We start from the raw sequence: 144,179 nt of genomic DNA on the forward strand, positions 1-144,179 counted from the left end.
CGCTCTCCCCCGGACGGATTGGGGAAGTCCTCTGCCCGAGTCCCCTCATTGAAGGAAGCTAGCCCCGTTCGAACAGGGACTAGATCTGCATGGGGAAGGAATCCCTGCATTTGCAACTTCGTCAATCGTCTATGAGACACAGAACACCTCTCCCACTCACCTTTCTCTGGGCGGGGACGAGCGGAGGAGCTGGGAACACTAGCCATGCTGGAATGGTTTCTCCTAAGCAGTCTCTAGGGACTTCTTCTGCGTAGCGCTGAATGATCTGGATCCAATCTCTTTAAATAGGCGCTCTTCCTCGCGTGGATGGGGTGTTATTCGCAAAAATACCCTGACTTTCCACATTCGCTCGACACATGGAGGACGAAGATTATTTAACGTGCGGAAGCCAAGGAGGCGACATTGGATCAATGGCCAAATACATTACTTGGAGATCATTAGAGGGGGAACCCGCCTTGCAATGCCGAAGACAATATGTGTGTCGAGCACCTCGCTATTGAAGACTGGTTCGGGGGCTACTGAGGGAGTCCTGGACTAAGGGGTCCTCGGGCGTCCGGCCTGTTATCCATGGGCCAGACTGATGGGCTGTGAAGACATGAAGGCCGAAGGCTGCACCGTGTCCGGATTGGACTCTACTTGGCGTGGAGGGCAAGCTTGGCGACCAACTATGAAGATTCCTTCTTATGTAACCAACTCCATGTAAACCCTAGATCCCCCCGGTGTCTATATAAACCGGAGGGGTTAGTCCAGAAAGCAGACATTCATTACCATATACACATAGGCTAGACTTCTAGTGTTTAGCCATTACGATCTCGTGGTAGATCAACTCTTGTAACACTCATATTCATCAAGATCAATCAAGCAGGAAGTAGGGTATTACCTCCATAGAGAGGGCCCGAAACTGGGTAAACATCGTGTCCCCCGTCTCCTGTTACCATCGATCCTAGACGCACAGTTCGGGACCCCCTGCCGAGATCCGCCGGTTTTGACACCGACACCCGTGTCCAGATAGGACTCTCCTTTGCGTGGATGGCAAGCTTGGCGTCCGAATATGAAGATTCCTTTCTCTGTAACCAACTTTGTACAATGATACGTCTCCAACGTATCTATAATTTATGAAGTATTCATGCTATTATATCATCTGTTTTCGATGTTTATGGGCCTTACTAAACACTTTTATATTATTTTTGGGACTAACCTATTAACCGAAGGCCCAGCCCAAATTCTTGTTTTCTTGCCTATTTCAGTGTTTCGAAGAAAAGGAATATCAAACGGAGTCCAAACAGAATGAAACCTTCGGGAGAGTTATTTTTTGGACGCAAGCAATCCAGGAGACTTGGAGTAGACGTCAGGGAAGCTTCGAGGAAGCCACGAGGCAGGGAGGCGCGCCCTACCCCCTGGGCGCGCCCCCCACCCTCGTGGGCCCCTCGTGGCTCCCCTGACCGACTTCTTTCGCCTATATATATCCATATACCCTAAAAACATCAAGGAACACAATAGATCGGGAGTTCCGCCGCCGCAAGCCTCTGTGGCCACCAAAAACCAATCGGGACCCTATTCCGGCACCCTGCCGGAGGGGGATCCCTCACCGGTGGCCATCTTCATCATCCCGGCGCTCTCCATGACGAGGAGGGAGTAGTTCACCCTCGGGGCTGAGGGTATGTACCAGTAGCTATGTGTTTGATCTCTCTCTCTCTCGTGTTCTTGAGTTGGCACGATCTTGATGTATCGCGAGCTTTGCTATTATAGTTGGATCTTATAATGTTTCTCCCCCTCTACTCTCTTGTAATTGGATTGACTTTTCCCTTTGAAGTTATCTTATCGGATTGAGTCTTTGAGGATTTGAGAACACTTGATGTATGTCTTGCATGTGCTTATCTGTGGTGACAATGGGATATTCACGTGATCCACTTGATGTATGTTTTGGTGATCAACTAGCGGGTTCCGCTCGTGAACTTATGCATAGGGGTTGGCACACTTTTTCGTCTTGACTCTCTGGTAGAAACTTTGGGGCACTCTTTGAAGTTCTATGTGTTGGTTTGAATAGATGAATCTGAGATTGTGTGATGCATATCGTATAATCATACCCACCGATACTTGAGGTGACATTGGAGTATCTAGGTGACATTGGGGTTTTGGTTGATTTGTGTCTTAAGGTGTTATTCTAGTACGAACTCTATGATAGATTGAACGGAAAGAATAGCTTCGTGTTATTTTACTACGGACTCTTGAATAGATCGATTAGAAAGGATAACTTTGAGGTGGTTTCGTACCCTACCATAATCTCTTCGTTTGTTCTCCTCTATTAGTGACTTTGGAGTGACTCTTTGTTGCATGTTGAGGGATAGTTATATGATCCAGTTATGTTATTATTGTTGAGAGAACTTGCACTAGTGAAAGTATGAAACCTAGGCCTTGTTTCAACGCATTGTAATATCGTTTGTGCTCACTTTTATCATTAGTTACCTTGCTGTTTTTATAATTTCAGATTACGAAAACCTATATCTACCATCCATATTGCACTTTTATCACCATCTCTTCGCCGAACTAGTGCACCTATACAATTTACCATTGTATTGGGTGTGTTGGGGACACAAGAGACTCTTTGTTATTTGGTTGCAGGGTTGTTTGAGAGAGACCATCTTCATCCTACACCTCCCACGGATTGATAAACCTTAGGTCATCCACTTGAGGGAAATTTGCTACTGTCCTACAAACCTCTGCACTTGGAGGCCCAACAATGTCTACAAGAAGAAGGTTGTGTAGTAGACATCATACAACCCTAGTCCCCTCCAGTGTCTATATAAACCGGAGGGTTTAGTCCGTAGAGACAATCATAATCATACAGGCTAGACTTCTAGGGTTTAGCCATTACGATCTCGTGGTAGATCAACTCTTGTAACCCTCATATTCATCAATAACAATCAAGCAGGAAGTAGGGTATTACCTCCGTCGAGAGGGCCCGAACCCGGGTAAACATCATGTCCCACGTCTCCTCCTACCGTCGACCCTAGAAGCACAGTTCGGGACCCCCCTACCCGAAATCCGCCGGTTTTGACACCGACAATGTCCACGTACCCTCATAGACCGAAAGCGGAAGCGTTAAGTAATGCGGTTGATGTAGTCGAAGGTCTTCGCGATCCAACCGATCAAGTACCGAACGCACGGCACCTCTGCGATCTGCACACGTTCATCTCGGTGACGTCCCTCGAACTCTAGATCTAGCTGAGGCCGAGGGAGAGTTTCGTCAGCACGACAGCATGGTGACGGTGATGATGAAGTTACCAATGAGCACTACGACAATATGACCGAGGTGGAAAACTTTGGAGGGGGGCACCGCACACGGCTAAGAAATCAACTTGTGTGTCTATGGGGTGCCCCCTGGCCACGTATATGAAGGAGGAGAGGGAAGAGGTGGCCGGCCCAAGGGGGGCGCGCCAGGTGTGGGGAATCCTACTAGGACTCCCTAGTCCAAGTAGGATTCCCCTCCTCTTTCCTATTCCTAGTAGGAGAAGGAGGGAAGGGGAAAGAGGGGAGAAGGAAGGAGGGGGCGCCGCCCCCTCCTAGTCCAATTCGGACCAGCCCATGGGGGGGCGGCCACCCCTTGAGGCCCTTCTCTCCTTTCCCCTAAAGCCCATTAAGGCCCAATAACTCCCTGGCAAATTCCTGTAACTCTTACCCGAATCACTCGGAACCTTTCCGATGTCCGAATATAGCCTTCCAATATATCGATCTTTACGTCTCGACCATTTCGAGAATCCTCGTCATGTCTGTGATCTCATTTGAGACTTCGAACAACCTTCGGTACATCAAATCACATAACTCATAATATAAATCGTCATCGAATGTTAAGCGTGCGGACCCTACGGGTTCGAGAACTATGTAGACATGACCGAGACACATCTCCGGTCAATAACCAATAGAGGAACCTGGATGCTCATATTGGCTCCTACATATTCTAAGAAGATCTTTATCAGTCAAACCGCATAACAACATACGTTGTTCCCTTTGTCATCGGTATGTTACTTGCCCGAGATTCGATCGTCGGTATCATCATACCTAGTTCAATGTCGTTACCGGCAAGTCTCTTTACTCATTCCGTAATGCATCATCCCGCAACTAACTCATTAGTCACATTGCTTGCAAGGCTTATAGTGATGTGCATTACCGAGAGGGCCCAGAGATACCTCTCCGATACACGGAGTGTCAAATCCTAATCTCGATATATGCCAACCCAACAAACACCTTCGAAAACACCTGTAGAGCATCTTTATAATCACCCAGTTACGTTGTGACGTTTGATAGCACACAAGGTGTTCCTCTGGTATTCGGGAGTTGCATAATCTCATAGTCAGAGGAACGTGTATAAGTCATGAAGAAAGCAATAGCAATAAAACTCAACGATCATAATGCTAAGCTAACAGATGTGTCTTGTCCATCACATCATTCTCTACTGATGTGATCTCGTTCATCAAATGACAACACATGTCTATGGTCAGGAAACTTAGCCATCTTTGATTAACGAGCTAGTCTAGTAGAGGCATACTAGGGACACTTTGTTTCTGTCTATGTATTCACACATGTCCTAAGTTTCCGGTTAATACAATTCTAGCATGAATAATAAACATTTATCATGATATAAGGAAATATAAATAACAACTTTATTATTGCCTCTAGGCGTATTTCCTTCAGTCTCCCACTTGCACTAGAGTCAATAATCTAGTTCACATCATCATGTTATTTAACACCAATAGTTCACATCACTATGTGATTAGTTCACATCACTATGTGATTAGTTCACATAGACATATGACTAACACCCAAAAAGGTCTACTAGAGTCAGTAATCTAGTTCACATCGCTATGTGATTAACACCCAAAGAGTGGTCATGTTTTGCTTGTGAGAGAAGTTTTAGTCAACGGGTCTGCCACATACAGAGCCGTATGTATTTTGCAAACTTTCTATGTCTACAATACTCTGCATGGAGCTACTCTAGCTAATCGCTCCCACTTTCAATATGTATCCAGATTGAGACTCAGATTCATCTGGATCAGTGTCAAAGTTTGCATCGACGTAACCCTTTACGACGAACTCTTTGTCACCTCCATAACTGAGAAACATATCCTTATACCACTAAGGACAATTTTGACCGCTGTCAAGTGATCCACTCCTGGATCACTATTGTACCCTCTTGCCAAACTCATGGTGAGGTACACAATAGGTCTGGTACACAACATAGCATACTTTATAGAACCTATGAGGCATAGGGAATGACTTTCATTCTCTTTCTATTTTCTGCCGTGGTCGGGTTTTGAGTCTTACTCAACTTCACACCTTGCAACACAGGCAAGAACTCCTTCTTTGACTGTTCCATTTTGAACTTACTTCAAAATCTTGTCAAGGTATGTACTCATTGAAAAAATCTCATCAAGCGTCTTGATCTATCTCTATAGATCTTGATGCCCAATATGTAAGCAGCTTTACCAAGGTCTTTCTTTGAAAAACTCCTTTCAAACACTCCTTTATGCTTTCCAGAAAATTCTACATCATTTCCGATCAACAATATGTCATTCACATATACTTATCAGAAAGACTGTTGTGCTCCCACTCACTTTCTTGTAAATACATGCTTCACCGCAAGTCTGTATAAAACTATATGCTTTGATCAACTTAGCAAAGTGTATATTCCAACTCCAAGATGCTTGCACCTGTCCATAGATGGATCTCTGGAGCTTGCACACTTTGTCAGCACCTTTAGGATAGACAAAACCTTCTTGTTGCATCATATACAACTCTTCTTTTAAGAAATCCATTAAGGAATGTAATTTTGACATCCATTTAACAGATTTCATAAAATGTGGCAATTGCTAACATGATTCGGACAGACTTAAGCATCGATACGAGTGAGAAAATCCCATCGTAGTCAACACCTTGAACTTGTCAAAAACCTTTTGCGATAATTTGAGCTTTGTAGATAGTAATACTACTATCAGCGTCCATCTTCCTCTTGAAGATCCATTTATTCTCAATGGCTCGCCGATCATCGGGCAAGTCAATCAAAGTTCATACTTTGTTCTCATACATGGATCCTATCTCAGATTTCATGGCCTTAAGCCATTTCGCGGAATCTGGGCTCATCATCGCTTCCTCATAGTTCGTAGGTTTGTCATGGTCAAGTAACATGACCCCCAGAACAGGATTACCGTACCACTCTGGTGCGGATCTTACTGTGGTTGACCTACGAGGTTCGGTAGCAACTTGATCAGAAGTTTCATGATCATCATCATTAGCTTCCTCACTAATTGGTGTAGGAATCACTGGAACTGATTTCTGTGATGAACTACTTTCCAATAAGGGAGAAGTTACAATTATCTCATCAAGTTCTACATTCCTCCCACTCACTTCTTTTGAGAGAAACTCCTTCTCTAGAAAGGATCCATTCTTAGCAACGAATATCTTGCCTTCGGATCTGTGATAGAAGTTGTACCCAATAGTTTCTTTTGGGTATCCTATGAAGACGCACTTCTTCGATTTGGGTTTGAGCTTATCAGGTTGAAACTTTTTCACATAAGCATCGTAACTCCAAACTTTAAGAAACGACAGCTTAGGTTTGTTTCCAAACCATATTTCACATGGTGTCGTCTCAACGGATTTAGATGGTGCCCTATTTAACGTGAACGCAGCTGTCTCTAATGCATAACCCCAAAACGATAGTGGTAAATCGGTAAGAGACATCATAGATCGCACCATATCTATAAAGTACAGTTACGACGTTCGAACACACCATTACGCTGTGGTGTTCCAGGTGGCGTGAGTTTGTGAAACTATTCCACATTGTTTCAAATAAAGACCAAACTCGTAACTCAAATAATCGTCTCCACGATCAGATTGTAGAAACTTTATTTTTCTTGTTACGATGATTTTCCACTTCACTCTGAAATTCTTTGAACTTTTCAACTGTTTCAGACTTATGTTTCATCAAGTAGATATACCCATATCTGCTCAAATCATCTGTGAAAGTCAGAAAATAACGATACCCGCCGCGAGCATCAACACTCATCGGACCGCATACATCAGTATGTATTATTTCCAACAAGTCTGTTGCTCGCTCCATTGTTCCGGAGAACGGAGTCTTAGTCATCTTGCCCATGAGGCATGGTTCGCAAGCATCAAGTGATTCATAATCAAGTGATTCCAAAAGCCCATCAGCATGGAGTTTCTTCATGCGCTTTACACCAATATGACCTAAATGGCAGTGCCACAAATATGTTGCACTATCATTATTAATTTTGCATCTTTTGGCATTAATATTATGAATATGTGACTACGATTCAGATTCAATAAACCATTCACCTTGGGTGTATGACCACAGAAGGTTTTATTCATGTAAACAGAATAACAATTATTCTTTGATTTAAATGAATAATTGTATTGCAATAAACATGATCCAATCATATTGATGCTCAACGCAAACACCAAATAACATTTATTTTAGGTTCAACACTAATCCCGAAGGTAAAGGGAGTGTGTGATGGTGATCTTATCAACCTTGGAATCACTTCCAACTCACATCATCACCTCGCCCTTAACTAGTCTCTGTTTATTTTACAACTCCCGTTCCAAGTTACTACTCTTAGCAACTGTATCAATAACAAATACTGAGGGGTTGCTATAAACACTAGTAAAGTACACATCAATAACATGTATATCAAATATACCTTTGTTCACTTTGCCATCCTTCTTATCTGCCAAGTATCTAGGGCAGTTCCACTTCCAGTGACCATTTCCTTTGCAGTAGAAGCACTCAGTTTCAAGCCTGGGTCTAGCTTTGGGCTTCTTCATGGGAGTGGCAACTTGCTTGCCATTCTTCTTGAAGTTCCCTTTCTTTCCCTTGCCCTTTTACTTGAAACTAGTGGTCTTTTCAACCATCAACACTTGATGCTTTTCTTGATTTCTACCTTTGCTGATTTCAGCATCGCGAAGAGCTCGGGAATCGTTTTCATCATCCCTTCCTTATTATAGTTCATCACGAAGTTCTAGTCACTTGGTGATAGCGACTAGAGAACATTGTCAATCACTATTTTATCTGGAAGATTAACTCCCACTTGATTCAAGGGATTGTAGTACTTAGACAATCTGAGCACATGCTCACTGGTTGAGCTATTCTCCTCCATCTTGTATGCGAAGTACTTGTCAGAGTCTCATACCTCTCGACTCCGGCATGAGTCTGAAATACCAATTTCAGCTCTTGGAACATCTTATATGCTCCGTGGCATTCAAAACATTTTTGAAGTCCCGGTTCTAAGCCGTAAAGCATGGCACACTAAACTATCAAGTAGTTATCATACCGAGCTTGCCAAACGTTCATAACGTCTGAATCAGATCCTGCAATAGGTCCGTCACCTAGCGGTGCATCAAGGACATAATTCTTCCGTGCAGCAATGAGGATAATCCTCAGATCACGGACCTAGTCCGCATCATTGCTACTATCATCTTTGAACATAGTATTTCTCTAGGAACATATCAAAAATAAATGGGGAGCTACATCGCGAGCTATTGATCTACAACATAGTTATGCAAATACTATCAGGACTAAGTTCATGATAAATTAAAGTTCAATTAATCATATTACTTAAGAACTCCCACTAGATAGACATCCCTCTAATCATCTAAGTGATCACGTGATCCATGTCAACTAAACCATGTCCGATCATCACGTGAGATGGAGTAGCTTTCAATGCTGAACATCACTATGTTGATCATATCTACTATATGATTCATGCTCGACCTTTCGGTCTCAGTGTTCCGAGGCCATATTTGCATATGCTCGCCTCGTCAAGTTTAACCTGAGTATTCTGCGTGTGCAAAACTGGCTTGCACCCGTTGTATGTGAACGTAGAGCTTATCAGACCCGATCATCATGTGGTGTCTCAGCACAAAGAACTGTCGCAACGGTGCATACTGAGGGAGAACACTTATACCTTGAAATTTAGTGAGAGATCATTTTATAATGCTACCGTCGTACAAAGCAAAATAAGATGCATAAAAAGATAAGCATCACATGGAATCAAATAAGTGATATGATATGGCCATCATCATCTTGTGCCTTTGATCTCCATCTACAAAGCACCGTCATGATCACCATCGTCACCGGCTTGACACCTTGATCTCCATCGAAGCATCGTTGTCGTCTCGCCAACTATTGCTTCTACGACTATCGCTACCGCTTAGTGATAAAGTAAAGCAATTACATGGCGATTGCATTTCATACAATAAAGCGACAACCATATGGCTCCTGCCAGTTGCCGATAACTGTTACAAAACATGATCATCTCATACAACAAATTATATATCATCACGTCTTGACCATATCACATCACAGCAAACCCTGCAAAAACAAGTTAGACGTCCTCTACTTTGTTGTTGCAAGTTTTACGTGGCTGCTACGGGCTTCTAGCAAGAACCGTTCTTACCTACGCATCAAAACCACAACGATTTTTCGTCAAGTGTAATGTTTTAACCTTCAACAAGGACCGGGCGTAGTCACACTCGATTCAACTAAAGTTGGAGAAACAGACACCCACTAGCCACCTGTGTGCGAAGCACGGCGGTAGAACCAGTCTCATGAACGCGGTCATGTAATGTCTGTCTGGGCCGCTTCATCCAACAATATCGCCGAATCAAAGTATGACATGCTGGTAAGCACTACGACTATTATTGCCCACAACTCTTTGTGTTCTACTCGTGCATATAACATCTACGCACAGACCTGGCTCGGATGCCACTATTGGGGAACGTAGTATTTAAAAAAAATCCTACGGTCACGCAAGATCTATCTAGGAGAAGCATAGAAACGAGCGGGGAGAGTGTGTCCACGTACCCTCGTAGACCGAAAGCGGAAGCGTTATGTAACGCGGTTGATGTAGTCGAACGTCTTCGCGATCCAACCGATCAAGTACCGAATGCACGGCACCTCTGCGATCTGCACACGTTCAGCTCGGTGACTTCCCTCGAACTCTAGATCCAGCTGAGGCCGAGGGAGAGTTTCGTCAGCACGGCGGCGTGGTGACAGTTATGATGAAGTTACCAACGTAGGGCTTCGCCTAAGCACTACGACAATATGACCGAGGTGGAAAACTGTGGAGGGGGCCACTGCACATGGCTAAGAAATCAACTTGTGTGTCTATGGGGTGCCCCCTGGCCACGTATATAAAGGAGGGGAGGGAAGAGGTGGCCGGCCCAAGGGGCCTGGTGTGGGGAATCCTACTAGGACTCCCTAGTCCAAGTAGGATTCCCCTCCTCTTTCCTATTCCTAGTAGGAGAAGGAGGGAAGGGGAAAGAGGGGAGAAGGAACGAGGGGGCGCCGCCCCCTCCTAGTCCAATTTGGACCAGCCCATGGGGGGGCGGCCACCCCTTGAGGCCCTTCTCTCCTTTCCCCTAAAGCCCATTAAGGCCCAATAACTCTCCGAGGAATTCCCGTAACTCTCCGGTACTCCGAAAACTACCCGAATCACTCGGAACCTCTCCGATGTCCGAATATAGCCTTCCAATATACCGATCTTTACATGTCGACCATTTCGAGACTCCTCGTCATGTCCGTGATCTCATCTGGGACTCCGAACAACCTTTGGTACATCAAATCACATAACTCATAATACAAATCATCATCGAACGTTAAGCGTGCGGACCCTACGGGTTCGAGAACTATGTAGACATGACCGAGACACATCTCCGGTCAATAACCAATAGCGGAACCTGGATGCTCATATTGGCTCCTACATATTCTACGAAGATCTTTATCGGTCAAACCGCATAACAACATACGTTGTTCCCTTTGTCGTCGGTATATTACTTGCCCGAGATTCGATCGTCGGTATCATCATACCTAGTTCAATCTCGTTACCGGCAAGTCTCTTTACTCGTTCCGTAATGCATCATCCCGCAACTAACTCATTAGTCACATTGCTTGCAAGGCTTATAGTGATGTGCATTACCAAGAGGGCCCAGAGATACCTCTTCGATACACGGAGTGACAAATCCTAATCTTGATATATGCCAACCCAACAAACACCTTCGGAAACACCTGTGGAGCATCTTTATAATCACCCAGTTACGTTGTGACGTTTGATAGCACACAAGGTGTTCCTCTGGTATTCGGGAGTTGCATAATCTTATAGTTAGAGGAACATGTATAAGTCATGAAGAAAGCAATAGCAACAAAACTCAACGATCATAATGCTAAGCTAACGGATGGGTCTTGTCCATCACATCATTCTCTAATGATGTGATCTCGTTCATCAAATGACAACACATGTCTATGGTCAGGAAACTTAACCATCTTTGATTAACGAGCTAGTCTAGTAGAGGCATACTAGGGACACTTTGTTTTTGTCTATGTATTCACACATGTACTAAGTTTCCGTTTAATACAATTCTAGCATGAATAATAAACATTTATCATGATATAAGGAAATATAAATAACAACTTTAATATTGCCTCTAGGGCATATTTCCTTCAAAAACATCTACACGGTTGTCGTAGCACGCTGAAGTTATGATGATGTTAAGATGAATCAGACATTTCGTTGCACTAAGAAACAATTTTAATAGGCAAACTTGCACACAAAATATGAAAACTCTATCATAAATTCTAAATAAGATCAAAAGAAAACTACTATCCAGAAGAAATCAGTTTCTCGCATCTAAATTTAATAATAAAACTTTATTTAATATATACAATTTAGAATGATAAGATATATAGGAAAATAGTATCAATTTTTCATAAAAAGTTAGTATGTACCTTAGAAAAATGCACACATATAAAAAGGGTAGTAGAATTATATACACTTTTTGAGCTAATGTTGGAAATTAGCATAACACTAAACCCGATTATGTAACAGTTTCTCTATTTGCATTTATGAACAAAATCATAGATAAGGGTTTGGTAGGTGAAGGAATGGGGAAGGGTGTTTGATGTTTTGTTTTCTCCCGTTGCAACGCACGGGCCATGTCCTAGTATATACAACATGGCCATGGACATCCATTTCTCTAAGCAAATCAGCGCCGCTAAGACACTCCTCCAACTCTTCATAACTAAAAGCATATGTACAACAGTTTCCAATTAAACATTAGGATAAAAAACTGATTTGTATAAATATATAATAAAATAAAAGGGAAGGGATTAAGGCCATTAATTTTGGGATTTCAATAGATCTTAGCTCGAGTTGTTGCATGGATAAATGAGTGAGAGGCAAATCAATGGAAGACCAAACCACTTCTATAGCATAGAATTCAAAAGGCATTGAAAATCAGTACCTTTTGTCCATGTATGATTACATATCAAGAATCTCCCCGAAGCACACATGCACTTCCAGTTTAACATACCCATCAGGATTAGGGGCATTTTTGTGCCTAATCAACCTAACCACCATTACATCTGGAGCTCTAGTTATAAGAAGTCTTCTCCTTGCAGCTCTATAAACTTTTATTGTTTTCGGTTCCTGGTTATTTTGGTTATTCCTCCCAATGTCACCACTTGACTCCACAACAGGTTTTGTTTCAGAATTCGGGTATGCCCGTATTAGCTGCATCAGTGCAAGACTGACAGAACCAATAAGGTAGGAACTAGTTCTCGGTGTACAAAGAGAAGTGATACTCAATTGATACATCCGCATCACCATTATGCACATCAGCGTCAACTTTGTTGCTTCTCAAAGCTATAGTTGGGAGCTTCCTATAGAATTGGCAGTCAGAATACAAGGGTGCTTTGAGGTCTATCGAACTGTGTGAACATTCTGTGTTGGATATAATACTACACTCCTGCCCACAAAGATAGAATTGACAACTATGACCTTCTTTGAAGCATCCGTTGAAAGCTAGCATGCTTTAGCTTCCTCTTTGTACAAACCATGAAGAAAATGTTGGAGTAGCTCTTCATTGTTCTCCATTCCGCCGCTATCGAATTGAGGCCACATTGAGCAGACAGTTGAAAACAGTTTGCGTTGGTCAAGTGAGCTTGTCCATTGTTTGAAGTACTTGTGTCGACAAAGAGCTTCTTAAAAATCACAACAATTGGCCTTGTGCAAACCTTTGGTCCCATCATTATGTTGCGCAATGAGGCAAGGACGAGTAGACATTGCGACATAGCATTGAAAAGCAAGTGTTCCCGGCATTCGGCAACCCCTAGATGACATTACATATGGCAACAACCTCCTTGGATATCTCCTTTTAGTTGCATGTGGAAATAGGCTCCTTGAATATGTAATTTGAATGAGGATATGACGAACTACTGGATCCCTTGCCCTCCGCCTCCACCGGTTTATCCGCGGTGTCACCACCTCCTTCTTGTCCCAACCATCATCATCCTCTGAGTTCCAATCCTAGCTAGAATCTAGCTCCTTCAGATCAAATGGGTTAGTGTTTGGCCCTTAACCACCATCATCATCCTCTGAGTACCAATCCCAACTACTCCCTCAAACTAATATAAGACATTTTAGCTCCCTACTTTAGTGAGCTAAAAACTATTATATTAGTTTACAAAGGGAGTAGAATTTTGCTCCTTCGGATCAAGTGGGTCAGTGTTTGGCCCTAAACCAATTGAAGTGTTTGTTGACTTGGTTGTGCCTTTGTTTTGCGATGGCCGGAATTGGTGATGTCAAGGAAGCACAGTGACGAAGAACATCCTTGTCCAGCCGTGTGCTATTCAGTACCCCGACAGGACCTGGGTTGGGTGTAATGCTCGACATCAACATCGTCGATCCATCGCTGGCAGGGCATGCGTCGACGAAGGTCATGAACTCGGCGTTCAAGAATACGTAGAATCCATATCGAATTACACACAATATGCAAAGTTGGTTGATTAATTTGGCTCTCAAAACTAATCAGTCTGGTATAAGAAACTAGGACAACTTGAATATACTATAGCTAGATTGTGTTTCTTCCTTTTGCATTATTTTATATTCCTACTTTGAAACCGAAGCCAGTTGATTGCTTCGTAGTTAGATAGCTTTCTTTGTAGTTACTTCCTCCATTCCTTAAAATTTGTATTTCTAGATATTTGAACAAGTAACTACATACGGAACAAAATGAGTGAATCTACACTCTAAAATATGTCTATATATATCCGCATGTGATGGTCCATTTGAAATCTCTAGAAAGACATATATTTAGGAACGAGGGGGAGTAGATAGCTTTTGTATATCCAATTTGTTGTTGCAGGTCATCACGATGAGAAGGATCCAGCGGGTAGCCAACTTTGTACATATGTATCATGGATTACATCAATCAGTTTCTCACATATGTGTCTCCCAGCGTACAAGGTTTCTGACACTTCGTATGGTAACATTCAATCTTCAGGAGGGCCCTTCTGGCTCTTGAGAGCATATCCTCCCTAATGAACAGTAAATTCAAAATAAATAGTAAATAAAATTTAAAAATTCTGAATTTTTTCATAGTTGTTCTTATTAGTGTAACAAGAGTGCTTACCAATTTTTATGCGAAACGAGACGACGGTGATTAGTCTATGAAAAAAACAAAAATAAGTGTAACATTTAAAGGTAACATTTGTCGTTCGACTTGTTTTTTTACACAGATCAAAATACTTAAGTTTTCCTTTTAAAAATTTGCAGATAGCATTTTGGTGTGACAATGATCACATCTATTTTTCTTATTTTCTTTACATTTGAAAAAAAGTGTTTTTCATGGGCAGGAGCATATATATATGCTCCCAAGAGCCGTTGGATTTCCCTAAATATTGCACTTTCTATCTTCAACAGCAACAAACACAGGTAACCAGCAACAGAAAAGGCAGCGGCAGTAGAGAAATCAATCTGAATCTCTCTCACTTTCTCTCTTCTTCTTTCTCTGATCCTCTTCTTCTCACCGCATAAAAGCAACACATAAGCAAATTAATGACAGAAACTGTAGCGACGTAGGGTTCATCAAAGGCGCGTACACCGAGGCCTCCACCATCAACCGTCATCTGCGACCTCATCGAATGCCTGGGGTTGGGTGCCGCGCCAGCCATGTCGGGGTCGAGCTCACGTGATGTCGCCTTCACGGGCTGTGCACGCCACCCATTGCGAGTTAGGGCATGAACTACGGAAGCATCATCAAACTGCTGCCTCAGCCCTGACACATCTACAAATAGAGGTGAAACCACCCAATGATTGCTCGCTGCTTAATGCAAGCAGCAGTAATGTGGACCCCTTCTCTCTTATCTCCTTGCATTTCCTTCCCAATCTTTTACGTACGAACCTCACACCACCTACCTAGCAATCCAGTTCTCTCTCTTCTTTCTTTCCTTTTTTCCTTCTTTTCTCCATGGAGCAGCTACTTCTTCTGTAGGATGCACCTGATACCTGCGAGGCCACACCTTTGCCTCCACCTGGCATCCGAACTTACATGGACCTGCGAGGCATCTGTCCATGTAGGAGCGTTGCCCATGCCCTTAGGACATATACAATGATGGCATATGGATACAGATGCCCCACAAGAAAGAGTAGCTTGAGGCAACTACATTGATTTTTTTCTCCTCAACGCAAGCTACTACTAGTGGGCCTCATCAAGAAATTAAAAATAGAAACTTTAATACATATGTAACTCTACTTTTCACTTCAACTTTTTCAGCTTTTTACATTGGACCATACTTTTTTTCCCAAGCACCTGCCTCTTGCAGAGGATCCCGCTTCCCTATCAGAACCTGCTTTCACTGAAATCTGATATACATGTCACGCAACAAAAGACCGCAAAAGACCCTTTTGCATGTAGAGGGAATCTGGGGTTACAAAGACTGTACTTCAGCAGAACTCATGCGGATCAATCATGTAGGTAGTATTTCATTTTGAAGATTATTTGTGTTAGACAGAATAGTAGGTAAGAATAAAAACATGGTTAATTCTTACCATTTCTCTGAATTTCCTTAGACGATACCAAGCAATTTCTTTCAGTGGGAGACTAACTGCATTGTAAATTCTCTACTTACCTACTGCTGATACACCACGGCTTCTTCTCCTCCGATGCCGCGATGACATCCTTCACTAGTCCGTCCACCCGGCGTCCATCGTTGTCTTCTCTGGGACTTGCAGTGGCCCAATGTGGATCATCCTCTCCGCTGGGGCACCCATGCAGCCTTTGTCGGACTGGTAGGCGCAGTGCAAAATGCTAAAAAAATCTCACCTAAGCCTTCCTCCGAACAATTTCTTCATAGTTTAGTCCAAGCCTGGGGCTATAGCCCCCCTCCACCTGCCCTGAGTTGTACATAGCTCCGCCACTGAACACACGCATGGTCTCCGCCACAGACTCTCCCTCACCTCCTGGTGTCTTCACCCCGTGTCCATGTTGTCGTCACCTTGTGGGGCTGCTAGTTCATCTGGTCTTAGAGAAAGTGGCCGCAGCTAAATCTGCTAATTATGGAGATGCACTTTCACAACAATAGTATATTCCCTTACTCCATAGTAAAACCCCACACTAGCAGATTTCGCCGTCCCTCTATTTACATAATTTTGACGGACACTCCAAAGAAAGAGTAGTGTAGCCTCCATATCTTAAGGACGACTACTAGCAGGTAGAAGACGGGTATGCATGGTTGCGTTGTTTTTTATGAAAAAAAAGACGGTAGTCGGTAAGCGAGCTGACAGTTGATAATGTGCAAGCCAGTTTATAACATAGATAAATACCGAAAGATATCAAAAACAGTTCACACCCATGGTTACAAACACTTAGCTATATATCTTAAATGTTCCGGTCAAAGCTGTTCCTAAGAAAATAGTCACGGTTTAAAAATTGTCTGATACAACCAAAAGTTGTACAGAATGAAGCTTCCTTCGAACCGAAGGAAAATTGCTCGAGTACACATTTTAAAGACGACATTATATGGATAGTACCGCATCCTGCAAAACATGTAAATTTGTATTTGTGAACGAAGCAAAATATGCCTATGGTAATCTCTGTTAGCCATAATCTTGATCTAGAAATTAGCTGCATGCATCGTGGACTCGACGGGCGTTGCGTCGTGCCGCTGGGTCGTGGGCTGCATGCGTGCTGTAGTTAGTGCAGAGCAAAAAAAGGATCAAGCCGTTGTGTGGCTTGACCGGCGAGTTTGCATGCTAGCTAGGTAGTTAGTGCATGGGTTAGTGGCCGATCTGGGCGGCTGGGCTGCGCGTGAGTCTGCGTATTAAAATGACCGTGGTGCTGCTGTGTAGAGAAGCAAGAGAGAGATGTAGCCTCTCGGAGTGTATGTGTGCTTGCCGTGGGATGGTGGGTGTGGGTTCGAGTTCGTGCTCGAGGAAGAAGCCGTTCGTGCGGCAGGCGTATGTGCGCCGGGAAAACACCACCGTGTCCTGTATCTCCTCTTTCTTCTACCTTCGTTCGTGCGAGAGATAGAGAGAGAGAGGGCGAGAGGGAGCTGGGCACCGGCGCAAAGAGCAAGCTAGGGCTCGGTGCCAACATTTGGTATCATGAGCTGGTTCATCTTGGGTGTCGTCCCCTTGCCGGAGGCGTGCCGGCGGTGGCGGCGTTCGCCGGCGGCTGCGCGGTGAAACTCCGGGCCGTGTGTCGGCTTGTGGAGGTGCGCGGCGCTGCGGCTGCCATGGCGGGCGCGGAGGCGGCGCGCCGTGAGTACACGGCGTCTGGTGCAGTCGGGCTCGTCGGGCGCGCCGGGTGCACGCGGGACGTGCGGGGCGCAGAGGGACACCAGGCATGTGTCGCCGGCGGAGAAGGAGCTCGGCGTGTGTCGCCGGAGTCGTGACGGAGCACGGTGCGACCGGCGTCGGTGCGCCAGGTCGGGTCCGCGGGCTGGGTCACGGCCGTGATGGCGACAACGACACGAGCTGCATCAACTCCGACGACGGTGGGCACATGGCACGTCGCAGCGAGCGCGTAGGCGCGTGATGACGTCAAGCGAAGGCGTTCAAAACGACGATCGACGGCAAGGCGTGTCAAGATTAGGAGGTGATTGTTAGCCATAATCTTGATCTAGAAATTAGCTGCATGCATCGTGGACTCGACGGGCGTTGCGTCGTGCCGCTGGGTCGTGGGCCGCATGCGTGCTGTAGTTAGTGCAGAGCAAAAAAAGGATCAAGCCGTTGTGTGGCTTGACTGGCGAGTTTGCATGCTAGCTAGATAGTTAGTGCATGGGTTAGTGGCCGATCTGGGCGGCTGGGTTGTGCGTGAGTCTGCGTATTAAAATTGCCGCGGTGCTGCTGTGTAGAGAAGCAAGAGAGAGACGTAGCCTTTCGGAGTGTATGTGTGCTCGCCGTGGGATGGTGGGTGTGGGTTCGAGTTCGTGCTCAAGGAAGAAGCCATTCGTGCGGCAGGCGTATGTGCGCCGGGAAAACACCACCGTGTCCTGTATCTCCTCTTTCTTCTACCTTCGTTCGTGAGAGAGAGAGAGCGAGAGGGAGCTGGGCACCGGCGCGAAGAGCAAGCTAGGGCTCGGCGCCAACAATTTCAACCAAATAAAATGACGGGCAAAGTCAAATGTGGCAAACGATCTGAATGGTTGCTGGGCATATGAACTTTCTTCCATATATCTGATACGGTATAAGCAGTAAAGGAAATCTTTAAAAAATATTATTTGAGTTTAATACACAAACAAAAAACCGAACTGATACCAGCGGATGGCTGGAAAAAGAAGGATCGTCACCTGAAACCAAAGGTTGTCAGGATGTTATTTGTGACTCATCACTTCAGTTCGGCTGAATGTTTCTACTTATATCTGCAACAAATAACTCATAAAAATAAGATGAGAAGACACAAGTCAGGTTCCAGTAAGTTCGTGTGGCTACCGCATGAAATAGTTAATTACTACTACTAGGGAAAAGCTTATAGGCAGACCCTTACTACTAGCGCAGGTTTATACCCCTCGCTACTGCTACTTACTAGTAGCGCGGATTTTTATCCCTTGCTACTACTAAGCGGTCTCTACAGTACCCCCCTCCCCCGACATGCCATAGTAGTAGCGAGGGGTATAAACCCGCGCTACTACTAAGTTGATAGTAGTAGCGCGGTTTTATACCCCTCGCTACTACTAAGTACGAGGTAGGTGAAGTCCCCATATCATCGGCCGAATCCCTCCTCTCTCCCTCACTATCCCCTTCTCTCCATAGGCTCTCCCATGGTGCTGCTGCCCAAGCACAACTCCTCCATGGTGCCCAACGAGTCCGCCTCCTCGCGTCGCTGGCGTCCAGGAGCTCGCCCGTCTCCCCCCTCGCCTCCATGCATGCCACCACGACGGAGCTCCTCACCACCGGTAACCAGCCCCGATACGCCCTCCATCTCCTTCCTTTCTCCCTTGTTTCTCTTTTTCCCTCTCCCTCTCCCTCTCCCTCTCCCTTCGGTTTTACTCACCTCCCATGCCCATGCGTGCGCAGGTCGTCGACATGGCCAACCAGGAGCTCTCCGCCTTGGCTGCGAAGAGGATCCTCACACCGTCGTCTTGCTCTACACGGATCCGGTCCCTCTCCAAAAGCCATCGCCGGATCTGGTCTCCCGCTACCCGTCTGCACCTCCGGTGACCCCTGTCGTCGCTGGATCGAACCATTGACACCATTGACAGCATACACGGGGTCGAGATTTTTTTTTTGGTTTTTGAAATTAATAGTAGTAGCGTGGTTACAGACACGCGCTACAGATAGTTAGTAGTAGTGCGGGTCACAGACACGCGCTACAGATAGTTAGTAGTAGCGCGGGTCACAGACACGTGCTACAGATAGTTAGTAGTAGTGCGTGTGGAATCCGTGCTACTACTAACACACGTACTAGTAGCGCGGGATGCACCGCGCTACAACTACCAGTTAGCTGTAGCGCCGTAGTAATAGCGCGGGCACCCCCGCTACTACTAGCTCTTTAAGCCACACTACTACTAGGCTTTTTCCTAGCAGTATACTAATATCCATTTAGTTTGAATTGACACAACGAATTGATATTATGTTAAAAAGTTGAATCAAAATGGTCCCTAAATCACCTTCTTGGGAACTATTTCTTGGCGAGAACAGCCTGAGACCATGGCGTCCAAAGAGCACCTTCCAGTTCGTAATGAAGACGTTTCACGCGGTTGGGTAAACGATCATGGTAGAAGGTAGTGAAAGCTAGGCGAAGTAAGGGCCCAATAGAAGTCGCTGCCAATGGTGGCACCATGAAAGGTGGGGAAGAGCAGCGTGAAGCCAGAGCACGACATGGTTGTGAGCTTGTACATTGTCGTGTGCTGGTCATAAATAGGCACTGCCGCCTTGGATTGCGGGAAGAGAACCACCAGCAGCACGTACACTCAAGCATCGTCCTAGAGGTCGACGTCCTCACGCCGGGCGGTGCGGAGGCCAACCTACCAGAATACGTGCGCGCTCGTCGCCTTCCTCGCTGTCGGGGGGCATCATGTCAGGTGGAGCGTCGATGACCTCGATGGTGTGGGCTGATGGACTGGGGGGAGTCACTTGCGAGCGCACATGTGTAGAGGTGTTGCGGTTCGCTTGGCGGCGCATGGCCCGCCTAAACGGTCGACGCTGTTGGGGAACGTAGCATGCAGTTTTAAAAATTTCCCTACGATCACGCAAGATCTCTCTAGGAGATGCATAGCAACGAGAGGGGGAGAGTGTGTCCACGTATGCTCGTAGACCAAAAGCGGAAGCGGAAGCTCAACGCGGCTGATGTAGTCGAACGTCTTCGCGATCCAACCGATCAAGCACCGAGCGTACGACACCTCCGAGTTCTGCATACGTTCAGCTCGATGACGTCCCTTGAACTATTGATCCAGCAAAGTGTCGAGGGAGAGTTTCGTCAGCATGACGGCGTGGTGACGGTGATGGTGATGTGATCCACGCAGGGCTTCGCCTAAGCACTACGACAATATGACCGGAGGAGTAAACTGTGGAGGGGGGCACCGCACACGGCTAAGAAACAACTGTTGTGTTTTGGGGTGCCCCTGTCCCCGTATATAAAGGAGGAGGGGAGGAGGCCGCTGGCCTAGAGGGGGCGCGCCATGGGGGGAAACCGAATAGGACTCCAAGTCCTATTCGGCCCCTTCCTTTCTTACGGAGGGGGAAGGGGAAGGGAGAGGGAAGAGGAGAAGGAAAGGGGGGGCCGTCCCCTAGTCCAATTCGGACTCCCCATGGGAGGGGGGCGCGGCCAGCCTTTGTGGGCTGCCTCCCCTCTCCCCTATGGCCCATGTAGGCCCAATACTTCTCCGGGGGATTCCGGTAACCCCTCGGTACTCCAAAAAACACCCGAACCACTCCGAAACCATTCTGGTGTCCGAATACCATCTTCCAATATATCAATCTTTACCTCTCGACCATTTCGAGACTCCTCGTCATGTACGTGGTATTATTCGGGACTCCGAGCAATCTTCAGTCACCAAAAACACATAACTCATAATACAAATCGTCATCGAACGTTAAGCGTGCCGACCCTACGGGTTCGAGAGATATGTAGACATGACCGAGACACATCTCCGATCAATAACCAACAGCGGAACCTGGATGCTTATATTGGTACCTACACATTCTACGAAGATCTTTATCGGTCATACTGCAATGACAACATACGTAATTTCCTTTGTCATCGGTATGTTACTTGCCCGAGATTCGATCGTCGGTATCCTCATACCTAGTTCAATCTCGTTACTGGCAAGTCTCTATACTCATTCTGTAATGGATCATCCCGCAACTAACTCATTAGTCACATTGCTTGCAAGGCTTATCATGATGTGCATTACCGAGAGGGCCCAGAGATACCTCTCCGATACTCGGAGTGACAAATCCTAATCTCGATCTATGCCAACCCAACAAACACCTTCGGAGATACCTGTAGAGCATCTTTATAATCACTCAGTTACGTTGTGACATTTGATAGCACACAAGGTGTTCCTCCGGTATCCGGGAGTTGCATAATCTCATAGTCGAAGGAATATGTATTTGACATGAAGAAAGCAATAGCAATAAACTGAACGATCATTGTGCTAAGCTAACGGATGGGTCTTGTCCATCACATCATTCTCCTAATGATGTGATCTCGTTCATCAAATGACAACACATGTCTATGGTTATGAAACTTAACCATCTTTGATTAATGAGCTAGTCTAGTAGAGGCTTACTAGGGACACGGTGTTTTGTCTATGTATCCACTCATGTATCAAGTTTCCGGTTAATACAATTCTAGCATGAATAACAAATATTTATCATGATATAAGGAAATATAAAATAACAACTTTATTATTTTCTCTAGGGCATATTTCCTTCAGTCTCCCAGTTGCACTAGAGTCAATAATCTAGTTCACATCGCCATGTGATTTAACACCAATAGTTCACATCTTTATGTGATTAACACCCATAGTTCACATGGCCATGTGACCAACATGTAGGGTAACGCAGCAGAAAACAAAAAATTTCCGACCCACGCACCAGCCAAGGACCACTATGGAGACTGCATACATGGTTTGATCTTTTTCGTTACCGACTCGTAGCGCAGCGGGAAGTAGAGTCGATGACGATCGGCGGTGCAGATCCCCGCAGCTAGGATTTACAACCTCCCAACCGCGAGGATGTATACCCTCATCTGCTCCTCAGACAGCCCTCCGGGAGGCGGTCGAACAGCCCCCCGGACGGTGTCGCGGACAGCCCTTCGGGAGGACCTTCGAAACTCGAACGGTCACTCGGACAGCCCTTCGGGAGGACCTTCGAAACTCGGACGGTCACATGGACAGCCCTTCGGGAGGCACTCACGAACTAAGACCGAAACTACGATCTCTCTACAGAGTTGCACACATACGGTGTCATCTATCCGGCAGGGCTTCGCCGTCCAGAACTAGTTCCTGCCGGAACCCAGACAGCCTTTCGGCTCTACGAAACTATTTCGCGGGGAGGGAGAGAGAAGCCAGATCATGCATGGCACTTGTATGTGAGAAGGGATGATCCTTTAGGCAGCCCCCTCCACCCCTATTTATAGGCCAAGCCCAAGGGTGGCTTCTCCAAGAAGCCAAGGGGGGAAATACCAAAAAGGCCCTCAAGGTGGCTTCTCCAAGAAGCCAAGCAAAAAAGCACTTTCACTATTCATGACGACATTTTTCAGCGTCCGTTCGAACTGAAAATATTTATGTGGGCTCAGAACATTTCCAGTACCCACTAAAATAATTTTCAACGCGTTCTGAAACAATTTCGGTTTAGTGATTTTCATCTGCGAAAAGCAAACAAGAATGCGTTTTCACTATTCATGAAGACAATTTTTCGCGTCCACTAAATCCGAAAATATTTCTGTGGGTCTTAGAATAATTCTAGTACCCACTAAAATGATTTTGGATTCGTTCTGAAACAATTTCAGATTAGTGAATTTCATCTGCGAAAAACAGCCAAAGCGGTACCGGCAGCTCCGAAACATTTTCGGTTTTTATTTCTGAAAATTCCAAAAAGTTTCCAGAATGATTCTGGCACCCTCCAAGAATTATCAGGCATGTGCCGAAACCATTTGACTTAATGGCATACCCCGAAACAACTTTTTCGGTTTCACCGAAACTCATCCGGTGACCTCTCTCTGCGGTACGATTCCGCTGTCCGAAACTTTTCGGTGTCTGAAACTTTTTTGGTGATTTTCTCTCAGACTCCCTGTCTAGTATTCAGCAGATAGATGACCCTTAAGCGTGTGACCCTATAGGTTCGGTGAAGTATAGACATGACCTGGAACCCCTTCCGATCAATGATCAACATCGGAGCCGTGGACACCCATATTGACCCCTATACCCACACGAATGAATATTCGAGTGAACCTCCAGTTGCCGTGTGCTATTCCTGTTGCTTCGCGATATGTTACAAATACCCGAGGTGAGACATGTTGGCATTCTCGTGGATCAACAACTTGTCCACTATGCTAGTTACCTCTTTACCGGTTTTGTTCTCTTTTCTTGTTTCCGTGTTCCGGCATCCCAGTGATCAAATTACACTGTGTCTGGCAAGACGATGATGGATACCGTAATACCGAGAGGGCCCGAGAATATCTCTCCATCGTCGGAGGAGCAAATCCCAATCTTGAGCTATCAAGTTACTTGACACACTTTTCCATGAACCCGTAAGCCGCCGTAATAGCCACCCATTTACGGATGACGTTTAACAAACCCCAAAGTTCATGAAGCAAGCATGAAGAAACTCGATACTCTCATGGTCTAAGGAATCATGCAAATGTTAACCATCTCTGTGTTATGCACCATTAACTTGTGACGAATGAATCTCTTAGCATAACATCAATCCGGGTCGATTCAACACAAATGTTCTCTTAACATTGTGCCCTCAAAATTGCTGGCATAGACATGCCCATGATCAGGAAAACAGAACCATCATGCAACACTTGAGCTAGTCTTAGAGGCCAGACTAGGAATACTTCTTACCGTTTATTATTCCACACGTGCATATGAGTCTTCCTCCGAGCCTCGTGGATATTGCAGACTCGAGAATCATTGCAGTTATAGCATGGAACATAAACATAATTATGAACTCGGAGATAAATAATATCATTTATTATTGCCTCTAGGGCATATCTCCTACAGACTCCCACTTGCACTAGAGTCAATAATCTAGCTTATGCTAATGCACTTCACACCTATATATGGCACACCGGTGTAAATATGCTTCGCTTGTGGTAAAGCCTGATGTCCAACGAATCTGACGACTTCAGTTCCGTGTGTATCTTTGCATGTCCTCGCGTTTTCACGTTTTCACGTTTTCACAGAATTCATATTTTGTGTGGACTTGGCTTTGTATGTATCTGAATCACAGGTCGAACCTGGATTCCTCAGACTGAGTTATGGAGCAACTACCCGCAGTAGTGTCCCATTGTCAAAAGCCATCTTGGAACTATACTAAGTTCAGGAATGAACTATATGATTCAACATCTTCTTTGTCACTTCTAAAGCGTCAACATACTTAGCCCTTGTTATAGAATTTGCCACAGTAACTAGTTTGAACGAATTCCAACTAACTGTGCCACCACATTGTGTGTTACACAAAACCCTTAATTTAAATCGAAAATCGCATGGAGAAAAGATGAAGACTGTATCGATGTAACATTTTACAACGAACTCTTCATGATCTCTGCTTGCGAGAAAACCATGTCATCAGTACTTACTCTAGTACTCTGTGACATCTTTCACTGTTGTCCCATGATCAGTAATTTGATCACTTTGGTATCCATACTCGCAACACCTTGGGAGTATCGGACATATCTGGTTGTTTGACATACCATGGAATACATGATTAATCCAAACACAAAAGTGTGTGGAATCTGCATCATGTATTTTACTCATCAGTGTTTTGGGACACCGAGTCTTGCAAAAACTCTTTCCATGTGACTTTGGCAAGAATCACTCCTGGGCGTTTTAAATGCTAAAAGGTTTTAGCATCTTGTCAATATGTATTCATTGCTTAGCCCCATTAGGTAAATCTATCTCCATAGATCATCATGCCTAATATTGAGGCTATTTAGCCTAAGCACTTCATCGAAAAACTATTTTCAAATGAAGTCCTAATTTGTGTCAAGAAATTTATTTCCAATTACCAATGTGCCAAGCACATAAGGTTTTTAGAAATATTATTACGCTCCCACTTACTTTCTTGAATTACAAGCATCTTCGTTACCCATTGATGAAGTCAAAACCCCTTTGACCATTTCATCAAAACACGAAGATTCCAACTCCATTTTGCTCTCTTCTGTCCATTGCTGGAACTCTGAAGTTTGCATACCTACTAGCATCCTCTGGATCGACAAATTACTTTGGACTGTATCATATACAAGTCCTAGCTTTCATTTCCATCAGATGGAAATCCTCTTATCATCCATGTTTCATATCTCATGATTGAAATATGTATTAATTGCTAGTTCAACCCGAACCGACTTTAAGCATCGCTACGATGAAAACAACCTCATCGTAGTCAACTCTTTAACTTGTTATTTCAACAAGTCGAGCTTTATGGATAAAACATTTTATCCGTATCAGTTTTAAGTTCCATAAATATTCTAAGTCTTCCGATAGGTGTATCAAGGTTTTAATCTTGAATCACTTATATGGAAACTAACTCGGGTTGTATTGGCATTTAGCCAATTCCGGAGTCAGGGTCCATCAACGCTTCCTTGTGTATCGTAGGTATAATGTTGTCTAACAACAATATCTCGTTTGCGCACCTGAGAGGTTTGCACGAGCCTTGCCTACGTGGTTCAGCTGCAAGTTCGACCGAAGTTCATACATTTTATTGTAGAGACTTCCGTATCAGACGCAGTAGGAAACTCTGGAATTACTTCCAAGGTCTCTTTCCTTTGATCTGATGACGTAGATACTGTTTATCTCGTCGAGTTGCACTATTCTCCCACTCACCTTTTTGAAAGAACCATTCTCTTTAAAAGCACACCGTTTCGTGGCAAAACTATTTGCCTCGGTATAGTGAGGGAGGAATACCCAACATTTTGGTATAACCTACAAAGTAGCACTTGTCTGATTTGGAATAGGTTTGTAACCTTTTACACAAGCCCCATATTCCAAATGTTAAGAAAAGATATAACATGGTTGGGCGTACCATACCATGGCTTCATTTCAACAGACCCGATGTAGCTCTTTTCAGTGTAAAAGCCGCAGTCTCTAAAGCATCACTTTAAAAGGGATAATGGCAAATTTATTTATGTCATCTTTGACCTTACCATGTCATAAATGGTTTGATTACATCTCCACGGACTTTCCACTTGCAGTGGTGTTCCGGGAGGTGCAAGTTTATGAAACCCCTTTCACAACTCATCAGACATTCGCTAAACATGTAACTCAAATATTCCTTTGTGCAATCAAATTGCAGAAACATAATTTTCTTGTTAAAATAACGTCTACTTCATTTTTGAGAACCTTTCGAATGATTTCAAAAGATCCAGACTTACGTCTCATCAAGTAAATATCCATATATCTACTTGAGTCATTTCTGAAGATAAATAAATCCACCACTAACAACACTTATCGGACTACACACATCAAATGTATGATCACTAATAAGTTTGTTGTTCGTTCCTTATGGCCTGTGAACGGTATTTTAGTCACTTCACTTTTCGGAGGAAAGTTGCAAGTGTCAGATGATTCAAAATCAAAAAGACTTCAAAATCCATCATAATGGAATTTTTCATGCGGGTTTCTCCAATGTGACCAAATGTAGTGCCACACTTGTGTGGTATTCTTTTAGTCTTGCGACATTTAGCGTCAGTGTTATGGATGTATCATATTACCCTCAATATTCATAACATACGTCCCATCGATGATGGAAGTATGGCCCTTATGTTATTCATAATACTTAACAACAATTGTTGTTTTTATGAACAACTCTTTTGCAACAAACATTGTGTGCAATGGGCTAGAGTGTATGAAACTCTAAAATGAATTACGAAAGTAAACCCAGAGGTATTGTATTATTATCAATATTCATAACATACATCTCATTCATAATGAAAGTATGGCCCTTGTGTTATTCATAACATCGAACATAAAAAGTTCTCTTATGAACAACCTTCTTGCAAGATACCTTATGCAATGGGATAGAGTTTGTAAAACTCTAAATGAATTATGAAAATAAATACAGACGGCAATACACCGATGGAAGGTATAGTAACATTTACTATGTTCCCTATGTATACCTTAACCTCATTTCTAGCTAGTCTTTCAGGCCATAGTAGTTCTTACATCGAGTTGCAACAGAATGCAATCGAGCGGGCATTTTTGTGATGAACTCACAATACCCAAGAATTAGTGATTAACATGTTTAACCATAATTCGCAAGAACTATATCTTTGACCAGCCTTCTATACATCAAAAACTTGTATGGCATTCATACATGAGCTGGATATTCCAGTCTTCTTTCCTTTTGCCTTTATACTTCTAGCAGTTTAACTTTTAGTATTTCTCCTACTCTCAGAAGAAGCACCCAACTTAAGAGTGGCATTAGCCCCGGACTTCCTAGGCGTGTAAGTCATACTAACACCCTTTGGACACTTCCTTTCTCTTTAAGTTGTTGTTTTATTCACCTTTCATTATATGAGAGGCGTTCTTCTGGATCCCTTTCCCAACAGTCATATGCATAGTAAACACTTTTACTAATACTTGCAAACAAACATTGCTTTGTTTGTATCTGAAAATAATTTTCAGTTCCATGAATATCATATAACTATCCCAACTTTCGAAGTTTGGGTTTCATGGAAGCAAACATATTCCACTTGACCGTAACAGAATTCTAGCTTTTGGATCGAAGGACGAGAGTCGCATGACCCATAGCATTAGCGGGAGGATACGGAAAGCATGCGATAGGACAAAGTCCTTCTTGGCACTTTTGAGGACAATCCTCATATTACGTTACCAATCGTAAAGTTTTAACCAGATATTTAACAGCTATTCAATTTTAATAGGGAAGGTGGAAATGCGAGCCATTATTCTACAACTATTATGCAAGAAACACTTAGACAGTGTTCATAATTAATTGCACTGAGAATTAAACATGTTAATTCAACAGTGCGCTCCCACTCAAATCAATATCTCTCATAATTGATTTAGAGTGATTCAAGATCCATATTTCTATTCGATGCCATTGACGGGTTCATCACTGATGACACGAATTTCAATCGGTAGGCCAACTTGCCGATCACATCTCTATGTGATTCTTGTTCATCTTTCGATGGGCGTGTTCCGAGCTTAGGACTCTCCTGCCTGAACGTCAAAGACAACCAAGTGACCTTGCTGCGAGGTCTGACCTCACCCGCCTCATTCCTCTCAATTCGTTCGTGCTCATGTGTACATGGCGCACCCCGAAAAGATACGAATTTCAGACGGTGCTACACTTGGGTGAACACTAACTACTTTGATATTTTAAGTGAGAGATCACCCTAATAAAAAGCGACTACCGCGCAATCAAGAAGGGTGCATCATAAGGGATAAACATCTCAGGCAATTCATAATAGCATGATATGGTATAGCCCTTTCTGACGGAGAAGTATTTCATTTCTTCCTCTTCGGCATTCACGTCGGTGTTCACCTTCGCGAAGATTGCCACCACCTTGTCGATGCACTAGAAAATATTGCTATCTCTATAGCTAACAAAATAATGCATTACAACAAGGTTGACACGCAGGTCATTAAAGTGCAATCATATGGCTCCAGCCATCATGCCGAATCATGACACGCAGGTCATGTTAATCAAATTACATCATATAGTCATCTCATACATAATCGAATTAGTATGAGCACTGCTATACCACATCACATGCACATCCTGCAAAACCAAGTTAGACGCCTCTAATCGGTTTATGCAAAATTTATTTTACGTGGCTTCTAAGGTTTTGACTTAAACCGCAGCTACCAACATTTTATCATCAAGTATGATTATTCAGGTTGTTAGATTAACATCTCGGGGTGTATGAAACACGGGATAATTAAATCTCGAGCCCCATACTAAACTTCGTCATACGCATGACCCCCGTGCAGATCATATCTGCAATGCCCTTTCATCTGCGAATTTCATCTTTCTTTTGACTACAGCAGAACCCAAAGAACTGATAGCACTTCCATGATCAATCAGGATCACGGATTGCCAGAACTTTGTCAAATTCCACCATGCTGTCTCGAGATTGAGCAAACGCAAATTCTAGGGAAGCAACAAGAACGTCGGGTAACAGATTTCATCTGTCACCCGCATAAACAATTTTCAGCAATAGATCTCATCTACTACCTAATTATATTATGCAACACCCATACATCTCCATGTATTCTAGATCGCAACCTGCATCTATGCATAGCACGGCTCATGATGCCACTGTAGGGTAACGCAGCAGAAAACAAAAAATTTCCGACCTACGCACCAGCCCAGAACCACTATGGAGACTGCATACATGGTTTGATCTTTTTCGTTACCGACTCGTAGCGCAGCGGGAAGTAGAGTCGATGACGATCGGCGGTGCAGATCCCCGCAGCTAGGATTTACAACCTCCCAACCGCGAGGATGTATACCCTCATCTGCTCCTCAGACAGCCCTCCGGGAGGCGGTCGAACAGCCCCCCGGACGGTGTCGCGGACAGCCCTTCGGGAGGACCTTCGAAACTCGAACGGTCACTCGGACAGCCCTTCGGGAGGACCTTCGAAACTCGGACGGTCACATGGACAGCCCTTCGGGAGGCACTCACGAACTAAGACCGAAACTACGATCTCTCTACAGAGTTGCACACATACGGTGTCATCTATCCGGCAGGGCTTCGCCGTCCAGAACTAGTTCCTGCCGGAACCCAGACAGCCTTTCGGCTCTACGAAACTATTTCGCGGGTAGGGAGAGAGAAGCCAGATCATGCATGGCACTTGTATGTGAGAAGGGATGATCCTTTAGGCAGCCCCCTCCACCCCTATTTATAGGCCAAGCCCAAGGGTGGCTTCTCCAAGAAGCCAAGGGGGGAAATACCAAAAAGGCCCTCAAGGTGGCTTCTCCAAGAAGCCAAGCAAAAAAGCACTTTCACTATTCATGACGACATTTTTCAGCGTCCGTTCGAACTGAAAATATTTATGTGGGCTCAGAACATTTCCAGTACCCACTAAAATAATTTTCAACGCGTTCTGAAACAATTTCGGTTTAGTGATTTTCATCTGCGAAAAGCAAACAAGAATGCGTTTTCACTATTCATGAAGACAATTTTTCGCGTCCACTAAATCCAAAAATATTTCTGTGGGTCTTAGAATAATTCTAGTACCCACTAAAATGATTTTGGATTCGTTCTGAAACAATTTTAGATTAGTGAATTTCATCTGCGAAAAACAGCCAAAGCGGTACCGGCAGCTCCGAAACATTTTCGGTTTTTATTTCTGAAAATTCCAAAAAGTTTCCAGAATGATTCTGGCACCCTCCAAGAATTATCAGGCATGTGCCGAAACCATTTTGACTTAATGGCATACCCCGAAACAACTTTTTCGGTTTCACCGAAACTCATCCGGTGACCTCTCTCTGCGGTACGATTCCGCTGTCCGAAACTTTTCGGTGTCCGAAACTTTTTTGGTGATTTTCTCTCAGACTCCCTGTCTAGTATTCAGCAGATAGATGACCCTTAAGCGTGTGACCCTATAGGTTCGGTGAAGTATAGACATGACCTGGAACCCCTTCCGATCAATGATCAACATCGGAGCCGTGGACACCCATATTGACCCCTATACCCACACGAATGAATATTCGAGTGAACCTCCAGTTGCCGTGTGCTATTCCTGTTGCTTCGCGATATGTTACAAATACCCGAGGTGAGACATGTTGGCATTCTCGTGGATCAACAACTTGTCCACTATGCTAGTTACCTCTTTACCGGTTTTGTTCTCTTTTCTTGTTTCCGTGTTCCGGCATCCCAGTGATCAAATTACACTGTGTCTGGCAAGACGATGATGGATACCGTAATACCGAGAGGGCCCGAGAATATCTCTCCATCGTCGGAGGAGCAAATCCCAATCTTGAGCTATCAAGTTACTTGACACACTTTTCCATGAACCCGTAAGCCGCCGTAATAGCCACCCATTTACGGATGACGTTTAACAAACCCCAAAGTTCATGAAGCAAGCATGAAGAAACTCGATACTCTCATGGTCTAAGGAATCATGCAAATGTTAACCATCTCTGTGTTATGCACCATTAACTTGTGACGAATGAATCTCTTAGCATAACATCAATCCGGGTCGATTCAACACAAATGTTCTCTTAACATTGTGCCCTCAAAATTGCTGGCATAGACATGCCCATGATCAGGAAAACAGAACCATCATGCAACACTTGAGCTAGTCTTAGAGGCCAGACTAGGAATACTTCTTACCGTTTATTATTCCACATGTGCATATGAGTCTTCCTCCGAGCCTCGTGGATATTGCAGACTCGAGAATCATTGCAGTTATAGCATGGAACATAAACATAATTATGAACTCGGAGATAAATAATATCATTTATTATTGCCTCTAGGGCATATCTCCTACACAACACTCAAAGGGTTTACTAGAGTCAATAATCTAGTTCACATCGCTATGTGATTAACACCCAAAAAGTACTAAGGTGTGATCATGTTTTGCTTGTGAGAGAAGTTTAGTCAACGGGTCTGCCACATTCAGATACTTATGTACTTTGCAAATTTCTATGTCTACAATGCTCTGCATGGAGCTACTCTAACTAATTGCTTCCACTTTCAATATGTATCCATATTGAGACTCGGAGTCATCCGGATCAGTGTCAAAGCTTGCATCGACGTAACCCTTTACGACGGACTCTTTGTCACCTCCATAACTGAGAAACATTTCCTTAGTCCTCTTTAGTTTCCAAAGGATAATTTTGACCGCTGCCCAGTGATCTACTCCTGGATCACTATTGTATCCCCTTGCTAAACTCATGGCAAGGTACACAATAGGTTTGATATATAGCATGGCACACTTTATAGAACCTATGGCTGAGGCATAGGGAATGACTTTCATTATCTCTCTATCTTCTGCCATGGTCGGGTTTTTGAGTCTTACTCAACTTCATACCTTACAACTCAGGCAAGAACTCCTTCTTTGATTGATCCATTTTGAACTCCTTCAAAATCTTATCAATGTATGTACTCATCGAAAGTCTTATCAAGCATCTTGATCTATCTCTACAGATCTTGATGCCCAATATGTAAGTAGCTTCACCGAGATCTTTCTTTGAAAAACTCCTTTCAAACACTCCTTTATGCTTTCCAGAAAATTCTATATCATTTCTGATCAACAATATGCCAATCACATATACTTATCAGATAGGCTGTAGTGCTCCCACTCACTTTTTTGTAAATACAGGCTTCACCGCAAGTCTGTATAAAACTATATGCTTTGATCAACTTATCAAAGTGTATATTCCAACTCCGAGATGTTTGCACCAGTCCATAAATGGATCGCTGGAGTTTGCACACTTTGTTAGTACCTTTAGGATCGACAAAACATTTTGGTTGCATCATATACAACACTTCTTTAAAAAAATCCATTAAGGAATGCAGTTTTGACATTCATTTGCCAGATTTCATAAAATGCGACAATTGCTAAGATGATTTGGACAGACGTAAGCATCGCTACGAGTGAGAAAATCTCATCGTAGTCAACACCTTGAACTTGTCGAAAACCTTTTGCGACAAGTCGAGATTTGTAGATAGTAACACTACCATCAGCATCCGTCTTCCTCTTGAAAATCCATTTATTCTCAATGGCTCGCCGATCATCGGGCAAGTCAATCAAAGTCCATATTTTGTTCTCATACATGGATCCTATCTCAGATTTCATGGCCTCAAGCCATTTATCGGAATCTGGGCTCATCATCGCGTCCTCATAGTTCGTAGGTTCGTCATGGTCTAGTAACATGACTTCCAGAATAGGATTATCGTACCACTCTGGTGCGGAACGTGCTCTGGTTGACCTATGAGGTTTGGTAGTAACTTGATCCTGAAGTTTCATGATCATTATCATTAGCTTCCTTACTAGTTGGTGGAGGCATCACGGGAACGGTTTTCTGTGATGAGCTACTTTCCAATTCAAGAGAAGGTACAATTACCTCATCAAGTTCTACCTTCCTCCCATTCACTTCTTTTGAGAGAAACTCCTTCTCTAGAAAGGATCCATTCTTAGCAACAAAAATCTTGCCTTTGGATCTGTGATAGAAGGTGTACCCAACAATTTCTTTTGGGTATCCTATGAAGACGCACTTCTCCGATTTGGGTTCGAGCTGATCAGGCTGAAGCTTTTTCACATAAGCAAAACAATCCCAAACTTTAAGAAACAACAGCTTAGGTTTCTTGTCAAACCATAGTTCATACGTTGTTGTCTCAACGGATTTAGACGGTGCCCTACTTAACGTGAATGTAGTTGTCTCTAATGCATAACCCCAAAATGATAGCGGTAAATCAGTAAGTGACATCATAGATCACACCATATTTAATAAAGTACGGTTACGACGTTTGGACACACCATTATGTTGTGGTGTTCCAGGTGGCGTGAGTTGTGAAACTATTCCACATTTCTTTAAATGAAGGCCAAACTCGTAACTCAAATATTCGCCTCCGCGATCAGATCGTAGAAACTTTATTTTCTTGTTACGATGATTCTCCACTTCACTCTGAAATTCTTTGAACTTTTCAAATGTTTCAGACTTGTGTTTCATCAAGTAGATATACTCATATCTGCTCAAATCATTTGTGAAGGTCAGAAAATAACGATACCCGCCGCGAACCTCAACACTCATCGGACCGCATACATCGGTATGTATTATTTCCAATAAGTCAGTGGCTCGCTCCATTGTTCTGGAGAACGGAGTTGTAGTCATCTTGCCCATGAGGCATGGTTCACAAGTATCAAATGATTCATAATCAAGTGATTCCAAAAATTCATCCGTATGGAGTTTCTTCCTGCGCTTTACACCAATATGACCTAAACGGTAGTGCCACAAATATGTTGCACAATCATTATCAACTTTGCATCTTTTGGCATCAATATTATGAATATGTGTATCACTACGATCGAGATTTAATAAACCATTTACATTGGGTGTATGACCATAGAAGGTTTTATTCATGTAAACAGAACAACAATTATTCTCTGACTTAAATGAATAATTGTATTGCAATAAACATGATCCAATCATATTCATGCTCAACGCAAACACCAAATAACATTTATTTTGATCCAACAATAATCTCGAAGGTAGAGGGAGTGTATGATGGTGATCTTATCAACCTTGGAATCACTTCCGACACACATCGTCACCTCGCCCTTAACTAGTCTCTGTTCATTTTGCAATTCCTGTTTCGAGTTACTAATCTTAGCAACTGAACCGATATCAAATACCCTGGGGTTAGTATGAACACTATTAAAGTACACATCAATAACATGTATATCAAATATACCTTTGTTCACTTTGCCATCCTTCTTATCCGCCAAATACTTGGGGCAGTTCCGCTTCCAGTGACCAGTCCCTTTGCAGTAGAACCACTCAGTTTCAGGCTTAGGTCCAGACTTGGGCTTCTTCCCGGGAGCAGCAACTTGCTTTCTATTTTTCTTGAAGTTCCCCTTCTTCCCTCTGCCCTTTTTCTTAAAACTAGTGGTCTTGTTAACCATCAACACTTGATGCTCCTTCTTGATTTCTACCTCCGCAGCCTTTAGCATTGCGAAGAGCTCGGGAATCATCTTGTTCATCCCTTGCATATTATAGTTCATCACAAAGCCTTTATAGCTTGGTGGCAGTGATTGAAGAACTCTGTCAATGACACTATCATCAGGAAGATTAACTCCCAGCTGAGTCAAGTGGTTATGGTACCCAGACATTCTGAGTATGTGTTCACTGACAGAACTATTCTCCTCCAATCTTGTAGCTATAGAACTTGTTGAAGAATTCATATCTCTCAACTCGGGCATTTGCTTGAAATATTAACTTCAACTCCTGGAACATCTCATATGCTCCATGACGTTCAAAACGTCTTTGAAGTCCCGATTCTAAGCCGTAAAGCATGGCACACTTAACTATCGAGTAGTCATCAGATTTAGCTTGCCAGACGTTCATAACGTCCAGAGTTGCTCCTGGAGCAGGCCTTGCACCTAGCGGTGCATCAAGGACGTAATTCTTCTGTGCAGCAATGAGGATGATCCTCAGATCACGGACCTAATCCGCATCAGTGCCACTATCATCTTTCAACTTTAGTTTTTTCTAGGAACATATCAAAAATAAAACAGGGGAGCTATACGCGAGCTATTGATCTACAACATAGATATGCAAATACTATCAGGACTAAGTTCATGATAATTAAGTTCAATTAATCATATTACTTAAGAACTCCCACTTAGATTGACATCCCTCAAGTCATCTAAATGATACGTGATCCAAATCAACTAAACCATGTCCGATCATCACGTGAGATGGATTAGTCTTCAATGGTGAACATATCTATGTTGATCATATCTACTATATGATTCACGTTCGACCTTTCGGTCTACAGTGTTCCGAGGCCATGTCTGTACATGCTAGGCTCGTCAAGTTTAACCCGAGTATTCCACATGTGCGAAACTTTCTTGCACCCATTGTATGTGAACGTAGAGCCTATCACACCCGATCATCACGTGGTGCTCAGCATGACGAACTGTCACAACGGTGCATACTCAGCGAGAACACTTATACCTTGAAATTTAAGTTAGGGGATCATCTTATAATGCTACCGCCGTACTAAGCAAAATAAGATGCATAAAAGATAAACATCACATGCAATTAAAATATGTGACATGAGATGGCCATCGTCGTCCTGTGCCTTTGATCTCCATCTCCAAAGCACCGTCATGATCTCCATCGTCACCGGCTTGACACTTTGATCTCCATCATAGCGTCGTGGTCGTCTCGCCAACTATTGCTTCTACAACTATCGCTAACGCATAATGATAAAGCAAAGCAATTACATGGCGTTTGCATTTCATACAATAAAGCGACAACCATAAGGCTCCTGCCAGTTCCCGATAACTTTTACAAAACATGATCATCACATCATGTCTTGACCATATCACATCACAACAAGCCACGCAAAAACAAGTTAGACGTCCTCTAGTTTGTTGTTGCAAGTTTTACGTGGCTGCTACGGGCTTCTAGTAAGAACCATTCTTACCTACGCATCAAAACCACAACGGTGATTTATCAAGTTTGTTGTTTTAACCTTCAACAAGGACCGGCCGTAGTCAAATTTGATTCAACTAAAGTAGGAGAAATAGACACCCGCCAGCCACCTTTATGCAAAACTAGTTGCATGTCTGTCGGTGGAACCGGTCTCATGAACGTGGTCATGTAAGGTTGGTCCGCGCCGCTTCATCCAACAATATCGCCGAATCAAAATAAGACGTTGGTGGTAAGCAGTATGAAAATCACCGCCCACAACTCTTTGTGTTCTACTTGTGCATATCATCTACGGATACACCTGGCTCTGATATCACTGTTGGGGAACGTAGCATGCAATTTCAAAATTTTCCCTATGATCACGCAAGATCTATCTAGGAGATGCATAGCAACGAGACGAGGAGAGTGTGTCCACGTACCCTCGTAGACCGATAGCGGAAGCGTTAGCTTAACGCGGCTGGTGTAGTCGAACATCTTCGCGATCCAACCGATCAAGCACCAAACGTACGGCACTTCCGAGTTCTGCACACATTCAGCTCGATGACGTCCCTTGAACTCTTGATCCAGCAAAGTGTCAAGGGAGAGTTTTGTCAGAACGATGGTGTGTTGACGGTGATGGTGATGTGATCCGCGCAGGACTTCGCCTAAGCACTACAACAATATGACCGGAGGAGTAAACTGTGGAGGGGGGCACCGCACACGGCTAAGAAACAACTGTTGTGTTTTGGGGTGCCCCCTGCCCCCGTATATAAAGGAGGAGGGGAGGAAGCCACCGGCCTAGAGGGGGCACGCCATGCATGGGGGGAAACCGAATAGGACTCCAAGTCCTATTCGGCCCCCCTTCCTTTCTTACGGAGGGGGAAAGGGGAAGGGGGGGGGGAAGAGGAGAAGGAAAGGGGGGGTGCGCCCCCTCCCCTAGTCCAATTCGGACTCCCCATGGGAGGGGGGCGCGTCCACCCCTTGTGGGCTGCCTCCCCTCTCCCCTGCCCATGTAGGCCCAATACTTCCAAGGGGAGTTCCGGTAACCCCCCACTACTCCAAAAAATACCCGAACTACTTCGAAACCATTCCGGTGTCCGAATACCATCTTCCAATATATCAATCTTTACCTCTCGACCATTTCAAGACTCCACGTCATGTTCGTGATCTCATCCGGGACTCCGAACAATCTTCAGTCACACAAGACACATAACTCATAATATAGATCGTCATCGAATGTTAAGCGTGCGGACCCTACGTGTTCGAGAACTATGTAGACATGACCGAGACACATCTCCGATCAATAACCAACAGCGGAACCTGGATGTTCATATTGGTACCTACATATTCTACGAAGATCTTTATCGGTCAAACCGCAATGACAACATACGTAATTCCCTTTGTCATCGGTATGTTACTTGCCCGAGATTCGATCGTTGGTATCCTCATACCTAGTTCAATCTCGTTACTGGCAAGTCTCTTTACTCGTTCCGTAATGTATCATCCCGCAACTAACTCATTAGTCACATTGCTTGCAAGGCTTATCATGATGTGCATTACCGAGAGGGCCTAGAGATACCTCTCCGATACTCGGAGTGACAAATCCTAATCTCCATCTATGCAACCCAACAAACACCTTCGGAAACACCTGTAGAGCATCTTTATAATCACCCAGTTACATTGTGACTTTTGATAGCACACAAGGTGTTCCTCCGGTATCCGGGAGTTGCATAATCTCATAGTCGAAGAAATATGTATTTGACATAAAGAAAGCAATAGCAATAAACTGAACGATCATTGTGCTAAGGTAACGGATGGGTCTTGTCCATCACATCATTCTCCTAATGATGTGATCCCGTTCATCAAATGACAACACATGTCTATGGTTAGGAAACTTAACCATCTTTGATTAACGAGCTAGTCTAGTAGAGGCTTACTAGGGACACGGTGTTTTGTTTATGTATCCACAGATGTATCAAGTTTCCGGTTAATACAATTCTAGCATGAATAATAAACATTTATCATGATATAAGGAATATAAAATAACAACTTTGTTATTGCCTCTAGGGCATATTTCCTTCAGACGCCGCACTGGAGATCAAGATAGCTAGGGTTGGGGAAGGAGGTGCTTCCGAGGGCCGCACCAAAGACGAAGGTGGCTTACCCCGTCGGAGCCAAGGACGGAAGGTAGAGGACGAGAGGCGGCACGGTGGGGATGAGGTGGAGAGGAGGAGGTGCAGCAGGGCTGTGAACTTTTTGGATGAAAAACGGAATGGGGTAAGAGAAAAAAGGCAAGATAAGAGGTGAGCGTGGGACCCGGGGTGAGATATTTCTGGAAGTGAAACTGACCGCCGTAGTTTTAAGACATCTCAATGTAATTCCTCAACGTTAACAGTAAAATAAAAGAAAGAGGAAATCCAAAGCTTATGTGTTTACACGTGTCAATTAGAGATGAAGCACCGGTTACAACTGAAACGCACATGTGTGGGCTAGCCTAGCCATGCATGCCAATGCCTCCTGTGCCGGTTGGGTCGACGTCTTCCTCCCATGGCGCCGAGTTTTGGAATCCAGCTTCGGTGAGTCCTCCTCCTCCTCCTACGCCGTCCCATCCCCGGCTTGCGCCAGCTAGTGGACTCCGACTTCGAAGACCTTGCCCCCTCAAATAGATGAACGAGCAAAACTTGCACGCCCCGTCCGCAACAATGACACCCGCGATGCCGTCAATGGGGCGGGCGGATATAGCCAAGTGGATCTCGCGGTGCGCAGGTCCGGTGCCGTTTGTGCAAGCTCCCCTGCGGGTTCCAATAGTCGTGCTTGGAGTTGGATGCCGACATGCCGCTGTCCATATGCCAAATGGCTTGTCATGAGTTATAAACAGAAAGAGAAAGCTACACTGGAGATCTTGGGCTAGGCTCTCGACCCCAAAGTGGTATGGGTTTTCGGGATATGGCGTTGTTCAATCAGGCAATGCTTGGTAAGCGGGATGGCGGCTCCTCACTGAACCTGATTCGCTTTGTGCTCGTGTACTGAAGGGCAGGTACTTTCCGACAAGGGACTTTTGGAAAGCCACGATGCCACGAACTGCCTCAGCGACCTGGCGTGGTATCCCACATGGCCGAGACTTGCTGAAACAAGGGGTTCAGTGGGGCATTGGTGATGGTAGGAACATACGCATTCTATCTGATCACCGGATCCCATCAACACCGCCGGCTCGGCTGCATCCTCTGTTCCCCATTCTAGTAACCGCTACTGTCCATTGTCTTCTCGACGAGGTGAATGGCTCTTGGGATGTGGAGACCGTGAGAGCTTTCTTTCCTAAGAGAGTGGCTGATGATATCCTTCAGATTCCAGTTAACAGATTCAGGGGTCCTGATTTTGCTCACTGGCCTTTTACCAAATTTGGCGAGTATTCAGTTAGGTCTGCGTATAACATGGTAAGAACGACCCGTTTCTTGCTGGCTCGGAGTGGCAATGGCCTGGGTCAGAGCTCGACTTGGTCGGCGGAAGAAAAGTTATGGAAGGCGTTGTGGCGAGTCAAGGCACCCAACAAGATGAAGATTGTCCTATGGCGATTGGCTCATGATTGTCTACCGTCAGGGAAGCAGCTTCTTCATCGCCAGGTCCCGACTAGAACGGACTATTGTTTCCGCGGCAGACCGGAGAGTGTGGAGCATGCGCTGCTCTTCTGCTCCCATGCGCGGGCGGTCTGGGATATGATCAGGGAGTGCTTCGATATTAAGCTCTGTCGGTCATCTTTTGCATCTCCTAAACAGTGGCTCTTTGACTTTCTCTCCCGCTGCTCCGATTAGGAAGCGACAATCTTGACTGTGTCGATTTGGCACATATGGGAGGCACGAAATGCTGGAAGGAATGAACCTGCTGCTCCTCATCCGAGGCACACGGCGGCTAGGACCCGGGCTTACATCGAGTTGACCTTCCAACACCTGTACAAACCTGTGCCTGCACTTAGGCATGAGACCTCTACGTCAAGCCCTCTTTGGTTTCCGTCTCCGTAGGGCACGATGGTTGCTTTCTCAGATGCTGCTATTTCGGTGGAACTGAATAAATCTGGGATTGGTGTGGTGTTTTTGGATCATCTGGGTCATTGTGTGGCGACTTGCTCTGGGTGTGTTGGATCCTGAAGTGGCTGAGGCCATGGCGCTCCGTCGAGCTGTCCATTTGGCGAGAGAGAAAGGATTTGCTGATGTGCTTTTCAAGTTAGACTGTCTGTCGGTGGTGCAGCGCATGAAATCTCCAGCCATGGATCGTTCAATGGTGGGATCTGTGTTGGCTGAGGTCAAGGTAGTGGCAAATGGTCTCCACTCTGCGTCGTTCTTGCATGTGTGTGGGCATCTTAATGTTTTAGCTCATGTCTTAGCTAGATCAAGCTTGTTTTCTACTAGTCTTTGTATTTCTTATTCTGCTCCGGATTGCATCCGGGAGACTCTTTGTAAGTTTGTTGCTTGATAAATAAAGGCCGACGTTCTCTCTCGAAAAAAAAAAGATTAAGGACGTTGATAACCACCGCACGTGTGGTCTGGAGGCAGACCGCCCGGACGGAGACGTGCGGTGGGAAGCAGCATTGACCAAACGATTTCCTCGAACCGAGACGTGCGGTGGGAGGCAGCATCAACCGGACGATTTCATTCGATAGACTCCAGCTGTACCCCTCCTACTGGGCCACAAGCGGTCAAAAGCCCAACAACAAATATATAAAAAAACCGCGAAAAAACTATATAAAAGCAAAAAAAACTGTTGGTTAAAAGACACGCAATTTACCTATGTGAACTATAGGAAAAACAACAACGAAATAACAACATGTTGCCATTGTTTCAAAACAGAAATTTCGCCAAAATGACAAAGAACACATGGCAACTTTTTTTTTGAGTACTTCATATTACAAATATGTTTGCAATAGTCCAAAAAAATGTTCGTGATACATAGAGATTAGATATTACAAAAAAAACAAATGGTTCAAAAAAGATTCTTTTTGATGCAAAAATGGCACAAAAAGGAAAAAGTTCAACCAAAATTGTCGTGAGCAATGGAGGTAAAAATCGCCATGTATGTGAAAATAAAAAATGTGGCGATAAATGTAAAATTGTATGGAAAATAGAAAGGTAACTTTTTCGTGGCCAATTTTTTTAAAAAGTAAGAAATTGACATGGCAAAAATAAAGTAAAAATGCCATGGCAATAAAAGTAAAAATAAACATTATAATTTTTTTGCAAAAAGTTATAAATAACCAAATGGCAAAATTTTATGTTACACCAAATGGCAAAATCTATTGCATCCACTATTGCATTTGGTACTGAACACACAATATTCATGAAAAAAAACAACATATTTGCCATGATCCATTTAAAGTAAATTTCCCATGATTTGTAAAAAATAGAATTGTCATGTAGTTTGGCATATCTATTCCGTTTGAAAGAAATTTGCCATGCTTCATGAAATATAATTGCCATGGTCCATGGGAACAAATGACATATAGTATGGCATATCTATTCCCTTTGAAACAAAATTTCCATGCTTCGTAAAATAGAATTGCCATGGTCCATGGGAACAAATGCCATGTAATATGGCGTATCTACCCCATTTAACTAAAAATTTCATAGTTCGTGTAAAATAGAATTGCCATGGTCCGTGGGAACAATTGCCATGTAGTACAACAAAATATATCCCATTTAACTAAAGTTGCCGTGTTTTGTCAAAAAAAATCCATGGTGGAGGGTGGAAATTGCCATGTAGTATGGCAATTTTGTACTCGACAAAAAAAACCATTTCAATAAATTTGCCATGCTTCATTAAATATAATTGCCATGGTCCGTGGGAAAAAATTGCCATGTAGTATGGCAAATCTAATCCATTTAAGCAAATATTCCATGGTTCATAAAAAACTTGCCAAAATGTGGAGGGGGGAAATTGCCATGTAGTATGGCAAATCTATTGCATGTGATGTGGCCAAAAAATATTGTACTCGGCACAAAAAAATCCATTCAATTTTTTTCCATGCTTTGTAAAACAATAAAACTACCATTGCCATGAAACATGCACTAAGATTGCCATGGCCCATTTGAAAAAAGAAAATTTGCCATGTTACAAAAAGAAACAAAATTGCCATGGTCCATATAATTAAAAAAATTGCCATGCCCCATAAACTACATTTGCCATGATACATAGACTAAGTTTGCCATGGTCCCATTCTAAAAAAGAAAAATTACCATGTTGGAAAGAAGGACAAAAATTTGACATGTTGTCGTTCAAAACAGAAAATTTGTACGATGCATAGACTAAAAAATGCCAAGATCCATAAACTATAATTCCCATGATGCATGCACTAAAATTGCCATGGTCCCGTTCAAAAAGAAATTGCCATGTTGTAAAAAAGAGAAGAATTGTTGTCGCCCTGTTTACAAAGTTCAAAATTAAGTATGAACAAGCAAATTTGCCATGGCAGATTCGTATCAAGAATTGCCGTGTTTTGTATGATGAATTTACCCTGTGTGAAAAAACACAAAAGGTTGGAATCAAGTATGAACGAGAAACTTGCCACGGCAGATTCGTATCAAATATTGCCGTGTTCTTTTATCAAATTTTACATGAAATTTGCCAAGAATGTGAAGTAATAAAAAATTGATCAAATGTTGCCATGGCAAATGCATGTTTCCTTTTGCCATGGTATTTTCAATGAAAATGTCATCTTATGTGAAAATAACACAAACAAAATGATCAAAAACAAATTTCCATGGCAAATGCAAAGTCAAAATGCCATGGCACATGGAGTAATAATGCTATGGTACATGAAAAAAAAAAGATAGATTTACCATGTTATATGAATTAAATTTGCCTCGATAGTAATGTTGAAATTGCCATGTAGTTATTGAGTAGCATGCCAAATTGTTAAGTAGGAAAATGTACATACATATGGGTGAGTTGCCATCTACCATGAAACCAACAGGGCAAAATTAGGCTGATTGAACATGGGGGAGTTGCCATGTCTATATTTAGTACCATTACAGAATGATGGCATGAAGATGGCAAACATGGCAAAAAAATCATTTCAGCCATGGCAACTGATGGGTTATGGATCTGATGAACTTGCCAAGCATTTGGTATAGTAGCATACCAATTGCTTGGTACCTGTTAACAGACATAACAAATATGAAACATGGCAAATTTCAGACTTCTATAGAGAGGGATTTGCTATGTATTTATTTAGAAATATGAAAAAAAGGATGTGTTGTGGTTCAAAAACATGGCAAACAACGGAAGTTTTTACAGTTCCACACATAGGGCAGGTTGCCATCTATTTATTTAGTAGAATGGCAAAATGATGAGAGGACAAATGTAAATGCATTAACTGCCGTATGGCATATCAGAACACATGGCAATTTTCAGCGCCAAACAGTAGGATAGTTGCCATGTATTTATTTAGAAGCATGGAAATTGATAAGAAGTGGAATTGTAGACACATTAACATCAGTATGAAATAGCAGATAACACAAAAACACATATTTCAGCTACAATTTTTGTGAACATGCATACATATGAAAGATAATGAGTAGAATTAGCCATTTTCATAATAAAATTTGCCATGGAAACAACCATTTTCACACCGGGGCAGGAAACTAAAACATTCAGTAGGAAAATGGTGAACAAAACCGGGAAATCAAAAATGCAGGGGGGAGGACCTGTGTTGGGAAGTGACAAGCTAACGAGCAGATTGCAGGCAGGTAGATAGCCAGGGCCGGCCATGCCGACAACGCTGCAGCGGTGACACCCACGAGAAGAGGGTGGCGCCGGGAGGAGCTTCATGCGCGATGGGGACTAAATTCACCGGAGAATGGATTTGCTCGAGCCGCCGCCATGCTTGTACTTCTCCCCACGCTCGAGCCGCCGCCGCCTTCCTGCGCTCGAGGCCGCCGGAGGTCGACAAGCGAGCATCCCTGCTAGGTGGCGCGAGCCACCCCGTCGTCGGTTTGGACGGCGACGCAGAGGAGACCGTCAAGCCTCCACGCCCGCGCTCCCTGCGAGAGAGAAGCTCCCGAGCGACAGTCGCACCCTCAAAGCCCCCCTACCCACCCGATTTCCGCTCGCCCCCTGCACGTCGCCATCCGCGACGGTGAGGTGCCCATGGATGCGCGGCCGGGACGGGCATGGTTCTCCTGCTCGCGCGTCCGATAGGGGCCGGCGGAGCACCTCCACGCTCGGCGCGACAGGGCCAGGTGGGAGGGGAGCGCCTGCCCGGTCGGTGAGCAGGGTGTATGGCCGCGACCGGTGGTCCAAGGTGGAGCTGCGCGGGGACGGTGAGATCCGCGGGAGGAAGAGAGAGAAGATGATGGAGTGGAGATCTGCAGAGTGAGCTCGAGACAGAATGGCAGAAAGTGAGCGGCGGAGTGGATAAGATAGTCGTCCGGTCGTGCTTCGTTCAGCCCGAATGCCCACAAAACATGACGTGGCAACCGCTCCCGCTTTAAAAATCGCAAATCGCGATGGAGGGTGATGGAAGCGTTCGGGCGAAGTGTTTTTGTGCCACACGTGTCGGCGTTAGCTTTTTCCAAGATTAATGTTCGGCGTTAAAAAGATGTACCACGAATGGGTCCGAGAAAAAGAAGTTTCCAAATATGTGGTCATGGGGTTAAGAACTCTGTTTCCGAAGCAGAGGAGCCAAAGCTGGTCTCTGCGGGAGAGCGCACCAGCGAAACCTCCATTCGAATCTCTCCTCTCCTCTCCTCGGCCGCCTCCCTCATTCCCCCCTCTCGCCATGCTGCCGTCGCACCTCAACGGCCACTCCCCGCTCGCGCGCCGCCGCCCCCAGCTCCCCGCGGCCTCCCCGCCCGCCGCCGCCGCCGTCGGGGACCCCCCAGCGGCGGCGGCGGGGGACGCCGCGCTGGAGGCGCACGACCGCGTCTACTTCCAGTCCTACTCCCACATCGGCATCCACGAGTCCATGATCAAGGTGAGCCCCCTTCACCCCCGCCCGCCCGATTCGGCCGCCCGCCCTCCCTCCCCGCGGACGGCCCCAAACCCCTAAACCCTACCGAAAGCAGAGCCGGCCGGGGGGATCCGCTCTGTTCCCGAGTCGCGTTTTGTCTTTGGGGGAACTGACTCGTGCGGCGCTTTGGATTTGGATTTGGCAGGACAGGGTCAGGACCGACGCGTATCGCGAAGCAATCATGCTCCACCAGAAGTTCATCGAGGGGAAGGTACAAATGCTTGCCTGACTCTGAATTTTGGCTGATTTAAGTGTCTGGACAGTCTGTTCTGAATTTTGGCTGTTGGTTGGGCTGTGCAGGTTGTGATGGACGTGGGGTGTGGCACTGGGATACTCTCGGTGTTCTGCGCTCGTGCCGGCGCGAAACGAGTAAGCTATGAGATAACTCTGCTCTTGCGGTGGTGGCCGGTCATTCTAGAGGCCTAGTGTTTGTCCTGGATGATAGATATGTCTCTCCTGCTTTGTTAGTTCTGAGTCTTTAGAAGGATGTATGAATTAAATTTACAGTGCTGTCATAACCAGTGGGATCCTGGTCTAGTGCAATGTAACTAGTACTGGATTCGGTGTGCTGGGTTCCAAAGGCAGTTTTGCACTTCCAGACCTCTGCTTGCAAATTGCCCAGCAGCTTAAATGAAATGGCCCTCCTCAATCCTCATGTGCCACAACAAGTGTTCTAATATGGAATTTCAAGGCCTAACTCTGTTCATGCTGTCAGAAAAGTAAAGAAGAAAGAACTCTAATCTGTCAGTTCTGCATTTGTTTGTCCTTACAGATGTGACATGTATCTAGTATGGCTGCTAATAAATATCTTTTGCCAGATTTCAGTTTAAGTGGATTCGCCTGTAGTATAATAACCACCAATAATAAACTATCTGTTTTCGCTAATCTATTTGTTCGATCTTCTAACAGTGAGCCTTACCTGTCCGCCTCTCTTCAAATGCTTTTACAGGTTTATGCTGTGGATGCTAGTGAAATCGCTACCCAGGTAACATGTTACTTGTGAAGATGTAGTCTGATACCGACCTGTGTCCTTTCCTCCTTTTGTTTGTCATTTTTCTGTGACGTGTCGAAATGTATTTTTGCCCCATTTAGCATGAACATAAATGTAGTGATAACCAGTTGTGCTAATATGAACACAAGTAGGGTATGCTCAAGGAAAATAGTTTTATACATTATCTTCTTATTGGGTATTTGAAGACTGTTTACTTCCGCTTTTATATCCATATCCATTATGCCCCAATAGCAGGAAGGTTGTTCTTACAGATCTCTTCCTTTTCATGCAGGCTAGTGAAATTGTAAAAGCGAACAATTTGGCTGATAAGATCGTGGTCATTCATGGACGTGTTGAGGCGAGACTCTTATCTTTACATTCCTTCTTTGTTAAAATTAGTTCGTCCACTCTGTGTTGGGATTATTGATCTCTGTGTTTTGTTTGCATTTTCTGCTGGTATACAGACATGTAGTTCCTTCAGAGAGTTGGGTTTTTACAGTTATAAAATAATGTTAGCATAAGCAAGACATTAAGTTTGTGTTTCCTAAAATTGGTTTTGCATGTGACTCTCTGTTCAGCTATTTTTGTTGCAAATATATTTATATTTTATTATTACATTCTTATTTTCCCTGTTTGCACTTTTTGTTAATTAATGTTGAGTTGGCAGTGCAGGATGTTGATGTTGAGGAGAAGGTTGATGTAATAATATCAGAATGGATGGGCTATATGCTTCTCTATGAGGTGCCTTTTTGATAGCCTATGTTGATTGTTCGTGTTGCATTTTGATATGCTATGCCTTTGTAAATTCCTGCCTAAACTTCTGATGGTTTTTTCCCCTGTAGAGTATGCTGCCAAGCGTTCTATTTGCAAGGGATAAATGGCTTAAGCCAGGGGGTCTTATCCTGCCTTCTCATGCTACGGTATAATTATCATATAGATTTTCATTCGTCACACACGTGGCCACACAATAGCATGAAAGTATTTCACTAGTACAAGCAATAAATATGTTAATGGATTGCTTGCTATTGTGCGAAGCCAGTTAGTGATATTTATTTTTAATCTTAAGTAGGCAAAAGCAACAACTCTGCTGCTCTAATTTTTTAAGTTTTAAAGGAGGCATCATCTGGTAGGAAATATTCTTGCATGCACAACTGAACCTTGTTACCTCCGTGAGGATGAAACAGCAACCATTTTGTGGCTTGTTATCGGCCAAACCTGAATACTTATGGATCCTTCTTTTGCCAGCTTTTCATGGCGCCTATAACAAATTCTGATAGATATGAAGGAAGCGTTGATTTCTGGTGTGATGTTTATGGCATAAACAGTAAGTTGTTGTCGTGTTACGTCCAGAGTTTTAGTATGCATTGCTGTCACTATCGGATTTTGCATGGTGACTTCTGCATGCAATGATGATTCTGAACTTCGCTGCTGTAGTGTCTGCTCTTGTGCCACTTGCCAAAAAATTCGCATCCGAGGAGCCCTCCATTGAAATAGTTGGTGGAGAAAATGTTATAAGTTGGCCATTTGTGGTAAGTTTTTGCAACATTATCAGATAAATAACTATATTTATCTGTTGAGATTTATTGTAATGTCTAACCCTTTTGTTTTATTGGGGCCATGTTTACTTGGGGACAGGTGAAGCACATTGATTGCTACACTTTTACGGTTGAGGAATTCAAGTCTATCACCACAACGTACAAAGTTTCATCAATGATGTTAGGTAATTCATGTGATTTAATCTTTCTCAGTCCACTTCCTATGTGTTGAATCTTTTTAATTGCATTATCTTGTATTATGATATCATTTCAAATTTGAGCATCGAGGAACTTAGTTGATACAATGATCTGATGCTCTAGTACTCTAGTGTGTTTCCTTATGGTGAATATTTCCGATTCCAATTGAAGTGTTCGACCAATTTAAAATTTCCTCATGCATGTCAAGGATGGAATAAATATTACATTTGCTACATAAGCTGTACTGAAATTGGGGTTATTTAGGTCCAATGCAAGATACAATGTTTGTTGGCGTGCTAATGATGCACTATGCCCTCGGCGTGTTTGATACTCCGATGTTCATCTTACTATACGACTTTTTAGCAACATTTTTCCTGTTACTGTTAGTGTCATCCAAATTGGTAATGATATTTTGCTGTCACTGCTAACAACCCATCAGCCATCACCAGACAGCAATTAGAATTGATGTTTGTTGGTTAGTCCTGCTACAGTAGCTGCTGTTGTCTGGCAGTGCATCTCCTAATGTTATGCATTGTGAATGCAATTTAATTTATGGCTGCTCTTTTCATTATGTTGTCCCACCCCTTTCCTAATTTTCCAAACAGATTATCTTTCATCTAATTATCTTATTTATTGAGAATGCTTCATCTAATGTTTTGAATCTCAGTAGCAAACCTAGTACTTTTGCATTTCTCCTTGACAAGAAATCTGAAATTTTGTTACCTCTGATGTGAAGCTCCAATTCATGGCTTTGGTCTCTGGTTTGAGGTGGAGTTCAATGGGCCTGCAGAGTCTTGTAGCAATTTGTCCTCTGATTCGAGTCCACTTGATATTATTCAGAAGAAAAGGCGCAGGGCATCAGATAGCACAGTTGTGCTGTCCACAGCCCCAGAAGACGAGCCAACCCATTGGCACCAGGTTCTAATTAAAATGGCCATTTCAAACACTTCGTTGTTCATTTACTTGGTTATTCTTGCTCCTTTTGCTAAGTTTGCTCTTCTCGTCTTTTGCAGACAATTTTGTACTTCCCTGATCCTATAGGGGTGACGCAGGATCAAATCATAGAAGGCTCTGTAACAATCACCCCGAGCGAGGAGAATCCACGCTGTCTGAATATTCACTTGGAATGCTCGTAAGTTTCTGTCTACCATCCTTCTGTAGTTTTATTCTAGCAGATGCTACATCTGTTATATCGGCAAAAAAAGAGACAGTTACCCAGTCTAACTGTGCTTTGTTTACCATCGGTCCTTATGGGTTCGGTTTTAGCCAGCTACACGCGGTCAGTAAACTCTCTATTACGTCACGCTGTTCAGTCTGTACTACATTGTTTGGAATTTGTCAGTTTTGCGGTCCATACAAGCAAATACTTCAGAATCGCTAGCGTGAAATAATGTGTATGATGCCTAATCGTGTTATAAATGCCATTCACAGATAATTTGTTTTGTCGAATGCAAACTTAATAGAATAGAAAATCTCGTCCTCTGATGCTCTACATTTTGTTTCCATACAACAGCACGGGAGGTCAAAACTTGGTGAAGGATTTTGCAATGCGGTGATCGGCGTGGTCCCTCAACCTGTCAGCTCAATTCCGCGGTAACTAGCCAATGGGCCCAAGGCCTAATCCACATTCCTCACTGACCCGAACCTGGCTCAAGACCTGGCTGTACTCTCTACTCAATTGGTTCAAAAAATATATCCATGTTACTTAGGAGGCACAGGGCCAGGATTTTTTGGTCGAAACAAGTTGCAGGCAGCCGTCCAGTACTTTTGTTATTGTCTGGTAATCACTTGTTTTTGCTGTAACAGTAGATGAAGGCGGTAGTTTGCCTTGTTATGCTAACTGGCTGCAACATTTTTTTGAGATTATGTTGAATTGCAATTTTGGCGTGAGCTGTTTTAGTTGCTGTTGACATTGATTTTGTCGTCTGCCAGTCCTCTTTTGCGCGCTAACTATCTGCACGCGCAGAACAGCTGTCAGCACATGCCATAATGCTCCGAGAAAATTTGTGGTCGGCTTACAAATGTTTTTCTCGGTATACGCCATGAAAATCGAATTCGAAATGGTATGACCGTGCAAGTTGAGCATGTTTTAATGTAATTGTGTACATAGATGGCTAATTGTTTCCAAGTTGTTTTATTTTATAATGTGTGTACTCCGCGACTGAGCTGTACATTTCCTTCTGATCCTGTATTCATATGCGGGCACTATTTGCTCCATCACTAAATCTGAAAAATCGTACGGTCGGTAGGCGGCGATTGGTCTTGGGAGGCGTGGGCCTACGATAAAAATTGTGGAGGCCACATGAAAGTCTGCGGGGGCAAATCGATTGGAATCAGGGTTGGCAAGGATCCAACTTCAATTGTGAGCTTCTGATTTCCAGATTCTGATGAATGGGCAAGAGTAGTGTATTTGCGCCAACTCGTGTCTGTATTAGTAGTAGAGATAAAATTCATAAAAAAGTAGTTGAGATAAGCAACTTTTTTTAATACTCACTCACATGAACACTTTGAGCACTCGAATGCATCAGCCTCTTGTGATAAATAACAGTCTCTCCGTTTCAAAATAATTGTAGTTCTAGATTTATCTGAAATCAAACTAGTTTAAATTTGACCAACTATATAGAATAATATGCTAAGATCTACAAAACCAAATACACATAATATGAAAATATATTTCATAAAGAATCTCAGGAGAATAATTGTGTGTCCTAGACGTTAATATATTTTTTGTAGACTTGGTCAAAATTAAACAAGTTTGACTTAAGATAAGTATAATTTGGTGTTCTAGATGTGTGCGCTTGCATGACTTTTTTTTGCACTAGTGCAATCTCACACATGTATATTTATTTTTATACATGCATACAATACATATATACACATATACATACGCATATATAGAAAATGTATTACTATTATTATTATGGAGAAATAAGCATATAATAGTGAGATTTCCGTAAGAAAAAGTGTTTTCTAAAAAGTAATGGATTAGTGACATCGATACTACCCTTACAAAAGAAAAGAAAATGAAAACAAAAGAAAAATTCAAAAAAATGAAATAAAAACTAAAACAAAATCAAATAAATGAAGTTTCCTATAGAAGAATGAATTTGTGGCATTGGTATTACCCTTTCAAAAGAAAAATCTAAAACAAAATCAAAATAATAAAGTTTGCTAAGAAATAATTCAACCCTTTAAAAAGAAAGAAAATGAAAAAGAAAAACCTTTCAAAACTTACACACAACTTTGCACTGAAATTACACTTTCTGAAATATGCAAAGAATAAGCATATAATGTTTCTATATTTTTGGCACTAAAAAATGGGAACAGTTTCTAAAACATGAACATTTTTTGAATACATTAACTTTGTGAACATTTTTTCTGAAAATCCAAACATTTCCTTAATTTTGGGATAATTTTTTGAAAATGTGAGCAATTTGAACAACGAGGACATTTAAAAAATACAGGAAATATATTTTGAAAGGAAAAAAAACTAAAAAATGAAAAAAAAACGAAAAAAACCCCCAGCAAATAAGCATGAAGAAAACCAATATCAAAACAGGGAAAAAACCAAGGAGAAACAGTCTGGAATGTTTCAAGAACCGGTAGAAACCGGACAAAAACCTGCCTAAAAACCATATCCCTGTACAACATATACGTGTGATGTAAATGGGCCGGCACAATGAATCGCTAGCGTCCCGTCCCTTCCCGGCGGCGATGTCAGCTGCTTCCAGTGCATGGCGGGAGGAGGAGCTGAGAAGGATCTTCATTCCAATCGACGTTACAGCCATACTATCAATCCCACTGTGTACCAAGAGGATCAATGACTTCTGGGCTTGGGGTGAAGATCGACGTGGATAGTTTTCAGTAAGCTCAGCTTATAAGATGCTCTTCAAGTTAAAGAGCCAAAGGGAAAATTTACTTGCTGGTACAGAAGGGTCGTCGGCTTCAGGTCGAGAGATGAAGGCGTGGGTGTCCTTGTGGAACAAAGTCCCCTCAAAACTGAAATTTTTTGTCTGGAGATTATGTAGGGACTCGGTTTTTTTTCCGAAAAGGGGGACTTCCCGGCCTCTGCATCAGAACAATGCATACAGCCACATTTATAAATAAATAAAGGAGTTCAACAAGGTCTTATAGTCTGAAAACAAAAAATCGGCAGGCTCACAAAGAGCCACAACGCCAAAAACAATATGGCCAAAAGCCACAACCGGCTGGCAAAACAAAGATAGGTAAACTAATTGCCTATCCTATTACATGACCGCCATCCAAACCGGTTGAAGATATCCTGCGCTACCATCTCCCACTGGACAGATCCAGTAACCAAACGCTCCTTGGCCTCCGTCGGAGTGAGTAACGACCACATACGGATCAGCGCAGTAGCTCGGAATAAAACCTGCAAACAATGAATGTTTGTTGTTCTGTTAAAAGCCAAATCATTTCTGCAATTCCAAATTGCCCATAACAAAGTACATACTCCTACACGAATGTGTCTAGCTGTTTCGGACTCTATCCCAACCAGCCACGTTCCAAATAACGTACTGACCGAATTCGGAGGAGTAATGTTAAAGGCAATATGCACCGTGTGCCACAAAACCCTTGCCAACGGGCAGTCAAAGAAGAGGTGCTTGATAGATTCGTCCCGATCACAAAAACTACACCTAGTAGATCCTGTCCAGTTGCGCTTAACCAAATTATCCTTTGTTAAGATGACTTGTTTATGTATAAACCACATAAACACTTTAATTTTCAAAGGAACTTTGACTTTCCAAACCTCTTTGGAACTAGGAATAACACTAGAGTTAATGACATCGATATACATCGACTTAACTGTGAACTGTCCAGACCTAGTAAGCTTCCAACACAACTGATCGGGCTGATGAGATAGCTGAACCTCCATCAGTCTACTCACCAAATGAATCCATGCTTCCCACCGGTCGCCCACAAGCGCCCTCCTAAACTGAATATTAAGGGGAATGGACTACAAAATCGTGGCCACAAGAGCATCACGTCGTTGAACAATACGATACAGGGACGGATACTGAAGTGCTAACGGCGTTTCCCCAAGCCATGTATCCTCCCAGAAGCGAGTGGTGTTTCCATTACCGACTATAAACTTTGTTCTATTAAAGAAGGCAGAAGAACTGTGGCCTCCGTCTCAATCGAAAGTTTATACAGCCACTTGCTGAGAAGACATCTGTTCTTCACTTCAAGATTCTCAATACCAAGGCCCCCCTAGTCCTTTGGTCGACAGATGACATCCCATTTGGCAAGTCGGTATTTTCTCTTAAGTTCATCACTCTGCCAGGAGAACCGTGATCAATAGAAGTCCAGCCTTTTCCTAACACCAACTGGGACTTCCAAGAAAGATAAGAGAAACATAGGCATACTCGTGAGCACCGAATTAATAAGAATCAGTCGGCCTCCATATGACATGAGTTTGCCCTTCCAGCAGCTCAGTTTCTTCTCGAACCGGTCCTCGATGCACTTCCATTCTCTATTTGTCAGCTTACGATGGTGAATGGGTATACCTAAGTACGTGAAAGGTAATGCCCCCAATTCGCATCCAAACAATTGCCTATAAGCCTCTTGTTCCTCCTTGGCTCTACCAAAGCAGAACAACTCGCTTTTATTAAAATTAATCTTCAATCCTGTCAATTGTTCAAATAAGCATAACACCAGCTTCATATTTCTCGCTTTAGCAAGTCGTGCTCCATAAAGATGATTGTATCATCAGCGTACTGCAGGATGGACACACCACCATCAACTAGATGAGGCACCAAACCACCCACCTGACCGGCCTCCTTTGCCCTTCCTATCATAATTGCCAACATGTCAACCACAATGTTGAACAGAATAGGAGACATTGGATCTCCTTGTCTCAGGCCCTTGTGTGTCTAGAAATAATGACCTATGTTGTCATTCACTTTAATTCCAACACTCCCTTTTTGCATGAAAGATTCTACCTGGCGTCGCCAAGCTTCATCAAAACCCTTCATGCGTAAGGCCTTATGAAGAAAAGGCCATTTGACTTTATCGTACGCTTTTTCAAAATCCACCTTGAAAACAACTCCATCTAGTTTTTTCGTGTGAATCTCATGGAGCGTTTCATGAAGGACCACAACCCCTTCGAGGATGTTCCTGTCCGGCATGAAAGCAGTTTGGGTAGGCTGCACCACAGCATGCGTGATCTGTGTGAGCCTATTAGTCCCGACCTTGGTAAATTTTTTGAAACTAACATTAAGAAGACAGATGGGCCTGAATTGCTCAATTCTCACAGCCTCTATTTTCTTAGGAAAAAGGGTTATCGTTCCAAAATTCAGTCGAAAAAGCTGAAGCTGTCCAGAGAATAGATCATTAAACAAAGGCAACAGATCCCCCTTAATAATATGCCAGCACTTCTTATAAAATTCAGCCGGAAATCCATCCGGGCCGGGAGCCTTATTATTTTTCATCTGGGATATGACCTCAAACACTTCTTTCTCCGTAAAAGGAGCAGCCAAAATATCATTCTCCACTGCAGTTAGTTGAGGAACATCCTCAATCCTGGACTCATCCAGAGACACACAGTTATCCTCTGGAGGTCCAAACAGCTGCTTGTAAAACTCGGTAATGTATAATTTTAGGTTCTCTTGTCCTAAAATCGTTCCTTCTTCTTGTTCAAGCTGAAAGATCCTCTTCTTTCTATGTTTACCATTAGCGATGATGTGAAAGAATTGAGTGTTCGCGTCCCCCTGGACTACTCGTCGGACCTTGGCCCGCAACGCCCACTTCAACTTCTCTTCACGAAGAAGCTCTTTCAGCCCCATCTCCGCGTCAAGCTTGGCATGAAGTTCCGAGGCCGGCAGAACTGTGGTTTCTGCTTTTACATCTAAGGACTGAATAAGGGTAAGGAGTCGTTCCTTTTCGACCTTATAAATCCCACTAAGATGCTTAGCCCACCCACGCAGGACACTTCTCAAATGCCGGATCTTATTCTGCCAGCGCTCAAGCGCAGTCCTACCTCCTGTATCCTTAGCCCACTCTCTGGCTACGAGATCAAAGAAACCGTCTCGTTCAAACCAAGCAAGCTCGAAAGAGAACGAGTTTTTGTTTCCCACGTGGGTGGCCTCACCAGAGTCCAGAAATAAAGGCGTGTGATCAGAAATTCCACGGGAAAGAGCCTGAACTGTTACAAAGGGAAACTTATGTTCCCATTCGACGCTAGCCAACACTCGATCCAACTTTTCAAACGTCGGATTTGGCATCGCGTTAGCCCAAGTGAATTTTCTTCCCGAAAGCTTAATCTCTCTCAGATCCAAGCTTTCAATGATAGTATTAAACATGAACGACCATCTGCCGTCAAAGTTATCATTGTTCTTCTCCTCACGCCTTCTAATGATATTGAAATCACCCCCCACCAGGATAGGAAGCTGCTCAGAGCCGCAAATCCTAACCAGATCAACCAAGAACTCGGGTTTGAGTTCGAGTTGTGCGGCACCATATACCGCCACCAAAGCCCAATTGAACCCATCGGCCTTCGACCGCACCCGAAACTTAACTGCAAAATCTCCCATCACCACACTTCGAACCTCCAGCAAATCGCATCGAACTCCGAGCAAGATCCCACCGGATCTCCCTCTCGGTGGCAGACAGTGCCAGTCAAAATCAATACCTCCCGACAAAGTATTTAGAAATTGAGGCGCAAAATTATCTCTACCAGTTTCAGACAATGCGATAAAATCTAACCTATGCTCGATAGACGCCTCTGCAAGAAACCTTCTTTTAGCCAAGTCTTTTAGACCTCTACTATTCCAAAAGATCCCTTTCATAATTCATCATGGATTTTTTTTGCCATACGGATTCTAGCACTCCTACGCACCGCGGACACCGGGTACACCTTCCGCTTCCACTTGCGTTTAGTAATGTTCTGACTCTGCAACCGGTCCTCACAACCAGTCTCAGAAGGTTGAATCACAGCATTCTCAGATGTATCATCCTCCTCCTTCGATTCAGGTAGGGGAGTTATATTATGAGACGGAGGGAGTAGTTATTAATCATTTTCACTGAACTAACTAGAAGAACTGTAGCAATTCAGTTCTACACATCGTGTGTTTTTGACCATCAGATATTCGAACCCAAATTGAGGGGCCATTTTTAGTTCAGTGTTGTCATGGATTCCCTGTAGGATTGAAGACACCAACGGGTCACCGTATGCTACTCCGGTCATATAGCTTTCAGGCCTGAATTCTGAAATGGCGCTACTCGGAAAACCATGAAAGGCCACTCATGGATGGTGATAGGGGGAGAAAAGAACCAAAGGAGAAGGAAAGGCCACGTACTACCCTATCCCTTGTTTTGACTCATTGACCTGCTGTCTGCAGAGCACTGCCTCTCATTTCGCTTGCAGTGCAATACTCATCCAGTTCCAACTTCCTTGTCTGCGCGACGAGCAGAGGAGGAGGGGCAAGCTCCCGCGTCCCGTTCGCTGTTTAATCCGTGTAAGCTTCTTCACCTTCCTTTGCTGCCTTCACTCGTTAGCTTCCCCGTCAGATTATTACGGATTGATTTGTCTTCATACGCATGCCGGTAGTCTGCATATTTTTATCCACACAAAAGAAGAAACAGGAAACTACGTCGGAATATATACTTTGATTAACTGGTTCACACAAAATAAGAAACATGAGTGGTTAAAATAATTGAATTTTACTACTCAGGTCTTTTCATACCCAAAAATAATGAGTGGTGAAAATAACCTTTATAGTTTGCTGTTGTTTACCATCATCCATTGTTTGCTTGTTCGTGTTCGCCCTATGTCATTTCCCTAAATCAGTGCCTTTTATCCATCCATATGGTTTCCCTTTTTCCTCTGGAATTATCTTTTTGATTCTTTTTATCGAACTGAAACGAATGGCTCATGTCTGCAATTGGAGTATACTCTACATGTTTAGTTCTTCCTAATTTCACACTATTTCCTGTGTTTACACAAGATCCAGGTTTCTGCATGCACAAAACAAAAAGGGGAAACATCAGCAACAACAAAACCCCGCAATCCCATGGAGGAGGTGGCGCTGGCTGGCTTGCGACTGGCGGTATCACCAATATTGAAGGAGCTCATCACTAAAGCTTCATCAACTGGAGACCACCGTCATGCCGCAGTTCGAGTTGATGATTCAAGCTGCTAACAAGCGCAACCAGAGGGCCATGCTGGACAGATGGATCCAAGAGCTCAAAGACGCCTTGTACAAGGCTGAGGACCTGTTGGATGACCAACAGCCCCCGCGCGCCGCCGCTAGCCCTCCTCTCCCCTCCTCTTCCCCTCGCCGCCGCCGGAGCGCGCCGCCAGGCAAAGCCCGGCCGGCGTAGGCGGCGGCGGGGCCCTGGTCTCCCGTCCCTTGAGGTGGTCTGACGCGGGGCTGCCCCCCTCGAGCTGATGCGTGGCGCTTGGCGGGGCGCGACGGCGCGGCACCGGCTGCAGCCAAGGTGACGGCGGCGGCTGCGGGTGGTGGCGTGGAGGGCTGCTGGGCCTTGCGGGGCATGGTGCCCGTGCTTGGGTGCGGTGGCGGGGTGTGCTCGGAGTGGTGGCGAGGGTTTCCCAGATCTGATCTGGACGGTGGTGGATCCTCGGGCCGCCGCTTCGCGGGTGGCACGGGCTGCGGTGGCTAGGGCCTGCCGGCAGTGCGCGGGGGCTGTTGCGCTCGTCCTCGTCGGCATGGTGGCGGTGGTGGTGGTGCGTGCTGGCTGGATTTCACCTGTTTTCGGCCGGCGGCGCGGGTTTGGGGCCCCGGCCCGGCGTGGCTGCGGTCCCGGCTGTGTGTGGCGGCGGCGAGGTTGCTTCACTGTGCCGGCTCCACGGCAGCTCGGCGGGTTGACGGGGGCGGCGGCTGGCTTTCCGGCGTCGGCTCGTCTGTTGGCGGCCTGTTTCGACCTTCGGCCCTCTCCTCGTCGTATGGTTGCTACCTCCGTCGAAGGTTCCGCCTCCCCCGACTATGGTCCATCGCTCGTCTCGCGCTCGGCAGCAGGACCGAGCTCGTCTCGTGCCCGGCAGCAGGACCGATCTTGTCTCGCGCCCGGCAGCAGGACCGATCTCGTCTCGCGCCCGGCAGCAGGACCGTGCTCGTCTCGCGCCCGGCAGCAGGATGGGTCGATGGAGGCCAATTTTGGCCGACCTTCGGGTTTTGGCGTTAGGGGCAGCCCAGGGGTGCGAAAGGCGGTTCCTTCCGCTCGTATCTTTGGTTAAGGTAGCGGTGGGTCTCGAGTGAGGTGGATTCCAGGTCTTGGATGCCAGGGCGGCGGCCCTGGGGTTGGCTCCGCGGTGCTCTTGGGCAGAGCCCGTGGTTAGGTGCTGCCCGGTGGCCATGGCCGTGTGGGCGGCGTGGTCATCGGGATGTGGCGTCCGGTGGTGGTGAGTGTTGGCGGGGGTGAAAACCTGATCTGTCTTCGGATGGACTGGCAACGGCGAAGCTCGCTTCCTTCTTGAAGGCGTCGTCGCGGCTCTCATTGCCCGTCGTGTTGCTCCAGGGGAAACTCTGATTCTCGGGTCGGGCGGTGACGGCGCTCTGGTGTCATAACCTTCCTGAAGGCGCCGCCTTGAAGCACACGGTTCGTTATATGCGGCTTCTTCTCTTCGCGTTGGCGTCTCCTCGGTTGAGGACTCCGGTTGCTCTTGTAGTACGGGGGGTAGTGTTGCCGCGCCTATGTATCCAGCCTTGGGTGTGTGCGTGTGTTGTGGTGGCGTGCGTTTGTATCTAAGCTGCGGTCGGTCATTGCTTTATATATAAAGCGGGGCGAAAGCCTTTTTCGGTAATAGCGCTGATGGCCCCCTGTGTCAATAGCGAGTTTTCCTTAGGCTACATCTATACCACCACCGAAAGTGATTGGTCGCGACAAGGACCGTGATCATATAAGACACCTCCTTACCCAGACGAGTGCTGCTGAGGCTAGTTCTGCCAAGTACTCAGGTTTGGCCATTGTTGGAGCTGGAGGCATGGGAAAATCAACCCTGGCACAATATGTTTTCAATGACAAGAGGGTAGAAGAATGTTTTGATGTCAAGATGTGGGTCTTCATCTCTCGCAAACTTGATGTCCGTCGTCATACACAGGAAATTTTCGAGTCTGCAACAAATGGGGAATGCCCACGCCTTGACAACCTTGACACTCTCCAGGGAAAACTAAGAGATAAACTGCAAGAATGAGAGAAGTTCCTGCAGGTTCTGGATGATATTTGGTTTGATGATTCCAACAATCAGACGGAGTGGGACCAACTGCTAGCGCCTCTAGTTTCTCGGCACACTGGAAGCAAAGTTTTGGTAACTTCACGACGGGATACACTTCCGGCTGCTCTTTGTTGCAGTGAAGTAGTATTTTGTTTGGAAAACATGGAAGATAGGCAGTTCCTAGCACTGTTCAAATACCATGCCTTCTCTGAACAAGAAATCAGAAATCCACAGTTGTGTGAAAAACAAGAAGAGATTGCAGAGGAAATCGTTAAAAGGCTTGGGAAATCTCCTTTGGCTGCAAAAGTTGTGGGTTCCCAGTTGAATGAAAAACAAATATCAGTGCATGGAAAGATGCTCTATCTATACAGATTGACAACTTAAGTGAGCCCAGGAGAGCTCTGCTATGGAGTTATGAGAAGTTAGATCCACGTCTACAGAGGTGCTTTCTTTATTGCAGCTTATTTTCGAAAGGTCACATGTATGGCATCGAGGAGTTGATTCACCTGTGGGTAGCAGAGGGATTTGTTGATTCATGCAACATGAGCAAGAGAATGGAAGATATTGGAAGAGATTACTTCAATGGATGGTCTCTGTTTCATTCCTTCAACAAGTTTCGAATGGATATACCCATGTTATGCATGATCTCCTTCATGATTTGGCACAGTCACTCTCGAAACAAGACTGCTTCAGATTGGAAGATGGTAAGATGACGGAGATACCATGCACCGTTCGACATCTCTCTGTTTGTGTTGAGAGTATGATACAACATAAGCAAAGTATCTGCAGGTTACATCATTTACGCACTGTTATCTGCATTGACCCAGTAATAGATGACATAAATGATGTTTTTAATCAGGTACTACAGAGACTGAAGAAGTTGCGTGTACTATATTTGTCATTATACAACAAGAGCAAGTTGCCAGAATCTATTGGTGAGCTGAAGCACCTTCGATATCTGAACATCATCAGAAGTTTGGTTTCTGAGCTGCCGAGGTCATTATGTACTCTTTATCACCTGCAATTTCTTCAGTTCAGTGATAAACTCCATAGTTTGCCTGAGGTGCACTGCAACTTAAGTAATTTACGTCATCTTGGGATGTATGTTGATATATGGGCTCAATATACAAATCAGATCGGCAAATTCCTAACATAGGCAAGCTAACCTCACTCCAAAACCTTGAGGATTTTTATTTGCAGAAGCAGAAGGGATATGAGTTGCGACAGCTGGGGAACATGAAGGAGCTTGGTGGCAGTTTAAGTGTCAAAAATCTTGACATTGTTACTGGGAGGGATGAAGCCTTAGAGGCGAAGCTACATCAGAAAAGTCATCTCAAAAGCTTGCATTTTGCCTGGTGTTGCAGGGATGATGTTAATGCAGAGGATCGTTTACATTTAGAGGTTTTAGAAGGTCTGAAGCCACCACCACAACTATTGGCCCTTGCAATCCAAGGTTATAGAGCAGCGAAATATCCAAATTGGTTATTTGAGGATTCACATTTTTAGAATTTGGAATCCTTTTCACTTGCTGATTGCAGTATGTTAGAAGGCCTGCCATCTAATATCAACCTCTTCAGGAATTGCTGTTCACTTGTCCTCGAGAATGTCCCAAACCTGAAGATATTGCCTTGTCTTCCAGCTACACTAGTAAAAAAGGGTTAAATGTGAAGCACATTAGTGCCGGTTTGATTTTGAGCCGGCACTAATGTGTCCATTAGTGCCGGTTTCAACGGCTAGGCGGGCGGAGATCATTAGTACCGGTTCGTGAGCAACCTTTTATACCGGTTCGTGTCACGAACCGGTACTAATGATGCTGCGTTAGGCTGTGGTCAGGCTGGGGCCCCACGGGCACATTTAGTACCGGTTCGTGCCATGAACCGGTACTATAGTTTCTTAGTAAGCTATTTTTTAGTCCCACCTCACGAAGAGAGAGGCACTAGGAGCGGTTTATAAGCCCTGAGTGCAGGGACGATGAAGGAGAGGCGCAATGCTCATCTGCACGTTGCTTAGCTTTAAGCCTTGAGGAATAGTGTAGACTGCACGGAGCTATGTGCAGTGCAGTTTGCACTATTCCGAAAGGCTTGAAGCTAATTAACGAGCATTGTGCCTCTTTTTTTATCTTTAATAACTTATTACAACTCCGGACTTCTTGTGTTACGGCAAAAACTGGACGCACTTCGTGTACAAACTGGACAATCTCTTTCGAAGTATCAGGGTTTCTGACGAGAACTCATCTGTTACATGGGCACTTCATTTTTTAAACTTATTACAACTCCAGACTTTTTTGCGTTCCGTACACACCATTCAAAACGACGTCATCAATTTCCAACACGTTCTGACATCATTTGCTGTTTTCAGTCATTTGAACTCCAGCCTATTTTTGCATTCAGTATGCATCATTCAAAGCGACGTCATCAATTTCCAGCATCTTCTGACATCATTTACTGTTTTTCAGTCATTTACCGATTTGTTTAGAGAGATAAATGACGGTGAAATTGAAAATCACTACAAAATGAACGGTGAAAATGTTGGAACTTGGCATGGTATCATCATTTCGCCCGCATAGCATGTGCAAAAGAGTAGAGAGGGTCACGACGAAAACTGGACGCACCTCGTGTACAAACTGGACAATCTCTTTCGAAGTATCAGGGTTTCGGACGAGAACTCATCTGTTACACGGGCACTTCAATATTTTTTAAACTTATTTGAACTCCAGCCTATTTTTGCGTTCAGTATGCATCATTCAAAGCGACGTCATTAATTTCCAACACGTTCTGACATCATTTGCTGTTTTTCAGTTATTTACCGATTTGTTTAGAGAGCTAAACGACGGTTAAATTGAAAATCACTACAAAATGAATAGCAAAAAAGAAATAATGCAGAAAAGAAAAAAACTATATAATTTCTTTTATATTCACAAAGAAACTAAATACAGCAAAAAAAATTACTCGGAAATAAATAGAAGAAAAATATATAAAAAATTGTTGGGGCGCTGCCCGCTGGGCCTGCCAACCCTAGGGTTTGCAAATACAGGCCCAGAAGGGCCAGCAGGCTCAACGGGCAGCGCGCCAGAGTTAGGCCCAGAAGCCTGCTATAGAGAGGAGTTCGAGACAGCAGCCGCGCCCCTCGGCTAGCGAGGTGGGACTAAACTTGCCCGCACCGCTCTTGCGCCAGCGCACACCTTTAGTACCGGGTCGTGGCTCCAACCGGTACTAAAGGGGGCCTTTAGTACCAGTTGGAGCCACGAACCGGTACTAAAGGGGGCCTTTAGTACCAGTTGGAGCCACGAACCGGTACTAAAGGGGCAGTTTCCCGCCCCTTGGCCTGGCGAAAATTGGCCTTTAGTACCGGTTGGTGGCTCCAACCGGTACTAAAGGCCCCTCCTATATATATGGCACTTACGAAAAATTCAGTTTCATCGACCACCACTTCTTCTCCAACTACTCCGCGCGACATCGCCGCCGCGCGCCGTCGCCCCCGCCGCCCGTCGTCGCCGTCACCGCCGTCGCCCTCACCCTCACCGCCCGTCGTCGCCGTCACCGCCGTCGGCCCCGCCGCCCGTCGCCGCCGCCCCGTACCACGTCGCCGTCTCGATCGCGCCGTCGCCCCCGGCCTGCCGCTCGTCGTCGCGCCGTCCCCGTCGCATCGCCGTCTCGCGCCGCCTCCCGTATGCCGCCGCCCCCGCTCGTACACACACACACATACACACACACAGACACACACACACACACACATATTGTTTTTACTTATTTTCTGTTTTCTGTTGTTTAGATTAATGTTAGATAAATTACTTAGATAAGAATGTTATAATGTTAATGTTAGATGAATTATATGGAAAAGATGTTAAATATTAATGTCAATTTTAGATGAATTAGCTAGATATTAATTAGGTATATATATGAGATTTGAACTAGTTGAATTAATATAACTAGTTTATTTTTATTATGAAAATTAATAGAACAAGTTTATTTTTAGTAAGAAAATTTAGGTATATGAGATTATTTAAACTAGTTGAATTAATATAACTAGTTTATTTTTAGTAAATGCTTAGTTGAACTAGTTGAATTAGTAGAACTAGTTTATTTTTAGTAAGAAAATCTAGGTATATGAGATTTGATGATCTAATTAAAATATTACTATATATATATAGCTACTTTATATATTTTAATAAGAAAATTAATAGAACTAGTTTACTTTTAGTAATTCTTAGTTGAATTAGTTGAATTAATAGAACTAGTTTATTTTTAGTAAGAAAATTTAGATATATGAGATTTGATGATCTAATTAAAATATTATTATATGGAACTAGCTACTTTATTTTAGAAAGAAAATTAATAGAACACGTTTATTTTTATTAAATGCTTAGTTGAATTAATAGAACTAGTTGAACTAATAGAACTAGTTGAATTAGTTGAATTAATAGAACTAGTAAGTGTTTAATGTTTCACCTATATGAACATAGGAAATGTCGTCTGACGACGAAAAAGATTTCATTAAGTGCGAATTCTGTGAAGACCAGCGCGGCCTGTGCGACATAAATTTCCTTGTTGATGATAGGCGCTTCAGCATCAAGCTGGATGAGACCTTCGAAGTGGATACACAAAGTCACAACGACAAGTCTTTTTTCGTAATTAAGCATGACTTATATATATGCTTCATTTGCTTCAACTTATAATTTTAAATTTTCACTATTCTACTAGCGCATCCCCTGCCATGCAAGAATTTTTGTCTTGGATAAGATAGGTTTCAGTGCTATGGAAACTATGGAGGTAAAGAGAGTTTACCTGAAGACCGAGCATAGTTATACTTTCAACGTCAAATTATACAATGCAGACACGTACACCTATTTTGAATGCAAAACTTGGCAAGCACTATGCAAGGCTTATGCATTTGAGCCTGATATGGTTATCACCTTTGATATTCGTCCGGAAGATGATATTGAAGGTAATAGAGACATCTGGGTCGATGTGCAGACGCCTCCAGCTCTACCATTATGTGAGTTTTCAACCATATTTATGTCTTTGATATTGTTTATTCAAAAATAGTTCACAACTAATTTCTATTGACAGCTTATTTCCATTCAAGCAAACATGTCCTGCACTTGGTAGACAGGACCTACTACTGTCCCGGAGCTGAACTAAACTGCGAGGAGATAAGTCATTATGTTTCATGGCTTGAGGATCTTGATGCTGTTAAGAGAAATCATTTTCCTGAATTTGAAAATCTTAGTACTCAAAACGTGCGACCAATAGTGATCGTATTGAACTACGGTCACATGTATTTAGGAAAGATGGTAAGATTTTTACTATTAGTCCTCAGTGCATCTTTTGCATACATTATTTTTCAAGCTAAACTTTCATTGCTAAGTATATTAATTACTATACGATGTTCTTCAACAGGGACTCCCGATGATAGTTGTGCCTAAGTGGATCGAGACTAAAGGTCGCATGTCAATTGTTAGCTTATGGCCAAGATATCCTACAATGCACATGAGTGCATTCAGGATTTCTGAAAGCGATGAATGCTTAATAGTGAAAGATTGGAGCAAAATTGTTAACGATCGCAGAGAAGTACTAGGGGGCAGCAATCAGAAGCGCAGCCCACGATTAGGAGACAGGTTCATCTGCATGCTCCAATATGATGAATCAGGAGAGCTATACATGTCTATGCTATTTTACCTAAGAGAGAGAAGCAGGAGCGATTTAGCTAGTTATCATGCTCTTAGTACTTGTTGTCCTCTCATGCGTGTCCGTGTTCTTCGTCCTGAACTTAATCTCAAAGAGTGATTTGCTTTTGTGGTGTTATGAACGCTTATAATATGATGATGATGATGATGCGTTATTATATCATTTATGAAAGAAACCGCATATTAGTTTCAACTGGACGGATCCTAGCTAAGTGATCATATGGATATGGCATATACTTGATCACTTAGTTAGGATCCACATGCATCCAGTCAAAACTAATCTGCGGTACTTTCACCTAATGATTTAACAACTCATTATAATGTAAAACAATCACTAAATTAAATTGAAAACACAAAACTAAAGGAAAAATAAAAATTAAAACCAAAACACACCCAAACATTTAGTACCGGTTGGTATTACCAACCGGTACTAATGTCCTACACGCACCCGGGCCTGGCTCGTGCCACGTGGTGGCACGTTAGCGCCGGTTTGTGGGGGGGCCTTTAGTCTCCACTCCATAGTGCCGGTTGCAGAACCGACACTAAAGGCCCTTACGAACCGGTGATAAAGGCCGGTTCTGCACTAGTGCTAGTATTAAAAATTTAAAAATAAAAAATGTCCACTGCTTACCTTTATTTCCAACCATGAGCTGGGACAACATGATCAAAGTGAGGACATCAAGAGGACTGACCATGTGGAATCACAACTTGCTTCTGTATATGAGGTATCTCAAGGACCAAAGATTTTTTGGAAGGTACTGTCCTCTGAACATTCATCATTTAAGCAGTTGATCCCATTGATTGACGCTGGTACATCGTCACATCTTCAAACCATTGGAAGTGCTCTTGGAAGATGGCCAGGTGAAATATTAGATGTAAAAGAGGATATCATCAAGGCATGGTATGCTGCCACAAGCAGAGGATAAGACTAATTTATGCAGGGACAGCAGAGCTGCCGCTGGTTCTACCATCAAGACTTTGTGAACTTACTATTTCTTCATGCAATATTACAGATGGAGCATTAGCTATTTGCCTTCATGGTCTCACTTTACTGAAAGAACTGAGCTTATCAAAGGTTATGACTTTAACTACACTTCCGTCACAAGAGGTCCTCCAATATTCGACAAAGCTTTGTAACCTGAAAATCAAAGAATGCTGGTGTCTCCGATCATTAGGGGGCATACGAGCCGCTACCTCTCTTGAGCACCTTAGGTTGGCTTCCTGTCCTTCTTTGGAGTTGGCAAGTGGAGCATAAATTATGCCATTATCCCTTCGGTATCTCCTTATAGCGGAATGCGTGCTTGCAGCTGATTTCTTCTGTGGTGATTGGCCACACTTGACAAGTATTTTCATATGGGGTTGTAGAAGCACTGCAACCTTGTCCATTGGTAGTCTAACCTCCCTTGAATCTTTATCACTTTCTTTTCTGCCAGATTTGTGCACGCTCAAAGGATTGACTTCCCTGCAACTTCGTCATGTAACTTTAAAAAATGTTCCCAGTCTCAGCACCGAGTGCATCTCACAATTTCGAGTCCAGAAATCACTCGAAATTAGCAGTTCCGTGATGCTCAACCACATGCCCTCGGGTGAAGGTTTTACAGCCCCCCCACGTCTCAATATTGACTGCTGTGAGGAACCATCCATTTCATTTGAAGAATCTGCAAACTTCACATCTGTCGTGTGTCTGCACTTTTATGGTTGCGCAATGAGGTCTCTACCAACAAATCTGAAGTGCTTCTCCAGTCTGGCGGATCTCCAAATTCTACACTGTTACAACATATCATCTCTGCCAGATCTGCCAACCTCCCTCCGGCGCATACATATAGTGAATTGTGGTCTCCTGGAGAAGAGCTGTCGTGCACCTGATGGAGAAAGCTGGCCAAAGATTGCGCATATCCGCTGGAAGGATATTCATTCAGGGGTGATTCGTAAATACAATGAAATGTAAAGGTAACGTTTGCACTGATGCATTCTGATACGTCTTCATCATATCTATAATTTTTGATTGTATTGTTTCATGCCAATATGATACAATTTTTATACACTTTTGGCAACTTTTTATATGATTTATTGGACTAACCTATTGATCCAGTGCCAAGTGTCAGTTCCTGTTTTCTGCATGTTTTTTGTATCGCAGAGTATCCATATCAAACGAAGTCCAAATGAAATAAAATTTCATGGAGAATTATTTTGGAATATATGTGATTTTTGGGAGTTGGAATCACAGCAAACGGAGGTCTGTGGTGGGCACAACCCACCAGGGCGCGCTAGAGGAGCCAGGCGTGCCGTGGTGGGTTGTGCTCACCTCGTACGTCGGTTGGACCTCTACTTCGGGCGCAAGGAAGCTTATATCCGTAAAAAATCGTGTTAAAATCTCAAAGCAATCGGAGTTACGGATCTCCGGGAATATAAGAAACAGTTTTCGGCCAGATCTGGGGAACGCGAAACAGAAGAGAACAGAGAGGGAGATCCAATCTCGGAGGGGCTCTCGCCCTCCCATGCCATGGAAGCTAAGGACCAGAGGAGGAACCCTCCTCCCATCTAGGGGGGAGGCCAAGGAAGAAGAAGAAGGAGGGGAGGGGGGCTCACTCCCCCTCGCTTCCGGTGGCACCGGAGTGCCGCCGGGGCAAGGATCGTGACAGCGATCTACATCAACAATCTTGCTACCGTCAAAACCTTTTTGCGACAATTCGAGCTTTGTAGATAGTAACACTACCATCAGCGTCCGTCTTCCTCTTGAAGATCCATTTATTCTCAATGGCTTGCCGATCATCGGGCAAGTCAACCAAAGTCCATACTTTATTCTCATACATGGATCCTATCTCAGATTTCATGGCCTTAAACCATTTTGCGGAATCTGGGCTCATCATCGCTTCTTCATAGTTCGTAGGTTCGTCAAGGTCAAGTAACATTACCTCCAGAACAACATTACCGTACCACTCTAGTGCGGACCGTACTCTGGTTAACCTACGAGGTTCGGTAGTAACTTGATCTGAAGTTTTATGATCATCATCATTAATCTTCCTCACTAATTGGTGTAGGCATCACTGGAACTGATTTCTGTGATGAACTATTTTCCAATTCGGGAGAAGGTACAATTACCTCATCAAGTTCTACTTTCCTCCCACTCACTTCTTTCGAGAGAAACTCCTTCTCTAGAAAGGATCTATCCTTAGCAACAAAGATCTGGCCTTCGGATCTATGATAGAAGGTGTACCCAATAGTTTCTTTTTGGGTATCCTATGAAGATTTACTTCTCCGATTTGGGTTCGAGCTTATCATTTTGAAACCTTTTCACATAAGTATCGCAGTCCCAAACTTTAAGAAACGACAACTTAGGTTTCTCGCCAAACCACAGTTCATACGGTGTCATCTCCACTGATTTAGATGGTGCCCTATTTAACGTGAATGTAGCTGTCTCTAAATGCATAACCCCAAAACGATAGTGGTAGATCGGTAAAAGACATCATAGATCGCACCATATCAAATAAAGTACGATTACGATGTTCGGACACACCAGTACGATGTGGTGTTCCAGGTGGCATGAGTTGCAAAACTATTCCGCATTGTTTCAAATGAAGACCAAACTCGTAACTCAAATATTCTCCTCCACGTTCAGATCAAAGAAACTTTATTTTCTTGTTACGATGATTTTCCACTTCACTCTGAAATTCTTTGAACTTTTCAAATGTTTCAGACTTATGTTTCATCAAGTAGATATACCATATCTGCTCAAATCATGTGTGAAGGTCAGAAAATAACGATACCCGCTGCGAGCATCAACACTCATCGGACTGCATACATCAGTATGTATTATTTCCAACGAATCTGTTGCTCGCTCCATTGTTCCGGAGAATGGAGTCTTAGTCATCTTGCGCATGAGGCATGGTTCGCAAGCATCAAGTGATTTATAATCAAGTGATTCCAAAAGCCCATCAGCATGGAGTTTCTTCACGCGCTTTACACCAATATGACCTAAAATGGCAGTGCCACAAATAAGTTGCACTATCATTATTAACTTTGCATCTTTTGGCTTCAATATTATGAATATGTGTATCACTACGATCGAGATCCAACGAACCATTTTCATTGGGTGTATGACCATAGAAGGTTTTATTCATGTAAACAGAACAACAATTATTCTCTAACTTAAATGAATAACCGTATTGCAATAAACATGATCAAATCATATTCATGCTCAATGCAAACACCAAATAACATTTATTTTGGTTTAACACTAATCCCGAAAGTATAGGGAGTGTGCGATGATGATCATATCAATCTTGGAACCACTTCCAACACACATCGTCACTTCACCCTTAACTAGTCTCTGTTCATTCTTCAACTCCCGTTTCGAGTTACTACTCTTAGTAACTGAACCAGTATCAAATACCGAGGGGTTGCTATAAACACTAGTAAAGTACACATCAATAACATGTATATCAAATATAGCTTTGTTCACTTTGCAATCCTTCTTATCCGCCAAATACTTAGGGCAGTTCCGCTTCCAGTGACCAGTCCCTTTGCAGTAGAATCACTTAGTTTCAGGCTTAGGTCTAGACTTGGGCTTCTTCACTTGAGCAGCAACTTACTTGCCGTTCTTCTTGAAGTCCCCCTTCTTCTCTTTGCCTTTTTCTTGAAACTAGTGGTCTTGTCAACCATCAACACTTGATGTTTTTCTTGATTTCTACCTTCGCCGATTTTAGCATCGCGAAGAGCTTGGGAATTGTTTTCGTCATCCCTTGCATATTATAGTTCATCACGAAGTTCTGGTAACTTGGTGATAGTGACTAGAGAACTTTGTCAATTACTATCTTATCTGGAAGATTAACTTCCACTTGATTCAAGCAATTGTAGTACCGAGACAATCTGAGCACATGCTCACTGGTTGAGCTATTCTCCTCCTTCTTGTAGGCAAAGTACTGTAAAAGGTCTCATACCTCTCGACACGGGCATGAGTATGAAATACCAATTTCAACTCTTGGAACATCTTATACGCTCCGTGGCGTTCAAAACATTTTTGAAGTCCCGGTTCTAAGCCGTAAAGCATGGTGCACTAAACTATCAAGTAGTCATCATATCGAGCTTTTGTCAAAACGTTCATAACGTCTACATCTGCTCCTGCAATAGTTCTGTCACCTAGCGGTGCATTAAGGACATAATACTTCTGTGCAGCAATGAGGATAATCCTCAGATCACGGAGCTAGTCCGCATCTTTGCTACTAACGTCTTTCAACTTATTTTTCTCTAGGAACATATCAAAAATAAACAGGGAACTACAACGCGAGCTATTGATCTACAACATAGATATGCAAATACTATCAGGACTAAGTTCATGATAAATTAAAGTTTAATTAATCATATTACTTAAGAACTCCCACTTAGATTGACATCCCTCTAATCATCTAAGTGATCACGTGATCCAAATCAACTAAACCATGTCCGATCATCACGTGAGATGGAGTAGTTTTCAATGGTGAACATCACTATGTTGATCATATCTACTATATGATTCACGCTCGACCTTTCGGTCTCAGTGTTCCGAGGCCATATCTGCATATGCTAGGCTCGTCAAGTTTAACCCGAGTATTCTGCGTGAGCAAAACTGGCTTGCACCCGTTGTATGTGAACGTAGAGCTTATCACACCCGATCATCACGTCGTGTCACGGCACGAAGAACTGTCGCAACGGTGCATACTCAGTGAGAACACTTATACCTTGAAATTTTAGTAAGGGATCATCTTATAAAGCTACCGTCGAACTAAGCAAAATAAGATGTATAAAAGATAAACATCACATGCAATCAATATAAGTGATATGATATGGCCATCATCATCTTGTGCCTTTGATCTCCATCTCCAAAGCACCGTCATGATCACCATCGTCATCGGCGCGACACCTTGATCTCCATCGTAGCATCGTTGTTGTCTCGCCAACTATTATTTCTACGACTACCGCTACCGCTTAGTGATAAAGTAAAAACAATTACAGGGCGATTGCATTGCATACAATAAAGCGACAACCATATGGCTCCTGCCAGTTACCGATAACTCTGTTACAAAACATGATCATCTCATACAATAAAATTTAGCATCATGTCTTGACCATATCACATCACACTACTTTGTTGTTTCAAATTTTACGTGGCTACTACGGGCTGAGCAAGAACCGTTCTTACCTACGCATCAAAACCACAACGATTTTTCATCAAGTATGTGCTGTTTTAACCTTCAATAAGGACCGGGCGTAGCCACACTCGATTCAACTAAAGTTGGAGAAACTGACACCCACCAGCCACCTGTGTGCGAAGCACGTCGGTAGAACCAGTCTCGCGTAAGCGTACACGTAATGTCGGTCCGGGCCGCTTCATCCAACAATACCGCCGAATCAAAGTATGACATGCTGGTAAGCAGTATGACTATTATCGCCCACAACTCATTTGTGTTCTACTCGTGCATATAACATCTACGCATAAACCTGGCTCGGATGCCACTGTTGGGGAACGCAGTAATTTCAAAAATTTCCTACGCACACGCAAGATCATGGTGATGCATAGCAACGAGCGGGAGAGTGTTGTCCATGTACCCTCGTAGACCATAAGTGGAAGCGTTATGACAAAGCGGTCGATGTAGTCGTACGTTTTCATGATCCGACCGATCCAAGTACCGAACGCACGGCACCTCTGAGTTCAGCAAACGTTCAGCTCGATTACGTCCCTCGTACTCTTGATCCAGTTGAGGCAGAGGGAGAGTTCGGTCAGCACGACGGCGTGGTGATGGTGATGATGAAGTTACCGACGTAGGGGCTTCGCCTAGGCACTACGACGATATGACCGAGGTGTGTAACTGTGGAGGGGGGGGCACCGCACACGGCTAAAAAATCAACTTTTGTCCTAGGGTGCCCCCCTGCCCCCGTATATAAAGGAGAAAGGGGAGGCCGGCCAGCCCTCAACGGGTGCGCCCCCAAGTAGGATTCCTACTAGGAATCCTATTCCTAGTAGGTTTCCAACAAGGGAAGGAAGATGGGGAAGGAAGGAGTGGGAGAGAGGGAGGGAAAGAGGGGGCGCCGCCCCCTCCTTGTCCAATTCGGACTCCACAAGGGGGAGGGGGAGGCCAGCCCTAAGGGCCCCTCCTCTCTCTCTCACAAGGCCCATGTTGGCCCATTAGTTCCCCGGGGGGTTTCGATAACCCCCCGGCACTCCGATATTTATCCGGTGACCCCCGAAACTCATCTGGTGTCCGAATAACATCGTCCAATATATCAATCTTTGTGTCTCGACCATTTCGAGACTCCTCGTCATGTCCGTGATCATATCCGGGACTCCGAACTACCTTCGGTACATCAAAACACATAAACTCATAATACTGATCGTCACCGAACGTTAAGCGTGCGGACCCTACGGGTACTAGAACTATGTAGACATGACTGAGATACGTCTCCGGTCAATAACCAATAACGGAACCTGGACGCTCATATTGGCTCCCACATATTCTACGAAGATCTTTATCGGTCAAACCGCATAACTATATACGTTGTTCCCTTTGTCATCGGTATGTTACTTACCCGAGATTCGATCGTCGGTATCTCAATACCTAGTTCAATCTCATTACCGGCAAGTCTCTTTACTCGTTCCGTAATGCATCATCCCGTAACTAACTCATTAGTCGCATTGCTTGCAAGACTTATAGTGATGTGCATTACCGAGAGGGCCCAGAGATACTCCGACAATCGGAGTGACAAATCCTAATCTCGATCTATGCCAACTCAACAAACACCATCGGAGACACCTGTAGAGCACGTTTATAATCACCCAGTTACGTTGTGACGTTTGGTAGCACACAAAGTGTTCCTCCGGTATTCGGGAGTTGCATAATCTCATAGTCATAGGAACATGTATAAGTCATGAAGAAAGCAATAGCAACATACTAAACGATCAAGTGCTAAGCTAACGGAATGGGTCAAGTCAATCACATCATTCCCTAATGATGTGATCCTGTTCATCAAATTACAACACATGTCTATTGCTAGGAAACTTAACCAGCTTTGACTAATGAGCTAGTCAAAGTAGATGCATACTAGTGACACTCTGTTTGTCTATGTATTCACACACGTATTAAGTTTCCGGTTAATACAATTCTAGCATGAATAATAAACATTTATCATGAAATAAGGAAATAAATAATAACTTTATTATTGCTACTAGGGCATATTTCCTTCATAGACATGTATTAATTCAACATGTTACATATAAATAATGTAGCCCTAGCCGCCGCTGGCCCTTTCCCTCCTCCCCATCTCCCTCGTTGCCACTGGAGGGGGCCACCGGCTCATCACGTAGCCGCTGGTGAAGGGGGCGGCAAGGATCTATCGAATAGGTGACAAGGGTTGGGCTCCGAGGCGGCAGCCTCGACAGTGAGGGCGACGTCCTTCCTGCGGCGGGAGGCACCCGCCAAGTGGCTGGCTGTGGCCCTTGGCTGCGCGGGCAGCGAGGGCCCACAGGAGGGGGTCGCGGCGTGTGGATACCCCGTTCTTCCCCATGTCCAGATCCAAAGACGGCCACCTGATGCTTGCTCCCATTCCACTGGCTAGTTCGATCTCCGGCGAGTTCCTCTCCGTGGGATCTGGCGATTAGCATGGTGGGAGTTGGACTGGGAGCTCTGTCCAGGGGATACCCTTGGTCGACAGCGGCGACCACGACATGGGCGGTGTTGCGGGCGCCGGATTCCCCCTTGGAGGCAATGTTGACACATCTCCCCCACTCCCTTCTTCCACATTGCTCGGGTGAGAACTCCAAATCTTTGGAATTGGGCGACAGCAGCGCAACAACGTTGTTTCCACCTTGGTGGCGTCGTCTTGGGTGGTGGGTTGGAGCGTGTGGTGTAGAGAGCTCGGGTGGTTCCTGGAGGTGGCTCAGTATGCCCCTATCTTCGGTGGCGATGAGACTAGTGGCAACAGATGGTATTCATGAAGGAGGAGCGGTGTGGCAACTGGCACGTCGACAACGATGTCTCCCGACGGCATGGAGCAGCGGGGTCTCGGCGGTGGATGCGTGCTGATGGCCGAGCGCATGATGGTGGCGCTGTCTGGCGTCGTGGTGGCGTCGACGACAGGCCTGACAAGTTTGACGCGTCAATACCTGCTCTGAAGATGGATCGGTGGAAGACGGTGGCGGCGACCTCTGAGAGTGTGTCAGACCGGTGTGTACCCCAGACTCGGTTTGAGGTATGGTTGAGGCATCCGGCTTTAGATGTTAGGCTTTGGTGCAAGGTCTGTTTGGTATTCGGCTTGGACAATCGGCACCCCTTCATCAAGTGGTTAGGATAGCAGCAGATATTGTAAAGATGATGGCTTCAGACTTACTGATGTATTACTTTGTAAGGTCTTTGTGAATAATTAATAAAATGGTTGCATGCATCGTCCAGATGCAGAGGCTGGGTTATCCTCCTTTTTCAAAATAAAATAAAATTAGATAATGCAGCCTGCTAAAAGCTTTAACATCTGTCATGAGTAAACAGTCCATGAATCTAAGAATGATGCAATTGAACATATAAACCCTGAAGAAGTGGTAGTCACAACGAAGGTGGCCACGTCGCCTTTAAATCGGCACAGTTCTCGTGCCACCGCCTGCAAATTCCGTGCCCCGTCAGGGGCATTTTAGTCATTTCACGCGTAGGCATATAAAAGGCAGCCTCCCCCGTGGAGAAGACCTAGCCGCTGCCTCTGCCCGCACTCGAGCCCGCACCCGCGCCTCCCACAAACCCTAGCCTCCTGGCCGCCACCCCTTCCTTCCCCGTCTGCCCCCTCGAATCCAGTTCACATAATGGGTTTGCGTTAAAATGTATATTGCGTGGTATACAACTATACAAGATTCGTGGTGCTCATATAGCAAATCCAGTAAATATGGAAGTAATGTATTGTGGTTCCATTACTCTTGCTAGCAGTTTGTTGCTTCTGTAAAACATCATGCCAAATAGTCTTTCTGCTCTAAACACCATGCAGATGTTTACTAAATCTATGAAGGATTCAACCTCAATTTCTTTTGTGCTTTGCATTTGATTGATTGTGTGGTGTGATACTGTTGTACTTCTTTGTGTAGGAATGCCATATCCTGAAAAGGAAGAAGTCCATGCCCTTCTAAGGCAGGTTAGAATTGTGAGGAAAATTATAGAGCTCTTATGTAGAATATTATTTTCTCCAGGCCTGACGCACACGATTTCCATTGTGCCGCTATATTTTCTTGAAACTAACAATTTATTGTAATTTGATGGATTTTTAGGACCCAGATTTCTGGAAAATAGGCCCTTATCTGAAGTGATGATTCGAGCAGCAATGGATGATGTGCGCTTCCTTCTCAATATACAAGAGAAAATGATGGAGAAGTTGAGAAAAGTATCTTCATGGCGTCTGTTAGTACAAAGTGAGCTATACTGTAGGTGTTTTTGCATAAATGACAACCAACATGAAGATTGGCCGCCTCTTCCAGCTGTCCCTGGTCAGTTTGTTTACACCCTTTCCGTTCAAATCTAGGAAGGTTACTGTATGTCCAAATCTGTTTTACTTTTGGTTCTCCAGATATAAATCATAAATTTGTAACCTAATGATTGGGGTTTGCTTTATGGTCCAGCATTGTAGCCTTGTAGGTGCAGAATCGTCATATAAGAACTAATATGAAATGACAATGGATCTATTTGCTTTGCAGTCTTTAATTCATTTTATGAAGTTTTGATATATTCAACTTATAGAACAAAATCGATTAAACATTGTTGACAGATGACATTGAAGCTGAAGCTTGTGTTCCTGAGGTGGATATCCTTTCGCTCTTGGTTGTGCCTCCTGGAAAAATGGGATGTATTATTGGTAGAAAAGGATCATCAATAATTGTTGTGAAAGAATCTTGCAAGTAATCATCTTCCCTGGTTTGTTTTCACTCCTATGTGCAGTGTTGAAATCCATATCGGTGGTGCAAAGGGACCTCCAGGTAGGGTAGGTTTTTCATAGCTGACATATTTATTACTGTGCAGTTGTCGTCCACGGAATTTATCCAGTCCATGTTTGAATTGGTTAACAGAAACAGCTATAGTTTTGTAGCAATATGGCTTGTAGTACCAAAACCGCTCTTCTGTGTCAATGCTCTTGTTTCCCTTCCTGTCCAGGTTGTTTGACGTCTGTGTCATTACTCAGCAAGTTTAGATGTGCTCTAAGCCTCTAATTGTCCCGCTTGATTGCTTCTTGCTGCATGTTCTTGTTTGCGTATGTTTACCCTGCTGATTTGCTTTCTGCTTGCTGCTTGGGGAAACATGTGTGTCCCCTGCTTTCGGTGCACTGCAGTACATGTTTGGGTTAGTGCTTTAGGGGAAATGTGTGCAGCAAGTAGTAGTTGGACCTGCTCATTATGAATATACACAGAGAAGGAAGTTTGGTGGGGAGAGGTTTATGAAGGCCTACTGGAATTAATAATTTCATAACACTTTCCGCTTCAAAATGTGATGTGTGCAGTTAAACTGAGCTGACCGGATTATCTTTGGAAAAACATTAGCATAATATATATATATATATATATATATATATATATATATATATATATATATATATATATATATAGAAAATCCATCCTACCACCCGGTGGTAGTTACCCCACATATCTCATATACTACCATGTGGTACTATATATATTATTTTATTATTTTAAATATGTTCATATAATATATCTAAGATATTTCAAAGCAAGTTAAATGAAAAAATTGCATATGAGCCCATAGTTTTTGTTATATTTGTGAAATACATACATATTTATACTAAAAAAGAGCATACTCAAAACATGGTACATACTACCTAAAAAATAGTATATATACTACCTAATCATTGTTATATACTACATACTACACGTACATACTCTCGGTTTCGATAGATACTACATACAACATACAAAACGCAAGTGGTGGTAACTACCACTGCTTGTAGGAAACATTTGTCCTATATATGTTAGCAGGGGTGTTCTTATTTGTCGCTCTTCAGATAGTTTTTGGGGAGAACAGAATATTAATATCTGTAATTTAGGCTACGGAATGGATTTTATTCGTATGTTGTCTTTCCTTAAATCAATTGACAGGTTCTTGCTTCCTTTAATGTTATTTCTCTTTAATCAATATATGAATCCTTACTTCATGTAGTGTTATTTTTTTACATAGAAGATCCTACTTTCAGAACTGATGTGTTATTCTCACATACAATTAACTTGATGTGGTTAGAAAGAACCAGTGGTTGGTGCTTGTTAATTGCATTAATAGTAGTTGATGTATTATGTGGTGATTATATGCGCTGCACGTGGAAGTCCGATATAAATGAGATTTTATTGTTCAGGAAGCAAGTTTTTTTCTTTTTGAAAATTACGCTTTGGACTTTAACCATGTAAATGACTATGCCCAGATTTAATTCGCGTGACTTATAGAGGATATGGCCAGGACAAAGATATACATAGTGAAGGAGATTGTCCCAGGTGGCCAAATTTCTGAAAAAATCATGAGTTGTTCATGCCTTGGTCAACATTGTAGATTATGCTTCCCACTGTGCCTATATGGTTAATTTTGTCATTATTCGTGCCTAGGCTTCGCACAAGAGGCTGAAAGAGGATGATGATGCGAGGAAATATTTCTATCAGCTGATCAACACTGTCGGCTACTGCCATAGCAGAGGCGTCTATCACCACGATCTGAAGGTATTGCGGGGTGCTGCTTACTGATGTGATCTATGGGAAGAAAAGTGGGTTGATAGCAATTATCTTCTTCCTTATATCATCCTGACGATCTTCTGCTTTGTACTAATGACACTCTCAAGGTGATTTTGGACTGAGCTCCCTATCACAGCAAGTCAGAGTACGTATATTGTTTGCTTTCACTTTTTCTAGCTTGATGGAAACCATCATGGTGCAAAATTCAGGAGTGAATTGCAAAAAACATCGACATTGAAGGCTAGGGTTGCAGAAACCACAATTCTACAGTTTTGTGCCAAAAAGACTAATTCCGAGGCTAATTTTTTGCAAATAACACTAGTCGTCCGTTTCGCTCGTTTTAATCATGTTTATGACAGATGGGACCCGCTGAACAGGGTGACGTGGCACGCCATAACAGAACACAAATAGATATAATTGCAAAGACTAAAGTGTAAAAGGGCGGTCATATTTTCAGAAAAAAGAGGAGGGAATCACGACAGAGTGCCAGCAGCAGCAGTAACTCCGCAGTCGGCGCGCTTGACCTCGCCGGCGTGCGGCCGAGGCTGCCGGGGCAGCCGGAACCGGCGCCGTCGGTCGGCTTAGAGACACCCACCGCCGTCGCCATGCACCCTGGCTCCACCGCCGCACTCGTCGTGCTCGTCAGGGGCTGGAGGAGGAACTCGTGCCGCCGTGCTGCCCCATTCGTCACTGGATCCATGAGCTGGCGCCGCCAACCCAACCCCCCTCGCGCCGAAACCTGCCGCTCCCCAGCCTGCTCGCGTTGACCAGCACCGGTTCTGGCGGTATCTGGAAGGGAATCCAGCCATCGCCGCCCACCGCCCGTTGACGGTCTGGCCAACGAACCCGGATGCTGCCACACCCCCGCTAGCCTGCGAACCCGAGCCGACCTGCCCGTCCCCGACCACGCCGGAGACCCCCCCCCCCCCTCATCCCGCCGCCGGAGCAAGTAGCAGATGGGCCGGCCGCGCACGGGGAGGGAGTGTCGCCGGCGTCCGCCGTGGGACCGATGGAGGATGAAGGAGGACCCGATTGCTTTTCTTTCAGGGGTCTTTTTGCAAAATAAAATTATATCGGGATGTAATTAGTTTTTATTTTTGCCACGTCACCCTGTCCAGCGGGACCCGCGTGTCATAATTGTGCTTAAAACGGCCTAAGCCATTGACTAGTGTCTTTTGCAAAAAATTAGCCTCAGAATTAGTGATTTTTGGCACAAGATTGTAGAATTGTGATTTCTGCAACCCTAGCCTTCAATGTCGATGTTTTTTGCAATTCACTCAAAATTCAGTGATTTTTCCAGCGCTTTTGGCTTTATTTTTGCTGTTTATCTAATAGCAATGCCTATCTCAAATCAGCCAATACAATCTGCTGATTGTTTTTGCATATCTTTCTGCTATCTTTCAGGAGGATTGGCTACTACATATGATTTGTGGAACTCCCAATTATGTTGCTCCCGAGGTTCTTAATTTGCATCCATGCCTTGAATTAGCTATGTACTTATTTTCACCCAAGTGAATATTTTGTTCAGTTTTTCAGTACTTTCTTCGATGTACAAGTTAAAAATAACAAAGGTTCTGATGGTGCCAAGGCGGATCCGTGGTCATGTAGGGTGATTTTTTTGTCGTCATTCTGTTCGAAGATTAAAATCTCATGCTGCTTTACAAGACGGTGAATAACTTGTACTACTTTTCTTTTGCCAAATGTAAGTTCCTTTTTTGCGTGAAAAATAAGTAAGTGCCTGAAAGATAACCTGCTTGTTCATGCATATATACAAAGTAGGCTCCGGTTTCCCATCTTGGTTATCGACAAGACAAAGAAGCTCATCAAGAAGATATTAGATTGTAATCCTCACTGTATGTTATGTTCATTGGTACCATATCAGTTAATTTTATCCAAGCTTATACACACCATTTAACATGTGCTAGCTCCACGCATGTGACATATCTCATGTTCCTTATTTGGTTTAGGTAATTTCATTCCAGATTTTAGTTTAACAGTTTAAATGTGAGTATACACACTTTCCTTGGTCTGTATTAACAAGAATACTATAAATATGTATAGAGTACAACTCACAATAAAGTAGTTGTCGTTTCACTTTTCACTGCTAAGAGATACCTCTTCATGGCCCCTCTTTGCATTATTTTTAGACCAGCAGATTCTCTTAACTGTCCTTGAATCTTTGGTACATGACTTGTAGATAATTGTTCCCAATGTGAGACTCATTCCTGTGGCCTTCTGGGTGATGTGGTTCTGTGAGTTTGTTTCACTATCAATTTCTAATTTCTCATCTGATTTTGACACCTTGCTCTTCTGCAGTTTTGTTTCACTTTTCAAGGATGAGTATCTTTACTTTGAAAATGAACTGGTCATATTTCTATTGGAAATGAAGTGATGTTTCTTCCCAGGTAAACAACTGAATTCTCTTCTACTTTAGTAGACTCAGTAACTTTGCTTTTAGAGTTATTGTTTAACACTAGCACTACCCCTGAGTAACTAGATCAATGGCTGCCACTATGTAAATCTTAGTTCCATTAGATATGATAGTCATGGTTCTTCTGTCTTGGTCTGATGATTTTATACATGCCAATAAGCATCCATGCGATATGTTCTTTACTTCTGCACCTAACAGCATGTTTTCCCACAAAAAAGTAAACGTGCCGCGGCAATCATGCGTTTTATCATTTTAATCATTTGTGTGGAGTAGTATTAATGTTCTTACCGGCATTGGTTGACAGAAATCCCTGTAAGAACTTTATCCTACATGCCGTATTTCTCTTTGTCTCTTTTTCCTTATTTCTGTTTCCTCGGTTTCTTCTAGCGTATTTTGATGTTTATTTTCAGTCAAAAGGATGAGAGATGGAGCTTGGGCCAACAATCTCTGAGAAGAGCTGTTGTGTGCCTTCCAAACATGTCTCTCTTGTGTATATGTTCTGCATAATCTACCAGTAGCCTGCCTTTAAAGTTCAGCTTCTTAATTGTATAGAATCCTCCAAGCTGTTAATTTGCTGCTCCTGTAGGCTGATTAATTGACCTTGGGTTTCTTCTACCTGGACAAGTTTTCTATCGCATACACACGTGCGTTGTTGTAGTAGTAGAGCTCCCTCTGATCCATATTAATTGACGCAGACTTACTACATCTTTAGTAGTTTAATGGTAGCCATATTAGTTGAACGGGAATCAATTAATTTTATGCCGTTCGTGCGCTCAGTTGTCGGCCGGCCCCGATGGAGCCTTGCAGTGGCTGGGCGGGACCATGCTCTGCCTCCGCTGGTGAGAGCCGTGCGGAGTCCGACCACATCACCAGCGCCCCTGCCATCCTCCTCCAAGCCCATGGCCAGTGGCTCCCCAAGGCCAAGCTATGTCAGGCTGCAGCAGCAAGGTGAGCCCCATCACTCTGCGTTTATTTCTTCAGATCATGCAGCAGCAATGTGACTGAGGAATCGATGCTTTACATAATTGATCAGTTAACTGGTAATATATCTATAGAATAGCCAAGCAAAAAACATTGCGTTTCCTAGATGTTCCATACGATATTAAAGTTGGGACTAGGCTAATAGACAAACTGTATATCCGATTATGCTAGAAAAAGTAGAATAAAAAGTTTACTTTTATGATGGTAGGATGTCTTCCTTAGTTTTGTTTCCTATGTTCTCTCTCAAAAAAGAAATCTGGGATACACCATCAGTATCAACACCGGTAAAAAGAATCCAATCAAAACATGATGTTTTTCCCTTGGCTATATGTTTATTTGAAGGAAACCATTCAATTCTCAGTGATCTTTCTTTATGCTCCTTATTGCCATTTTTCCTAATGCGCCTATAGAAGTGATTTATCAGGTGTTTTGGTACATTATCTTATATAAAGGAGTGCCAAAGTTTTTTGGATTGTGAATTCTCTGGTCAGAATCGGTTGTTTTTTCCCCTTGTGTTCATTTATTTCTCAGATTGCAGAACTGACGAGTGTAGACTAAGTTGATGATCTACAGGTGTTGCTCCTCCCCCTGATGTGTACTGCAACTATAAATAGGGAGAGAATTGCGTGAGGAGAGCTCTCTTGCTACTGTTCTGAGCTCACTCTTTGACTAATCTAAATGCTCTCTCTGCTCACTGATCGATCAAGGAAGGCACTGCAATATCAGCAAGGACCAACACAAAAAGAAGGGAGAATAAACGGGACCAATTAAGTTACTTCTGTTTAAGAGTACACTACTTTTGACTTTGGAGTCACACTGGTGAATGGGGCGTCGCATGGTCTATGCTGGAGGTGTTCACATATAACAAGTTCACTATTTGTTCCACTGGTCAGTTGTATAATGTGGGCGTATTTAAGTCGAACTATGCTCCTTTCTTGGTATTTGGAGACAAGATACTGGCAGTTTTTAGGTTACCAGACTGTTTATTAGTTATATGTAGTTTTATAACACTCTCCATTGTCAATGGTAGTTCAGATACTTCAGGAAGAATGGGTCTTGTATTTATATTATTTAATTGTGCAATAATTGATAGATAACGAAAGATAGATACTTAAGGAGTTTACAGATTTAAGTATGAAAGTTTCACCCCAGTGAGTGTGGTATTGAATCATAACTCTAATAGTGGTTTAGTTTATTCTAGGTTACCAGTACAGAGTATGAACACTTGCAGAGTTTAAATGGTAAAGTAGCAAAACAGTATTTTGTACTTGGTTTATACTCCGTACTTCATAGTTTTATCATACCCAGTTGCTCCCTTCGCCATATATTTTTTCACGGGGCCAAATAATTTGGTAGCCGAGCAATGAGCAATGTTTTCCTCTGTTTTGTATTTGCCTCTGTTTTTTCACTAATATAATCACGTAAGCCACGACGCATGTTTCTGCCATGATTTCCTTCGGTTGGATTTCGTGGATTTAGGTGTTGAAAAATTATGGGTTGTGGATGCAGGATTAAGGACATGTACCTGCACTACAACGAGAGATCTGGCTGCATCTTTGTGGCTTCCAAACTTGAAATGTTTGTTTGGAAGTTAATTTAGTTTTTTGGTGTGGAATCACATCTTCTCACATGTACCATCCTCTTAGACCTTTAGATTCCCAAAGAAACTAAATGAAGATATGATGGTATGGTCTCAATAGTACAACTTAAAGCCTTCCATGCTTTATATTTTCTCTGAAATTTGCTCTTTATGTTAGATCCGGTGAGAAAATGCGGTCTCCAAGCAGAGGATGTGGGAGTGTTGCCCACATTTGGTTTTTGACTTGGGTGTCTTAATATTCTCACAATACTTGGCTCCCTCTCATAATACAATCCATATTCCATTAACTTCCATCTACGTCTCCTACTTACTCACTACTATACTTGGCCATCCCTCGGGCCGGGCCAGGCTTCGGGCCGGGCCAACCAAAGCCCGGCGCAAAAAACCAAGCCCGAGCCCGGCCCAGCCCATCACGCTAAAAGCCCGTCGGGCCTTGGGCCACGGGCCGAGCCTCTTCCTTAAATGGTGAAAACAACGGGCCCGGGCCCGGCCCAGCCAATACTTCGGGCTCAAAACCTAGGCCCGAGCCCGGCCCGTGGACAAGTTCGGGCCGGGTCGGGTTGGGCCGACCGGGCCGGGCTGCCCATGGCCAGGACTACTCACTACCATCATCGCTTCTAATTCGCTTCTTGCGCCATTGGCGCAACCAGGTCATCTAGTCTTGTTAAAGGATACATATACTATATCACTAAGCTCCCTAGGATTGGAGGCCTCACAATCAACTAAGGTCTCCCATTGGGATTTGGTCACTCAATTTTGACCGGGTCAACAACTTCTCAAACTCTCTCATTTTATTTTTTATACAATACACTAAGCTTTTTAATTTTTAAATCTTCACAACTAATCGAGGCTACAATTTCTCAAGGGACCCTCCCATTTAATTATTTTAATTTTCTTTGTTCTCTAATTTTAAAGCCTTTTCATTCGATTGAGGTATTCAATTTTGGATTTGATTTATGATTTTGATCGGGTCAACGATTTTTCAAATCAATTAGCAGCAACCGGCCTATAAAAATATATCAACCCCTCGCAGACTCCTATCACCTAGAAAATAGCGCCACCATGTGATACTATAACACGAATACAGTGCATGCAACCACTGATGAAAAAAATATCCCCACAGAAATATGGGTTGATTAGCGGATAGTACGGAATCACACCGCGATAGACCCACCAAATAACCGCATTATAAATAAACATAAAACACACTCCATCGTCTCCCCCACCGGCCAACTAAATATTCCATCAATTTCAAAATATAAGGGTTATTAGTTTTTTGGAAAGACAAATTTCTTTAACTTTTATCAAGTTCAGGGCCAAAAATATCGTCAGCCACAGTATTAAACAAAAATAAAAATGAAAATTCATTTCATGATGAAGCTAGTAACACCAATTTGATATTATGAATTTTGATATATTTCTCTATAAATTTGATCAAATTTAAAGAGGTTAGACTTTTCACAAAAGTAATAGACCATATATTTTGAAATAGAGTGAGTAAAGAAATTTAAGAATCCCAACAAATTAAACGGCGCGACAAAGCGCGCCCAACCCTTCTAGTTTGGATTATTCTTAAAACACAGCATATAATCGTGATGCATCGACGGCATGCATAGAAATGCTGGGGATGCTCCAACAGCCGAAGAGCTCGTCTTGGCCCTGAGGAATCATGATCTTTTTCTCTACTTTGGACATGGAAGTGGTAATGCACTATGGATATAAATATTGATAGTTTTGTCATTTTATTCACTTTGCGTTCTGTGCTTTTGTCGGAGTCATTTGAACTTGGACAGCTTCAGCCTTTGAAGCTATCTAAGTGTAGTGCACTACTACCATGGTATCCACCTTACAGAATACAAATAGCAATTGCTAAAAAACACTGTCTGGCACCCGATTGTCTATTATAATCTGCTATTGGCATAGCTAACATGTAAATTTATGTTGTACAAAATGCTCACCCAGCTTTATTGAAAGCTTCCACGAGAACATTAACTAGATGGCACCATAACTTTAGGCTATAAAACTTATCACTTGTAGTAGTAGCGGCATATGATACAGTAGAAACTACTGCTTGTGATTCTAGTGCCAACTAATTAATGTGTCAAGTTGATGCTATTACTGTCTAGGAAGGAATATGAACTCCAACCACTAAGAAATGTCCAGTATTCAGATACTTATAAAAACTGGTAGCTGAGGTACCAGTTGTACTAACACGGAAGTCAGTATGTCTCTGGAAAGGAAATTGATTAGTTAGATAAGTGTGCAGCTGCTCTTCTTATGGGTTGCAGCAGTGGGACACTTGATTGCAAAGGAGGTTATGCTCCTCTAGGGGTACCTTTCTCTTATTTATCTGCTGGTTCTCCTTGCGTCATTGCAAATCTCTGGGACGTCTCAGATAAAGATATCGATCGATAGTAAAGCATTGCTCAATTCATGGTTGCAAGATAATTTTAAGAATCGCCCTAAATGTTTTGAGTCCACGACCATTGCTGCTGCAAAGGATAATGGTAGGAGGCAAAGACGAAAAGGCACACGTCGAGATCAGAAGCAGCAACAGACAGCAGAGATAGATGGCAGTAGTAATTGCTGCAATTGCGGGCACAAGCGGATAGCTTGGCATATAAGTGAAGCTAGGCGTGCTTGCAGACTTGCGCTCATGATCGGCGCATCTCCTGTTTGTTATGGCATGCCTAGTATCATCAGGAAGAAGTCTGCGCTTTAATGGGAGATCATTGGTGATTCGCTGCTGCAGTTCTGGGCCTTGAGCTATCGATTCCAGTGGCACGACACCGACGGGAAGTGCCATAATAGGCATGGCATTGCACAGGCTCAATCAAATGTGACATGTTGATGCTGATGGCGTTTGCAGTTAGCACCATGATTCTGACAAATGCTGCTGCTGCGCGCTGAGACTCGTGACATCACGATTTCGACAGATCTTTCGCAAATATATATGTAGATATAAAACCGGACACAATAAGGCTATTTCAAGATAGCCAAAAATATCTCAAATGACACACATAAATTAGCTAATTAGGATGATGTCACCAATCAAAACATCCACTTGACAAATAACAATTCAGTTTCAGAAGTAATTGATAGGTTTCTTCTTGCATAATACGAAGTCTAAATAAAAGACGAATACTAATAAAGGAGTAATTCAACGAAATAGTGCCTAGCTAGATGCTACTCAAAAGCCCACTGGTTCTCCCTGCGGATCTCGGCCTCCTCCTCGGGTGTGAAGTCATTCTTGATGTTGAAAGTCTTCCGGATCTCCTCGGGAGTCTTTCCCTTGATCATGTCGGCAACAGTCTGGCAAGTAAGGTCGAGCAATCCCTTGATGTTGAGGTAGTTTGCGGCGAGGATGAGGTCGAAGAGGGTGGCCTGGTCGACCTTGACGAAGTCGGCGTCATAGCTCTTCAGGTCCTCGGCGGGGGCGGCGGCTGTAGTAGAGGTGGAGGAGCTGGCGTCGGCCTGGACGTGCTTCTTGCAGTACTCGATGATCTTGGAGAGGATCTTGGAGTCGACGTTGGGGAGCGGGATGCCGTTGTCGGCGCAGTCATCCTCGATCATGTGGCGGATGGTCTGCGACTCCATGGCGACCGCCTCTTCGACCTGAAATTCCTCACCGTCCGAGCTCTTGAGCGTGATCATCTTCTTCTCGCCTTCCTCGGCCGCCATCGACCGATCGGAGTATTGGGAGGCGAAACGAAACCCTAGTTATTAGTAGCCAAAAGACGCGGCGGCGGAAGACACAGGAGCTAGCTTCTTTGCGTACGTGTTGGGCAGGCTAGGGTGGGAACCCGGGGGATTTATTGGTGCCGGTGAGGCGCTGCCTTGGGTGGACTTGGGTCGTACTCGTTTCCATATTCATCTTCGCTAGGAGCTGGGCCCGGCCTCCTCTAGTAGTAGTTTCCGTTTCCATCACGGAGCTGCCTGCGTGGTCACGGCCTAGTGCCATCACGGAGCTCCGATCCGTCGCCTATGGAACCAGTTAATCGTCACACGCACGCCCCCAAATCAAAAATCAAAACAAAATTATCCTAGTCTCCGCTTTTTATCCTTTTTTTTCCTTCCTGAGATCAAGTCTCCGCTATCGTTCCTTGCATACATGCATGCACTTCCATCACTATCGCGTGCGTACGTGGGTCCCCTCCCCTTCAAATGAGTGAAGTCTGATTTAAACCCCAAGATTGTAGAGCTTAACGGAAACAAACCCTCCCGTTTAAATCCCTTAAATCGGTACCCTGTACTCTTTGATCCCGGTGTAAATAAACCTTCAACCGTTTTAGGGATGTATTTGATGACGTGGCATCGAGAGGCTGGGATTATCGACTTTGACCAGTACACGGAAAATTAATGTTGTGCCGCAGTATTCGATCTGTAGATATTTTACTGACTAAAAAGTAGTATGACAGGCAATAGCAAGGGCCAGGGTGATGTCCGTACTCGTCCCAGGCTCCCAGCCCATGCTGTCGCTGTGCTCACGTGTGAGCCGGCGGCTATCGGCGTCGCTGGTAAGAGCTCCACTACCTCATGTTTGTGTTCCAACGCCCCGTCCATCTAGAGCTTGCGCCGCCCCACTGTGAACGATAACAATCTCCACCGCTTGCTGTGCGAGCTCGGCTGCCGCTTGTGAGGTAGAATCTTGTGCGAGCTCCACTGCTTTGTTGCTTAGGCCAAGGTATGATCTTGTGAACATGAGGGAGATGCTGGTCTTGTTCGGCTCTGGCCACCACCGGCACCACAACAAGCTAGAAACATCAGCAACATCGAGAAAGAAGAAACGAAGCACCAACCGAATACATAAAAGTAAAAGATAGGCCCTTCGCAGAGGGAAGCAGAGGTTGCCATGCGCTTATTTGTTTGTATGCTCAACCCCTTAGTGCAAAAAAACGTCACATTGTATTGCCCCTTGTGATAGCGACCTTTATTATGCAGTCTGTCGCTTTTATTCTTCACCATCACAAGTTCGTGCAACGCTAAATTTTCTCTTACACCAAATGATCTCACACATTTAGAAGCAATTTTTATTGCATTTTTGCACCAATGACCAATTACTTGAGGGATCTTGCTCAATCCCTAGGTAGGTATGGTGGACACTTGAAAATAAGATTTGGGTTTAACGGTTTTTGGATGCACAAGTAGTGTCTCTACTTAGTGCGGAATTTTTGGCTAGCAAAGATAGGGGAACACACCACATGTTAAAGGATCTATGACAATATGACTTCTATGTGAATATGAATAAACATAAATCATTAGGTTGTCTTCCTTATCCAACGTCAACAATTTTGGCATATAATATTTTGATGGGGGCTCACAATCACAAAATATTTATAGGAGTTTATTTATATGTGAATCCTCTCTTCCCTTATTAATTCTTTCATGAGTTGCATCATTGACTAATGCTATGTTTGTCAATCTCTAATAAAAATTTCTACTTATACTTTTCCTTATGTGGTGCCATCACCTACCATAAGATTAGTATACGATCTTCTTGATTTATTTCCTTTCTTTTTATTTATATCTTTTCCTTTTTATTGCAACAAGAAAGTAAAGAAAGCAAAAACTCAAACTAAACTTTATTATATATCTTGCACACGATTACAAGGATAGATCACTAAGCAAACTCTCGAAAAGAAAGGACCGAACTGAACTTTTATTCATCTAAGCAAAAGATCGAACTAAGATAAGTAAAGGCAAAAGATAGTGGGGATGATACGATACCGGGGCACCTCCCCCAAGCTTGGCGGAAGCCAAGAGGAGTGCCCATACCCGATACTCAGTTTTCCTTTGGTGATGAAGAACAAGGTGATGGTGGTGTTCTCCAATATAACCATGAGTAGATCCTTCAAGCCTTGAATCTCCCGAAGGGCTTGATTAAGTAACTCACTGTTTTTCTTCACTTCAGCCATTATGTGCTTATTTTCCGGGCCCCAGGGGTCTATTCCTGCACTGTTTTCTCTTGGGCGAGATATTTTCCAATTGAACGGTGTGTGCCTACGAGGAGTATTCTCGAACCCGTAGTTATGAATCAAATTGCGAAATTGTTACGATGTAACCTGTGTAAAGGCCTTCTTGATGGGGTTTCTTCTTGCACTACGAGGCTCTCTTTATTATTTGACGGTATCATAGCCCGATGAGGATTCGGATGAGTGGAGATGCTAGCCAATGTCCCTCTATCGGAAGTCGGAGAGTGAAGCCCAAAAGGATTTCCCTCTTCTTCCTCCATAGCAACTTCTTCAGCTTCCTCTCTCCTTAGATCCTCCTGAAACACCCCTGCGTCTTCTTCTCCGTTGTTGGAGGGTGAGGAAGACATGATGCCTGGCTCAACATATATGCCCAAAAACAGCAAGAAAAGAGAACAGTAGATTTCTTCGCGATACGGTGGTCAACAGGTTCGGGGGTATATAAAGATTTTTTATCTTGGGAGACAAGCAAACTATAGAAAGACGGAGTCCGGAAGGTGTCCCGGGTGGGCACAACCCACCTGTGTCTTGTGCCCACCAGGGTACCCTTCCTGGAAGTTTCTTATTTTCCTAATTTTCTAAATATTCTAAAACTGACAAAAAATATTTTTGCGGATTTTTCGAAGTCCGTTTGCTTACCGTAGCACGTACCTCCTTATTTTCACGATTCTGGAGTGTTCCGGAAGGACTCTTTTATGTGTTCTTCCGGTGTCAAAATTTGGATAATATTACTTTCAACATTAATGGGTGTACCTGAGATATAATGTTTCATTCATGGCCGAAGTTATCTTGTGGGGAACCAAGAACAAGAAAATCAGTAGGGTATTTTATTTTCCCACACAAGACTTCAACATCTCTAACAATCCAAAATGGTGAAATAGTGTCTCTATTAGCAAGTTTAATGGTAACATCTATGTCTTCTATCTCCACGGGTGCTATGTCATTCATAATTTCTTGATATAACATCTATGTCACATAAACCATGATAATAGTGATCTCCTATTTTAACTGAGACAACAGGCATGCCAACAACAGGTCTATGATTATCCTTTTTATCAGGTTTGGCAATTCTAGCATCTTCTTCACAGAAGTAAATAGCATGCCCATCTACGTTTTCTTCCAGGAGATCCTTAATCATAGCAACACTAGGTTCTACTTTGATTTGTTCATCAGGTTTAGGTGTTCTAATATAACTTTTGCTAACCACGGTTGAGACTTTAGCATGTTCCTTTATCCTAACAGGGAAAGATGGTTTCTCAATATAAGCAGTAGGAACAACTGGATCAACATTATAAATTATGGTTTCCTCTTTAATTGGTACCGGTTCTTTAATTTCTTCTTTAATAGGTGGGTGATATTTAAACCACTTCTCTTTAGGGAGATCAACATGAGTAGCAAATGATTCACAAAAGGAGGCTACTATCTCAGAGTCAAGTCCATATTTAGTGCTAAACTTTTGAAAGACATAGGTATTCATAAAAGATTTAACACAATCATATTTAAGCTTAATACCTGACTCTTTACCTTCGTCGAGTTCCCAATCTTCAGAGTTATGTTTAAATATTCTTTCCAAAAAGTCCCACCGGAATTCAATAGTCTTCTTCATAAAAGAACCAGTACAAGAAGTATCAAGCATGGATTGATCATCACGAGAAAGCCGAGCATAAAAGTTCTGGATAATAATTTCTCTTGAGAGCTCATGGTTGCGGCATGAATATAACATTGACTTCAGCCTCCCCCAAGCTAGAGCGTTACTTTCTTCTTCACGAGGCCAAAAATTATATATGTAATCCCGATCACGATGAACTAGATGCATAGGATAATTTTTTTGGTGGAACTCCAATTTCAATCGATTCCAATTCTAAGATCCAATATCATCGCATAGCCTATACCATGCCAATGCTTTTCCCTTCAAAGATAAAGGAAAAACCTTTTTCATAACTGCATCTCCGGGTAAACCTGCAAGCTTAAACAATCCGTAAATTTGTTCCACATATATCAACTGCATATCAGGATGTTCGGTTCCATCTCCTGCATAAGGATTAGCTAGCAGTTGTTCTATCATACCCGAAGGAATTTCATATACAATATTTTCAGTAGGTGCAGTAGGTTGAGGGGTAGCTAATTGTGGTTCCTTTCGAGGTGAAGATACCCCGAACAAACCCCTCAAAGGATTGTTCTCCATAGTAACAAGTGACAATAAATTCCAGCATACTATATAAATGCTTCCTTATCAAATTCCACTTACCAAAGGCGCTTCACTCCCCGGCAACGCCGCCAGAAAATAGCCTTGATGACCCACAAGTATAGGGGATCAATTTTAGCTCTTTTTGATAAGTAAGAGTGTCGAACCCAACGAGGAGCAGATGAAAATGACAAGTGGTTTTCAGCAAGGTGATGTCTGCAAGTGCTGAAATTGTAAGTAGCAGAGTAGTTTGATAGCAAGATAATTTGTAACGAGCAAGTAACGATAGTAGTAACAAAAGTGAAGCAAGGTAGCCCAATATTTTTGAGGCAAAGGATATGCCAAAACGGTCTCTTATAATAAGCAAAGCGTTCTTGAGGGTACACGGGAATTTCATCTAGTCACTTTCACCATGTTGGTTCGATTTGTGTTCGCTACTTTGATAATTTGATATGTGGGCGGACCGGTGCTTAGGTGCTATTCTTACTTGAACAAATCTCCTACTTATGATTAACCCTCCCGCAAGCATCTGCAACTACGAGAAAAGTCTTAAAAATAAATTCTAACCATAGCATTAAACTACGAGAAAAGTCATCATATCGAGCTTTTGTCAAAACGTTCATAACGTCTACATCTGCTCCTGCAATAGTTCTGTCACCTAGCGGTGCATTAAGGACATAATACTTCTTTGCAGCAATGAGGATAATTCTCAGATCACGGAGCTAGTCCGCATCTTTGCTACTAACGTCTTTCAACTTATTTTTCTCTAGGAACATATCAAAAATAAACAGGGAACTACAACGCGAGCTATTGATCTACAACATAGATATGCAAATACTATCAGGACTAAGTTCATGATAAATTAAAGTTTAATTAATCATATTACTTAAGAACTCCCACTTAGATTGACATCCCTCTAATCATCTAAGTGATCACGTGATCCAAATCAACTAAACCATGTCCGATCATCACGTGAGATGGAGTAGTTTTCAATGGTGAACATCACTATGTTGATCATATCTACTATATGATTCACGCTCGACCTTTCGGTCTCAGTGTTCCGAGGCCATATCTGCATATGCTAGGCTCGTCAAGTTTAACCCGAGTATTCTGCGTGAGCAAAACTGGCTTGCACCCGTTGTATGTGAACGTAGAGCTTATCACACCCGATCATCACGTCGTGTCACGGCACGAAGAACTGTCGCAACGGTGCATACTCAGTGAGAACACTTATACCTTGAAATTTTAGTAAGGGATCATCTTATAAAGCTACCGTCGAACTAAGCAAAATAAGATGTATAAAAGATAAACATCACATGCAATCAATATAAGTGATATGATATGGCCATCATCATCTTGTGCCTTTGATCTCCATCTCCAAAGCACCGTCATGATCACCATCGTCACCGGCGCGACACCTTGATCTCCATCGTAGCATCGTTGTTGTCTCGCCAACTATTATTTCTACGACTACCGCTACCGCTTAGTGATAAAGTAAAAACAATTACAGGGCGATTGCATTGCATACAATAAAGCGACAATCATATGGCTCCTGCCAGTTACCGATAACTCTGTTACAAAACATGATCATCTCATACAATAAAATTTAGCATCATGTCTTGATCATATCACATCACACTACTTTGTTGTTTCAAATTTTACGTGGCTGCTACGGGCTGAGCAAGAACCGTTCTTACCTACGCATCAAAACCACAACGATTTTTCATCAAGTATGTGCTGTTTTAACCTTCAATAAGGACCGGGCGTAGCCACACTCGATTCAACTAAAGTTGGAGAAACTGACACCCACCAGCCACCTGTGTGCGAAGCACGTCGGTAGAACCAGTCTCGCGTAAGCGTACACGTAATGTCGGTCCGGGCCGCTTCATCCAACAATACCGCCGAATCAAAGTATGACATGCTGGTAAGCAGTATGACTATTATCGCCCACAACTCATTTGTGTTCTACTCGTGCATATAACATCTACGCATAAACCTGGCTCGGATGCCACTGTTGGGGAACGCAGTAATTTCAAAAATTTCCTACGCACACGCAAGATCATGGTGATGCATAGCAACGAGCGGGAGAGTGTTGTCCATGTACCCTCGTAGACCATAAGTGGAAGCGTTATGACAAAGCGGTCGATGTAGTCGTACGTTTTCATGATCCGACCGATCCAAGTACCGAACGCACGGCACCTCTGAGTTCAGCAAACGTTCAGCTCGATTACGTCCCTCGTACTCTTGATCCAGTTGAGGCAGAGGGAGAGTTCGGTCAGCACGACGGCGTGGTGATGGTGATGATGAAGTTACCGACGTAGGGGCTTCGCCTAGGCACTACGACGATATGACCGAGGTGTGTAACTGTGGAGGGGGGGCACCGCACACGGCTAAAAAATCAACTTTTGTCCTAGGGTGCCCCCCTGCCTCCGTATATAAAGGAGAAAGGGGAGTCCGGCCAGCCCTCAAGGGGTGCGCCCCCAAGTAGGATTCCTACTAGGAATCCTATTCCTAGTAGGTTTCCAACAAGGGAAGGAAGATGGGGAAGGAAGGAGTGGGAGAGAGGGAGGGAAAGAGGGGGCGCCGCCCCCTCCTTGTCCAATTCGGACTCCACAAGGGGGAGGGGGAGGCCAGCCCTAAGGGCCCCTCCTCTCTCTCTCACAAGGCCCATGTTGGCCCATTAGTTCCCCCGGGGGGTTTCGATAACCCCCCGGCACTCCGATATTTATCCGGTGACCCCCGAAACTCATCTGGTGTCCGAATAACATCGTCCAATATATCAATCTTTGTGTCTCGACCATTTCGAGACTCCTCGTCATGTCCGTGATCATATCCGGGACTCCGAACTACCTTCGGTACATCAAAACACATAAACTCATAATACTGATCGTCACCGAACGTTAAGCGTGCGGACCCTACGGGTACTAGAACTATGTAGACATGACTGAGATACGTCTCCGGTCAATAACCAATAACGGAACCTGGACGCTCATATTGGCTCCCACATATTCTACGAAGATCTTTATCGGTCAAACCGCATAACTATATACGTTGTTCCCTTTGTCATCGGTATGTTACTTACCCGAGATTCGATCGTCGGTATCTCAATACCTAGTTCAATCTCATTACCGGCAAGTCTCTTTACTCGTTCCGTAATGCATCATCCCGTAACTAACTCATTAGTCGCATTGCTTGCAAGACTTATAGTGATGTGCATTACCGAGAGGGCCCAGAGATACTCCGACAATCGGAGTGACAAATCCTAATCTCGATCTATGCCAACTCAACAAACACCATCGGAGACACCTGTAGAGCACGTTTATAATCACCCAGTTACGTTGTGACGTTTGGTAGCACACAAAGTGTTCCTCCGGTATTCGGGAGTTGCATAATCTCATAGTCATAGGAACATGTATAAGTCATGAAGAAAGCAATAGCAACATACTAAACGATCAAGTGCTAAGCTAACGGAATGGGTCAAGTCAATCACATCATTCCCTAATGATGTGATCCTGTTCATCAAATTACAACACATGTCTATTGCTAGGAAACTTAACCAGCTTTGACTAATGAGCTAGTCAAAGTAGATGCATACTAGTGACACTCTGTTTGTCTATGTATTCACACACGTATTAAGTTTCCGGTTAATACAATTCTAGCATGAATAATAAACATTTATCATGAAATAAGGAAATAAATAATAACTTTATTATTGCTACTAGGGCATATTTCCTTCATAGACATGTATTAATTCAACATGTTACATATAAATAATGTAGCCCTAGCCGCCGCTGGCCCTTTCCCTCCTCCCCATCTCCCTCGTTGCCACTGGAGGGGGCCACCGGCTCATCACGTAGCCGCTGGTGAAGGGGGCGGCAAGGATCTATCGAATAGGTGACAAGGGTTGGGCTCCGAGGCGGCAGCCTCGACAGTGAGGGCGACGTCCTTCCTGCGGCGGGAGGCACCCGCCAAGTGGCTGGCTGTGGCCCTTGGCTGCGCGGGCAGCGAGGGCCCACAGGAGGGGGTCGCGGCGTGTGGATACCCCGTTCTTCCCCATGTCCAGATCCAAAGACGGCCACCTGATGCTTGCTCCCATTCCACTGGCTAGTTCGATCTCCGGCGAGTTCCTCTCCGTGGGATCTGGCGATTAGCATGGTGGGAGTTGGACTGGGAGCTCTGTCCAGGGGATACCCTTGGTCGACAGCGGCGACCACGACATGGGCGGTGTTGCGGGCGCCGGATTCCCCCTTGGAGGCAATGTTGACACATCTCCCCCACTCCCTTCTTCCACATTGCTCGGGTGAGAACTCCAAATCTTTGGAATTGGGCGACAGCAGCGCAACAACGTTGTTTCCACCTTGGTGGCGTCGTCTTGGGTGGTGGGTTGGAGCGTGTGGTGTAGAGAGCTCGGGTGGTTCCTGGAGGTGGCTCAGTATGCCCCTATCTTCGGTGGCGATGAGACTAGTGGCAACAGATGGTATTCATGAAGGAGGAGCGGTGTGGCAACTGGCACGTCGACAACGATGTCTCCCGACGGCATGGAGCAGCGGGGTCTCGGCGGTGGATGCGTGCTGATGGCCGAGCGCATGATGGTGGCGCTGTCTGGCGTCGTGGTGGCGTCGACGACAGGCCTGACAAGTTTGACGCGTCAATACCTGCTCTGAAGATGGATCGGTGGAAGACGGTGGCGGCGACCTCTAAGAGTGTGTCAGACCGGTGTGTACCCCAGACTCGGTTTGAGGTATGGTTGAGGCATCCGGCTTTAGATGTTAGGCTTTGGTGCAAGGTCTGTTTGGTATTCGGCTTGGACAATCGGCACCCCTTCATCAAGTGGTTAGGATAGCAGCAGATATTGTAAAGATGATGGCTTCAGACTTACTGATGTATTACTTTGTAAGGTCTTTGTGAATAATTAATAAAATGGTTGCATGCATCGTCCAGATGCAGAGGCTGGGTTATCCTCCTTTTTCAAAATAAAATAAAATTAGATAATGCAGCCTGCTAAAAGCTTTAACATCTGTCATGAGTAAACAGTCCATGAATCTAAGAATGATGCAATTGAACATATAAACCCTGAAGAAGTGGTAGTCACAACGAAGGTGGCCACGTCGCCTTTAAATCGGCACAGTTCTCGTGCCACCGCCTGCAAATTCCGTGCCCCGTCAGGGGCATTTTAGTCATTTCACGCGTAGGCATATAAAAGGCAGCCTCCCCCGTGGAGAAGACCTAGCCGCTGCCTCTGCCCGCACTCGAGCCCGCACCCGCGCCTCCCACAAACCCTAGCCTCCTGGCCGCCACCCCTTCCTTCCCCGTCTGCCCCCTCGAATCCAGTTCACATAATGGGTTTGCGTTAAAATGTATATTGCGTGGTATACAACTATACAAGATTCGTGGTGCTCATATAGCAAATCCAGTAAATATGGAAGTAATGTATTGTGGTTCCATTACTCTTGCTAGCAGTTTGTTGCTTCTGTAAAACATCATGCCAAATAGTCTTTCTGCTCTAAACACCATGCAGATGTTTACTAAATCTATGAAGGATTCAACCTCAATTTCTTTTGTGCTTTGCATTTGATTGATTGTGTGGTGTGATACTGTTGTACTTCTTTGTGTAGGAATGCCATATCCTGAAAAGGAAGAAGTCCATGCCCTTCTAAGGCAGGTTAGAATTGTGAGGAAAATTATAGAGCTCTTATGTAGAATATTATTTTCTCCAGGCCTGACGCACACGATTTCCATTGTGCCGCTATATTTTCTTGAAACTAACAATTTATTGTAATTTGATGGATTTTTAGGACCCAGATTTCTGGAAAATAGGCCCTTATCTGAAGTGATGATTCGAGCAGCAATGGATGATGTGCGCTTCCTTCTCAATATACAAGAGAAAATGATGGAGAAGTTGAGAAAAGTATCTTCATGGCGTCTGTTAGTACAAAGTGAGCTATACTGTAGGTGTTTTTGCATAAATGACAACCAACATGAAGATTGGCCGCCTCTTCCAGCTGTCCCTGGTCAGTTTGTTTACACCCTTTCCGTTCAAATCTAGGAAGGTTACTGTATGTCCAAATCTGTTTTACTTTTGGTTCTCCAGATATAAATCATAAATTTGTAACCTAATGATTGGGGTTTGCTTTATGGTCCAGCATTGTAGCCTTGTAGGTGCAGAATCGTCATATAAGAACTAATATGAAATGACAATGGATCTATTTGCTTTGCAGTCTTTAATTCATTTTATGAAGTTTTGATATATTCAACTTATAGAACAAAATCGATTAAACATTGTTGACAGATGACATTGAAGCTGAAGCTTGTGTTCCTGAGGTGGATATCCTTTCGCTCTTGGTTGTGCCTCCTGGAAAAATGGGATGTATTATTGGTAGAAAAGGATCATCAATAATTGTTGTGAAAGAATCTTGCAAGTAATCATCTTCCCTGGTTTGTTTTCACTCCTATGTGCAGTGTTGAAATCCATATCGGTGGTGCAAAGGGACCTCCAGGTAGGGTAGGTTTTTCATAGCTGACATATTTATTACTGTGCAGTTGTCGTCCACGGAATTTATCCAGTCCATGTTTGAATTGGTTAACAGAAACAGCTATAGTTTTGTAGCAATATGGCTTGTAGTACCAAAACCGCTCTTCTGTGTCAATGCTCTTGTTTCCCTTCCTGTCCAGGTTGTTTGACGTCTGTGTCATTACTCAGCAAGTTTAGATGTGCTCTAAGCCTCTAATTGTCCCGCTTGATTGCTTCTTGCTGCATGTTCTTGTTTGCGTATGTTTACCCTGCTGATTTGCTTTCTGCTTGCTGCTTGGGGAAACATGTGTGTCCCCTGCTTTCGGTGCACTGCAGTACATGTTTGGGTTAGTGCTTTAGGGGAAATGTGTGCAGCAAGTAGTAGTTGGACCTGCTCATTATGAATATACACAGAGAAGGAAGTTTGGTGGGGAGAGGTTTATGAAGGCCTACTGGAATTAATAATTTCATAACACTTTCCGCTTCAAAATGTGATGTGTGCAGTTAAACTGAGCTGACCGGATTATCTTTGGAAAAACATTAGCATAATATATATATATATATATATATATATATATATATATATATATATATATATATATATATAGAAAATCCATCCTACCACCCGGTGGTAGTTACCCCACATATCTCATATACTACCATGTGGTACTATATATATTATTTTATTATTTTAAATATGTTCATATAATATATCTAAGATATTTCAAAGCAAGTTAAATGAAAAAATTGCATATGAGCCCATAGTTTTTGTTATATTTGTGAAATACATACATATTTATACTAAAAAAGAGCATACTCAAAACATGGTACATACTACCTAAAAAATAGTATATATACTACCTAATCATTGTTATATACTACATACTACACGTACATACTCTCGGTTTCGATAGATACTACATACAACATACAAAACGCAAGTGGTGGTAACTACCACTGCTTGTAGGAAACATTTGTCCTATATATGTTAGCAGGGGTGTTCTTATTTGTCGCTCTTCAGATAGTTTTTGGGGAGAACAGAATATTAATATCTGTAATTTAGGCTACGGAATGGATTTTATTCGTATGTTGTCTTTCCTTAAATCAATTGACAGGTTCTTGCTTCCTTTAATGTTATTTCTCTTTAATCAATATATGAATCCTTACTTCATGTAGTGTTATTTTTTTACATAGAAGATCCTACTTTCAGAACTGATGTGTTATTCTCACATACAATTAACTTGATGTGGTTAGAAAGAACCAGTGGTTGGTGCTTGTTAATTGCATTAATAGTAGTTGATGTATTATGTGGTGATTATATGCGCTGCACGTGGAAGTCCGATATAAATGAGATTTTATTGTTCAGGAAGCAAGTTTTTTTCTTTTTGAAAATTACGCTTTGGACTTTAACCATGTAAATGACTATGCCCAGATTTAATTCGCGTGACTTATAGAGGATATGGCCAGGACAAAGATATACATAGTGAAGGAGATTGTCCCAGGTGGCCAAATTTCTGAAAAAATCATGAGTTGTTCATGCCTTGGTCAACATTGTAGATTATGCTTCCCACTGTGCCTATATGGTTAATTTTGTCATTATTCGTGCCTAGGCTTCGCACAAGAGGCTGAAAGAGGATGATGATGCGAGGAAATATTTCTATCAGCTGATCAACACTGTCGGCTACTGCCATAGCAGAGGCGTCTATCACCACGATCTGAAGGTATTGCGGGGTGCTGCTTACTGATGTGATCTATGGGAAGAAAAGTGGGTTGATAGCAATTATCTTCTTCCTTATATCATCCTGACGATCTTCTGCTTTGTACTAATGACACTCTCAAGGTGATTTTGGACTGAGCTCCCTATCACAGCAAGTCAGAGTACGTATATTGTTTGCTTTCACTTTTTCTAGCTTGATGGAAACCATCATGGTGCAAAATTCAGGAGTGAATTGCAAAAAACATCGACATTGAAGGCTAGGGTTGCAGAAACCACAATTCTACAGTTTTGTGCCAAAAAGACTAATTCCGAGGCTAATTTTTTGCAAATAACACTAGTCGTCCGTTTCGCTCGTTTTAATCATGTTTATGACAGATGGGACCCGCTGAACAGGGTGACGTGGCACGCCATAACAGAACACAAATAGATATAATTGCAAAGACTAAAGTGTAAAAGGGCGGTCATATTTTCAGAAAAAAGAGGAGGGAATCACGACAGAGTGCCAGCAGCAGCAGTAACTCCGCAGTCGGCGCGCTTGACCTCGCCGGCGTGCGGCCGAGGCTGCCGGGGCAGCCGGAACCGGCGCCGTCGGTCGGCTTAGAGACACCCACCGCCGTCGCCATGCACCCTGGCTCCACCGCCGCACTCGTCGTGCTCGTCAGGGGCTGTAGGAGAAACTCGTGCCGCCGTGCTGCCCCATTCGTCACTGGATCCATGAGCTGGCGCCGCCAACCCAACCCCCCTCGCGCCGAAACCTGCCGCTCCCCAGCCTGCTCGCGTTGACCAGCACCGGTTCTGGCGGTATCTGGAAGGGAATCCAGCCATCGCCGCCCACCGCCCGTTGACGGTCTGGCCAACGAACCCGGATGCTGCCACACCCCCGCTAGCCTGCGAACCCGAGCCGACCTGCCCGTCCCCGACCACGCCGGAGACCCCCCCCCCCCTCATCCCGCCGCCGGAGTAAGTAGCAGATGGGCCGGCCGCGCACGGGGAGGGAGTGTCGCCGGCGTCCGCCGTGGGACCGATGGAGGATGAAGGAGGACCCGATTGCTTTTCTTTCAGGGGTCTTTTTGCAAAATAAAATTATATCGGGATGTAATTAGTTTTTATTTTTGCCACGTCACCCTGTCTAGCGGGACCCGCGTGTCATAATTGTGCTTAAAACGGCCTAAGCCATTGACTAGTGTCTTTTGCAAAAAATTAGCCTCAGAATTAGTGATTTTTGGCACAAGATTGTAGAATTGTGATTTCTGCAACCCTAGCCTTCATTGTCGATGTTTTTTGCAATTCACTCAAAATTCAGTGATTTTTCCAGCGCTTTTGGCTTTATTTTTGCTGTTTATCTAATAGCAATGCCTATCTCAAATCAGCCAATACAATCTGCTGATTGTTTTTGCATATCTTTCTGCTATCTTTCAGGAGGATTGGCTACTACATATGATTTGTGGAACTCCCAATTATGTTGCTCCCGAGGTTCTTAATTTGCATCCATGCCTTGAATTAGCTATGTACTTATTTTCACCCAAGTGAATATTTTGTTCAGTTTTTCAGTACTTTCTTCGATGTACAAGTTAAAAATAACAAAGGTTCTGATGGTGCCAAGGCGGATCCGTGGTCATGTAGGGTGATTTTTTTGTCGTCATTCTGTTCGAAGATTAAAATCTCATGCTGCTTTACAAGACGGTGAATAACTTGTACTACTTTTCTTTTGCCAAATGTAAGTTCCTTTTTTGCGTGAAAAATAAGTAAGTGCCTGAAAGATAACCTGCTTGTTCATGCATATATACAAAGTAGGCTCCGGTTTCCCATCTTGGTTATCGACAAGACAAAGAAGCTCATCAAGAAGATATTAGATTGTAATCCTCACTGTATGTTATGTTCATTGGTACCATATCAGTTAATTTTATCCAAGCTTATACACACCATTTAACATGTGCTAGCTCCACGCATGTGACATATCTCATGTTCCTTATTTGGTTTAGGTAATTTCATTCCAGATTTTAGTTTAACAGTTTAAATGTGAGTATACACACTTTCCTTGGTCTGTATTAACAAGAATACTATAAATATGTATAGAGTACAACTCACAATAAAGTAGTTGTCGTTTCACTTTTCACTGCTAAGAGATACCTCTTCATGGCCCCTCTTTGCATTATTTTTAGACCAGCAGATTCTCTTAACTGTCCTTGAATCTTTGGTACATGACTTGTAGATAATTGTTCCCAATGTGAGACTCATTCCTGTGGCCTTCTGGGTGATGTGGTTCTGTGAGTTTGTTTCACTATCAATTTCTAATTTCTCATCTGATTTTGACACCTTGCTCTTCTGCAGTTTTGTTTCACTTTTCAAGGATGAGTATCTTTACTTTGAAAATGAACTGGTCATATTTCTATTGGAAATGAAGTGATGTTTCTTCCCAGGTAAACAACTGAATTCTCTTCTACTTTAGTAGACTCAGTAACTTTGCTTTTAGAGTTATTGTTTAACACTAGCACTACCCCTGAGTAACTAGATCAATGGCTGCCACTATGTAAATCTTAGTTCCATTAGATATGATAGTCATGGTTCTTCTGTCTTGGTCTGATGATTTTATACATGCCAATAAGCATCCATGCGATATGTTCTTTACTTCTGCACCTAACAGCATGTTTTCCCACAAAAAAGTAAACGTGCCGCGGCAATCATGCGTTTTATCATTTTAATCATTTGTGTGGAGTAGTATTAATGTTCTTACCGGCATTGGTTGACAGAAATCCCTGTAAGAACTTTATCCTACATGCCGTATTTCTCTTTGTCTCTTTTTCCTTATTTCTGTTTCCTCGGTTTCTTCTAGCGTATTTTGATGTTTATTTTCAGTCAAAAGGATGAGAGATGGAGCTTGGGCCAACAATCTCTGAGAAGAGCTGTTGTGTGCCTTCCAAACATGTCTCTCTTGTGTATATGTTCTGCATAATCTACCAGTAGCCTGCCTTTAAAGTTCAGCTTCTTAATTGTATAGAATCCTCCAAGCTGTTAATTTGCTGCTCCTGTAGGCTGATTAATTGACCTTGGGTTTCTTCTACCTGGACAAGTTTTCTATCGCATACACACGTGCGTTGTTGTAGTAGTAGAGCTCCCTCTGATCCATATTAATTGACGCAGACTTACTACATCTTTAGTAGTTTAATGGTAGCCATATTAGTTGAACGGGAATCAATTAATTTTATGCCGTTCGTGCGCTCAGTTGTCGGCCGGCCCCGATGGAGCCTTGCAGTGGCTGGGCGGGACCATGCTCTGCCTCCGCTGGTGAGAGCCGTGCGGAGTCCGACCACATCACCAGCGCCCCTGCCATCCTCCTCCAAGCCCATGGCCAGTGGCTCCCCAAGGCCAAGCTATGTCAGGCTGCAGCAGCAAGGTGAGCCCCATCACTCTGCGTTTATTTCTTCAGATCATGCAGCAGCAATGTGACTGAGGAATCGATGCTTTACATAATTGATCAGTTAACTGGTAATATATCTATAGAATAGCCAAGCAAAAAACATTGCGTTTCCTAGATGTTCCATACGATATTAAAGTTGGGACTAGGCTAATAGACAAACTGTATATCCGATTATGCTAGAAAAAGTAGAATAAAAAGTTTACTTTTATGATGGTAGGATGTCTTCCTTAGTTTTGTTTCCTATGTTCTCTCTCAAAAAAGAAATCTGGGATACACCATCAGTATCAACACCGGTAAAAAGAATCCAATCAAAACATGATGTTTTTCCCTTGGCTATATGTTTATTTGAAGGAAACCATTCAATTCTCAGTGATCTTTCTTTATGCTCCTTATTGCCATTTTTCCTAATGCGCCTATAGAAGTGATTTATCAGGTGTTTTGGTACATTATCTTATATAAAGGAGTGCCAAAGTTTTTTGGATTGTGAATTCTCTGGTCAGAATCGGTTGTTTTTTCCCCTTGTGTTCATTTATTTCTCAGATTGCAGAACTGACGAGTGTAGACTAAGTTGATGATCTACAGGTGTTGCTCCTCCCCCTGATGTGTACTGCAACTATAAATAGGGAGAGAATTGCGTGAGGAGAGCTCTCTTGCTACTGTTCTGAGCTCACTCTTTGACTAATCTAAATGCTCTCTCTGCTCACTGATCGATCAAGGAAGGCACTGCAATATCAGCAAGGACCAACACAAAAAGAAGGGAGAATAAACGGGACCAATTAAGTTACTTCTGTTTAAGAGTACACTACTTTTGACTTTGGAGTCACACTGGTGAATGGGGCGTCGCATGGTCTATGCTGGAGGTGTTCACATATAACAAGTTCACTATTTGTTCCACTGGTCAGTTGTATAATGTGGGCGTATTTAAGTCGAACTATGCTCCTTTCTTGGTATTTGGAGACAAGATACTGGCAGTTTTTAGGTTACCAGACTGTTTATTAGTTATATGTAGTTTTATAACACTCTCCATTGTCAATGGTAGTTCAGATACTTCAGGAAGAATGGGTCTTGTATTTATATTATTTAATTGTGCAATAATTGATAGATAACGAAAGATAGATACTTAAGGAGTTTACAGATTTAAGTATGAAAGTTTCACCCCAGTGAGTGTGGTATTGAATCATAACTCTAATAGTGGTTTAGTTTATTCTAGGTTACCAGTACAGAGTATGAACACTTGCAGAGTTTAAATGGTAAAGTAGCAAAACAGTATTTTGTACTTGGTTTATACTCCGTACTTCATAGTTTTATCATACCCAGTTGCTCCCTTCGCCATATATTTTTTCACGGGGCCAAATAATTTGGTAGCCGAGCAATGAGCAATGTTTTCCTCTGTTTTGTATTTGCCTCTGTTTTTTCACTAATATAATCACGTAAGCCACGACGCATGTTTCTGCCATGATTTCCTTCGGTTGGATTTCGTGGATTTAGGTGTTGAAAAATTATGGGTTGTGGATGCAGGATTAAGGACATGTACCTGCACTACAACGAGAGATCTGGCTGCATCTTTGTGGCTTCCAAACTTGAAATGTTTGTTTGGAAGTTAATTTAGTTTTTTGGTGTGGAATCACATCTTCTCACATGTACCATCCTCTTAGACCTTTAGATTCCCAAAGAAACTAAATGAAGATATGATGGTATGGTCTCAATAGTACAACTTAAAGCCTTCCATGCTTTATATTTTCTCTGAAATTTGCTCTTTATGTTAGATCCGGTGAGAAAATGCGGTCTCCAAGCAGAGGATGTGGGAGTGTTGCCCACATTTGGTTTTTGACTTGGGTGTCTTAATATTCTCACAATACTTGGCTCCCTCTCATAATACAATCCATATTCCATTAACTTCCATCTACGTCTCCTACTTACTCACTACTATACTTGGCCATCCCTCGGGCCGGGCCAGGCTTCGGGCCGGGCCAACCAAAGCCCGGCGCAAAAAACCAAGCCCGAGCCCGGCCCAGCCCATCACGCTAAAAGCCCGTCGGGCCTTGGGCCACGGGCCGAGCCTCTTCCTTAAATGGTGAAAACAACGGGCCCGGGCCCGGCCCAGCCAATACTTCGGGCTCAAAACCTAGGCCCGAGCCCGGCCCGTGGACAAGTTCGGGCCGGGTCGGGTTGGGCCGACCGGGCCGGGCTGCCCATGGCCAGGACTACTCACTACCATCATCGCTTCTAATTCGCTTCTTGCGCCATTGGCGCAACCAGGTCATCTAGTCTTGTTAAAGGATACATATACTATATCACTAAGCTCCCTAGGATTGGAGGCCTCACAATCAACTAAGGTCTCCCATTGGGATTTGGTCACTCAATTTTGACCGGGTCAACAACTTCTCAAACTCTCTCATTTTATTTTTTATACAATACACTAAGCTTTTTAATTTTTAAATCTTCACAACTAATCGAGGCTACAATTTCTCAAGGGACCCTCCCATTTAATTATTTTAATTTTCTTTGTTCTCTAATTTTAAAGCCTTTTCATTCGATTGAGGTATTCAATTTTGGATTTGATTTATGATTTTGATCGGGTCAACGATTTTTCAAATCAATTAGCAGCAACCGGCCTATAAAAATATATCAACCCCTCGCAGACTCCTATCACCTAGAAAATAGCGCCACCATGTGATACTATAACACGAATACAGTGCATGCAACCACTGATGAAAAAAATATCCCCACAGAAATATGGGTTGATTAGCGGATAGTACGGAATCACACCGCGATAGACCCACCAAATAACCGCATTATAAATAAACATAAAACACACTCCATCGTCTCCCCCACCGGCCAACTAAATATTCCATCAATTTCAAAATATAAGGGTTATTAGTTTTTTGGAAAGACAAATTTCTTTAACTTTTATCAAGTTCAGGGCCAAAAATATCGTCAGCCACAGTATTAAACAAAAATAAAAATGAAAATTCATTTCATGATGAAGCTAGTAACACCAATTTGATATTATGAATTTTGATATATTTCTCTATAAATTTGATCAAATTTAAAGAGGTTAGACTTTTCACAAAAGTAATAGACCATATATTTTGAAATAGAGTGAGTAAAGAAATTTAAGAATCCCAACAAATTAAACGGCGCGACAAAGCGCGCCCAACCCTTCTAGTTTGGATTATTCTTAAAACACAGCATATAATCGTGATGCATCGACGGCATGCATAGAAATGCTGGGGATGCTCCAACAGCCGAAGAGCTCGTCTTGGCCCTGAGGAATCATGATCTTTTTCTCTACTTTGGACATGGAAGTGGTAATGCACTATGGATATAAATATTGATAGTTTTGTCATTTTATTCACTTTGCGTTCTGTGCTTTTGTCGGAGTCATTTGAACTTGGACAGCTTCAGCCTTTGAAGCTATCTAAGTGTAGTGCACTACTACCATGGTATCCACCTTACAGAATACAAATAGCAATTGCTAAAAAACACTGTCTGGCACCCGATTGTCTATTATAATCTGCTATTGGCATAGCTAACATGTAAATTTATGTTGTACAAAATGCTCACCCAGCTTTATTGAAAGCTTCCACGAGAACATTAACTAGATGGCACCATAACTTTAGGCTATAAAACTTATCACTTGTAGTAGTAGCGGCATATGATACAGTAGAAACTACTGCTTGTGATTCTAGTGCCAACTAATTAATGTGTCAAGTTGATGCTATTACTGTCTAGGAAGGAATATGAACTCCAACCACTAAGAAATGTCCAGTATTCAGATACTTATAAAAACTGGTAGCTGAGGTACCAGTTGTACTAACACGGAAGTCAGTATGTCTCTGGAAAGGAAATTGATTAGTTAGATAAGTGTGCAGCTGCTCTTCTTATGGGTTGCAGCAGTGGGACACTTGATTGCAAAGGAGGTTATGCTCCTCTAGGGGTACCTTTCTCTTATTTATCTGCTGGTTCTCCTTGCGTCATTGCAAATCTCTGGGACGTCTCAGATAAAGATATCGATCGATAGTAAAGCATTGCTCAATTCATGGTTGCAAGATAATTTTAAGAATCGCCCTAAATGTTTTGAGTCCACGACCATTGCTGCTGCAAAGGATAATGGTAGGAGGCAAAGACGAAAAGGCACACGTCGAGATCAGAAGCAGCAACAGACAGCAGAGATAGATGGCAGTAGTAATTGCTGCAATTGCGGGCACAAGCGGATAGCTTGGCATATAAGTGAAGCTAGGCGTGCTTGCAGACTTGCGCTCATGATCGGCGCATCTCCTGTTTGTTATGGCATGCCTAGTATCATCAGGAAGAAGTCTGCGCTTTAATGGGAGATCATTGGTGATTCGCTGCTGCAGTTCTGGGCCTTGAGCTATCGATTCCAGTGGCACGACACCGACGGGAAGTGCCATAATAGGCATGGCATTGCACAGGCTCAATCAAATGTGACATGTTGATGCTGATGGCGTTTGCAGTTAGCACCATGATTCTGACAAATGCTGCTGCTGCGCGCTGAGACTCGTGACATCACGATTTCGACAGATCTTTCGCAAATATATATGTAGATATAAAACCGGACACAATAAGGCTATTTCAAGATAGCCAAAAATATCTCAAATGACACACATAAATTAGCTAATTAGGATGATGTCACCAATCAAAACATCCACTTGACAAATAACAATTCAGTTTCAGAAGTAATTGATAGGTTTCTTCTTGCATAATACGAAGTCTAAATAAAAGACGAATACTAATAAAGGAGTAATTCAACGAAATAGTGCCTAGCTAGATTCTACTCAAAAGCCCACTGGTTCTCCCTGCGGATCTCGGCCTCCTCCTCGGGTGTGAAGTCATTCTTGATGTTGAAAGTCTTCCGGATCTCCTCGGGAGTCTTTCCCTTGATCATGTCGGCAACAGTCTGGCAAGTAAGGTCGAGCAATCCCTTGATGTTGAGGTAGTTTGCGGCGAGGATGAGGTCGAAGAGGGTGGCCTGGTCGACCTTGACGAAGTCGGCGTCATAGCTCTTCAGGTCCTCGGCGGGGGCGGCGGCTGTAGTAGAGGTGGAGGAGCTGGCGTCGGCCTGGACGTGCTTCTTGCAGTACTCGATGATCTTGGAGAGGATCTTGGAGTCGACGTTGGGGAGCGGGATGCCGTTGTCGGCGCAGTCATCCTCGATCATGTGGCGGATGGTCTGCGACTCCATGGCGACTGCCTCTTCGACCTGAAATTCCTCACCGTCCGAGCTCTTGAGCGTGATCATCTTCTTCTCGCCTTCCTCGGCCGCCATCGACCGATCGGAGTATTGGGAGGCGAAACGAAACCCTAGTTATTAGTAGCCAAAAGACGCGGCGGCGGAAGACACAGGAGCTAGCTTCTTTGCGTACGTGTTGGGCAGGCTAGGGTGGGAACCCGGGGGATTTATTGGTGCCGGTGAGGCGCTGCCTTGGGTGGACTTGGGTCGTACTCGTTTCCATATTCATCTTCGCTAGGAGCTGGGCCCGGCCTCCTCTAGTAGTAGTTTCCGTTTCCATCACGGAGCTGCCTGCGTGGTCACGGCCTAGTGCCATCACGGAGCTCCGATCCGTCGCCTATGGAACCAGTTAATCGTCACACGCACGCCCCCAAATCAAAAATCAAAACAAAATTATCCTAGTCTCCGCTTTTTATCCTTTTTTTTCCTTCCTGAGATCAAGTCTCCGCTATCGTTCCTTGCATACATGCATGCACTTCCATCACTATCGCGTGCGTACGTGGGTCCCCTCCCCTTCAAATGAGTGAAGTCTGATTTAAACCCCAAGATTGTAGAGCTTAACGGAAACAAACCCTTCCGTTTAAATCCCTTAAATCGGTACCCTGTACTCTTTGATCCCGGTGTAAATAAACCTTCAACCGTTTTAGGGATGTATTTGATGACGTGGCATCGAGAGGCTGGGATTATCGACTTTGACCAGTACACGGAAAATTAATGTTGTGCCGCAGTATTCGATCTGTAGATATTTTACTGACTAAAAAGTAGTATGACAGGCAATAGCAAGGGCCAGGGTGATGTCCGTACTCGTCCCAGGCTCCCAGCCCATGCTGTCGCTGTGCTCACGTGTGAGCCGGCGGCTATCGGCGTCGCTGGTAAGAGCTCCACTACCTCATGTTTGTGTTCCAACGCCCCGTCCATCTAGAGCTTGCGCCGCCCCACTGTGAACGATAACAATCTCCACCGCTTGCTGTGCGAGCTCGGCTGCCGCTTGTGAGGTAGAATCTTGTGCGAGCTCCACTGCTTTGTTGCTTAGGCCAAGGTATGATCTTGTGAACATGAGGGAGATGCTGGTCTTGTTCGGCTCTGGCCACCACCGGCACCACAACAAGCTAGAAACATCAGCAACATCGAGAAAGAAGAAACGAAGCACCCACCGAATACATAAAAGTAAAAGATAGGCCCTTCGCAGAGGGAAGCAGAGGTTGCCATGCGCTTATTTGTTTGTATGCTCAACCCCTTAGTGCAAAAAAACGTCACATTGTATTGCCCCTTGTGATAGCGACCTTTATTATGCAGTCTGTCGCTTTTATTCTTCACCATCACAAGTTCGTGCAACGCTAAATTTTTTCTTACACCAAATGATCTCACACATTTAGAAGCAATTTTTATTGCATTTTTGCACCAATGACCAATTACTTGAGGGATCTTGCTCAATCCCTAGGTAGGTATGGTGGACACTTGAAAATAAGATTTGGGTTTAACGGTTTTTGGATGCACAAGTAGTGTCTCTACTTAGTGCGGAATTTTTGGCTAGCAAAGATAGGGGAACACACCACATGTTAAAGGATCTATGACAATATGACTTCTATGTGAATATGAATAAACATAAATCATTAGGTTGTCTTCCTTGTCCAACGTCAACAATTTTGGCATATAATATTTTGATGGGGGCTCACAATCACAAAATATTTATAGGAGTTTATTTATATGTGAATCCTCTCTTCCCTTATTAATTCTTTCATGAGTTGCATCATTGACTAATGCTATGTTTGTCAATCTCTAATAAAAATTTCTACTTATACTTTTCCTTATGTGGTGCCATCACCTACCATAAGATTAGTATACGATCTTCTTGATTTATTTTCTTTCTTTTTATTTATATCTTTTCCTTTTTATTGCAACAAGAAAGTAAAGAAAGCAAAAACTCAAACTAAACTTTATTATATATCTTGCACACGATTACAAGGATAGATCACTAAGCAAACTCTCGAAAAGAAAGGACCGAACTAAACTTTTATTCATCTAAGCAAAAGATCGAACTAAGATAAGTAAAGGCAAAAGATAGTGGGGATGATACAATACCGGGGCACCTCCCCCAAGCTTGGCGGAAGCCAAGAGGAGTGCCCATACCCGATACTCAGTTTTCCTTTGGTGATGAAGAACAAGGTGATGGTGGTGTTCTCCAATATAACCATGAGTAGATCCTTCAAGCCTTGAATCTCCCGAAGGGCTTGATTAAGTAACTCACTGTTTTTCTTCACTTCAGCCATTATGTGCTTATTTTCCGGGCCCCAGGGGTCTATTCCTGCACTGTTTTCTCTTGGGCGAGATATTTTCCAATTGAACGGTGTGTGCCTACGAGGAGTATTCTCGAACCCGTAGTTATGAATCAAATTGCGAAATTGTTACGATGTAACCTGTGTAAAGGCCTTCTTGATGGGGTTTCTTCTTGCACTACGAGGCTCTCTTTATTATTTGACGGTATCATAGCCTGATGAGGATTCGGATGAGTGGAGATGCTAGCCAATGTCCCTCTATCGGAAGTCGGAGAGTGAAGCCCAAAAGGATTTCCCTCTTCTTCCTCCATAGCAACTTCTTCAGCTTCCTCTCTCCTTAGATCCTCCTGAAACACCCCTGCGTCTTCTTCTCCGTTGTTGGAGGGTGAGGAAGACATGATGCCTGGCTCAACATATATGCCCAAAAACAGCAAGAAAAGAGAACAGTAGATTTCTTCGCGATATGGTGGTCAACAGGTTCGGGGGTATATAAAGATTTTTTATCTTGGGAGACAAGCAAACTATAGAAAGACGGAGTCCGGAAGGTGTCCCGGGTGGGCACAACCCACCTGTGTCTTGTGCCCACCAGGGTACCCTTCCTGGAAGTTTCTTATTTTCCTAATTTTCTAAATATTCTAAAACTGACAAAAAATATTTTTGCGGATTTTTCGAAGTCCGTTTGCTTACCGTAGCACGTACCTCCTTATTTTCACGATTCTGGAGTGTTCCGGAAGGACTCTTTTATGTGTTCTTCCGGTGTCAAAATTTGGATAATATTACTTTCAACATTAATGGGTGTACCTGAGATATAATGTTTCATTCATGGCCGAAGTTATCTTGTGGGGAACCAAGAACAAGAAAATCAGTAGGGTATTTTATTTTCCCACACAAGACTTCAACATCTCTAACAATCCAAAATGGTGAAATAGTGTCTCTATTAGCAAGTTTAATGGTAACATCTATGTCTTCTATCTCCACGGGTGCTATGTCATTCATAATTTCTTGATATAACATCTATGTCACATAAACCATGATAATAGTGATCTCCTATTTTAACTGAGACAACAGGCATGCCAACAACAGGTCTATGATTATCCTTTTTATCAGGTTTGGCAATTCTAGCATCTTCTTCACAGAAGTAAATAGCATGCCCATCTACGTTTTCTTCCAGGAGATCCTTAATCATAGCAACACTAGGTTCTACTTTGATTTGTTCATCAGGTTTAGGTGTTCTAATATAACTTTTGCTAACCACGGTTGAGACTTTAGCATGTTCCTTTATCCTAACAGGGAAAGATGGTTTCTCAATATAAGCAGTAGGAACAACTGGATCAACATTATAAATTATGGTTTCCTCTTTAATTGGTACCGGTTCTTTAATTTCTTCTTTAATAGGTGGGTGATATTTAAACCACTTCTCTTTAGGGAGATCAACATGAGTAGCAAATGATTCACAAAAGGAGGCTACTATCTCAGAGTCAAGTCCATATTTAGTGCTAAACTTTTGAAAGACATAGGTATTCATAAAAGATTTAACACAATCATATTTAAGCTTAATACCTGACTCTTTACCTTCGTCGAGTTCCCAATCTTCAGAGTTATGTTTAAATATTCTTTCCAAAAAGTCCCACCGGAATTCAATAGTCTTCTTCATAAAAGAACCAGTACAAGAAGTATCAAGCATGGATTGATCATCACGAGAAAGCCGAGCATAAAAGTTCTGGATAATAATTTCTCTTGAGAGCTCATGGTTGCGGCATGAATATAACATTGACTTCAGCCTCCCCCAAGCTAGAGCGTTACTTTCTTCTTCACGAGGCCAAAAATTATATATGTAATCCCGATCACGATGAACTAGATGCATAGGATAATTTTTTTGGTGGAACTCCAATTTCAATCGATTCCAATTCTAAGATCCAATATCATCGCATAGCCTATACCATGCCAATGCTTTTCCCTTCAAAGATAAAGGAAAAACCTTTTTCATAACTGCATCTCCGGGTAAACCTGCAAGCTTAAACAATCCGTAAATTTGTTCCACATATATCAACTGCATATCAGGATGTTCGGTTCCATCTCCTGCATAAGGATTAGCTAGCAGTTGTTCTATCATACCCGAAGGAATTTCATATACAATATTTTCAGTAGGTGCAGTAGGTTGAGGGGTAGCTAATTGTGGCTCCTTTCGAGGTGAAGATACCCCGAACAAACCCCTCAAAGGATTGTTCTCCATAGTAACAAGTGACAATAAATTCCAGCATACTATATAAATGCTTCCTTATCAAATTCCACTTACCAAAGGCGCTTCACTCCCCGGCAACGCCGCCAGAAAATAGCCTTGATGACCCACAAGTATAGGGGATCAATTTTAGCTCTTTTTGATAAGTAAGAGTGTCGAACCCAACGAGGAGCAGATGAAAATGACAAGTGGTTTTCAGCAAGGTGATGTCTGCAAGTGCTGAAATTGTAAGTAGCAGAGTAGTTTGATAGCAAGATAATTTGTAACGAGCAAGTAACGATAGTAGTAACAAAAGTGAAGCAAGGTAGCCCAATATTTTTGAGGCAAAGGATATGCCAAAACGGTCTCTTATAATAAGCAAAGCGTTCTTGAGGGTACACGGGAATTTCATCTAGTCACTTTCACCATGTTGGTTCGATTTGTGTTCGCTACTTTGATAATTTGATATGTGGGCGGACCGGTGCTTAGGTGCTATTCTTACTTGAACAAATCTCCTACTTATGATTAACCCTCCCGCAAGCATCTGCAACTACGAGAAAAGTCTTAAAAATAAATTCTAACCATAGCATTAAACTTTTGGATCCAATCAGTCCCTTACGGGATAACGCATAAACTGGGGTTTAATCTTCTGTCACTTTCGCAACCCATCATCTAATTGCTACTCCACAATGCATTCCCTTAGGCCCAAATATGGTAAAGTGTCATGTAGTCGACGTTCACATGACACCACTAAGGGAATCACGACATACATACTATCAAAATATCGAACACATATCAAATTCACATGATTACTTGCAACATGATTTCTCCCGTGACCTCAGGAACAAATGTAACAACTCACAAATGATAATCATGCTCAAGATCAGAGGGGTATTAAATAGCATATTGGATCTGAACATATAATCTTCCACCAAATAAACCATATAGTAATCAACTACAAGATGTAATCAACACTACTAGTCACCCACAAGCACCAATCTATAGTTCTGGTAACAAGATTGAACACAAGAGATGAACTAGGGTTTGAGATGAGATGGTGCTGTTGAATATGTTGATGGAGATAGCCCTCCCCAAGATGGGAGAGTTGTTGGTGATGATGATGACGATGATTTCCCCCTCCAGGAGGGAAGTTCCCCCGGCGGAACCGCTTCGCCGGAGGGCAAAAGAGCTCCTGCCCAAGTTCCGCCTTGAGACGGCGGCGCTCCGTCCCGAAAGTCCTCTCCCTTATTTTTTCTAGGTCAAAATGACCTATATACCAGAAGATGGGCACCGGAGGTGGGCCTGGGTGAGCACAACCCACCAGGGCGCGCCTGGGTTGCCTGGCGCGCCCAGGTGGGTTGTGCCCACCTGGTGGGCCCCCTCTGGTAGCTATTTGCTCCAATATTCGAGATATATTTGATAAAAATTCTCCGTGAAGTTTCAGATTGTTTGGAGTTGTGCAGAATAGGTAGCCCAACGTAGCTTTTTCAGGTCCAGACTTCCAGCTGCCGGAATTCTCCCTCTTTGTGTGTACCTTGCATATTATGAGAGAAAAGGCATTAGGATTATTCCAAAAAGCATTATTATGGATGAAAAACATCATAAATAATAGTAGGAAAACATGATGCAAAACGGACGTATCAGTTATCGGTGCTATGTTTTCAACAACGCCCTCCATTTCTGGGTCAAAAGTTACCGAGTTATTCATACACATGTTATCAGCTCCGTTGGTGTAAATTACCAGGGTGCACACATGCTAGATCTTTTTTTCTTTCCTGGTAGGAGATCTAAGGGTACGAAAAGAAACTAAACAAAACTTAATTACAAAATCAAGATAGCCTAGGTGGTTATTGAGTTGTGAACTTTGCTATAGGTACAAGGTTCGAATCCCAGCTTCTACGCTTTTTTGAGAAATTAAATAGAAAAAGGAAAAAAAGAAACATATGCGCGGATTGAGAAATTAGTGGTCAAAAAAACCGAAATGTATGGGAAAAAAGGAAATTGAGAAATTGAATAGGAAAAGGAAACATAATTAAATGGGTGGACTAATTAGTTGCCGAAATAAAAGGAAACGATCGGAAAAAAGGAAACTGCCGCCTCGTTCGGATCTATTCGCAAATACCGAATGTTTGGAGAATACATATGTCGATTTTTATTATTTGAAACTGCCATGGCAATCCAAATCCATCGGCCGTGGCGGCGAGCACGGGAGAGAGGACTGATGTGCCAGTCCTGATGGCACTGAGACTTGAAACAGCTGCGGAGAAAGGGTGGCAGCGGAGCTGCGAGACGTCCGACGCGGAGGAGGAAAAAGAGAGGAGAGAGCAAATGGATCGGATAGGTCAAGGGAGTGGGTTTGGTGCAATTTTATGGTGGGTTAGGCCTATCTGGTCTGACGTGATGGACGCGCCCGGGCGCATCCAGGCGTCCCTATATCCGCCCCATATTTGGGCTAGATATGAGGGGCCCCGGTCAGCTCGGGCATTTGAAGCACGTTTGAGGCGCCCGTCTTGGTCGCTTTTTTACCGGTGACTTACCGGGCCGTCCGCCTGGGCGTTTGAGGCGGGTTTTTGGCGCCCGGCTATAGATCTGTACTCCTAAAGGGGGACTTGGTAGCTTCCCCTCCATGTTTTTTTCGCCTCACCTCCCACCATCATCTATTTCATCTGGATTTTTTCGGCTCACCTCCCACCACCCGACCAAATCCCACCACACATCCCAACTAACCCAGCGCGTACGGCCCAAAAAAGTGTCCCGCAAATCTTCCCCCTCCCCTCCCCATCTAGGGTTTGGCTCTTTCATCTCAACTGGAGCAACCTCCGCACATGGATGGTGTTGTGCGCACGCTCAACAACGTCGACCCGCTCAGTGAGGTTGGCAGTCGACACTGTCTCCAGGGCGGCTACAACATTAGCGTGACTCAACAGAGTGCTTTGTGGACTTCCTCCCTCAGGCGCTAACCCCGACACCGATGGCGAGAGCATCTTCCTCGGAAGGACGACACCCTAACCTGTCTGGCACTCTGGCTCCGACTTACAGAAATCGCAAGACACGCTGGGTCGCGCTTTTGCAGCAACTGAACTTTAGATCCCTCGCTGGTGCGACCGACATTCCAAAGGATGGACAAGCAAATGCCATAAGGTGGTGGTCAGATAGAATGAAGCTCAATGATCACCTTAATGAGATATTGGATTAAGATTTCTTCTGTCTTATACGTAAAGCTGTAAATATTTTACAACAATACTCGATATCTTGCTCAGTACATTGTTGAAATTTGGTGTTGTCATGACAAGATTATATTTTAATAATAATTGTTCCTTTGTTCTGATGTCTTGTTCATTGTTTTGAATAGAAACATTGAAGAATTGTGGCTAGGGCCCTGGAAATGCCTTCTCCTCGGCCATCAATTAGCTACCAACATAGCGAGGCAGTGCTGGGATATCTGATCACTTGTCTGGAGTCAGAATTTAAAGTTGAAGTTGATCCAGCACTCATCAAGGTCATCCTTGGTGGGGTTGCATCAGTGGATGGATTGTAAGAATGTGTTTCTCAACTTATATCATATAAAAGTTACTTTGGCAGATGAGGGTGTTGCGGAAGAGATAGAATAAGAGCCTTCTCTTGCCAGACTGATGTTGAAGCTGTGGTGACCCTCGAGCATTTATGCAATGGTATAGTGGATGAGCTATCTAAGCCAGTCGATAGAAATCCGGCCATTTTAGTCCTGGATACTGATGTGCAGGTGAGCAACATGATATCCTTCTTATTGTCTATTTCTTTAATTATTAAAAAAGTTTTTAGCTGGATGTTCTGCTTTACTGAATACCTGGCTAGCTGTTGGAAGGGATAATTATTAGGAATGCTGTATCATCTGCATCTAGTCTGACATGCTCTAATGTAATTCATTTTTGTGATAAATAATTAAAAAATGGATGAAATTAACAAAGTAAGGCTAAATCTTCCATAGGTAAAGTTTAGTCATCTCATCATGATCTTGGTTGCCTACAACCCCATACTGTCTGCTTGAAGTTAAAGCAACCATTCTACAACCCCGTACTGTCTGCTTAAAGTTACTGCTGATTTTCTTGTATTGTTTGTCTAGCAATATTGCCAATAGCAGCTTTTTATGATACCCATCATATATCTTCTTTCACCTCTACGTAAAATGGCTGAATGCAGATGCTTCCTAGGGAGAACTTGCCTGCTTTAAGGAATCAAGAAATATACCGCATGCCATCAATGAGAAACATCTTTCTAGCATTGACTAGAAGCACTAATGATCACAAAGATGCCAGTGCCATGGCCCATCCTTTTCCTGTTATTGACCATTTCGATGCATTCTATCTATTGAATACTGGTGCTGATTTGATCAGCACAAAATTAGAATTTTATCAGTTGTTTAGAAACTATGAGTGGAAGGTAACATGATCTGCTTACTCTTGTTCAAACTATCTTCTTCTCACTGTGTATATAAATTACAAAAGAAGTTTTCTACTACATGTGTTTTGGTGTGACCTCCATCTCAGTGTATTGTCAGTTTTCACATCTTAGACATGTATTAGTTCAACATGTTACATATAAATAATGTAGCCCTAGCCGCCACCGGCCCTTTCCCTCCTCCCCATCTCCCTCGTCGCCTCCGGAGGGGGCCACCGGCTCATCACGTAGCCGCTGGTGAAGGGGGCGGCAAGGATCTATCGGAGGGTTGGCCTCCGAGGCGGCAGCCTCGACGGTGAGGGCGACATCCTTCCTACGGCGGGAGGCACCCGCCGAGTGGCTGGCTATGGCCCTTGGCTGCGCGGGCAGCAAGGGCACACAGGAGGGGGTCGCGACATGGAGGATACCCCGTTCTTCCCCATGTCCAGATCCGAAGACGGCCACCTGATGCTTGCTCCCATTCCACTAGTTGGTTCGATCTCCGTCGAGTTCCTCTCCGTGGGATCTGGCGATTAGCATGGTGGGAGTTGGACTGGGAGCTCTGTCCAGGGGAAACCCTTGGTCGACAGCAGCGACCACGACATCAGCGGTGTTGTGGGCGCCGGATTCCCCCTTGGAGGCAATGTTGACACATCTCCCCCACTCCCTTCTTCCACGTCGCTTGGGTGAGAACTCCAAATCCTTGGAATTGGGCGACAGCGGCGCAACAACGTCGTTTCCACCTTGGTGGCGTCGTCTTGGGTGGTGGGTTGGAGCGTGTGGTGTAGAGAGCTCGAGTGGTTCCTGGAGGTGGCTCGGTATGTCCGTATCTTCGATGGCGATGGTGTTGGGGAACGTAGTAATTTCAAAAAATTTCCTACGCACACGCAAGATCATGATGATGCATAGCAACGAGAGGGGACAGTGTTGTCCACGTACCCTCAATGACCGAAAGCGGAAGCGTTAGCACAACGCAGTTGATGTAGTCGTACGTCTTCACGATCCGACCGATCAAGTACCGAACGCACGGCACCTCTGAGTTCAGCACACGTTCAGCCCGATGACGTCCCTCGAACTCCGATCTAGCCGAGTGTTGAGGGAGAGTTTCATCAGCACGACGGCGTGGTGACGATGATGATGTTCTACCGACGCAGGGCTTCGCCTAAGCACCGCTACAGTATTATCGAGGTGGACTATGGTGGAGGGGGGCACCGCACACGGCTAAAAGATCAAGCGATCAATTGTTGTGTCCTTGGGGTGCCCCGCCCCCGTATATAAAGGAGCAAGGGGGGGAGGTGCGGCCGGCCAAGGAGGAGGCGTGCCAGGAGGAGTCCTACTCCCACCGGGAGTAGGACTCCCTCCCTTCCTTGTTGGAATAGGAAAAGGGGGAAAGAGATGGAGGAGAGGAAGGAAAGGGGTGGCCCCGCCCCCCCTCTCCTTGTCTTATTCGGACTAGGGGGGAGGGGCGCGCGGCCCTCCCCTGGCCGCCTCTCCTCATATCCAATAAGGCCCACTATGGCCCATTAACCCCCGGGGGGTTCCGGTAACCCCTCCGGTACTCCGGTAAAATCCCGATTTCACCCGGAACACTGCCGATATCCAAATATAGGCTTCCAATATATCAATCTTCATGTCTCGACCATTTCGAGACTCCTCGTCATGTCCGTGATCACATCCGGGACTCCGAACAACCTTCGGTACATCAAAACATATAAACTCATAATATAACTGTCATCGAAACGTTAAGCGTGCGGACCCTACGGGTTCGAGAACTATGTAGACATGATCGAGATACGTCTCCGGTCAATAACCAATAGCGGAACCTGGATGCTCATATTGGCTCCCACATATTCTACGAAGATCTTTATCGGTCAGACCGCATAACAACATACGTTGTTCCCTTTGTTATCGGTATGTTACTTGACCGAGATTCGATCGTCGGTATCTCAATACCTGGTTCAATCTCGTTACCGGCAAGTCTCTTTACTCGTTCCGTAATACATCATCCCACAACTAACTCATTAGTTGCAATGCTTGCAAGGCTTAAGTGATGTGCATTACCGAGAGGGCCCAGAGATACCTCTCCGACAATCGGAGTGACAAATCCTAATCTCGAAATACGCCAACCCAACAAGTACCTTTGGAGACACCTATAGAGCACCTTTATAATCACCCAGTTACGTTGTGACGTTTGGTAGCACACAAAGTGTTCCTCCGGTAAACGGGAGTTGCATAATCTCATAGTCATAGGAACATGTATAAGTCATGAAGAAAGCAATAGCAACATACTAAACGATCGAGTGCTAAGCTAACGGAATGGGTCAAGTCAATCACATCATTCTCCTAATGATGCGATCCCGTTAATTAAATGACAACTCATGCCTATGGCTAGGAAACATAACCATCTTTGATCAACGAGCTAGTCAAGTAGAGGCATACTAGTGACACTCTGTTTGTCTATGTATTCACACATGTATCATGTTTCCGGTTAATACAATTCTAGCATGAATAATAAACATTTATCATGAAATAAGGAAATAAATAATAACTTTATTATTGCCTCTAGGGCATATTTCCTTCAGTCTCCAACTTGCACTAGAGTCAATACTCTAGTTCAATCGCTATGTGATTTAACATCAATGGTTCACATCTTTATGTGGTTAACACCCATAGTTCACATCGACATGTGACCAACACCCAAAGGGTTTACTTGAGTCAGTAATCTAGTTCACATCGCTATGTGATTAACACCCAAAGAGTACTAAGGTGTGATCATGTTTTTCTTGTGAGATAATTTTAGTCAACGGGTCTGTCACATTCAGATCCATTAGTATTTTGCAAATTTCTATGTTTACAATGCTCTGCATGGAGCTACTTTAGCTAATTGCTCCCACTTTTCAATATGTATCTGGATTGTGACTTAGAGTCATCCAGATCGGTGTCAAAGCTTGCATCAACGTAAATCTTTGCGACGAGCACCTTATCACCTCCATAACCGAGAAATATATCCTTATTCCGCTAAGGATAATTTTGACCGCTGTCCACTGATCTACTCCTAGATCACTATTGTACTCCCTTGCCAAACTTATGGTGAGGTACACAATAGGTCTGGTACTCAGCATAGCATACTTGATAGAACCTATGACTGAGGCATAGGGAATAACTCTTCATTCTCTTTCTGTTTTTCTGTCGTGGTCGGGTTTTGAGTCTTTACTCAACTTCACACCTTGAAACACAGGCAAGAACTCTTTCTTTGACTGTTCCATTTTGAACTATTTCAAAATCCTGTCAAGGTATGTACTCATTGAAAAAAAACTTATCAAGCGTCTTGATCTATCTCTATAGATCTTGATGCTCAACATGTAAGCAGCTTCACCGAGGTCTTTCTTTGAAAAACTCCTTTCAAACACTCCTTTATGCTTTGCAGAATAATTCTACATTATTTCTTTGAAAAACTCCTTTCAAACACTTCTTATCAAAGCGTATATTCCAACTCCGAGATGCTTGCACCAGTCCATAGATGGATCGCTGGAGCTTGCATATTTTGTTAGCACTTTTAGGATTGACAAAACCTTCTGGTTGCATCATATACAACTCTTCTTTAATAAATCCATTAAAGAATGCAGTTTTGTTTATCCATTTGCCAGATTTCATAAAATGCGGCAATTGCTAACATGATTCGGACAGACTTAAGCATAGATACGAGTGAGAAACTCTCATCGTAGTCAACACCTTGAACTTGTCGAAAACCTTTTGCGACAATTCTAGCTTTGTAGATAGTAACACTACTATCAGCGCCCGTCTTCCTCTTGAAGATCCATTTAATCTCAATGGCTCGCCGATCATTGGGCAATTCAATCAAAGTCCATACTTTGTTCTCATACATGGATCACATCTCAGATTTCATGGCCTCAAGCCATTTTGCGGAATTTGGGCTCATCATCGCTTCCTCATAGTTCGTAGGTTCGTCATGGTCAAGTAACATGACCTCCAGAACAGGATTACCGTACCACTCTGGTGCGGATCTTACTCTGGTTGACCTATGAGGTTCGGTAGTAACTTGATCTGAAGTTTCATGATCACCATCATTAGCTTCCTCATTAATTGGTGTAGGTGTCACAGGAACCGGTTTCTGTGATGAACTACTTTCCAATAAGGGAGCAGGTACAATTACCTCATCAAGTTCTACTTTCCTCCCACTCACTTCTTTGGAGAGAAACTCCTTCTCTAGAAAGGATCCATTTTCAGCAACGAATATCTTGCCTTCGGATCTGTGATAGAAGGTGTACCCAACATTTTCTCTTGGGTATCCTATGAAGACGCATTTCTCCGATTTGGGTTTGAGCTTATCAGGTTGAAATTTTTTCACATAAGCATTGCAACCTCAAACTTTAAGAAACGACTGCTTAGGTTTCTTGCCAAACCATAGTTCATACGGTGTCGTCTCAACGGATTTAGATGGTGCCCTATTTAACGTGAATGTAGCTGTCTCTAATGCATAACCCTAAAACGATAGTGGTAGATTGGTAAGAGACATCATAGATCGCACCATATCTAATAAAGTATGGTTACGACGTTCGGACACACCATTACACTGTGGTGTTCCAGGTGGCGTGAGTAGTGAAACTATTTCACATTGTTTTAACTGAAGGCCAAACTCGTAACTCAAATATTTTACCTCTGCGATCATATCGTAGAAACTTTTATTTTTGTTACGATGATTCTCCACTCCACTCTGAAATTCTTTGAACTTTTCAAATGTTTCAGACTTGTGTTTCATCAAGTAGATATACCCATATCTGCTCAAATCATCTATGAATGTCAGAAAATAATGATACCCGCCGCAAGCCTTAATATTCATCGGACCACATACATCAGTATGTATGATTTCCAACAAATCTGTTGCTTGCTCCATTGTTTCGGAGAACGGAGTTTTAGTCATCTTGCCCAAGAGGCATGGTTCGCAAGCATCAAGTGATTCATAATCAAGTAATTCCAAAATCCCATCAGCATGGAGTTTCTTCATGCGCTTTACACCAATATGACCTAAACGGCAGTGCCACAAATAAGTTGCACTATCATTATTAACTTTGCATCTTTTGGCTTCATTATTATGAATATGTGTATCACTACGATCGAGATCCAACAAACCATTTTATTAGGTGTATGACCATAGAAGGTTTTATTCATGTAACCAGAACAACAATTATTCTCCAATTTAAATGAATAACCGTATTGCAACAAACATGATCAAATCGTATTCAAGCTCAACGCAAACAACAAATATCACTTATTTAGTTTCAACACTAATCCCGAAAGTATAGGGAGTGTGCGATGATGATCATATCAATCTTGGAACTACTTCCAACACACATCGTCACCTCGCCTTTTACTAGTTTCTGTTTATTCTGCAACTCCCGTTTCGAGTTACTACTCTTAGCAACTGAACCAGTATCAAATGCCGAGGGGTTGCTATAAACACTAGTAAAGTACACATCAATAACATGTATATCCAATATACCTTTGTTCACTTTGCCATCCTTCTTATCCACCAAATACTTGGGGTAGTTCCGCTTCCAGTGACCAGTCCCTTTGCAGTAGAAGCACTTAGTCTCAGGCTTAGGACCAGACTTGGGCTTCTTCACTTGGGCAGCAACTTGCTTGCCCTTCTTCTTGAAGTTCCCCTTCTTCCCTTTGCCCTTTTCTTGAAACTAGTGGTCTCGTCAACCATCAACACTTGATGTTTTTCTTGATTTCTACCTTCGTCGATTTCAGCATCACGAAGAGCTTGGGAATTGTTTCTGTTATCCCTTGCATAGCATAGTTCATCACGAAGTTCTACTAACTTGGTGATGGTGACTAGAGAATTCTGTCAATCACTATCTTATCTGAAAGATTAACTCCCACTTTATTCAAGCGATTGTAGTACCCGGACAATCTGAGCACATGCTCACTGCTTGAGCTATTCTCCTCCATCTTTTAGCTGTAGAACTTGTTGGAGACTTGATATCTCTCAACTCGGGTATTTGCTTGAAATATTAACTTCAACTCCTGGAACATCTCATATGGTCCATGACGTTCAAAACGTCTTTGAAGTCCCGATTCTAAGCCGTTAAGCATGGTGCACTAAACTATCAAGTAGTCATCATATTGAGCTAGCCAAACGTTCATAACGTCTGCATCTGCTCCTGCAATAGGTCTGTCACCTAGCGGTGCATCAAGGACATAATTCTTCTGTGCAGCAATGACGATAAACCTCAGATCACGGACCCAGTCCGCATCATTGCTACTATCATCTTTCAACTTAGTTTTCTCTAGGAACATATATAAAACATAGGGAAGCAACAAGGCGAGCTATTGATCTACACCATAGATATGCTAATACTACCCGGACTAAGTTCATGATAAATTAAAGTTCAATTAATCATATTACTTAAGAACTCCCACTTAGATAGACATCCCTCTAATCTTCTAAGTGATCACGTGATCCATATCAACTAAACCATGTCCGATCATCACGTGAGATGGAGTAGTTTCAATGGTGAACATCACTATGTTGATCATATCTACTATATGATTCACGCTCGACCTTTCGGTCTCAGTGTTCCGAGGCCATATCTGTTATATGCTAGGCTCATCAAGTTTAACCTGAGTATTCCCCGTGTGCAACTGTTTTGCACCCGTTGTATTTGAACGTAGAGCCTATCACACCCGATCATCACATGGTGTCTCAGCACGAAGAACTTTCGCAACGGTGCATACTCAGGGAGAACACTTATACTTTGATAATTTAGTGAGGGATCATCTTATAATGCTACCGTCAATCAAAGCAAGATAAGATGCATAAAAGATAAACATCACATGCAATCAATATAAGTGATATGATATGGCCATCATCATCTTGTGCTTGTGATCTCCATCTCCGAAGCACCGGCATGATCACCATCGTCACCGGCCCGACACCTTGATCTCCATCGTAGCATCGTTGTCGTCTCGTCAATCTTATGCTTCTACGACTATCGCTACCGTGTAGTGATAAAGTAAAGCATTACATGGCGATTGCATTGCATACAATAAAGCGACAACCATATGGCTCCTGCCAGTTGCCGATAACTCGGTTACAAAACATGATCATCTCATACAATAAAATTTAGCATCATGTCTTGACCATATCACATCACAACATGCCCTGCAAAAACAAGTTAGACGTCCTCTACTTTGTTGTTGCAAATTTTACGTGGCTGTTACGGGCTTAGCAATAACCGTTCTTACCTACGCATCAAAACCACAACGATAGTTTGTCAAGTTGGTGATGTTTTAACCTTCGCAAGGACCGGGCGTAGCCACACTCGGTTCAACTAAAGTTGGAGAAACTGACACCCGCCAGCCACCTGTGTGCAAAGCACGTCGGTAGAACCAGTCTCGCGTAAGCGTACGTGTAATGTCGGTCCGGGCCGCTTCATCCAACAATACCGCCGAACCAAAGTATGACATGCTGGTAAGCAGTATGACTTATATCGCCCACAACTCACTTGTGTTCTACTCGTGCATATAACATCAACGCATAAAACCAGGCTCGGATGCCACTGTTGGGGAACGTAGTAATTTCAAAAAATTTCCTACGCACACGCAAGATCATGGTGATGCATAGCAACGAGAGGGGAGAGTGTTGTCCACGTACCCTCGTAGACAGAAAGCGGAAGCGTTAGCACAACGCGGTTGATGTAGTCGTACGTCTTCACGATCCGACCGATCAAGTACCGAGCGCACGACACCTCCGAGTTAAGCACATGTTCAGCCCGATGACGTCCCTCGAACTCCGATCCAGCCGAGTGTTGAGGGAGAGTTTCGTCAGCACGACGGCGTGGTGACGATGATGATGTTCTACCGACGCAGGGCTTCGCCTAAGCACCGCTACAGTATTATCGAGGTGGACTATGGTGGAGGTGGGCACCGCACACGGCTAAAAGATCAAGCGATCAATTGTTGTGTCCTTGGGGTGCCCCTGCCCCCGTATATAAAGGAGCAAGGGGGGGAGGTGCGGCCGGCCAGGGAGGAGGCGCGCCAGGAGGAGGCCTACTCTCACCGGGAGTAGGACTCCCTCCCTTCCTTGGTGGAATAGGAGAAGGGGGAAAGAGGTGGAGGAGAGGAAGGAAAGGGGGGGCGCCGCCCCCCTCTCCTTGTCCTATTCGGACTAGGGGGAGGGGCGCGCGGCCCTTGCCCTGGCCGCCTCTCCTCATATCCACTAAGGCCCACTATGGCCCATTAACCCCCGGGGGGTTCTGGTAACCCCTCCGGTACTCCGGTAAAATCCCTATTTCACCCGGAACACTTCCGATATCCAAATATAGGCTTCCAATATATCAATCTTCATGTCTCGACCATTTCAAGACTCCTCGTCATGTCCGTGATCACATCCGGGACTCCGAACAACCTTCGGTACATCAAAACATATAAACTCATAATATAACTATCATCGAAACGTTAAGCGTGCGGACCCTACGGGTTCGAGAACTATGTAGACATGATCGAGACACGTCTCCGGTCAATAACCAATAGCGGAACCTGGATGCTCATATTGGCTCCCACATATTCTACGAAGATCTTTATCGGCCAGACCGCATAACAACATACGTTGTTCCCTTTGTTATCGGTATGTTACTTGCCCGAGATTCGATCGTCGGTATCTTAATACCTGGTTCAATCTCGTTACCGGCAAGTCTCTTTACTCGTTCCGTAATACATCATCCCACAACTAACTCATTAGTTGCAATGCTTGCAAGGCTTAAGTGATGTGCATTACCGAGAGGGCCCAGAGATACCTCTCCGACAATCGGAGTGACAAATCCTAATCTCGAAATACGCCAAACCAACAAGTACCTTTGGAGACACTTGTAGAGCACCTTTATAATCACCCAGTTACATTGTGACGTTTGGTAGCACACAAAGTGTTCCTCCGGTAAACGGGAGTTGCATAATCTCATAGTCATAGGAACATGTATAAGTCATGAAGAAAGCAATAGCAACATACGAAACGATCGAGTGCTAAGCTAACGGAATGGGTCAAGTCAATCACATCATTCTCCTAATGATGGGATCCCGTTAATCAAATGACAACTCATGTCTATGGCTAGGAAACATAACCATCTTTGATCAACGAGCTAGTCAAGTAGAGGCATACTAGTGACACTCTATTTGTCTATGTATTCACACATGTATCATGTTTCCGGTTAATACAATTCTAGCATGAATAATAAATATTTATCATGATATAAGGAAATAAACAATAACTTTATTATTGCCTCTAGGGCATATTTCCTTCAGATGGGACCAGTGGTAGCAGGTGGTGTTCATGAAGGAAGAGTGGCGTGGCATCTGGCACGTCGATAGCGATGTCTCCCGAGGGCATGGAGCAGCAGGGTCTCGGCGGTGGATGGTGCTGATGGCCAAGCGCATGATGGTGGCACCGTCTGGCGTCGTGGTGGCGTCGACGGCAGGCCTGGCAAGTTTGACTCGTCAATACCTGCTCCGAAGATGGATCGGTGGAAGACGGTGGCAGCGACCTCTGAGAGTGTGTCAGTCCGGTGTGTACCCCAGACTCGGTATGAGGTATGGTTGAGGCCTCCGACTTTAGATGTTAGGCTTTGGTGCGAGGTCTGTTTGGTATTCGGCTCGGACAATCGGCATCCCTTCATCAAGTGGTTAGGAGTAGCGGCAGATATTGTAAAGATGATGGCTTCGGACGTACTTACTGATATATTACTTTGTAAGGTCCTTGTGAATAACTAATAAAATGGCTGCATGCATCGTCCAGATGCAGAGGCCGGGGTTATCCTCCTTTTTCAAAATAAAATAAGATTAGATAATGCAGCCTGCTAAAATCTTTAACATCTTTCATGAGTAAACAGTCCATGAATCTAAGAATGATGCAATCTTGTTAAAGGATACATATACTATATCACTAAGCTCCCTAGGATTGGAGGCCTCACAATCAATTAAGGTCTCCCATTGGGATTTGGTCACCCAATTTTGACCGGGTCAACAATTTCTCAAAACTCTCTCATTTTATTTTTTATACAATACACTAAGCTTTTTAATTTTTAAATCTTCACAACTAATCGAGGCTACAATTTCTCAAGGGGCTCTCCCATTTAATTATTTTAATTTTCTTTGTTCCCTAATTTTAAAGCCTTTTCATTCGATTGAGGTATTCATTTTTGGATTTGATTTACGATTTTGATTGGGTCAACGATTTTTCAAATCAATCAGCAACAACCGGCCTATAAAAATATATCAACCCCTCGCAGACTCCGATCACCTAGAAAATAGCGCCACCATGTGATACTATAACACGAATACAGTGCATGCAACCACTGATAAAAAATATCCCCACAGAAATATGGGTTGATTAGCGGATAGTACAGAATCACACCATGATAGACCCACCAAATAACCGCATTATAAATAAACATAAAACACACTCCATCGTCTCCCCACCGGCCAATCTAAATATTCCATCAATTTCAAAATATAAGGGTTATTAGTTTTTTGGAAAGACAAATTTCTTTAACTTTTACCAAGTTCAAAGCCAAAAATATCGTCATCCACAGTATTAAACAAAAATAAAAATAAAATTTCATTTCATGATGAAGCTAGTAACACCAATTTGATATTATGAATTTTGATATATTTCTCTATAAATTTGATCAAATTTAAAGAGGTTGGACTTTTCAAAAAAGTAATAGACCATATATTTTGAAATAGAGTGAGTAAAGAAATTTAAGAATCCCAACAAATTCAACGGCGCGGCAAAGCGCGCCGAACCCTTCTAGTTTGGATTATTCTTAAAACACAGCATATAATCGTGATGCATCGACGACATGCATAGAAATGCTGGGGATGCTCCAACAGCCGAAGAGATCGTCTAGGCCCTGAGGAATCATGATCTTTTTCTCTACTTTGGACATGGAAGTGGTAATGCACTATGGATATAAATATTGATAGTTTTGTCATTTTATTCACTTTGCGTACTGTGCTTTTGTCGGAGTCATTTGAACTTGGACAGCTTCAGCCTTTGAAGCTATCTAAGTGTAGTGCACTACTACCATGGTATCCACCTTACAGAATACAAATAGCAATTGCTAAAAAACACTGTCTGGCACCCGATTGTCTATTACAATCTGCTATTGGCATAGCTAACATGTAAATTTATGTTGTACAAAATGCTCACCCAGCTTTTTTGAAAGCTTCAACGAGAACATTAACTAGATGGCACCCTAACTTTAGGCTATAAAACTTATCACTTGTAGTAGTAGCGGCATATGTATCAGTAGAAACTACTGCTTGTGATGCTAGTGCCAACAAATTAATGTATCAAGTTGATGCTATTACTGTCTAGGAAGGAATCTGAACTCCAAAACCACTAAGAAGTGTCCAGTATTCAGATACTTATAAAAACTGGTAGCTGAGGTACCATTTGTACTAACACGGAAGTCAGTATGTCTCTGGAAAGGAAATTGATTAGTTAGATAAGTGTGCAGCTGCTCTTCTTATGGGTTGCAGCAGTGGGACACTTGATTGCAAAGGAGGTTATGCTCTTCAAGGGGCACCTTTCTCTTATTTATCTGCTGGTTCTCCTTGCGTCATTGCAAATCTCTGGGACGTCTCAGATAAATATATCGATCGATAGTAAAGCATTGCTCAATTCATGGTTGCAAGATAATTTTAAGAATCGCCCTAAATGTTTTGAGTCCATGACCATTGCTGCTGCAAAGGATAATGGTAGGAGGCAAAGACGAAAAGGCACACGTCGAGATCAGAAGCAGCAACAGACAGCAGAGATAGATGGCAGTAGTAATTGCTGCAATTGCGGTCACAAGCGGATAGCTTGGCATATAAGTGAAGCTAGGCGTGCTTGCAGGCTTGCGCTTATGATCCGCGCATCTCTTGTTTGTTATGGCGTGCCTAGTATCATCAGGAAGAAGTCTGCGCTTTAATGGGAGATCATTGGTGATTTGCTGCTGCAGTTCTGGGCCTTGAGCTATCGATTCCAGTGGCACGACACCGACAGGAAGTGCCATAATAGGCATGGCATTGCACAGGCTCAATCAAATGTGACATGTTGATGCTGATGGCGTTTGCAGTTAGCATCATGATTCTGACAAATACTGCTGCTGCGCGCTGAGACTCGTGACATCAAGATTTGGACAGATCTTTCGCAAATATATATGTAGATATAAAATTGGAGAAACAATAAGGCTATTTCAAGATAGCCAAAAATATCTCAAATCACACACATAAATTAGCTAATTAGGATGATGTCACCAATCAAAACATCCACTTGACAAATAACAATTCAGTTTCAGAAGTAATTGATAGGTTTCTTCTTGCATAATACGAAGTCTAGAAAAAAGACGAATACTAATAAAGGAGTAGGTCAACGAAATAGTGCCTAGCTAGATGCTACTCAAAAGCCCACTGGTTCTCCCTGCGGATCTCGGCCTCCTCCTCGGGTGTGAAGTCATTCTTGATGTTGAAAGTCTTGCGGATCTCCTCGGGAGTCTTTCCCTTGATCATGTCGGCAACAGTCTGGCAAGTAAGGTCGAGCAATCCCTTGATGTTGAGGTAGTTTGCGGCCAGGATGAGGTCGAAGAGGGTGGCCTGGTCGACCTTAACGAAGTCGGCGTCAAAGCTCTTGAGGTCCTCGGCGGGGGCGGCGGCTGCAGTAGAGGTGGAGGAGCTGGCGTTGGCCTGGACGTGCTTCTTGCAGTACTCGATGATCTTGGAGAGGATCTTGGAGTCGACGTTGGGGAGCGGGATGCCGTTGTCGGCGCAGTCGTCCTCGATCATGTGGCGGATGGTCTGCGACTCCATGGCGACCGCCTCCTCGACCTGAAACTCCTCACCGTCCGAGCTCTTGAGCGTGATCATCTTCTTCTCGCCTTCCTCGGCCGCCATCGACCGATCGGAGTATTGTGAGGCGAAACGAAACCCTAGTTATTAGTAGCCAAAAGACGCGGCGGCGGAAGACACAGGAGCTAGCTTCTTTGCGTACGTGTTGGGCAGGCTAGGGTGGGAACCCGGGGGATTTATTGGTGCCGGTGAGGCGCTGCCTTGGGTGGACTCGGGGTCGTACTCGTTTCCATATTCATCTTCGCTAGGAGCTGGGCCCGGCCTCCTCTAGTAGTAGTTTCCGTTTCCATCACGGAGCTGCCTGCGTGGTCACGGCCTAGTGCCATCACGGAGCTCCTATCCGTCGCCTATGGAACCAGTTAATCGTCACACGCACGCCCCCAAATCAAAAATCAAAACAAAATTATCCAAGTCTCCGCTTTTTATCCTTTTTTTTTCCTTCCTGAGATCAAGTCTCCGCTATCGTTCCTTGCATACATGCATGCACTTCCATCATTATCGTGTGCGTACGTGGGTCCCCTCCCCTCCAAATGAGTGAAGTCTGATTTAAACCCCAAGATTGTAGAGCTTAACGGAAACAAACCCGCACGTTTAAATCCCTGAAATCGATACCCTGTACTCTTTGATCCCGGTGTAAATAAACGTTCAACCGTTTTAGGGATGTATTTGATGACGTGGCATCGAGAGGCTGGGATTGTCGACTTTGACCAGTACACGGAAAATTAATGTTGTGCCACAGTATTCGATCTGTAGATATTTTACTGACTAAAAAGTAGTATGACAGGCAATAGCAAGGGCCAGGGTGATGTCCGTACTCGTCCCAGGCTCCCAGCCCATGCTGTCGCCGTGCTCACGTGTGAGCCGGCGGCTATCGGCGTCGCTGGTAAGAGCTCCACTGCCTCATGTTTGTGTTCCAACGCCCCGTCCATCTAGAGCTTGCGCCGCCCCACTGTGAACGATAACAATCTCCACCGCTTGCTGTGCGAGCTCGGCTGCCGCTTGTGAGGTAGAATCTTGTGCGAGCTCCACTGCTTTGTTGCTTAGGCCAAGGTATGATCTTGTGAACATGAGGGAGATGCTGGTCTTGTTCGGCTCTTGCCACCACCAGCACCACAACAAACTAGAAACATCAGCAACATCGAGAAAGAAGAAACGAAGCACCCACCGAATACATAAAAGTAAAAGATAGGCCCTTCGCAGAGGGAAGCAGAGGTTGCCATGCGCTTATTTGTTTGTATGCTCAACCCCTTAGTGCAAAAGAACGTCACGTTGCATTGCCCCTTGTGATAGCGACCTTTATTATGCAGTCTGTCGCTTTTATTCTTCACCATCACAAGTTCGTGCAACGCTAAATTTTCTCATACACCAAATGATCTCACACATTTAGAAGCAAGTTTTATTGCATTTTTGCACCGATGACCAATTACTTGAGGGATCTTGCTCAATCCTTAGGTAGGTATGATGGACACTTGAAAGTAAGATTTGGGTTTAACGGTTTTTGGATGCACATGTAGTGTCTCTACTTAGTGCGGAATTTTTGGCTAGCAAAGATAGGGAGAAACACCACATGTTAAAGGGTCTATGACAATATGACTTCTATGTGAATATGAACAAACATAAATCATTAGGTTGTCTTCCTTGTCCAACGTCAACAATTTTGGCATATAATATTTTGATGGGGGCTCACAATCACAAAATATTTATCGGAGTTTATTTATATGTGAATCCTCTCTTCCCTTATTAATTCTTTCATGAGTTGCATCATTGACTAATGCTATGTTTGTCAATCTCTAATCAAAATTTCTACTTATACTTTTCCTTATGTGGTGCCATCACCTACCATAAGATTAGTATACGATCTTCTTGATTTATTTCCTTTCTTTTTATTTATATCTTTTCCTTTTTATTGCAACAAGAAAGTAAAGAAAGCAAAAACTCAAACTAAACTTTATTATATATCTTGCACACGATTACAAGGATAGATCACTAAGCAAACTCTCGAAAAGAAAGGATCGAACTAAACTTTTATTCATCTAAGCAAAGGATCGAACTAAGATAAGTAAAGGCAAAAGATAGTGGGGATGATACGATACCGGGGCACCTCCCCCAAGCTTGGCGGAAGCCAAGAGGAGTGCCCATACCCGATACTCAGTTTTCCTTTGGTGATGAAGAAGAAGGTGGTGGTGGTGTTCTCCAATATAACCATGAGTAGATCCTTCAAGCCTTGAATCTCCCGAAGGGCTTGATTAAGTAACTCACTGTTTTTCTTCACTTCAGCCATTATGTGCTTATTTTCGGGCCCCAGGGGTCTATTCCTGCACTGTTTTCTCTTGGGCGAGATATTTTCCAATTGAACGGTGTGTGCCTACGAGGAGTATTCTCGAACCCGTAGTTATGAATCAAATTGCGAAATTGTTACGATGTAACCTGTGTAAAGGCCTTCTTGATGGGGTTTCTTCTTGCACTACGAGGCTCTCTTTATTATTTGACGGTATCATAGCCTGATGAGGATTCGGATGAGTGGAGATGCTAGCCAATGTCCCTCTCTCGGAAGTCGGAGAGTGAAGCCCAAAAGGATTTCCCTCTTCTTCCTCCATAGCAACTTCTTCAGCTTCCTCTCTCCTTAGATCCTCCTGAAACACCCCTGCGTCTTCTTCTCCGTTGTTGGAGGGTGAGGAAGACATGATGCCTGGCTCAACATATATGCCCAAAAACAGAAAGAAAAGAGAACAGTAGATTTCTTCGCGATACGGTGGTCAACAGGTTCGGGGGTATGTAAAGATTTTTTATCTTGGGAGACAAGCAAACTGTAGAAAGACGGAGTCCGGAAGGTGTCCCGGGTGGGCACAACCCACCTGGGCGCGCCTCGCAAGCCAGGCGCGCCCTGGTAACTTGTGCCCACCAGGGTACCCTTCCTGAAAGTTTCTTATTTTCCTAATTTTCTAAATATTAACTGACAACAAATATTTTTGCGGATTTTTCGGAGTCCGTTTGCTTACCGTAGCACGTACCTCCTTATTTTCACGATTCTGGAGTGTTCCAAAAGGACCCTTTTATGTGTTCTTCCGGTATCAAAATTTGGATAATATTACTTTCAACATTAATGGGTGTACCTGAGATATAATGTTTCATTCATGGCCCAAGTTATCTTGTGGGGAACCAAGAACAAGAAAATCAGTAGGGTATTTTATTTTCCCACACAAGACTTCAACATCTCTAACAATCCAAAATGGTGAAATAGTGTCTCTATTAGCAAGTTTAATGGTAACATCTATGTCTTCTATCTCCACGGGTGCTATGTCATTCATAAATTCTTGATATAACACCTATGTCACATAAACCATGATAACAGTGATCTCCTATTTTAACTGAGACAACAGGCATGCCAACAACAGGTCTATGATTATCCTTTTTATCAGGTTTGGCAATTCTAGCATCTTCTTCACAGAAGTAAATAGCATGCCCATCTACGTTTTCTTCCAGGAGATCCTTAATCATAGCAACACTAGGTTCTACTTTGATTTGTTCATCAGGTTTAGGTGTTCTAATATAACTTTTGGTTGAGACTTTAGCATGTTCTTTTATCCTAACAGGGAAAGATGGTTTCTCAATATAAGCAGTAGGAACAATTGGATCAACATTATAAATTATGGTTTCCTCTTTAATTGGTACCGGTTCTTTAATTTCTTCTTTAATAGGTGGGTGATATTTAAACCACTTCTCTTTAGGGAGATCAACATGAGTAGCAAATGATTCACAAAAGGAGGCTACTATCTCAGAGTCAAGTCCATATTTAGTGCTAAACTTTTGAAAGACATAGGTATTCATAAAAGATTTAACACAATCATATTTAAGCTTAATACCTGACTCTTTACCTTCATCGAGTTCCCAATCTTCAGAGTTATGTTTAAATATTCTTTCCAAAAAGTCCCACCGGAATTCAATAGTCTTCTTCATAAAAGAACCAGTACAAGAAGTATCATGCATGGATTGATCATCACGAGAAAGCCGAGCATAAAAGTTCTGGATAATAATTTCTCTTGAGAGCTCATGGTTGGGGCATGAATATAACATTGACTTCAGCCTCCCCCAAGCTAGAGCGTTACTATCTTCTTCACGAGGCCAAAAATTATATATGTAATCCCGATCACGATGAACTAGATGCATAGGATAATTTTTTTGGTGGAACTCCAATTTCAATCGATTCCAATTCTAGGATCCTATATCATCACATAGCCTATACCATGCCAATGCTTTTCCCTTCAAAGATAAAGGGAAAACCTTTTTCATAACTTCATCTCCGGGTAAACCTGCAAGCTTAAACAATCCACAAATTTGTTCCACATATATCAACTGCATATCAGGATGTTCGGTTCCATCTCCTGCATAAGGATTAGCTAGCAGTTGTTCTATCATACCAGAAGGAATTTCATATACAATATTTTCAGTAGGTGCAGTAGGTTGAGGGGTACCTAATTGTGGTTCCTTTCGAGGTGAAGATACCCCGAACAAACCCCTCAAAGGATTGTTCTCCATAGTAACAAGTGACAATAAATTCCAGCATACTATATAAATGTTTCCTTATCAAATTCCACTTACCAAAGGCGCTTCACTCCCCGGCAACGGCGCCAGAAAATAGCCTTGATGACCCACAAGTATAGGGGATCAATTTTAGCTCTTTTTGATAAGTAAGAGTGTCGAACCCAACGAGGAGCAGAAGAAAATGACAAGTGGTTTTCAGCAAGGTGATGTCTGCAAGTGCTGAAATTGTAAGTAGCAGAGTAGTTTGATAGCAAGATAATTTGTAACGAGCAAGTAACGATAGTAGTAACAAAAGTGAAGCAAGGTAGCCCAATATTGTTGAGGCAAAGGATATGCCAAAACGGTCTCTTATAATAAGCAAAGCGTTCTTGAGGGTACACGGGAATTTCATCTAGTCACTTTCACCATGTTGGTTCGATTTGTGTTCGCTACTTTGATAATTTGATATGTGGACGGACCGGTGCTTAGGTGATATTCTTACTTGAACAAATCTCCTACTTATGATTAACCCTCCCGCAAGCATCTGCAACTACGAGAAAAGTATTAAAAATAAATTCTAACCATAGCATTAAACTTTTGGATCCAATCAGTCCCTTACGGAATAACGCATAAACTGGGGTTTAAGCTTCTGTCACTTTCGCAACCCATCATCTAATTGCTACTCCACAATGCATTCCCTTAGGCCCAAATATGGTAAAGTGTCATGTAGTCGACGTTCACATGACACCACTAAGGGAATCACGACATACATACTATCAAAATATCGAACACATATCAAATTCACATGATTACTTGCAACATGATTTCTCCCCTGACCTCAGGAACAAATGTAACTACTCACAAATGATAATCATGCTCAAGATCAGAGGGGTATTAAATAGCATATTGGATCTGAACATATAATCTTCCACCAAATAAACCATATAGTAATCAACTACAAGATGTAATCAACACTACTAGTCACCCACAAGCACCAATCTATAGTTCCGGTAACAAGATTGAACACAAGAGATGAACTAGGGTTTGAGATGAGATGGTGCTGTTGAATATGTTGATGGAGATAGCCCTCCCCAAGATGGGAGAGTTGTTGGTGATGATGATGACGATGATTTCCCCCTCCAGGAGGGAAGTTCCCCCGGCGGAATCGCTCCGCCGGAGGGCAAAAGAGCTCCTGCCCAAGTTCCGCCTTGAGACGGCGGCGCTCCGTCCCGAAAGTCCTCTCCCTTATTTTTTTCTAGGTCAAAATGACCTATATACCAGAAGATGGGCACCGGAGGTGGGCCTGGGTGAGCACAACCCACCAGGGCGCGCCTGGGTTGCCTGGCGCGCCCAGGTGGGTTGTGCCCACCTGGTGGGCCCCCTCTGGTAGCTATTTGCTCCAATATTCGACATATATTTGATAAAAATTCTCCGTGAAGTTTCAGATTGTTTGGAGTTGTGCAGAATAGGTAGCCCAACGTAGCTTTTTCAGGTCCAGACTTCCAGCTGCCGGAATTCTCCCTCTTTGTGTGTGCCTTGCATATTATGAGAGAAAAGGCATTAGGATTATTCCAAAAACCATTATTATGGATGAAAAACATCATAAATAACAGTAGGAAAACATGATGCAAAATGGACGTATCAGTTATCGGTGCCATGTTTTCAACAACGCCCTCCATTTCTGGGTCAAAAGTTACCGAGTTATTCATACACATGTTATCAGCTCCGTTGGTCTAATTTACCAGGGTGCACACATGCTAGATCATTTTTGCTTTCCTGGTAGGAGATCGAAAGGTACGAAAAGAAACTAAACAAAACTTAATTACAAAATCAAGATAGCCTAGGTGGTTATTGAGTTGTGAACTTTGCTATAGGTACAAGGTTCGAATCCCAACTTCTACGCTTTTTTGAGAAATTAAATAGAAAAAGGAAAAAAAGAAACATATGCGCGGATTGAGAAATCAGTGGTCAAAAAACGAAATGTATGGGAAAAAAGGAAATTGAGAAATTGAATAGGAAAAGGAAACATAATTAAATGGGTGGACTAATTAGTTGCCGAAATAAAAGGAAACGATCGGAAAAAAGGAAACTGCCGCCTCGTTCGGATCTATTCGCAAATACCGAATGTTTGGAGAATACATATGTCGATTTTTATTATTTGAAACTGCCATGGCAATCCAAATCCATCGACCATGGCGGCAAGCACGGGAGAGAGGACTGATGTGCCAATCCTGGTGGCACTGAGGCTCGGAACAGCTGCGGAGAAAGGGTGGCAGCGGAGCTGCGAGACGTCCGACGCAGAGGAGGAAAAAGAGAGGAGAGAGCAAATGGATCGGATAGGTCGAGGGAGTGGGTTTGGTGCAATTTTATGGTGGGTTAGGCCTATCTGGTCTGACGTGATGGACGCGCCCGGGCACATCCAGGCGTCCCCATATCCGCCCCATATTTGGGCTAGATATGAGGGGCCCCGGTCAGCTCGGGCATTTGAAGCACGTTTGAGGCGCCCGTCTGGGTCGCTTTTTTACCGGTGACTTACCGGGCCGTCCGCCTGGGCGTTTGAGGCGGGTTTTTGGCGCCCGGCTATAGATCTGTACTCCTAAAGGGGGACTTGGTAGCTTCCCCTCCATGTTTTTTTCGCCTCACCTCCCACCATCATCTATTTCATCTGGATTTTTTCGGCTCACCTCCCACCACCCGACCAAATCCCACCACACGTCCCAACTAACCCAGCGCGTACGGCCCAAAAAAGTGTCCCGCAAATCTTCCCCCTCCCCTCCTCATCTAGGGTTTGGCTCTTTCATCTCAACTGGAGCAACCTCCGCACATGGATGGTGTTGTGCGCACGCTCAACAACGTCGACCCGCTCCGTGAGGTTGGCAGTAGGCACTGTCTCCAGGGCGGCTACAACATTAGCATGACTCAACAGAGAGCTTTGTGGACTTCCTCCCTCAGGCGCTAACGCCGACACCGATGGCGAGACCATCTTCCTCGGAAGGACGACAGCCTAACCTGTCTGGCACTCTGGCTCCGACTTACAGAAATCGCAAGACACGCTGGGTCGCGCTTTTGCAGCAACCGAACTTTAGATCCCTCGCTGGTGCGACCGACATTCCAAAGGATGGACAAGCAAATGCCATAAGGTGGTGGTCAGATAGAATGAAGCTCAATAATCACCTTAATGAGATATTGGATTAAGATTTCTTCTGTCTTATACGTAAAGCTGTAAATATTTTACAACAATACTCGATATCTTGCTCAGTACATTGTTGAAATTTGGTGTTGTCATGACAAGATTATGTTTTAATAATAATTGTTCCTTTGTTCTGATATCTTGTTCATTGTTTTGAACAGAAACATTGAAGAATTGTGGCTAGGGCCCTGGAAATGCCATCTCCTCGGCCATCAATTAGCTACCAACATAGCGAGGGAGTGCTGGAATATCTGATCACTGGTCTGGAGTCAGAATTTAAACTTGAAGTTGATCCAGCACTCATCAAGGTCATGCTTGGTGGGGTTGCATCAGTGGATGGATTGTAAGAATGTGTTTCTCAACTTATATCATATAAAAGTTACTTTGGCAGATGAGGGTGTTGCGGAAGAGATAGAATAAGAGCCTTCTCTTGCCAGACTGATGTTGAAGCTGTGGTGACCCTCGAGCATTTATACAATGGTATAGTGGATGAGCTATCTAAGCCAGTCGATAGAAATCCGGCCATTTTAGTCCTGGATACTGATGTGCAGGTGAGCAACATGATATCCTTCTTATTGTCTATTTCTTTAATTATTAAAAAAGTTTTTAGCTGGATGTTCTGCTTTACTGAATACCTGGCTAGCTGTTGGAAGGGATAATTATTAGGAATGCTGTATCATCTGCATCTAGTCTGACATGCTCTAATGTAATTCATTTTTGTGATAAATAATTAAAAAATGGATGAAATTAACAGAGTAAGGCTAAATCTTCCATAGGTAAAGTTTAGTCATCTCATCATGATCTTGCTTGCCTACAACCCCATACTGTCTGCTTGAAGTTAAAGCAACCATTCTACAACCCCATACTGTCTGCTTAAAGTTACTGCTAATTTTCTTGTATTGTTTGTCTAGCAATATTGCCAATAGCAGCTTTTTATGATACCCATCATATATCTTCTTTCACCTCTACGTAAAATGGCTGAATGCAGATGCTTCCTAGGGAGAACTTGCCTGCTTTAAGGAATCAAGAAATATACCGCATGCCATCAATGAGAAACATCTTTCTAGCATTGACTAGAAGCACTAATGATCACAAAGATGCCAGTGCCATGGCCCATCCTTTTCCTGTTATTGACCATTTCGATGCATTCTATCTATTGAATACTGGTGCTGATTTGATCAGCACAAAATTAGAATTTTATCAGTTGTTTAGAAACTATGAGTGGAAGGTAACATGATCTGCTTACTCTTGTTCAAACTATCTTCTTCTCACTGTGTATATAAATTACAAAAGAAGTTTTCTACTACATGTGTTTTGGTGTGACCTCCATCTCAGTGTATTGTCAGTTTTCACATCTTAGACATGTATTAGTTCAACATGTTACACATAAATAATGTAGCCCTAGCCGCCACCGGCCCTTTCCCTCCTCCCCATCTCCCTCGTCGCCTCCGGAGGGGGCCACCAGCTCATCACGTAGCCGCTGGTGAAGGGGGCCACCAGCTCACCTCGGATTCGCTCCTGCAGGTGACGAAGGGTTGGCCTCCGAGGCGGCGGCCTCGACGGTGAGGGCGACGTCCTTCCTACGGCGGGAGGCACCCGCCGAGTGGCTGGCTGTGGCCCTTGGCTGCGCGGGCAGTGAGGGCACACAGGAGGGGGTCGCGACATGGAGGATACCCCGTTCTTCCCCATGTCCAGATCCGAAGACGGCCACCTGATGCTTGCTCCCATTCCACTGGTTGGTTCGATCTCCGTCGAGGTCCTCTCCGTGGGATCTGGCGATTAGCATGGTGGGAGTTGGACTGGGAGCTCTGTCCAGGGGAAACCCTTGGTCGACAGCAGCGACCACGACATCAGCGGTGTTGTGGGCACCGGATTCCCCCTTGGAGGCAATGTTGACACATCTCCCCCACTCCCTTCTTTCACGTCGCTTGGGTGAGAACTCCAAATCCTTGGAATTGGGCGACAGCGGCACAACAACGTCGTTTCCACCTTGGTGGCGTCGTCTAGGGTGGTGGGTTGGAGCGTGTGGTGTAGAGAGCTCGAGTAGTTCCTGGAGGTGGCTCGGTATGTCCGTATCTCCGGTGGCGATGGTGTTGGGGAACGTAGTAATTTCAAAAAAATTCCTACCCACACGCAAGATCATGGTGATTCATAGCAACGAGAGGGGAGAGTGTTGTCCACGTACCCTCGTAGACCAAAAGCGGAAGCATTAGCACAATGCGAATGATGTAGTTGTACATCTTCACGATCCGACCGATCAAGTACCGAACGCACGGCACCTCCGAGTTCAGCACACGTTCAGCCCGATGACGTCCCTCGAACTCCGATCCAGCCGAGTGTTGAGGGAGAGTTTCGTCAGCACGACGGCGTGGTGACGATGATGATGTTCTACCGACGCAGGGCTTCGCCTAAGCACCGCTACAGTATTATCGAGGTGGATTATGGTGGAGGGGGGCACCACACACGGCTAAAAGATCAAGCGATCAATTGTTGTGTCCTTGGGGTGCCCCCTGTCCCCGTATATAAAGGAGCAAGGGGGGAGGTGCGACCGGCTAGGGAGGAGGCGCGCCAGGAGGAGTCCTATTCCCACCGGGAGTAGGACTCCCTCCCTTCCTTGTTGGAATAGGAGAAGGGGGAAAGAGGTGGAGGAGAGGAAGGAAAGGGGGGCGCCGCCACCCTCTCCTTGTCCTATTCGGACTAGGGGGGAGGGGCGCGCAGCCCTCCCCTTCGCCGCCTCTCTTCATATCCACTAAGGCCCACTATGGCCCATTAACCCCCGGGGGGTTCTGGTAACCCCTCCGGTACTACGGTAAAATCCCGATTTCACCCGGAACACTTTCGATATCCAAATATAGGCTTCCAATATATCAATCTCCATGTCTCGACCATTTCGAGACTCCTCATCAGGTCCGTGATCACATCCGGGACTCCGAACAACCTTCGGTACATCAAAACATATAAACTCATATTATAATTGTCATCGAAACGTTAAGCGTGCGGACCCTACGAGTTCGAGAACTATGTAGACATGACCGAGACACGTCTCCGGTCAATAACCAATAGCGGAACCTGGATGCTCATATTGGCTCCCACATATTCTATGAAGATCTTTATCGGTCAGACCGCATAACAACATACGTTGTTCCCTTTGTCATCGGTATGTTACTTGCCCGAGATTCGATCGTCGGTATCTCAATACCTGGTTCAATCTCGTTACCGGCAAGTCTCTTTTCTCGTTCCGTAATACATCATCCCACAACTAACTCATTAGTTGCAATGCTTGCAGGGCTTAAGTGATGTGCATTACCGAGAGGGCCCAGAGATACCTCTCCGACAATCGGAGTGACAAATCCTAATCTCGAAATACGCCAACCCAACAAGTACCTTTGGAGACACCTGTAGAGCACCTTTATAATCACCCAGTTACGTTGTGACGTTTGGTAGCACACAAAGTGTTCCTCCGGTAAGCGGGAGTTGCATAATCTCACAGTCATAGGAACATGTATAAGTCATGAAGAAAGCAATAGCAACATACTAAACGATCGAGTGCTAAGCTAACGGAATGGTTCAAGTCAATCACATCATTCTCCTAATGATGTGATCCCGTTAATCAAATGACAACTCATGTCTATGGCTAGGAAACATAACCATCTTTGATCAACGAGCTAGTCAAGTAGAGGCATACTAGTGACACTCTGTTTGTCTATGTATTCACACATGTATCATGTTTCCGGTTAATACAATTCTAGCATGAATAATAAACTTTTATCATGATATAAGGAAATAAATAATAACTTTATTATTGCCTCTAGGGCATATTTCCTTCAGTCTCCCACTTGCACTAGAGTCAATAATCTAGTTCACATCGCTATGTGATTTAACATCAATGGTTCACATCTTTATGTGGTTAACACCCATAGTTCACATCGACATGTGACCAACACCCAAAGGGTTTACTAGAGTCAGTAATCTAGTTCACATCGCTATGTGATTAACACCCGAAGAGTACTAAGGTGTGATCATGTTTTGCTTGTGAGATAATTTTAGTCAACGGGTCTGTCACATTCAGATCCGTAAGTATTTTGCAAATTTCTATGTTTACAATGCTCTGCACCGAGCTACTTTAGCTAATTCCTCCCACTTTTCAATATGTATCTGGATTGTGACTTAGAGTCATCCAGATCGGTGTCAAAGCTTGCATCAACGTAACTCTTTACGACGAACTCCTTATCACCTCCATAACCGAGAAATATATCCTTATTCCCCTAAGGATAATTTTGACCGCTGTCCAGTGATCTACTCCTAGATCAATATTGTACTCCCTTGCCAAACTTATGGTGAGGTACACAATAGGTCTGGTACTCAGCATAGCATACTTGATAGAACCTATGACTGAAGCATAGGGAATGACTCTTCATTCTCTTTCTGTTTTTCTGCCGTGGTCGGGTTTTGAGTCTTTACTCAACTTCACACCTTGTAACACAGGCAAGAACTCTTTCTTTGACTGTTCCATTTTGAACTATTTCAAAATCCTGTCAAGGTATGTACTCATTGAAAAAAAAACTTATCAAGCGTCTTGATCTATCTCTATAGATCTTGATGCTCAACATGTAAGCAGCTTCACCGAGGTCTTTCTTTGAAAAACTCCTTTCAAACACTCCTTTATGCTTTGCAGAATAATTCTACATTATTTCCGATCAACAATATGTCATTCACATATACTTATCAGAAATGCTGTAGTGGTCCCACTCACTTTCTTGTAAATACAGGCTTCACCGCAAGTCTGTATAAAAACTATATGCTTTGATCAACTTATCAAAGCGTATATTCCAACTCCGAGATGCTTGCACCAGTCCATAGATGGATCGCTGGAGCTTGCATATTTTGTTAGCACTTTTATGATTGACAAAACCTTCTGGTTGCATCATATACAACTCTTCTTTAATAAATCCATTAAAGAATGCAGTTTTGTTTATCCATTTGCCAGATTTCATAAAATGCGGCAATTGCTAACATGATTGGGACAGACTTAAGCACAGATACGAGTGAGAAACTCTCATCGTAGTCAACACCTTGAACTTGTCGAAAACCTTTTGCGACAATTCTAGCTTTGTAGATAGTAACACTACTATCAGCGTCCGTCTTCCTCTTGAAGATCCATTTAATCTCAATGGCTCGCCGATCATTGGGCAATTCAATCAAAGTCCATACTTTGTTCTCATACATGGATCACATCTCAGATTTCATGGCCTCAAGCCATTTTGCGGAATCTGGGCTCATCATCGCTTCCTCATAGTTCGTAGGTTCGTCATGGTCAAGTAACATGACCTCCAGAACAGGATTACCGTACCACTCTGGTGCGGATCTTACTCTGGTTGACCTACGGGGTTCGGTAGTAACTTGATCTGAAGTTTCATGATCACCATCATTAGCTTCCTCATTAATTGGTGTAGGTGTCACAGGAACCGGTTTCTGTGATGAACTACTTTCCAATAAGGGAGCAGGTACAATTACCTCATCAAGTTCTACTTTCCTCCCACTCACTTCTTTCAAGAGAAACTCCTTCTCTAGAAAGGATCCATTTTCAGCAACGAATATCTTGTCTTCGGATCTGTGATAGAAGGTGTACCCAACATTTTCTCTTGGGTATCCTATGAAGACGCATTTCTCCGATTTGGGTTTGAGCTTATCAGGTTGAAACTTTTTCACATAAGCATTGCAACCTCAAACTTTAAGAAACGACAGCTTAGATTTCTTGCCAAACCATAGTTCATACGGTGTCGTCTCAACGGATTTAGATGGTGCCCTATTTAACGTGAATGTAGCTGTCTCTAATGCATAACCCTAAAACGATAGTGGTAGATCGGTAAGAGACATCATAGATCGCACCATATCTAATAAAGTATGGTTACGACGTTCGGACACACCATTACACTGTGGTGTTCCAGGTGGCGTGAGTAGTGAAACTATTTCACATTGTTTTAACTGAAGGCCAAACTCGTAACTCAAATATTTTACCTCTGCGATCATATCGTAGAAACTTTTATTTTTGTTACGATGATTCTCCACTTCACTCTGAAATTCTTTGAACTTTTCAAATGTTTCAGACTTGTGTTTCATCAAGTAGATATACCCATATCTGCTCAAATCATCTATGAATGTCAGAAAATAATGATACCCGCCGCAAGCCTTAATATTCATCAGACCACATACATCAGTATGTATGATTTCCAACAAATCTGTTGCTTGCTCCATTGTTCTGGAGAACGGCGTTTTAGTCATCTTGCCCAAGAGGCATGGTTCGCAAGCATCAAGTGATTCATAATCAAGTGATTCCAAAATCCCATCAGCATGGAGTTTCTTCATGCGCTTTACACCAATATGACCTAAACGGCAGTGCCACAAATAAGTTGCACTATCATTATTAACTTTGCATCTTTTGGCTTCATTATTATGAATATGTGTATCACTACGATCGAGATCCAACAAACCATTTTATTGGGTGTATGACCATAGAAGGTTTTATTCATGTAAACAGAACAACAATTATTCTCTAATTTAAATGAATAACCGTATTGCAACAAACATGATCAAATCGTATTCATGCTCAACGCAAACACCA

At 43.6% G+C, this 144,179-nt stretch overlaps 6 protein-coding genes and 1 pseudogene across 8 annotated transcripts; 4 read left to right on the forward strand and 3 right to left on the reverse strand.

Moving 5' to 3' along the window:
• Window positions 1–45,289: 45,289 nt before the first annotated feature.
• Window positions 45,290–50,270, forward strand: LOC109765501 (probable protein arginine N-methyltransferase 6.1). Its single transcript, XM_020324284.3, has 13 exons — window positions 45,290–45,594; window positions 45,776–45,841; window positions 45,931–45,999; window positions 46,580–46,615; window positions 46,914–46,979; window positions 47,294–47,362; window positions 47,464–47,541; window positions 47,867–47,945; window positions 48,056–48,150; window positions 48,257–48,341; window positions 49,091–49,272; window positions 49,368–49,486; window positions 49,868–50,270. Exons 1-13 carry the CDS (start codon window positions 45,400–45,402, stop codon window positions 49,908–49,910), a joined length of 1,182 nt encoding a protein of 393 aa, XP_020179873.1. The 5' UTR covers window positions 45,290–45,399; the 3' UTR covers window positions 49,911–50,270.
• A 7,048-nt stretch (window positions 50,271–57,318) lies between these two features.
• On the forward strand, window positions 57,319–67,179 carry LOC109765510 (putative disease resistance RPP13-like protein 1; annotated as a pseudogene).
• Window positions 67,180–75,037: 7,858 nt separating this feature from the next.
• LOC109765507 (uncharacterized) lies at window positions 75,038–80,222 on the forward strand. 2 transcript variants are annotated; one of them, XM_073509362.1, is made up of 10 exons: window positions 75,038–75,374; window positions 75,508–75,723; window positions 76,002–76,131; window positions 76,172–76,209; window positions 77,658–77,727; window positions 77,836–77,946; window positions 78,066–78,103; window positions 79,363–79,416; window positions 79,567–79,626; window positions 80,156–80,217. In XM_073509362.1, the coding sequence occupies exons 2-6, from the start codon at window positions 75,546–75,548 to the stop codon at window positions 77,852–77,854; spliced, it is 435 nt and encodes a 144-aa protein (XP_073365463.1). In that variant the 5' UTR covers window positions 75,038–75,374; window positions 75,508–75,545; the 3' UTR covers window positions 77,855–77,946; window positions 78,066–78,103; window positions 79,363–79,416; window positions 79,567–79,626; window positions 80,156–80,217. The 2 variants fall into 2 exon arrangements, 1 of the variants encoding a protein (XP_073365463.1); XR_012203612.1 differs by having other exon boundaries at window positions 76,002–76,214; window positions 77,836–78,103; window positions 79,363–80,222.
• A 5,660-nt stretch (window positions 80,223–85,882) lies between these two features.
• Window positions 85,883–86,651, reverse strand: LOC141042131 (SKP1-like protein 1). The gene has a single exon (XM_073509682.1). The coding sequence runs from the start codon at window positions 86,649–86,651 to the stop codon at window positions 86,157–86,159; it is 495 nt and encodes a 164-aa protein (XP_073365783.1). The 3' UTR covers window positions 85,883–86,156.
• A 9,798-nt stretch (window positions 86,652–96,449) lies between these two features.
• On the forward strand, window positions 96,450–101,631 carry LOC141041850 (uncharacterized). 2 transcript variants are annotated; one of them, XM_073509363.1, is made up of 10 exons: window positions 96,450–96,786; window positions 96,920–97,135; window positions 97,414–97,543; window positions 97,584–97,621; window positions 99,068–99,137; window positions 99,246–99,356; window positions 99,476–99,513; window positions 100,772–100,825; window positions 100,976–101,035; window positions 101,565–101,626. In XM_073509363.1, the coding sequence occupies exons 2-6, from the start codon at window positions 96,958–96,960 to the stop codon at window positions 99,262–99,264; spliced, it is 435 nt and encodes a 144-aa protein (XP_073365464.1). In that variant the 5' UTR covers window positions 96,450–96,786; window positions 96,920–96,957; the 3' UTR covers window positions 99,265–99,356; window positions 99,476–99,513; window positions 100,772–100,825; window positions 100,976–101,035; window positions 101,565–101,626. The 2 variants fall into 2 exon arrangements, 1 of the variants encoding a protein (XP_073365464.1); XR_012203613.1 differs by having other exon boundaries at window positions 97,414–97,626; window positions 99,246–99,513; window positions 100,772–101,631.
• Window positions 101,632–107,565: 5,934 nt separating this feature from the next.
• On the reverse strand, window positions 107,566–108,060 carry LOC109765506 (SKP1-like protein 1). Its single transcript, XM_020324290.3, has one exon. The coding sequence runs from the start codon at window positions 108,058–108,060 to the stop codon at window positions 107,566–107,568; it is 495 nt and encodes a 164-aa protein (XP_020179879.1).
• A 21,336-nt stretch (window positions 108,061–129,396) lies between these two features.
• LOC109739861 (SKP1-like protein 1) lies at window positions 129,397–130,184 on the reverse strand. Its single transcript, XM_020298943.3, has one exon. The coding sequence runs from the start codon at window positions 129,889–129,891 to the stop codon at window positions 129,397–129,399; it is 495 nt and encodes a 164-aa protein (XP_020154532.1). The 5' UTR covers window positions 129,892–130,184.
• Between the last annotated feature and the right edge of the window lie 13,995 nt (window positions 130,185–144,179).

Source organism: Aegilops tauschii, chromosome 2 (genome assembly GCF_002575655.3).
Source record: "Aegilops tauschii subsp. strangulata cultivar AL8/78 chromosome 2, Aet v6.0, whole genome shotgun sequence".
Classification (NCBI taxonomy): domain Eukaryota; kingdom Viridiplantae; phylum Streptophyta; class Magnoliopsida; order Poales; family Poaceae; genus Aegilops; species Aegilops tauschii.

What these genes read in the sequence shown, in the direction of transcription:
- LOC109765501 (XM_020324284.3), top strand. Translation starts at nt 45,400, where the DNA reads ATGCTGCCGTCGCACCTCAACGGCCACTCCCCGCTCGCGCGCCGCCGC. An exon ending in CTCGTGCCGGCGCGAAACGA is followed by an intron (nt 46,000 to 46,579) that starts GTAAGCTATGAG and finishes ATGCTTTTACAG; the next exon opens with GTTTATGCTGTGGATGCTAG. An exon ending in TCCTGCCTTCTCATGCTACG is followed by an intron (nt 47,542 to 47,866) that starts GTATAATTATCA and finishes TTCTTTTGCCAG; the next exon opens with CTTTTCATGGCGCCTATAAC.
- LOC109765507 (XM_073509362.1), top strand. Translation starts at nt 75,546, where the DNA reads ATGATTCGAGCAGCAATGGATGATGTGCGCTTCCTTCTCAATATACAA. An exon ending in GCCTCTTCCAGCTGTCCCTG is followed by an intron (nt 75,724 to 76,001) that starts GTCAGTTTGTTT and finishes CATTGTTGACAG; the next exon opens with ATGACATTGAAGCTGAAGCT. An exon ending in GTTGTGAAAGAATCTTGCAA is followed by an intron (nt 76,132 to 76,171) that starts GTAATCATCTTC and finishes TCCTATGTGCAG; the next exon opens with TGTTGAAATCCATATCGGTG.
- LOC141042131 (XM_073509682.1), bottom strand. Translation starts at nt 86,651, where the DNA reads ATGGCGGCCGAGGAAGGCGAGAAGAAGATGATCACGCTCAAGAGCTCG.
- LOC141041850 (XM_073509363.1), top strand. Translation starts at nt 96,958, where the DNA reads ATGATTCGAGCAGCAATGGATGATGTGCGCTTCCTTCTCAATATACAA. An exon ending in GCCTCTTCCAGCTGTCCCTG is followed by an intron (nt 97,136 to 97,413) that starts GTCAGTTTGTTT and finishes CATTGTTGACAG; the next exon opens with ATGACATTGAAGCTGAAGCT. An exon ending in GTTGTGAAAGAATCTTGCAA is followed by an intron (nt 97,544 to 97,583) that starts GTAATCATCTTC and finishes TCCTATGTGCAG; the next exon opens with TGTTGAAATCCATATCGGTG.
- LOC109765506 (XM_020324290.3), bottom strand. Translation starts at nt 108,060, where the DNA reads ATGGCGGCCGAGGAAGGCGAGAAGAAGATGATCACGCTCAAGAGCTCG.
- LOC109739861 (XM_020298943.3), bottom strand. Translation starts at nt 129,891, where the DNA reads ATGGCGGCCGAGGAAGGCGAGAAGAAGATGATCACGCTCAAGAGCTCG.